General features: G+C 43.8%; 8 protein-coding genes across 14 annotated transcripts; 2 read left to right on the plus strand and 6 right to left on the minus strand.

Annotated features, from left to right (window-relative positions):
- The first annotated feature begins 2,403 nt into the window (after positions 1-2,403).
- LOC121542696 (otoancorin) lies at positions 2,404-15,636 on the plus strand. Its single transcript, XM_041852189.1, has 29 exons — positions 2,404-2,479; positions 3,638-3,717; positions 3,906-4,027; positions 4,482-4,503; positions 4,720-4,762; positions 4,937-5,111; positions 5,376-5,444; positions 5,614-5,807; positions 5,913-6,163; positions 7,139-7,263; positions 7,410-7,552; positions 8,085-8,193; positions 9,187-9,411; positions 9,678-9,839; positions 10,104-10,244; positions 10,321-10,376; positions 10,591-10,711; positions 11,323-11,441; positions 11,731-11,866; positions 12,382-12,575; positions 12,676-12,766; positions 12,952-13,138; positions 13,275-13,465; positions 13,667-13,819; positions 13,894-14,036; positions 14,118-14,254; positions 14,382-14,479; positions 14,628-14,805; positions 15,065-15,636. Exons 2-29 carry the CDS (start codon positions 3,660-3,662, stop codon positions 15,142-15,144), a joined length of 3,723 nt encoding a protein of 1,240 aa, XP_041708123.1. The 5' UTR covers positions 2,404-2,479; positions 3,638-3,659; the 3' UTR covers positions 15,145-15,636.
- Positions 15,637-15,696: 60 nt separating this feature from the next.
- Positions 15,697-35,407, minus strand: LOC121542697 (zinc finger protein 687b-like). Of its 4 annotated transcripts, none has more exons than XM_045208525.1 (11): positions 35,304-35,407; positions 23,839-25,948; positions 23,032-23,287; positions 22,510-22,751; positions 22,191-22,375; positions 19,759-19,935; positions 19,518-19,680; positions 19,086-19,343; positions 18,419-18,531; positions 18,106-18,199; positions 15,697-17,999 (listed from the first exon to the last, which is right to left on the minus strand). In XM_045208525.1, the coding sequence occupies exons 2-11, from the start codon at positions 25,930-25,932 to the stop codon at positions 17,328-17,330; spliced, it is 4,254 nt and encodes a 1,417-aa protein (XP_045064460.1). In that variant the 5' UTR covers positions 25,933-25,948; positions 35,304-35,407; the 3' UTR covers positions 15,697-17,327. The 4 variants fall into 4 exon arrangements, with proteins under 4 accessions (XP_045064460.1, XP_045064458.1, XP_045064459.1 ...); XM_045208523.1 differs by having other exon boundaries at positions 15,697-18,002; positions 35,304-35,406; XM_045208524.1 differs by lacking the exon at positions 35,304-35,407 and adding an exon at positions 32,243-32,268 and having other exon boundaries at positions 15,697-18,002.
- Positions 35,408-36,126: 719 nt separating this feature from the next.
- On the minus strand, positions 36,127-39,982 carry LOC121542695 (26S proteasome non-ATPase regulatory subunit 4). Its single transcript, XM_041852188.1, has 10 exons — positions 39,880-39,982; positions 38,294-38,434; positions 38,037-38,151; positions 37,869-37,955; positions 37,677-37,745; positions 37,368-37,583; positions 37,099-37,207; positions 36,777-36,908; positions 36,636-36,688; positions 36,127-36,495 (listed from the first exon to the last, which is right to left on the minus strand). The coding sequence occupies exons 1-10, from the start codon at positions 39,903-39,905 to the stop codon at positions 36,319-36,321; spliced, it is 1,125 nt and encodes a 374-aa protein (XP_041708122.1). The 5' UTR covers positions 39,906-39,982; the 3' UTR covers positions 36,127-36,318.
- A 3,479-nt stretch (positions 39,983-43,461) lies between these two features.
- On the minus strand, positions 43,462-69,331 carry LOC121542694 (phosphatidylinositol 4-phosphate 5-kinase type-1 alpha-like). Of its 2 annotated transcripts, XM_041852187.1 has the most exons (16): positions 69,286-69,321; positions 67,295-67,333; positions 61,417-61,451; positions 50,601-50,684; positions 50,240-50,370; positions 48,355-48,472; positions 48,041-48,193; positions 46,576-46,875; positions 46,248-46,483; positions 46,052-46,135; positions 45,570-45,618; positions 45,353-45,437; positions 45,072-45,236; positions 44,789-44,921; positions 44,624-44,689; positions 43,462-44,516 (listed from the first exon to the last, which is right to left on the minus strand). In XM_041852187.1, exons 3-16 carry the CDS (start codon positions 61,429-61,431, stop codon positions 44,423-44,425), a joined length of 1,713 nt encoding a protein of 570 aa, XP_041708121.1. In that variant the 5' UTR covers positions 61,432-61,451; positions 67,295-67,333; positions 69,286-69,321; the 3' UTR covers positions 43,462-44,422. The 2 variants fall into 2 exon arrangements, with proteins under 2 accessions (XP_041708121.1, XP_041708120.1); XM_041852186.1 differs by lacking the exon at positions 67,295-67,333 and having other exon boundaries at positions 69,286-69,331.
- A 789-nt stretch (positions 69,332-70,120) lies between these two features.
- On the minus strand, positions 70,121-87,135 carry LOC121542693 (extracellular matrix protein 1). Its single transcript, XM_041852185.1, has 10 exons — positions 86,808-87,135; positions 83,522-83,578; positions 83,342-83,410; positions 82,329-82,397; positions 81,872-82,209; positions 81,321-81,526; positions 73,102-73,378; positions 72,587-72,798; positions 71,342-71,429; positions 70,121-70,806 (listed from the first exon to the last, which is right to left on the minus strand). The coding sequence occupies exons 1-10, from the start codon at positions 86,968-86,970 to the stop codon at positions 70,618-70,620; spliced, it is 1,668 nt and encodes a 555-aa protein (XP_041708119.1). The 5' UTR covers positions 86,971-87,135; the 3' UTR covers positions 70,121-70,617.
- A 5,553-nt stretch (positions 87,136-92,688) lies between these two features.
- LOC121542692 (nuclear receptor ROR-alpha A) lies at positions 92,689-119,201 on the minus strand. 2 transcript variants are annotated; one of them, XM_041852183.1, is made up of 11 exons: positions 118,680-119,201; positions 113,568-113,597; positions 100,106-100,191; positions 99,841-99,982; positions 99,387-99,710; positions 97,472-97,692; positions 97,013-97,145; positions 96,738-96,845; positions 94,366-94,476; positions 94,107-94,216; positions 92,689-93,889 (listed from the first exon to the last, which is right to left on the minus strand). In XM_041852183.1, the coding sequence occupies exons 1-11, from the start codon at positions 118,738-118,740 to the stop codon at positions 93,731-93,733; spliced, it is 1,485 nt and encodes a 494-aa protein (XP_041708117.1). In that variant the 5' UTR covers positions 118,741-119,201; the 3' UTR covers positions 92,689-93,730. The 2 variants fall into 2 exon arrangements, with proteins under 2 accessions (XP_041708117.1, XP_041708118.1); XM_041852184.1 differs by lacking the exon at positions 113,568-113,597.
- A 3,683-nt stretch (positions 119,202-122,884) lies between these two features.
- Positions 122,885-125,663, minus strand: LOC121542346. Its single transcript, XM_045208366.1, has 6 exons — positions 125,381-125,663; positions 124,535-124,724; positions 123,872-124,322; positions 123,604-123,714; positions 123,287-123,411; positions 122,885-123,089 (listed from the first exon to the last, which is right to left on the minus strand). Exons 1-6 carry the CDS (start codon positions 125,540-125,542, stop codon positions 123,046-123,048), a joined length of 1,083 nt encoding a protein of 360 aa, XP_045064301.1. The 5' UTR covers positions 125,543-125,663; the 3' UTR covers positions 122,885-123,045.
- A 4,832-nt stretch (positions 125,664-130,495) lies between these two features.
- Positions 130,496-133,742, plus strand: LOC121542345 (uncharacterized protein C1orf189 homolog). 2 transcript variants are annotated; one of them, XM_041851746.2, is made up of 4 exons: positions 130,496-130,687; positions 130,795-130,831; positions 131,002-131,128; positions 133,081-133,742. In XM_041851746.2, the coding sequence occupies exons 2-4, from the start codon at positions 130,803-130,805 to the stop codon at positions 133,180-133,182; spliced, it is 258 nt and encodes an 85-aa protein (XP_041707680.1). In that variant the 5' UTR covers positions 130,496-130,687; positions 130,795-130,802; the 3' UTR covers positions 133,183-133,742. The 2 variants fall into 2 exon arrangements, with proteins under 2 accessions (XP_041707680.1, XP_041707679.1); XM_041851745.2 differs by having other exon boundaries at positions 130,791-130,831; positions 133,081-133,740.
- Positions 133,743-142,636: the final 8,894 nt, after the last annotated feature.

Genomic DNA, 142,636 nt, shown 5'->3' on the forward strand with positions numbered 1-142,636 from the left:
TGCAGGTGGTGGCTTGTCCCGTAATGCCATTGCTGCAGACTCTGTAGTGTGCACCCATTATTTAGCTACATGGGATAGATACTCAACTATTGCTGTCCATATTCAGAAGCAGGCCACTGCACCTTGCATGTAGCTTGGTAGCCTTTCTGTTTCTGCTTTAGCCAGCAACTCATCATGCATGACAACAGGGGCACAACTTTGGTTTTAGAAGTGGGGAGTACATCTTTTATTATTATTTGTTTGTTTGTTATTCAGTCGGATAAACACTCCAAACAGCCTACCTGACCGCTCGGAGACGTCCGCTTGGTCCTAAAGCACACCGTTGCTACGTTTTGTATCACATTCCAATAATAAAACTAGGGGAGGGGGGGGGACAAAAATGCAATTTCAAAATGTCCCTCCTCCCATCCCCAGAAAAAGTTGCGCCCTTCCATGACAATGACAATGACAAATAAGTATTTAAAGCAGGAAAAAGCAGGTAATCGTGCTATATGTACTGTTCCTTTTCCTAATGAGTGTCATTATTACTGCTAATTAGAAAGGGGTCCTAGGGGATTACAGTGAGCTGGCTTGTTGTTTATCAGGCAGCCTGCTCCATGGGAGGGTAGGCCACTCTATCTGCTGCTACGTTAAGGAACAGAACCTTACAACTGGCCTCTCTGTGTGGTAACCTACAGTACCATAGTCTGCTGTGTGTCCAGCCATATGTAACTGTGAGGCAGGGAAAGTACTATTGTTGTGTCAAAGTTGATGGTACACCTAATGTCCAGTCATGATGATTATATCTTTGAGATAGGGGTTGGCTTTTGTTATCGCTGTGTGTCCAGTTCATCTTAAATAATGCCATTGGCTAACTCAATAGAGGTCCAATTCAATTATTCACATTTCACTATTTACACAGTAGTATACAACAACAAAAAAGACTCCCTTCACAGATAGATTTTTCTTGTTTTCAGAGTAAACGTACTGTATGTCTGCATTGTGAACAATGACAGCCTATTGAATTTGCCTCTATGTGTTGATATTAAGCTGCTCAGATTTCACCACAGCCCTATAGGGTGGTAATATCCTTCTCATATTGAGGGTAGGCTATGTTAGATGTTTCTGTAATGTATAGGTCTCATGCTGTGTACATAACAGTGTCACTATCTGGGTCCGCTGTGTCTGTTGACGTTTCCATTGGTTGAGGTTCATCACCCACTACTCCTAAAGAGTTCCTCATTTATAGACGTTTTATGTGAGTTTCCAATCTCTATAAGTTGTTTATTTTATACAAAGTAATGGTTGAGGCTCTGTCTGAGGAAACTCAACCCTCTGGCATACAATTCTGTATGGATCATCAATTAAAGGTCAAATGTTCAGTACCGGCTTATAAAGTCAACAGTTTCAGCCTGTGTCATATTTCTAACAAGGAACGTGTTAGTCAATGCAGTGAGGAACAACATTTGATCTCTTTGTTATTAATATGCCATTGTGTTCATATTGTTATGTAATGTTTAGTCAAATATGGCCTCCAGTCATTGTGTGTCCTTTGGCCTGCCACGCTGTTACAGGGAAAGACGGTAGCATTACTTATATTACTGTGAGGCTACTTGATTGAATATAGGGCCTAGTCATTCTGGAATTTCCCACCCAGTGCCCAATCTCTTCGTCTTCAGAAATATAAATATTTGTTTAACCGCATCTCACTGTCATTGTCATCTGTGTAAACATTCCCCTCCCTCACTGAATGGAAAGAAGACTGAATGGAGAGAGCACTGAATGGAGAGAGCTTCTGCCCTATGTAGTGTTTCATAAGCACAAAGATATGAAACAACACTAAACCTCACGACAAGGTTTTTTTTTTGACCATGTTCCAAGGTTGATATGATGTCATAGGGTAATCCCAAGGGTCTAAACTTCCATAAAGGTGAGTTAAAGGTCATTGTTTGGAATGGACGTACAATAACAGGGCCTTGACCAGTGTACCTACTCACAGATATACAAAGAACATGTCTCTCATGTTTGAGTCGGTACAAGTTGCAACTAACCACTGGTTCAGGGTTTGATGTTTTCATGTTAACGTGTATTTTAAAGTTCACCTGTGTTTGAGGCATTTGAAAAGATGACATAAAAGAGATGTCAAGTCTTTTTCCAAGACACAAACATTTATTCTCTGAGAATGTATTTTTTATATTTTACATAAAATGACTGTGAACTAAGGCCTGATTACTGTAACATTGCCAACATAGCGTGCAAGCTCCATTCCCACACACATGAGACACACAGAGCGTATGCACCTGCTCTGACACCTGTACAGGGAACAGAGAGAGAGAGAGAGAGAGAGAGAGAGAGAGAGAGAGAGAGAGAGAGAGAGAGAGAGAGAGAGAGAGAGAGAGAGAGAGAGAGAGAGAACACATACACTCTTCTCCTTGTGTGATGCGTATCTGCTGAACATACTGCTGTTACATACTCTCATCCAAGAAGAAAACAACATTCAGTGAGTACATTTATCTTTGGTTTGGTTGTGGCCTCCATAATGGTTAGAACTGTGTTGATTGTGTTGTACAATGATCTGTCTCATAGAAGAAGGATACTTATAATACTTCATAAAGCCATAATTTTCACTCTATGAATAGACACTGGTCAAAAATCTATCTAAACCTAGTTACAGACAGTAAATATAACTTATTCCCAAATGTAGTCCGTCATATCTCTGTATCTCTGCTCTTATGAGTATTTTGCTAAATTTGATGTGGTGGTTAGGTTTATGTGTTATACTATAAGCCTGGGATTTTAGGAAGTTAGGTTCTGCTCTATGTCTTTACAGTACTACGGTGAAAACAGGCAGAACAACTGTTACATCACTAATGTGCAAGGACAGAGTATTAAAAATGGACTAATGAACTAATTCAAATGAATAAGATATTCAGAATAGACAGCAGTGTATTTAGAGGAGACAGTCCCTGGATTTTGTAACCGATCAAATAATTATGTGATTGGTGATTATGACCATAAACCCCAGAATCACCACGCTCAGACAGGCAGATTGCATGACACGCCCCAAGCCCAAACCCAAATGAGAAGTCAAATCTTCAGAAGTCATGCAAATGACTTAGAGAGGAAAGTATTTTACAAAAGCAATAATAGGAAAGCAGTGGTTTTGAAAGAGAGACATGGAAAGAGAGAAGGAGGGAGAGAGAGGAGGAAAAGAGTACGGTAGAAAGGCAAATATAACCGAGAGAAAGATAGAGAGGTAGAGAAAGAGCGTGACATAACATATCGATTAAAGTGCATGTTTTTCTCTTCATGTTCTCCTTTACCCCCAGTGGGCTTACTCCATAGGGCGGGTAACTGGGTGGGTAACTAGGTGGGTAACTAGGTGGGTAACTAGGGCGGTAGCTAGGCAGCTGTGAGCTCACAGCCTCAGAGGAAGTCTTAAAGAATATACCCTAGTATCCCTGAGACCTGGCTCACATGTCCAACTGACATTTTCTGACAATAAAAGTTGTCTTTTACTGAAAACGAAGGGAAGCACGATAGATAGAAAACATATTAGAATTAGGTTTAGTGAAAGGTGGGAAATTAAAATAATTCCACGTTTTAGAATTTATGTTTACAATTGCTGACATCACCTCTCTCCGCCTCCTCTCTAAAGCAGATTGGTGGACTGTTTCATCATGGCTTCACCAGGGGAGAAGGCTCTCCTCCTCCTCTTCCTAGTCCATGTAGTCTCAGGTAAGCAGCAACCGCACCAGGCCTAACCCCCTTCCATTTTGCAACAGTGGATCATTCCTAAATTAGATCCAAACAGGAAACAAGTGTAGCATACACACTTAACATGTTGACAATTTGTGGGCGTGTGCGCGTGCGTGTCTGTGCTTGTGCGTGTGTATGTGTCTGTGTATGCGATATGCCCCTCTCAGCCCTGCACCTAGGTTCGATGTCACCCATGTCTTCCATGTCTCCCATGATGCTCGACCCTGACCCCATGACCCCAGGCTTCCCATCTCCCCCCGCTCGCTTCCAAGACATGGCCAAGAAACTGGTAACCAATCAATCAAACAACCAATCAATCAATCAATAATCTATCGTATGGCCTGCCTCACCTGACCAGGTGTGACCTCCCTCACCAGAGGTGTCTGTAAACTGTGGCCACTAAACACAGAACCATGTGACTGGAGGATCTATTTCACTGCTTTCACCTGAAGGACACATGCTACTCCCTCCACCTTGTTCAAACACACACCTCTGGGAGCTGTTACTACAGTACTGATCAGTACACACACAGTTGGCCTATGTTCATGTTACAGTTACACCATCCCCACCTGTAGTTTAAGCCATATACAGACTCATTCACCAGCTATATGTATTGGACACCCTAGAAGGCTGACTGGCGAGGCTGTCTCACACCTCACTGTAAAGTGGTATTACATTATACATATAAAATCTATAAAAGTTACATTTCCGTAGTTCATTTTGGTGTCCCTCTGTCCCCACAGATGATGAGATGCCTGCAAATAGGTGAGGACACAGCACACACCTCCTCCAACCTAGTAAACACAGAGGGTATTACTAATGTATGATTGTAATAATATTGCTTATGAACAACATGCTGGTAACAGCACCACACACTTGGTATATTGTTGCATACATTAAAACAGTTTGATGATGTTGATTAAATCATCTTAGTTTTCCAAGTCCTTGTGTGTTTCCTAATGCGTGGTTGCTATGTTACAGGACACCTGGTACCCATGATGATGGACAACCCCTTTAATAACAGGTAAGGTGACCCCTGTGTGTGCAAATTACTGGATCTACAAGTTAGCCCCCCCTCTCTCTCTCTCTCTCTCTCTCTCTGTGTGTCTGTCTGTCTTTCTTTCTCTCGCTCTCTCTCTCATTCTCTCTCACTCTCTCGCTCTCTCGCTCACGCTCTCTCTCTTTCTTTCTCCATCAGTGAGGTGCAAATGGAGGACAGCATGTCTAGTCCCAACCCTCTCTCCCACTTCTACTCTCTTCTCACCTCCCTCCCTGCTGAGGAAACCTACTCAGACACAGACATGGACTCTGCTTCCCGCTTCTATTTCCAGCCCAATAGCACCATGAAATACCCTGACTCTGACCATGATTGGGTACCTCAACATTCATCTTCATTTACATAGCTAGATATATTCAAAATGTGCAAATACCCTGACAGTACTCTAGTCATACACCAGGAGTGTTGTAAATAACTATTTACATAATGGGGATAGTATCCATTTTAGAAACCAAGGCCATCTTTGGTCTTGATTAATATAACAGTATTACAGTGGTGTTTATAAACAGTTTATTAAACTAAAAGGCATAAGATAATGACGTTTTTCTCTCCCTTTCTCTCACTCTCTCGCTCTTTCTAGAACGTGACAGAGAGGATGTGGAACTGTTCCAGTCTACCAAGCTTCATCGAGCACATGAGGAACTCTTCGGTCAGTGTCACTCAAGCCCTCTCAGCCAATTACCAGCAGTTTTTCAACAATAATGCATTTTCAGCCCTCCCACCAGTCGTGGTTTAGCCCTAGCATGAGATTATAACCTGCCTTCAACAATGTTCCTGTTTTACTTTCCAAACGCAGTATCTTTCTTTCTCTCTCTCAGGCTGGTCCCCGGTGTTTCCTGAGAGCGTTCATCGCCCCCCTCTCCTGGGTCGCCCTGACGATGAAGGGTGGGGACGACATGGCCCCAGAGGATTATGGGAGGCTGGTGTGGGCCGCTAAGCCACTCCTACAGAACATGCCCCCGCCTCAGATGACCCTGCCTCCCTGGATACAGAACCCCCACCTGGAAGAGATGTGGGTGGATGTGGGGCTGGAGTGTGTGTGTGTGTGTGTGTGTGTGTGTGTGTGTGTGTGTGTGTGTGTGTGTGTGTTTGTGGTAACAGTATGGTCTGCTTCCAGGATGAAGATGTTGGGAGAGGTGTTTGGGTCTCTCTCTGAGGAGCAGCATGTTCAGATCAGAGAGTGGGTCAAGGAGCAGGTGACCCAGAACAACTACAACTGCAGCCACAACGCTGCAGCCTGGCGCCCCAGACCCACACCAGAACAGAAACCAGGACAGACACACAGACCAGAACAGGAACCAGGACAGACACACAGTCCAGAAGGAGTACAGAACAGGCCTGCTAGACCACCACAGCCTGATATGACAGGTGAGAACCACCTCTGCAGAGGTAGAATATGTTACATTCAACTAAATACTGATATAAATATGTTTAGTTGAGATTTTAGATGTTACAACAACATTTGATTTATCAAGCTCTTAGAAACAGTCTTGTTTTGTACCTTATGACCCAAATACTAATGATCAATCTCTTCAAGTCAAACCGGACAAAGAGAAAGATAGAGAGGAGGAGAGGGACCCAAGTAAAGAGGGGGAGAGGGGAAAGGAAAGAGAAGAAGATGGGAAAGGAAAGAGGAGGAGAGGGGAAAAGAGGAGAAGGAGGAGAAACCATTGAAAGGTGGGAAACCTGAAGGAAAACCAAATGGAAAGAAATGATGAGAAAATACAGGAAACAAGCTGGAAGAAGAGGAGGAGAGCAGGGAGGAAGGAGAGAAGGACCGAAGCAGAGCGAAGAAAGGAGGGAGGAAAGGAGGATGAGGAAGAGGAAGATGAGAGGGATGAAAAGGGACATAGACGTGGGAAGTAGGGGTCCTGAGGGTGCTGCAGCACCCCCTGAAAAATCACCCTCAAACTACTATGAAAAGGGAGAGAGTGAGTTGTGTCCAAAGGACAGCGGAGAGGTGTGTGTTTATTCGAGACACAACACCTGATCTGCGTGTGTGTGTCACACAGATCTTCACTCTGCAGTGTGTTTATGTGTGTTACATCTGCATGTGTGTGTTCAAGTACCCATGCTATTTCATGTGTGTTCAAGTAATACTCGGCCCTGCCTGCGTGTGTGTGTATGTGTGCACGCGTGTGCGTGTGTCTGCTAAACACAACTCTGGTGACTACAACCACTGTTGTGACATCATGTGTGTGTTCAAGTACTACTCTGCCCTGTGTGTGTGTGTGTGTGTGTGTGTGTGTGTGTGTGTGTGACTGTGTGTGTGTGTGTGTATGTGTGTGTGTGTGTGGGGGGGGACTGTGAATGTGTATGTGTGCCACCCTCCTCTCTCTCCAGTGATGCCCTGGCCCAGCCCCTGTCCTCCCAGTCTGGTGTGGCTGAAGATTGAGGTGATGAAGATGATGGGGCCCTTCCTCTCCGGGCTGCCCATGGATGACATCCAAACCATCCCCAACGACCAGGTCTGTGTGTGTTGTAGTTCTCCCCACTCTGCTTTTTCATGGATCACATCAAAACTCACTGAGGCCCTCAAACAGATCACAGTCCACTATTTTACAACTGCTATTTTAATCTATCTGTTTTCCCCACTACCTCTCTCTTTCCCTAGTTGTGTCAATTCTTCCATTCACCCCAGTTCCCGTCCTCCTTCAGAGGTGTGGGGGGACTCCCTCCTCTCCAGGGCAGAAAGATACTGCAGAAGATCAGAGAGTGTTCCCAGAAGAGAGAGGACTTGGTCCAGAACCTGGACAGGTGCGTACGTTCGTGCACGTATGAGAGAAAGAGAAGGAGTGGTGCATCTCCTGGACATCACAGGAGACTGCTGAGGGGAGGATGGCTCATAATAATCACTGGAATGGAGTGAATGGAATGGTATCAAACACATAGAAACCATGTGTTTGATGTGTTCAATTCCATTCCATTGATTCCGTTCCAGCCATTACTATGAGCCCGTCCTCCCCAATTAAGGTGCCACCAACCTCCAGTGCTGGACATGCAAATGACCCTTCATTTTGCCAATTGTTCAGACCATCCTGAAGTTACATAATTACTTTACTAAACAAAATAAATATCAACAGTTAGATTTGCATTTTTCCTGAATTAGCCAGAGCTACAGTACATCTACCTTGAGCATGAACGAGTGCTTAGTCACAGACATTTGACAAACAAACAAGGGAGGAGAGTTCAGAACAGATGTTGGGTGACTTACCAAACACGGTACTGAATAGCCAGTAGGGTATATTACTTAACTCTGACCTATGACCTCTGACCCTTTCCTATCCAGACTGGGCTCGCTGGCATGTTTCTATGACGACGCCCCAACCCTAAACTCTTCCATGAGCCAGCTCCTCCTCTCTCAGCTCGACGACTGTAGCAACTCTGGAGTCGCCAAGGTATCCCCACAGTCTCTCTCTCTCTCTCGCTCTCAAATCAATTTAAGGGATTTATTGGCATGGGAAACATATGTTAACATTGCCAAAGCAAGTGAAGTAGATAATAAACAAAAGTGAAATAAACAATAAATATTAACAGTAAACATTACACTCAGAAGTTCCAAAAGAATAAAGACATTTCAAATGTCATATTATGTCTATATACAGTGTCGTAACAATGTGCAAATAGTTAAACTAGAAATGGGAAAATAAATAAACACAAATATGGGTTGTATTTAGAATGGTGTTTGTTCTTCACTGGTTGCCCTTTTCTTGTGGCAACAGGTCACAAATCTTGCTGCTGTGATGGCACACTGTGGTTTTTCACCTAGTAGATAAGGGAGTTTATCAAAATTGGGTTTGTTTTCAATTTTTTTGTGGATCTCTGTAATCTGAGTGTCACGCCCTGGCTCTGGGGACTCTTATATGTTGAGCCAGGGTGTGGAGTTTCTATGTGTTGTTTTCTATGTTGGCCGGGGTGGTTCCCAATCAGAGGCAGCTGATTCTCGTTGTCTCTGATTGGGAACCATACTTAGGCAGCCTGTTGGCACTTTTGTTTTGTGGGATCTTGTTCCGGAAGGTTTGTGTATTTAACCTAGGACTTCACGTATCGTTTATTGTTTTGGTTCGTTGTGTGTACTTCAATAAAAGTATGTACGCCTATCACGCTGCGCCTTGGTCCGCTTCATCATGTGTCAACGATCGTGACACTGAGGGAAATATGTGTCTCTAATATGGTCATACATCTCTCTCTCTCTCTCTCTCTCTCTCTCTCTCTCTCTCTCTCTCTCTCTCTTTCCAAAGTTGTTGTAGTTTATAAATCAGGAATCCCTAAAGTAGGGATTTTACAGAGAACAATTATGGGAATAATCTGTGGTGTTTATTTTTAACCCTCTTCTTTCTCCCCCATCTCTTCTCCCCTCCTCTTCCTCCCCCTCCTCCTACGGCTTCCAGCTGAAGAAGAAGCTTGTCAACACTGTCATGTCATCATCTGTGGACGATTCCAGTCCTGAGCTGCTGCGTGCGCTGGGTCCTGGTGTTACGGTGCTTTCCCCCTTCCGTCTCTCCCAGTTCTCCCCGGACGCCCTCAAGGACACCCTAATGTCACTGGGGTCAGAGGTGAAGTGGGGTCTGACCCAGGCCAAAACACTGGCCAATAAACTACTGCAGGGGAAGCAGGTGAGAGAGCTGCCATGGCTATGCAGTCTTGCAGGTGTTACTCTTATCACTATCTCTGTGTGTCTCAGTCAGTACTATTAACAGGCTTCTCAACTGGAATGTTTAGGTGGTCCTCTTCTATTGTATGAGGGGCCAAGTTAGGAACTAATGGTCAAATAGAGAGCAGCTCTAAAAACTATCCTTTCTGTATCTCCTCTCTCTTTGTCTCTGTCTCTGTCTCTGTCTCTGTCTCTGTCTCTGTCTCTGTCTCTCTCTCTCTCTCTCAGGAGGTGTCTGGTAAGGAGTTAATGTCTCTGGGTTCAGCTGTGACGGGCGTGGCCTCCTCTGTCCTCAGGAAGATCAAATCCCAGGGGCTTCTGGGTAATGAGGGTCTGGACATAATGAGTCAAAAGATGACCAGGCTACAGAGAAAAGCACTGCTGGAGGGGGTAAGAGATTGAGGGAGGGGTGAGGGAGGGAGGGGTGAGAGAGGGAGGGAGGGAGGGAGGGGTGAGGGATTGGTGAGAGAGGGAGGGAGGGGTGAGAAAGGGAGGGAGGGGTGAGAGAGGGAGGGAGGGAGAGGGAGGGAGGGAGACGTCATAGAAGAAAATGAGATGTGTAGCAAAGATGGTTCAGGTTGATCCTAAAGTAATCCGTGTGTGTGTGTGTGTGTGTGTGTGTGTGTGTGTGTGTGTGTGTGTGTGTGTGTGTAGCTGCGTGGGGATGTGAATGCCTCAGAGCTGATCCAGAAAGTCCCTGCCTCCCTGCTGTCCAGCCTATCCCTGACCACCCTGGACAAGGCTAACCTGACCTCCCTCGACCAACTGGAGGGCAAGCAGTGGACACGTGCACAGGTGTGTGTGTGTGTCTTCTGAACATAACTCTGGTGACTACGGCCACTGGTGTGACACACTGTCCTCTGTCTTGCAGTCGGCCTTTCTGGTCAGAAAGATCCTAGGCAAGAAGATGACACTTACAGACATGCGGTGAGAACACACAAACACACACAGTTTTTGATGGTGATGAGGATGGTGATGAGGATGGTGATGAGGATGATGAGGATGATGATGATGGTGATGAGGATGATGATGATGATGATGATGGTGAGGAAGGCACTTAATCCTAGTTGCTCTGGGTAAGAGCGTCTGCTAAATAACTCAAATGTAAATGTACAAATGTAAATGATGATGATGATGACAGGAGGCTGGGCTCGGCGATGCAGGGCGTGGCCTGTGAGATGATTGAAAAGGTGGCTGAAAGTGGCGTCATGGAGATGGCCCAAGCTGTAACAGAGACTCCACGCTGGCTCTCTAAGACACAGGTACACACAGCTGTAACAGAGACTCCACACTGACTCTCTAAGACACAGGTACACACACACACACACACACACACACTCACAAGATATGACTGAAATTCATATTTTGTTGTATGTAAATCTGTGACAACTGATATGTTACATATGTTAGGTTACATTATGAATGGAGTAGCGATCAATGAATATCATACGAATTAGAGGACGTATAGTATTATATGTCTTTCTCTGAGACCAGGTTGCTTGTTGCGTCATACCAACAAAGGAGAATTATGGGGAGAATTTATGTTGATGGTTAGGTGAACTAACGACAAAGGTTAGGATAATTTGCCTAGCCAGTTAGGTGACGTTTAGAATAAGGGTTAGCTAGAATGCTACAATTGTCCCCGACACGACACCTTTGGATTGTTAGATGGTCGCGGATTACGCCCACCTATCCTCTCCGACCAACCTCCCTAGATTAATTCATACGTCTTGGAGGTGCTCAGAAATACATACAAGTTTGTTTCATATAGCTCTGAGGCCATGCTGGTTATTACAGGCTTAGGGGATATTTTTACATTGATTTTGAGACACTGTTTTATCTCCCTCCCTCTCACTCTCTCTTTGTCTGTCAGGTGTGCTGTACTGCACAGAGTCTGTTTGCAGGTTTGGAGAAAAAGAGAGCAGGCTACTTCAACAACATTACAGACACAGAGCTGGAGGAGATCCCCACACTGCTGCTGCTTCACCTGCCGTTAGTACACACACGGGCAGATTTAGCTGTGTTTCAGGGGTTTCACACTGACAGGTTTTTTTTTATGCAAATGTATTTTTTAAGAAGTGTATAGCCTATATATTTAATAATTTCCTGAAATTACAATACATGAAATAAATATTTTCAATTGTGGGATAGTAAATTAAGAATCAATCAGCAGGTAATATCCGTGGAAAGATTGCCCTTTTGGGGGCACACTAACACACACAAGCACACGCACGCAATCATACACACGTACTCTTTTTCATTCTCTCTCTCTCTCTCTCAGGGCTGAGAAGATAGCCAGTCTGCCTGCCTCTGTATGTGCTGTGTTCATGAAGAAGATGAAAGAGGCCAACCTGAGTTCTTTGCCTCTCACCTCTCGCTCTCGCCCCACACTGATCAACAGAGCCCTGAGCTGCCTGGTAAACACACAACCCTAACTATAGCCCTAACCCTACAGATGTAGGATCTTAATTTGATCTCTCTTTTGTGGCTGAGGATTTTCCTGCACAGTAGGAAATTGAAACTTGTAGTGTATTCGAGGTTTATAAAAGGCTTCTAAGTTTGTAATTTCTACTTAAAAATGTCAGACTTGATTTACCGTAACAAAAAATGTATCAACCCCTACAAAAAAAAATCGATTGATTATAATCCACATAATAATTCACATTTCCTGTTCCTGAAGGATTATTTTCCTACTGTAGCAGACTGGCTCAAATTAAGATCCTACATCTGTAGCTTCATGTCCACATCCCAGTTCAATCCTAACCCTAACTTCATGTCCCCATCCCAGTTCAATCCGAACCCTAACTTCATGTCCACATTCCAGTTCAATCCTAACCCTCAACCCCAACCCTAACCGTACCACACACACACACACACACACACACATACACTGCAATGAGTTACAGAGCCCTGTGCACCCCTGTGTCCCCAGGGGAGGAACATGTCAGAGTTGTCCAGTGAGGAGGTGTTGAGTCTGGGGTCGCTGCTGTGTGAGCTAGCCCCCTCTCAGATGTCCCTCCTGGCCCCTGAGGTCCTCAACTCCACGGTGCAGGCCCTGGCCTCCTGCACACAGATACCTCGACGCCACTGGAGGGCGCTCTTCCAGCTGCTCAATGATACATACGGGTACGAACAAGCACATCATCTCACCTTTCTAGATATAACTGCTACTTGCAAAAGAACATTTGACAAATATCAAATTATTATTGTTTCTTTCCTCTGAAAGTGAACCATCTGATTGGACAGCTGACACCATGAAATCCCTGGGTCCTCTCCTTCTATTGGATGATTCTGCTGTCCGCTCACTGCGCTTTAAGGTCAGTGACTCTCTACCACCATGATCTCCCTGACAACCACAGATCAAAGGCTCTTGACTAGTCTCTCCCTGATGTTGTCTACACTTGTGAAAAAATTAAGCTTTCATAATCCGTCATGTTTCTGTGAATTTTTTTAAATGAAGATAATCTCTGCTCTTTTACTTTCTACCCTGGCCCCCCTCTAGTCGTGGCTGAAAGAGACTCTGTCTGACCTGATGGACAGCCTACCCAGCCCTCCGGTCCCTACACCTCCTCAGGAGTTTAGTTGGGGTCCAGACCTCTCAGCCCTGCGATGGAAACTCTTCTCTCTCTCCACCTCCACATCTGGCTCTGTGTCCCCTGAAGTAATGCCCGTGCGCAGGAAGAGAGCAGGTGAGAGAGGGGCAACACACACACACACACCTAAGGTGCAGATAAGAATGTGTGTGGGATTATTTTGAATATGAACATGATAAAGACGTACATTACAATACATTTACCACAACCTCCCTGGACCCTCTCTCTCTAGTTCTCCCTCAGGGGGAGGCGGGCCTTACCATGTCTCTGTTGGAGGAACTGGGCAGAGCCAATGTCTACTGGAGCCCAGCCCAGCTCTCCAAGATGGACGCCGCCACAATCACCGCTGCCGTGGAAACACTGGGGGAGGTCCTTGACTACAACGCCGAGCAACTGGGCGTGCTCAGAGAGAAGGCCATCCAGGTAATTGGCCAGGCACAGATCAGTTTACCCTCTTCAAGTTTACGGGGGATTCCGAAACATACCTTAGGTCAGTGTCTAAATCTTGGGGCAATTTCATCCAACTCCACAGAAGTTAGAAGAATCTCGAGTGCTGGGGTGAGCATCATCTTTTTTTTTTCTGCTGTTGAGTGTCTTTCTGAACTGTACTATATTGTACTACAGGCCTGGGGTCCAGTGTCAGGTCTGAATGAGAGCCAGGTGCTCCAGCTGGGCTGTGTCTCTCAGGGGTTCAACCTAACTGAGCTGCCCAGCCTCCCCTTCTCCTCACTGGACACTCTGGACACACTTTCCCGCTGCTCCTGGACACAATCACAGGTACTGTATATATGCACTCTCACACACACACACAAAATACTAGACTAATGATGATCATGTCTGGTCCCTGGCAGAGGGAGGCTGTGTGGAGGGGTTTTGTGGAGCGTATTAATAAGACAGTGGGAGAACTGGGAGCTGTGGAGTTGGTGGGACTGAACCAGTTCATCTGTGGTATGAAAGCTGAGGAGACTGGTCAGCTCAACACTGACGCCTTCAGGTCAGACATGGACCGTGTGTGTGTGCGTGAGCATGTGTGTGTGTGCGTGCGTGTTTTATAATGTGTTGTGTATCTCTATAGGGAGGCAGTACAGTCGGTGGGTCAGGTGCAGTGCCCCCTGGCAGTAACAGAGCTTCTGAAGCAGCGTGCTGTGGCTGTGTTTGGAGAACCACAGGGCTGGACCGAGGCTCAGGTCAACTCTCTGGGCAACATCATGGGTCAGATACACTCCTCGGTTCCCCTCTCGCTCTATTGCTCTCTCTTATTTTGTGAAATACATTTACAAAAGTAAGCCATTTCTCATCCCTCCTCCCCCTCTCTCTTTTTCATCTCACTTTTCTCCAGCTGGTTTGAGTTTGTCAGAGTTTCGTTCTCTCAGTCCCTCTGCCCTCTCGTTCCTCAGTCCGACCAGCGTTCCTCTCATCCCCCCAGACCGCCTCGCTGTGAGTACACTCTCTCCCTCCATCTCCCTCTCTCTCTCTCTGCTGTGTTCCACTGAGGTTTTCTAATTACTAGGTGTAAGGGAAAAAATAGGTGACATTGGAACCCAGCGCTCCCATAACGCTGTATTCTCTTCTCATTTCTGATCAGGCACTCTCAACCAGCCAGCTGAAGGCCCTGGGTCCTGACAATGCTGCCATGGTAACTGCTGCACAGATGGCGGTACTGGGGGAGGCGCAACGGGCTGCTCTTGGCAACGCTCTGGGTGTGGCCTACGACCGTGCAGAACTGACTACAAACCCACCCAGCAACCTGCCTCAACGCTCAGGTGAGAGGAAGGGAGGGGACTGGGAGGGGAGAGATGATTTTTCCCAGTCATACGCTGGTATTTACACATTTCCAAGATGTTATGAACACAGCAGGAGTGAGAGATGGAGATAGGGAGAGATAAAGGAATACTCCCACAGTCAGGTAAGAGATAAAGAGTTGATTAGATTATGAGAGGAAGAAACAGAAATGAGGATGGATAGGCAGGAGAGAAGTCAAGTGGTGTAAAACATTGTGTAATGCCTTTTTTCCTCCACCAGGAGCATCTATGCTGGGAACTCTGGGAATTGAAGTCTTTATGCAGCCCTTCTTGTTCCTACTGCTGGGGTTTGTCCTGTAGTGATAAACTACACATCCCTTAGACACGCATGACTATCTTTATGGAACTACTCATGCGCGTGTCGAACAAGAATAGATTGTTGATACAATTTGCATATTTTAACAGTAACAAATATAACTTGTATTTCTGTCATAAGAGTATATCAAGCTTTTTAAAATTAAAAATACCTATTCTAGATTAAGCCAGAGCATGCCTTGAGCACATCAAAGCAGATAGATACCTGTGACAAAAATGTGAAAGCGCTTAAGATATTTTTATTCTATTTGTTAAAGAAATCTAAGAAATATTTATATTTCTATATCTTTGTTGCAATGGTGGGTCTCTATTGTAGGATAATGCTGGAACATGTGATGTGTGAGTCTGTGTTTTGCGTTGGTTGTTTTCTGAGAGTTAGGATCATAAAATGAGGATTATTGGTGTTAACCGAGTGCTGACAAGATTGGAAATGGAAGACTAACTTAATAATAAAGATTATGAACCTACAGTCACTTACACTATGGATTGTTAGTTGTTTTTTTAAACGACTCACAGAAACTCAAATGAGACTCAGAATATAATAATCACTTTATTTATCTCTGGGTATTTTATTAGAAACACTCTATGCAAGAAAGAAAACAACAGAAAATTGGGTTACAGGGGGAAAAGAGGGCTGTGCGTCAGCACTGTAATCTGTGAAGATTGAGAAGAAACTCTAGCTGGAGACACACACTCGCTTTATCAAAAGAGCAGAAGAGAGAACAGTTATCAACACCGCTGATTGGGTGACTAATCTTTAGGATAAAAAATAATCATAATTTTTTTTACAGTAATTCAACACGCCTTACATGGTTTTCTTTAGCATACAATCACTGTCCTCAACCCCTCATGCCTCTCCTCCTACACCAGGATCTTCACTATCACGCCATCCATCTCTCTCCCCCCCTCCATTGCTCCCTTCCTCTCAGAGAGAGAAAGAGAGAATAGCTGTCTAGCTATGATGTACTCATATTTACATGGTTATGGTTCAGTTCTGGTCAAGTACAACCACACTTCAGTAATGGAAGGGTCCAACCCAACCCCTCCAGGTAATAGAGGGTCATCTTGAGATGGGATGTTTCCTGATTCATCTGGAATTCCTGATGTTACAAGGCCGGAACAACAGGAATACTCTGCCTGACGTCTCTATGGAGCCAATCTCATCCCTGATCATACTATATGGTTAGACGGACGGGGATGAGAATGGAGAACATTCAAGAGACCAAGCCAATCCAGAGCTTACTCACAATGAAAAACAAATACCTGCACATACACAAACCCAGAAATCAAAGCCTATGAACAAAACTATAAGAAAATCGATGCAATAGTCAAAAATAACTGGGACTGGCTCTACACAGAGAAGAGGCCAGTGGTGGCTGTCACCAATCCACTGTGAGATTCTGTGCTTGGATGAGCCATAGAAAACTGAAACATTCAAATCAATAAGCCAATCACATCTCCATGTTGACTAGTCTCTTTCAACACCAGTCACATTCTCAGTTGATGACAGACAACAGAAACCTAACAGAACTCAACTGTAGACTGACTGGTGGTTACCATTTTGAAAAGTACACTTCTGAATGGAAGTGTTATTTGGTAATATAACCTGGAATAATGTGTTTTATAACTCATTTACAACCACAGGAGGTTGGTGGCACCTTAATTGGGGAGAATGGGCTCGTGGTAATGACTGCGGTGGAATGGTATGAAACACATTGTTTCCATGTGTTTGATGCCATTCCATTTGCTCTGTTCCAGCCATTATTATGAGCCGTCCTCCCCTCAGCAGCCTCCACTGTTTACAACTCAGTAAGAATATGTTAATACTACCTCAGTCAGACAGGTACAGCACCTGAGGTACTGCGTCCTGAATCAGTCAGACACTGACACACACAGGTTCTGGCTGCCATATGAGAAATGTGCCAGAAATTTAAATAAGAAAAAATGAAATGAAAACAACTTATCACAATGTGCTTGGATAAGTGATGACAGGAACACACTGCTGAAGAACGGTTTACAGTGAAGAGCTTTACTTTCCTTCCTAAACCTCTCTCTTACTAAAATATCTGCAGTTTATGGTACTCCCTCACCCTCCTTTCCTCCAAAATATTCTCTCTTCTCTCTCCCCCCTCCTTCTCTACCTTCCCCTCCCTCACTCTTTTTTTCTCTCAGACAGGTTTGTCTGTCTTGCGTGCGGTGATGAAGGCCATGCCGTGAGTCCTGAAGTGTGTGTTCAGATCCGACACCTTGTCAAAGCGTTTCCCACACACCTTACACCCCACCCTGCCCTCCCCGTCCTCCCCCAGCGGCGTGGGGGGGTGAGACGAGGAAGAGGGAGATCCTGGCAGGGAACCCCCTCTGGGACTCCCGTCACCGTGGTTACCGCCATTACCGGGTGACGATGTCAGGGAGCGGTCGTTATGGGCGTGGCGGCTGTGGTTGTCAGGGGGCGTGTCTCGGACCCGGTGGCTGATGAAGCGGTGGCGGGAGAGGGAGGGGGCGGAGGCAAAGCAGGCTCCACACTGCAGACACTGCAGGCTGACTCCTCCCCCCAGGGCCTCGGAGCGGTGCTGGGGGATGTGCTCCAGGAAGACGGCGCGGTCCTCGGTGGTGAAGCCACACGGAGCACAGTGGAACCCAGACTCTGGCTGGGGAGGGGGGGCCGAGGAGGTGACGCGAGGTCTCTTAGCGGGGATGATGCCTTCGGTCACATCCTCCTCTTCCTCCTCAGTCTTCACCCCTCCTCCTCCTCCATCTTCCTCAGCTGAAACAGTGAACGGAGGGTTGGAGCCTCCGTCCTGCTCTGAGGAACTGTCTGCCCCCTCTGCACCCCTCCCTCGCTTCTGACAGACAGAGAGAATTAGAGTTAATGACATTTAGCATTAATAACCTTTCTTCCTATATAAAGGCTGCAGTCGGTAGTTGTGAGAGAAAGTGGAACTGTACCTTTGTGTCCAGAGCTGACATGCTGTGTCTCAGCTGGACATGTCTCTCCAACACCAGCCTACTGCTGAACGTCCTCTTCCCCTCAGTACACAACCTACACACACAAGCACACATACAGGTTAGGGTTTAGTGTAGGGGGTAGGATGAGATAAAGCTGTAATAGGGTAGTATAGGGGTTAATGTGAGGGTAGGGTATAGTATATAGGGGTTAGGGTGCAGTGTGCATACTCACTGGCAGTGGAAGGCTTGTTTGACTCTGATGTGGGGGGTAGGGTATAGTATGTAGGGGTTAGGGTGTAGTGTGCATACTCACCGGCAGTGGAAGGCTCGTTTGATGCCCTTGTGTTTGACTCTGATGTGGCGTCTGAGGCTGGACGTGGAGGAGAAGGAGCTCTCACACAGACTACACGGGAACTTCTTCAGGATCTACACAAAACACAGGCACCTTACAGTGAACAGTCCCCTCAGCTCCCCTAGTTTAAAAACAGAAAGGCTACTAAAGACAATGATGCTTACTGAGAAAAACGGCTGAAAATCTGTTCTTCAAAGAAAAAAAAGAGGGGAAACTTTCCTGGATCCCTCCACTTCATGTGAGAGGTGACTGTGCTCCACAACTTTAGAGATAGATATGATATACGGCTTCAGAACCTATATGATCGGGTCCAATCCTAACTTGACAAACACCTGGGGAGCTCAAAGTTGAGTCTAAATAAACTCTGATCTTATTTGGAAGAACATAAGTGAAGTATTAAGCATAACTTTTCTCAAGTGAGGACTGGGCCCGTGGCGATTAGGTGATTAGTTTAAGGGCCAGTTAGGGGTTAATTTTGGGCAGGACTGGGCCCGTGGGCCGGCAGTAGAGTAGGCCTGACCTAGAGGGTCAGAAGATACAATGGATCACTGATCAGTTAGAACCGATTCAGAATCAATCTACTGTATTGCACATCAAACTGTCTTTATGTGCAGTCTGTGTTCCTGACCTTGCCATGCTGCTCTGCCATATGGGTAATGTAGTCCTCTCTGTCAGCGTAGCGGGCGTGGCAGGGAGCACAGCTCCACCCTGGACTCGTCTTACTGCTCCCTCCATCCTTCTCTTCCTCCTCCTCCTCCTCCCTTCCCCACTCTTCCCCGTCAGAGCTCTCTGTCTTCGCCGAGCTCCGCGCCCGAGGGAGAGGGGCAGGGGAGGGCGCCATGGCAACGGGAACTTCCTGTTTGACCGCGGGAACTCTGTGAGTAGTCTGAGCGAGGGAAGGGGGAGGAGAGGAGAGAAAAGGAGAAAGGAACAGAGCAGATAGAGAGATGGAAGAGAGTTAAGCTACACATCAACAGAATATTTTATGAATGTAAAAAAACTGACTGACCCAAACCCAGTCTTGAGAAGGACTGTGTGAGAGGTGAACCCATAGATGTACCTTGATGTGCTCCAGCATGGAACTTCTCTGAGCGTAGAGCTTGGTGCACTCAGGACACTTGAACACGTGCACCTTCTGCTTGACTAGGTGGGTGTCAAAGTGGACGTACAGCAGTGGCTTCTGGGTAAATACTGTGTCACACATCACACACTTGTAGATCATCCTGTAAGGAAGAAAAGAAGGGTATAAAATCAGAGAACACAATCAGTGTGCGTGTGTGTGTGTGTGTGTGTGCGCGTACTTGGCCTGTCCTCCAGTGAGTGTGGGGTGCTGGGTGTTGATGTGGCTCTGGGCGCTGGGGGAGGACTTGAAGGCCATGGGGCAGCTGGGACACTTATGGAACACCTCACAGTGAGCCGTCTGGATGTGGGACTTGACCGAGTTTAACCCTCCAAACACCACCTGACAACTAGAACACCTGCAGAAAGACAGACACAGAGAGAGAGAGAAATATAATTGTAAATGTTGTCCCTAAACACTGATTCAGGGTCAGATATTTCTTCATCCTCCTAATGGTTAAAGCATGGGTTGGTGGTAGGGCTGTTGCGGTGACCGTATTACCGACACACCAGCAGTCATGAGTCATGACCACAGTGAAATTCCACGTAACCGTTGAGTCACAGTAATCTCCTCTTATGAACTTTGGACATGTGTTAGTAGTTCCCAACTCGCTAATGACCATCAGGTCGCTAATGGCCTGGTACTCAGGGCTCTATTGTCCCTCTAACATCAATGCAAATGCAATCGAAAATCACATCAAACACTTATCATCAAAACAGTAGGCCTATCAGACTTTTAAAACTCACCTCACTGTGATGATCAATTTGAAGAAAGAAGTTCAACAGCAGGTTGAAACAGTGTAAAACATGGTTGTTGTGGATGTTGTTTCAAAGCCTAACACAACGAAATGGACAGCGCTTTCTAAGGTGATGATTCATTCAAAACATACGCATATTAGAGCTTATGCATATGCGTAGGCTTATGAACCCCCCCCAAAAAAACTGAATTAAAATGATGATTGTGCCGTTATACAATTCATAGCCTACAGCATAATACTACGCACCGCAGAAAAACATACAACAAAACTGATGTAAGATGTCTTTGGTACATAACTGATCTAGCCTATTCTCCAAAATTAAACAAATTCTAGAAATCGCCTTTGCGTGTGAGCTGTATTATTATGCATACTGAATGGACTGGTTACCTTATGCTACGCTCCAACATGTCTATCCATGAGTCTGGGAGAGAACGTATAGCCCTAGGAGATGCTGTTGGTTCATTGATTGTGCAGGGCAGCTTACAGTTAGCCTACAATTAGTGAATTTGTATTTGATTTTGAATAGCCTAGTAATAGGGCATTTTTTATTAATTGGGTGATACATTACCTTTAGCTATACAGAATATCTCACCACCGTGCGTTTCCATCTCCTCCTCTCTCTCCTTTATTCCTTTCTCGAGCGCGCAGACGGGCTGTCAACAGTTTAGTGAAATATGTTTTGTTGCGAAAACATGTCACTATCAATGTTTCCAAACAGATTTCACTTGTTTTCCCAAATGAAGCACTGGGTAGCTGCAGGAACAGGGTTGGAGAGCCCATGGCATACAGAGTTTGGGCGGAATATCACCTGTCGGGCAGCGAGAGCATGCTCCTCAAACAGGGGTTGATGCGTGGAGTGAAATAAGTGTTCTTATATTTATTTCTCAGCTGCTCATATTAAGCACATGCTCTGCTATAAAACAGAAGTAGCCAACAAAACGGACCTGAGGGTAAGTGCGCGGCGTCCATTCGCTATTCCAGTGCATACAGATGACATGTATTTTCCCCTGCCCCTGTTCCTGCCCATTGATAATGGGACATTCTAAATCAAAACTAATTCTACATATTAGACAAGATTAAACTGAGAATAGTCTGAAGGGTGAAAATATGATCACTTGATGAGAGAACATCTGTGCAGCCTGAGGCAAGGCAACTTTTTTTGGCTACTTTCTCAAATCATCAATAGCCTATAGTCGCACCATGCAGCACATTTATGTTTTGATTTCTAAGAAATGTTTGTATCATTCACAACTAAAGTTGTCAAATAACTCCAAATATAGCATATAGGACCTGTTTCAAATGATCACTTTTATGCTCAACATAGCCACTTCATATACGCACACGCTCCGTAATGGGAAAAATATCCTAAGTTCAATTATATTATTCTTACTATATAATCATATAAAATAAAGTGATGACATAGCTTGTCAGCTAAATGCTAAATGAACAAGCCTACAGCCTATGGCATGGAGGACAGCCAGATATGAGTTGGCCTACTGTAGGCTTATGTTATTTTGTTCTTCTGAAATACATTTTCTTCATATCATGTTTCTTTAGACCGGACTCAAATAAATTATGGATTTATTGCGATGGGACTTTTTTTTAATGTAGATGTTCCAAAAACGCTCATAGGCGGCTTGTATGCGTGGAGGCCTGGAGATGCTAAAGATGTTTATGTTAATTAACGGTCAATTACCGTGAGCCCCGGCAGACTTTTGCATGACAATAACCAGCTAACAAAATTTCATGACCGCCTCAGCCCTAGTTGGTGGTAAGGTAATCTGATCCTAGATCAGTGTCTAGGGGAGTAACTAGGTTTGTTTCAACTACAGAGGGAGTGAGGGGTGAAAGGTCACCTGTATCCGATGCGTCGTGTGAAGTGGAGACAGGCCTCCTCCAGATGGGATTGGAAGGCTGGCTGCTTGGCCACACCCCCACACTCTGGGCAGACGTAGGGGGGGCGGGGGTTGTGGATGCGAGCGTGAGCAGAGGCACTGCAGCCGTTAGGAAGGAGCATGGGGGGAGAACACTCCGTACAGGACTGGAGGGAGAGAGGGAGACGGGGAAAGGAGGGACCACAGGTCAGTAAGGCAGGTACTCCTAAAGCCATGACAAGCTATTCATACAGTGTCTAGAATGTAAAAGATGTGGAAACACACACACTGCTCTACTCACAGTGTTAAGGGCTGGTTTGACCTCCTGAAAGTGGGCAGCCACCTCGGCCTTGCTGCAGAACTGCACCTTACACTCAGGACACTTGTTATTGGTGTACAGCACCGGCTCTGCCGCCTTCTTATTGGGGACTGGCTGCTGCAGCTGGGGGGCGGGGCTCAGGGTCGCAGGGGTCAATGCTGAAGTCACAGCCGGAGCAGACGACGCTGGGACAGAGGTGGAGGAGAGGGAGGGAGAGAGCATGCCTAAAGGAGGCATAGAGAGAGAGAGACGGGGAAATAGATAGGGGAAGGGGAGTGAATGTAAAGAGAGGTGGGTTAGACAGGCACTGTTAAACAGCGCTGCACCCGTAGTCATAAAGCGTCTCAGAGTAGGAGGTCTGATCTAGGATCAGGTCCCCACCGTTCATATAATATGATTCATTATGATCTCAAAGTCAAATCTGATGCTAGATCAGCACTCCTACTCTAAGAGTCCTAGGTCAGATATGAAGGTAATAGCACACAGTGTCTCTCTCTCTCTCACCAATGGGAGTGGTGTCCTGTTGTCCTATCATCTGCTCCACAGTGACAGGTCTCATGACCAAGTGGGAACACTGCATGACCAGTCCCCTCTCCTTGTGTTCCCTGGCGTGGAGCAGCAGGCTGCACTTGTTGAAGAAGGCCAGCCGCTTGGCACAGTGGTTACAGGTCACCTCGATCCTCAGGGACCGCCGGTCGTAGTGGCGAGCCAGGCTGCGCTCTAGGGCAAACGCATCGCCACACTCCAGACAGCGGTAGCCCTGCGACGCAAAGAAGGAAGAACAACATGAATACAATACCTATGTTGATGACATGTCTCTCGATACAATGCGTATTCATTGGTGTTGTATGTATTGGCTGGTGCAATCAAATTTCCCCTTTGGGGATAAATAAGTGCCCTTGAGCAAGGCACTTAACCCTAATTTGCTCCAGGTGCGCCGTACTACTATGGCTGACCCTGTAAAACAACACATTTCACTGCACCTATCCAGTGTGTGACCATAAAAAAAAACCTAAATAAGAGCGATTTATTGGTCTACTGAACACAAGGTCTAACTGAAATTTGACTTCCGCTTTTAAGTGCTACTAGTGCAATACTGGATCCATGCTGATATAGACCCCTCAAAGTCATCTCTGGACCTCAAAGCCAGTTCCACTGCGTTTTTTCATTGTTCCCCTCTAATGAGGTACTGATTTAGACCTGGGACATCAGGTGGGTGCAATTCATTATCAGGTAGAACAGAAAACCAGCCGGCTCCAGACCTCGTAGGGTAAGAGTTGAATACCCCTGATATAGACCTAAGTCTGTTACCTGTGCAGGCAGAGGCAGGTCCCACTCCGGTGGTAGTGGTGTAGAGAGGTCTGGTCTGTAGCTGGGCAGCAGGTTCTTGCTGTTGAGGATCTTGTTGAAGGCCTCCACCAGACTGGACTGGCTCCTGGAGATGATGGCTCCTGTACTGTTCACTATGGAGGCCGGTCTACTGCCCCCCTGAGGGGGGAGGAGGGGGGAGGGGGACACAGACACACCCCCATTCAAGGTCTTTTGGCCCAGGCTGCGCACGCTGGCCCCCCCTGGGCTGAATCTGGGGGAGGAGGAAGAGGCAGAAGAGACAGAGGGGAGGGCTGCTGACTTGGTGATGCTGACAGCCGTAGCCGACACTTTGGGCTTGTTGCTGTCGGCGGCCATCTTGTTTTGGGCCTTGCTGGCGGCCATCAACATGGCGGTACTTGCGTCCTGGAGTGTAGACACAGGCAGGAGGCTGCCACCCTTTGACTTCTGCTGCGGAGGCTGCTGAGATGCCACCCTCTTGGGCCGGCTGAGGACCTTACGACCACCTGGGGAGGGTTTGGAGCTGTCTGTGCCCTTTGAGGGGGTCCCCCCTGCCCCTTTAGATGCTACTCGCGTCACTGTCCTGGTGATGCTGCCTGTAGGGGTCTTGACCGTTTTGATTCGGACTTTGAGCGGGCGAACGGGGGCTGTTGGTGTCGTCATAGCGTTGGCCGGAGCCGTCTCCGTATCTCCTGTTTGTCTTCCATCCACAACCTCCATCTTCTCACTGTCCTCTGACCTGCTCGCCAGGGTAGGCTCACTCTCCATGGGCTCTTCTCCCTCTCTAGCCACCTGTGGAGTTGAAGCTGAGGCTGGTGCAGGGCTGGAGCTCCTCTTGGGCACAGTGGACATAGCAGAACCTGTCTGGTCAGGCGGGGGACTCTCTGGTGAGTCCCTCTCCTCGATCACATGTTCCGGGTTCCTTTCCTCCATCACAGGGCTAGAGATGGGTCTGGGGTTACTGAGGGCGGCAGCCAGCCAGGACTGACTGGCCCGGGGCTGGGCGGGAGGAGGGGAGGGAGACCTGGGGGTGGAGGGTACTTCATCTGGAGGGGGGGGTTTAGAGTTGGAGGATGTCTGAGTGATGGAGGGAGGGGGTTTGGAGGAGAGAGGAGGGGGGCACGAGAGGAGAGGAGGGGAGGAGGGAGTTGGGGAGCTGAACAGCTCTGAAGTGGACACTTGGCGGTGTCTACGTGGAAATTTGGGAGGAGAGCACATGGGAGAATCTGGGCTCTCTTGGATCACTAGCGGGCTTCCTAAATCCGGTTCAGAGTCGTCCTCATCCGAGTCCATGATGCGCCTCATCCTTCCGTTGGAGGGAGGGGGGGAGGAGAGATGCCTGGGAGGGCGCGGAGTGTCCTCACTCAGGATGGAGGGAGGAGAGAGGTGTGGGTTGACGGAGAGTGAAGATGATGATGAGGAGGAGGATGTGGAGGTTATAGGACCAGCAGAGGTGTGAGGGGAGGGGAGAGGTTTCAGTCTGTTGAGAATATTAACTGTATGTTTGGTTGTGCTGGCCGACCCCCCCGCTCCCCCACTGCTGCCCCTTCTTTCACTCGCAGTGGAAGGGGAGCAGGTTGACCAGAGCTCCCTGTTGGCCTGGCCCACCCCCTGGCCTCTCACACTGGGCTCCAGCGTGGCTGTGGACCCCTCAAACCCATTCTGGAGGAGAGGTTCTGAGGAGACCAGACCAGGCATCCTAGGAGCCAGTCGTGAATTCAGTAGGCTCCCCTTGACTCCCATCCCAGTCTCCACCTCAGGGTCTGTCCCACTGCCCCCAGGGCTGTCCCCATCCTCTTCATCTGACCCCTCAGTCTCCTCATAGGAGTCAGGCCTCACCCTGTTCTTAACAATCACACTGACCACTGGAGGCTCACTCTGGGGGTTGGGAGGGGAATCAGTGGGACTGGAAGGTCTTGGCGAGGGACCCCCGGCCCCCGACACACTGCCCCCGGCCTTCCCTGACCCCTCCCCACCCTCTTCTGGCGCAGACTGGATGGCCTCTTTGGCATCGATGTCTGGAATGTCGAAGGCTGCCAACAAGTCGTCGAAATCTGGGGTTTTCATGTCCCCCATTCCCGGATTACGAAACCTGCAGGACAGACACACAGGAGTGAGAAATAAACACTGTGTTGTCCCCAACCCAACTTAAGCCCCTGAGGCAGGACCAAATACTATGAATGATGATAAATCATGACAAACATAGATGTGACTTCCTGTTTTGAACGTGCATCATCATAATGTTGAATTGCAATGTTGAATAGCCTATATTTCAGGTAGCTATTATTAGGGATTTATTATTCTCTTAGATTGATGGGATGACTAACTTAGAAGGAGTGCATTCTTGACTGGGCTAATGTAGGTTGTGACACCTGGGGAGGCTGTGATTGATGTGAAGGTCTGTTTTAGTGTGTAAGGTAGGATAAGGATTGTGTCTTCAAATGCTAGACTATAATGGTTCTTTGTGAGCTGTAAGTCTTCCTTTGACATGGGAGTGATGTCTAGGGGAGCTGGCTCTTCTCACTATGATGGGTTGTTGTGATAATCTTGTGCCTGGCTGTAGTGTGCAACAAATGGCGCCGAGGAGATGAGACCAACCCCATGAACCTAGGATTGGCTGAGAAACTTTAAACCACGCTCAAGTCTTTACTCTAATTGGCCAGCAGAGAAGTGGGAAACTTTCTGTCAGGGTATTTGGGTATTGTTTCTGAAAACAATGTGTTAGTTCTCTGAGAATGCCCTGCGTGGTATTACAGTGGACCCGTATATACGAAACATCATATTTACCATTGAAGGTTTTTGCATTAATTAAAATAACTAGTATACCTTAGAAGTCGTCTTGACCTCTTTTGTTCCTAATGCCAGATTTGAATTGACGCAACTTTGACAATTGGTGACCCCGACGTGATCTGGTAGAAGGGACTTTGCTGGGTAATGTCCGGCACATTTGGTCAACTCTTTCATCGAACCGTATGTTTCACAAACTGCCGGGCTTCTAAAAAGGTAAGCAGATACCTGTTGTTAAATAACCAAAGATCTGCACATTGGCTTTATCCAAATTAATTTTGTGAAACAACTGTCTGATGTAAGTGAACTAAATTATGAAACTATTATGAGTAGATAAGCACAATATTGTGACATGCAAGCCTTTGGTAGATGTGATGTTTAAACCTTGGTACCGTAGAGTATTGTTTCACCGGCACGTACCAGAAGCCTAGGTACGGATAGGATCGGGAAATAGTACTGAAGTCTCCAGGCTAGGATCACCAGGGGTGAGAACTGGATGACACAGGGAATTATTGGCTAAGGGCGTTGGCTACTGACACATATCAAGAAGAGATATGGCTAGGATCAGAGGAGCGCCAAAAATTTTAGTTGAGTATTGTTTCTCTGACACATATCCAGAAGAGATATGGCTAGGTTCTGAGAAAATACTGAAGTCTCCAGGCTAGGATCACCAGGGGTGAGAACTGGAGATACAGGGAATTATTGGCTAAGGGCGTTGACTACTGACACATATCAAGAAGAGATATGGCCAGGATCAGAGGAGCGCCAAAATTTTAATTGAGTATTGTTCCCTTGACACATATTCAGAGAAATATGGCTAGGTTCAAGGAAGATACTGAAGTCTCTGGACCACAAATGGTGGAACCGTGAGATACAGGGATTAATTGATTAAAGTGTAACGTTGTGGCACATATCCACTGAGATATGGCTAGGATCATAATGGCCACTTAAATTTTAGATAGTGTTACGCTACTGACACGTATCAGAAGGCTAGATACGGATAGAGTCAGGGGGACACTGGGTGTTGTTGTATGCATGAGTGCGCGAATGATCACAGACGAAATAAAATAATGAATAGGGGTTATTAAAAATAATAAACTGGTATATTAAGACGTTTGTGGCTGCCCAAACGGTATAATTTGGGAATACATGTTGGGTATGTGGTTGCTTAAACCATATAACCCGTTAGAAACAATTGGGAACATAAAGCTAAAGTGATGAATTGTGTGACTGAACTAGAACGTTTGAATGGATATTTGAAATATAACATTTGGTGTTTTACATAGCATAATACTGCTTTTGAAATAGTTATGTCGAAGCAATTTGGTTTATTATTTGATGTAATGTTTGACGTTTGACCCTGTAAAATACTGCTTAAACAATTAGACTGAAATAATTCGGTTTTACGTTTAAATATAAACGTGCACCAACTTTAACTAATTAGGTGGGAATTATTTGATTTAATAAATGGACTGGAGTACTTTGAGTAACGGCGGAATATTGGAGGCGCGCTGGGACGAGAAGCAGCTCCTCACAGCTCCTCAAAAAGGTAGAGTTGCGAGGGGAGGGGCTGGAGAGAGCGAAAGTGTGGCTTTTGGAGCCAGAAAAGAATGGCAGTTGACTGGGAACGCATGTGGGTATCTGACGAGAGGGTGTTCTAAACTTGCTCACCGAACGCAGACGTGCGTTGGGTGAGAAAGTAGAGAATATTCACATTTGCGTTTTTGGTAATTTGGCAGACGCTCTTGTTTAGAGCGATTTATGGGAGCAATTGGGGTTGAGTGCCTTGCTCGAGGGCACATCGGCAGATTTTTCGCCTGGTCGGCTCGGGGATTGTAATCGGCGACCTCTCGGTTGTTGGCGCGGCGCTATTGGTCACTAAACTGCCAGCCGCCCCATATGAGTTTAAAGATTGGGGTGTTGTTGGATAATATGATGGCGGAATAAACTGACCATAAGTAATGTTGTTTTAGACGTAATGTGTAATATAGTACAAAACAAATAGAGGGTTAAATTGAACTAATTATCATGGTAGAGCTAACGTAGTACAGTGAGGGAACTTCATTTTGTGTCAGAGGGTAAGATGAGATCATTAATAGTACTATTGGTGGAAATCTATTTATCATTTCAAGGCATGGAGTAACAATCTGCATTTATGAGTGTAAATTCCACGGCTGATGTGTTGATTGAATGGGTACGATGAGTATTTGGTTTGGTAATGTTGAATGGACTATTTGTAGCGAGCGTGTTTAGAGGTTAAATAGAAAAACTAACCTATTCAATAGGGAATAAGAGAGAGAGAGAGTTTCTTGCTGAGGTGAAAGCTACTGCGATTTTCATTTGGTAACGTCACTTGCTCGATGAACTGGGAGTAGTTACTTTGAGAGCATCGCAGATGGTGTGGAGTGACTGGCGATGTCCCTGGTTCGAACACAGGTAGGGACAGTAGACAAAGCTTTCGTAGTGGGGGCTATATACATAGATTACTATGTGGATTGTGAAAGGTTGAATTAGATAGCTTAAATAGAAGTATTCTAGAAAAGTCTATGAAAAATATGTTATAAGGTTACCATGCGCTCTCCCCGAAGGAGCAAGGGGAGGGTGAAAGACAGTATAGTTCAAATGTCATTAAGCGTATGCTGACCAGCGATTGCAAGTATTTGTTTTATTAATTAGGGCGTAATCAGAGAGAACAGTTAAATAAATTGAATAGTGAACTGAAATGGGTTAGCGGAAAAGTACAGAATAATTGGACGATTTTAAAACAATAATTTATTTTGGTTAGGATGAAAGTATGCATTGGCTGTTGTGGTGGGGAATAGCGCCAGCCTGTAGTGGGTTATGGATTTGTTACATAAACTTATATTTTAAATTAAAGTGATGGAATAGGCTACAATTATAACATTATCAGAAAGAATACACAATATAATGTGAAATAGTTATTACAAGTATTATTGATAGTTATTACAGTTATTATCATTGATCCAGTAATGATATAAGGATAGTAGAGGAAGGCAGGGGATTTAATCTCATTTAGGGAAGTTATATTAGGAAGAAAATACAATTAAATGAGGGAACATTTGATGTAACCATGATTGTATTGGCTAAAGACTCAAATATGACATTTACAGGGAGGATAGGAACAATAGAAGGGAAGACAGGTTTTCCTAGGGGGTTGAATAAATAATTGATAAATGGATCATTTGAGATGAGATCACATGTAGCAGAGTTAGGGTAATCAATTAAATAATCATTGTATACTCGAGGAATTTTGAGTGGTTTAATGAATTAGATATGAGGAATTAGAATGATACAAACAATTATTGATGGGTTAAGACTGGGGATATCTATCATGTTTTGTGTGTACTACCATCTTTAGATTATAACTAGGAGAAAGAGATTAGCTCATCTCAGTTAGGCAGAATTTAGGTCATAAAAGTGAGCTATCAAATTGAGTGAGGCCTGGCTATTTGTGATTGTTGTTTTTTCAAATTGGGTTAAAATGGGTTCACAGAGCCAGAGGCTGTACAGAGAAATGTGGAGCCCCCATGTTGCCCTAGTGAAAGAACATTCAGAGGAATGGTTACTAGGTAAATGGATAAAACAAGGGGAAAAACATTACTGATTAGCAGAATACACCAAATGGGGATCAGTATGGCCACTCCACTGGGAGATATAGAAGAAAGATAAATTGGAGAGCAAAAGCCCAGCCCAGTGTCCATCTGGAGATACATTTTAACGGATGACAGGAAGAGATTTTCTTAACTCAGGAACAGGAGGCTGAGTTAGAAGCAATTCCGTTCAAATTATGGTCACAAGGACAGCAGATGTAGGACTAATTAAGGGGGTAGCTCCAGTACAAGTGATTCCTCGATTCGATAATAGACCATACCAAAAGCAATATACTATGTAACCAGAAGCAATAAAAGGGATAACACCTACATTTGAGCATTTACTTAAGGGAGAGGTGATAATTCCTGGAGATGAGGTACAATGAAACTCTCCAATATTTCCTGTTAGAAAGGAGGCACCTAGCGCCGACTGGAGGATGGTCATGGACTTACAGTTAGTTTAATAGAAATATCATTCCCAGAGTTCAATGTGTACAGATCCACATACAATGCTGAACCAATTGAAACCAGAGAACTCCTATTTTACAGTGATAGATTTAGCTAATGTTTTCTTTAGTATCCAAGTTCATCCGGATAGTCAGGGGTGGTTTGGCTTTACTTTTCAGGGAAGGAAATGGACTTAGGCTAGGATACCTCAAGGCTACTCAGAAAGTCTTACAATCTTAGACCAGGCTATAACTAAGACTTTGGGAAAGTTTGAACCTAGGGAAGGAAGCAAATGTTAGTTTATGTAGATGATATTCTATTGGCTAATCCCACTCAGGAGGGATGTAAGGAGGGATACAATCCAATTGTTAACCTTCCTGGCAGAACTGGGACACAAAGTGAGCAAAAAGAAACTTCAACTTTGGTAGAGCGAGGTCATTTACCTAGGACACACTATAACACAGGAGGGGCGAATGTTAAATTCATCCAGGAAAACTGCTATATTTAAATGCTAAAACCGTTAAAACAAAAAACAAATGATGAGCTTTTTGTTAATGATAAAGTGCTGTATAGTTTAATAACTCCATTATGTACTGCATACGGGTAAATTAAGTGATCTTATCTATGAGAAGGCAATGGTAGCCCATGGTAAAGTAATTTGGAACTCTAAGGAGGCATACATACATCAGGGATGTTATCCAAATGGTAGAGAGTAACGAGGGATATGACATTGGTAGTGATTTAAAGATGAAGTTTTTTGGTGGGCTATTAGATATAACTGGGTTAATCATAAACATAAAGATTTTTATTCTTTGTTGCTAGACAGAAGACTTAGGTGACTTAAAAAATAGACTTGTCATGTCCAACAATTAGTCTTCAGGTCAAGCCCGGGAGAGCCTGGGTAGAACAGAGTTTGAACTAAACATGAGTGTTTTTACAAGATAAGAGATTGAATGATTGGATTACTAATTGATTCTGAACTGGATGAAAGTTGAATTTAGATGCCATAAAAGACAAAGGAAGTGGGAGGAGCAATAAGGAAGCAAAAGATAATCTAAAAAATGATAGGCATGGCAATAGGATGATAAATTATATAGGGAATGGTTTAGAAAGGTGGTAATATTGACACATGGGCAAATCATGTGTCAAAGAGGGGGAGTGATAGGATTAAATAATATTGATAGGATTAAATAAAAATACTTAAAAAGAAAAAAACAACAATAGAAATTGAGAGCTCAACATGTATGTGTGAAGATAGTTTATTAACCACACCCGTATGTCAGAGGTTTTGTGCCCCACAGGTGAACTAAAGGAGAAGGTGACCCACTCTATCTAACCAGGAGACTGAATCAGGCCTGGCGGGAAGGGCCACACCAAGTACTGCCTTTGCCAGCAGAATAGCTGAGAGATCCATCTGGGTGCATGTCACACACTGTAAAAAGGTAAACCCAGCTACACCTGACGAACAAACACAGAGTTAGGAGAAAGATCCGATCACCACAAGGGTCCGGGGGTTGGCTCCTTAACGAAGATTCCCTTACCCTGTCTGATCATCCCTGTGTGAGTTCGATAGAAGGTGAAGCAATGGGTTGGCCTCTGGCATCTGACATGTTCTCAGGGCAAGGGTGGGGATTCACAGGTCTCCTGACGGTAGGTAGCTGTCTGATTGTGGGGGCCATATTCCTAACACACTCAAACCCTTCTGATCAGCCGAAAGTAGTAGTAAACCTAAAACAAGTGGATAAAATAATACCTGAGCACAGTATACGAAGGCATAGGAGACAGCTAGACGTAGGGAAAGGGGAAGATTAGGGACTTTAGGGGAGGACATCACTGTATGTGTGTCGCCATGTACATCCTGGGACTATGTAGTTGCTTATGTCGAGAGCGTGGGGGATGTGTAGGTCTCCGTGCACAGTTTAGGGATAGGTGAAGTATTGTGAAAATAGGGAATTACCAGAAATGGCAGTGTGACCCATAGAAGGGTAGGTACTGTCTGAAAGTCTGAAGTACGCAAAAACAGGTTTATCCCCATGCAAGCCACCTGGGAATGTGGTGAAAGAGTCTTGTAGTAACTTGAACTATCAGTATCCCCCGATAACAAAGTCATTCCGACCTAGGTTGCCTACGTTTGAAGTCTCAGGGGATTCTAATTATTTTTCTAGGACTAGTAAGATAGGATACAGAGTAGGGCATCTTAGCTCTGCTCCTACACAGAGAATATCACAACTGAGAGAGAACATGACTAATCTCTCCTTTGTTGCAGCCAGAGGATTGTAGGAACTAAACCAGGCCCGTGCTGACATCTGATGGTTGTGTGGTGATAACTGATTGTGAACTCAACTACATATGTAAATAAACAAACGTGTCAGAGACTGGTGAGTTGTCACGTAGAAAGTAGGACCTCCTCCGGGGATCCTTTGATGAAAGGATCCTTTGATGGGATAGGAGTACCTCGAGAGGTTCCAGAACAATTCAAAGCTAGGAATCAGATCGCAGCTGAGTCTGAATCAAGTATTTTTTGGTGATCAACAATTAATAAAAACATAGGTTGGATAAATTATACTTACTATAGCCAGCAAAGATTTATAAACCACACTTGTGATGCAATAAAGGGATTAGATGAGCAAACAGTGGCAACTATCTTAATGACAAGGCAGAATATAATAGCTTTAGATATGCTTTTGGCTGAGAGGGGCGGAGTTTGTGTTCTGTTTGGATCTATGTGCTGTACTTTCATCTCCAACAATATAGCACCGGACGGGTCAGTGACAAAAGAGCTACAGGGAGTAACTACACTGACTAACAAACTGGCTGAGAACTCTGGTATTGATAGCTCCATAAACGGTTGGTTTGATAACATATTTGATAAATGGAAAACTATTGTTGTGACTATTCTGGGTGAAGTTATAGCTCGTATGGGTATACTTGTTCTTTGTGGATGTTGTCTTATTTCCTGTGTCTGAGGTTTGGTGAGAAAGGAGATGGAGAAGGTGATTTCCCACAGATGGTGAGATAGGGCCCAATCCTGGACTCCAACCAAGGAATTGAGGATATGATCTACCAGGCTTGGTGGAGTGACACTAGAGGGTGTCTAAAGGGGGCCAAAGTATACTTCTCTGTTTGGGTTTTATGTTTTAATAGTCTTATGTTTTGTTTTATTAATCCTGTGTTTTATGGTTTGAAGTTCTTTGATGACTGGTAACAATTTACAAGTGGGGTGTAGATGAACTGAGGGTTTGAATGTTTTTGTATCATTATAGCCTATTAATAAAAGTGTAATTTTTTGTTTGTATTGTATTATAATGAATGACAATCTGTGTTTTCTTATTTTTTGAATCACACCTTATGAGGTGTGAAAAGGGGGACTATTAGGGATTTATTATTCTCTTAGATTGATGGGATGACTAACTTAGAAGGAGTGCATTCTTGACTGGGCTAATGTAGGTTGTGACACCTGGGGAGGCTGTGATTGATGTGAAGGTCTGTTTTAGTGTGTAAGGTAGGATAAGGATTGTGTCTTCAAATGCTAGACTATAATGGTTCTTTGTGAGCTGTAAGTCTTCCTTTGACATGGGAGTGATGTCTAGGGGAGCTGGCTCTTCTCACTATGATGGGTTGTTGTGATAATCTTGTGCCTGGCTGTAGTGTGCAACAAATGGCGCCGAGGAGATGAGACCAACCCCATGAACCTAGGATTGGCTGAGAAACTTTAAACCACGCTCAAGTCTTTACTCTAATTGGCCAGCAGAGAAGTGGGAAACTTTCTGTCAGGGTATTTGGGTATTGTTTCTGAAAACAATGTGTTAGTTCTCTGAGAATGCCCTGCGTGGTATTACAGTGGACCCGTATATACGAAACATCATATTTACCATTGAAGGTTTTTGCATTAATTAAAATAACTAGTATACCTTAGAAGTCGTCTTGACCTCTTTTGTTCCTAATGCCAGATTTGAATTGACGCAACTTTGACACTATGTAAGTAAATTACTAGAACCCAATAAACCTCAAACCTGGCAAACTTGTTGAATGAGTTAGCAGTTAGAAGCAACCACTTTATTTGGAAGTTAGGAACTTATTTGGAAGTTCATGTTCCCCAACTGCCCTAGTGTGAACTGGCTACTGAGCTAGCAAGCTAATACAGCAAAGACAGCTAGCAAGACCGATAGCTAGGCCTAGTTTTCAGACAGCATTTTCTTTGCACATGCTTTATGCAGTGCAGCTGTATTAGCTAGTTACCTATACTCGCTGAGTTTGCGAGGACACAAAATGTGGATATTTTAGCGTTACTTTATTTGACAAAGTTAATTTAGCTATTTAGCTAGCTAGCTAGCTACCACACTGAACTGTCGACAATCTCGACACACATACACTTAACTAGTTACGTTCCCTACTAGCATTGCGCCGAACAGCTAGCGTAGCTAACATCACTTAGCTAGCTAGAATTTACGTCGTCGTCAGTGCAAGGAAGTATTTAAACCTTACATTTGGAAATTATTCCAGGACATTCATATGAAGCAGTGGTTTATAATGGTATATCTGTGACAGGCAGACATGTATATCTAGTTTTACATCTGTGAAGGAAATGTTTGGTTTGTTTACCTCGCTCTTGGGTTCCCGACTTTCCTTTTTGACGCATGGGTTGATCGTCACCAGAGACGACGGGGGAGATAGGTCCTGCCAGGTTCATAAAGTGGTCAACTTTGGAAGCTAATGTGTATGCAATTTGCCAGCTGTTTTCCGCACATATGATGTACATACGTTTTACATTGTAACGCCTTGTTCTTGCTCTGGCGAGTGTTGGCAATCATTTCCTGAAAATGGTTAAGGACATTGTCATTTGACAGTGGTACAATCAAATAACCTTTATAGCACAATGTCCTCCAGAGCCAAGGGCATGCTTTTGTTGCATTTGTGGTCCTGCAGGGACTAAATTTAGACAATGTATCTTGTCTGTTTCACAAAGCATGGCCTTTCAGAAAGACCTACAGTTACACAGGGATAGTTTGCAATAAAATCAGTATTTATCTGAAATTTTTATACTGAAAGGTCAAGTCCATATTCCACCACATCTGTTGGCGCAGTGGTCTAAGGCACTGCATCACAGTGCTAGCTGTGCCACCAGAGATCCTGGTTCGAGTCCAGGCTCTGTCGCAGCCGGCCGCGACCGGGCCCATGCGCACAATTGGTCCAGCATCGTCCAAGGTAGGGGAGGGTTTGGCCGGCAGGGATGTGGGTTCGTTTCCCACGGGGGGCCAGTATGAAAAAAAAAACATGTATGCCTTCACTAACTGTAAGTCGCTCTGGATAAGAGTGTCTGCTAAATGACTAAAATGTAAAATGTGTAGTAGTCAATCCCCTCCATGGAAGGAGTATGTGTACAGCATGTCAACATTGGCACAAAATTCCACAACCAGCCGAGGTGTTCTCTTGAATTATGTAAATGTTTTTATTATTATCAGTACACAATGTACACTTACTGAATGTCCTTGGGTTGATATAAGATCCCAATTTAGTACAAACGTTGTTTTTAAAGGCAACATGCATCATTAACCTTGACAAAAGAAAAAACAAAACAATCAGTCATTATTATCTATTATGTTTAGTGTGTAAATGTTCATTTCTTATTCTCATCCTCTTTGTCTTTCTTGCTGTCAGGTTTGGATCCTGTCTGTGAGGCCAGGGAGCCCATGGCGTTACGGATGGCCTCGTTGTTGGGGTCGACACCCGGTAGGTTCTCCAGGACGCTCTGGAGGAACTCTGGGTCCTGCATCACATCATAGTCCTCCTCATCCTGCAGAGAGAGGAGGGAGGCAGGGCAGAGAGATTAACATATGCTAGAAACACAAGAGCCTTTGAGCATGTGTAACAAGGGGAATATGTCCGCTACACATGTACAGTTTCATCTCAGTGGTGTGTGAGAGTTGGCCGTACCTTACCACCCTCCGAATCCACGGGGGCTCCTGTGTCCATGTCCATCGACTCGGCTGGGTAGGACAGGACAGAGATGTTACGGACCGATTATACCACATTATAACTGGCTATGGCTGGTTAGAACAGGTGTATGTCACTGACCTCCACCCTGCATGGACATCTGCAGGGCGTAGGCGATCTGCTCGTCCTCCGTCATGCGGCTGATGTCGGGCATAGCGGGCGTGGCCGTGTCAGCCTGGGGGACTGACATCTTCAGCAGAGCATCGTCCGACTCTGGAACGGGGGTTAACAATTCAGTCCCCCATATGCAGGGTCTCCCTCCAGGGAAGATCAGAGTACAGAGAGAGATAAATGGTGTATGGGCATTGGTTGGTTGCCAGTTGTAGTGGAGTGATTTGTTTGTAGGTGGAGGGTTCTAGTTATGTGTACAGGGTGTAGATGGAGGGTTGTGTATCTGTCTCACCGTCAGCGGTAGGCGAGGGAACCCCGGCCTCAGCAGCAGACACCACTGCTGCCCTGCGAGTCTCATCCTCCTGCCTCTGTCTCTGCTCCTCCATAGACACCCTCAGAGCCTGGAGAAGGCACAGAGCGCATAACAAGTTCAAAGGAGGAAGATTGTAGCATACAATAAAAATCATCCCAAAAAAAGGCAATGAAAGAGAGAGAGAACACGAGAAAGCGTAAAAACAAGAGAGAGAGAATGATCAACCCATCTAGTCCTCCCTCTCTCACCAGTGCCAGCTCTGGGTCTGCGCTGGGATCCACTCCAAACTCAAAGTCACTGGACCCCAGGCCCAGCATGGCTCCTCCCTCCCCAGCAAGGATAGGAGAGGACAGCAGGGCATCAGCCAGACTGGGACCTGGAGGCACTGTCACAAGGTGGGACCCTGCTCCTTCCTTCCCATTCAGAGTGTTGATGAAGGCTGTCAGCTTCTCTGTGTTCACCTCCTGGAGACCAAATGAGTTTTTTATGTAAGGGAGACAGTGATGGCTATAAAGAAATAATGAGACCAGAGCAATATTAGGTTTAATATTTGGTACCTCCTCTCCAAAGTTAATGATGTCCACACTGACTTTCTCTTTCTTTAGACGCTTCGCCATTTTCACCAGCTAGAGAGAATGTGACAGGAAATGCTGTCAGAGAAGACATCACTTTCATGTTTTTAAAGACACAGATGTGCCCATGCATTCAGTTATCAACACACACCCAAACTGCATTGACAGAACACTTACATCCTTCTCGTTGTCCTCCACTGGGCTGCCCACGAAGGCAATAATGCGCATCTTGTGGTTCTTCCCCTGTCTGTGCTTCAGCGCCAACTGTGAGAGGAGACAGGGTTCAGTTTAGTGACATACGATAAGTGCAATAAAGTGTATTGTATTACTGTGTAGTATACATACATGTGCCACTCTGATGCCTGTGCAGAAGCTGATGTTTCCACGGGGCTGGACAGCGTGCAGTTTAGACAAAATCCTCCCTGCGTCTGCAGTCAACGTGGTCAACACCTCACAGTTACTGCACAGAGAACAACAGTTACTACACATTTCTTACACTAAATCACTAAAAATAATCACAAGTATCCAGGAATCCTGTAATATCTAAATGTTGAACAACTTTGTTGGGACCACAAAGATGACACACACACGTAGCTCCATACTTGGCCATGGTGATGAGGCCCACATTGTTCTCAGGGTTGCTGCGCGTCTTGGAGTGACACACAATGTTGACAGCATCTTGCTGGGCCTGCAGTCTGGTGGGGAGGAAGTCTCCATTCCTCATGTATTCACTGTTGTCCACACTGAGGCACATGGACAACACAGTACATACATAAGTTACCCAGTGGAGCGTGTAAGCCAGGGAGGGGCAACTCCAGTCCAGTAGGATAAGAGTCCTTCTGGACTGTTGGAGCTAGGAACACAAGCATTTCGCTACACCCGCAATAACATCTGCTAAATATGTGACCAATAACATTTGATGTCACTTTTCCCCCATCCCTAGCAAACACAGCTGATTTTAACTAATTGCATTCTAAACTGAAGATCATGATTAGTTGATTATTGGAGTCAGGTGTGTTGCTGGGGCAAAAGTGTGACACCATCCAGGCTCCCGAGGACTGGAGTTGCCCATCCCTGATGTAGGCCTACCAGAGCAGGGTTTCCCAAACTCGGTATTGGGGCCCCATTTTGTTTTTTTCCCCCTAGCACTACACAGCTGATTCAAACAATCAAAAGCTTGATGAGTGGGTTATTTGAATCAGCTGTGTAGTGCTAGGGCAAAAACCCTGTACTAGATCTATATTTAGAACAGTGTTGCACAAGTTAGTTAATGCTGCCATATGTAACTTTTTGGGTGACCCGACCAAATTCACATAGAAATGTGAGTTATGTGTAATTCTAATTGAAAGCAAGTATTTTACTTTCGGTTTTGTACACCAGCTTCAAACAACTGAAAATACAATCTGTTTGGTTATGGAAAATATTTCACAGCGTTTAGATGGTACAATGATTCTCTACACTATACTTGCTTTTTTTTTGTCACAAACGGAAATTGAGAACTATTATAATTTTAGTAACCAGGAAATGGCGGAGCGATTTCTGCAAAGTGCATCTTTAAGTGTGCACTTTACCTAACTGGCAACCCTTCCTTTCCCCAACCAGGACAAGGATTCTCCTCCATTTCACCCCCTTCCCCCATGCTGCTAATCCCTAGACAGACTGATAGTTGGGGACATATTGGAGTGCCTAGCTAGCGAATGTTGTCGATGTTGACATAGGAAGCTTTTATCCAGAGCAACTTGCAGAAACAAAGACTGAGGTCATCGTTTACTGAACCTTAGTAAAACAATGCCTAACCACTGCCTTGTTTCCCTTGTTCACAAAATAACAAGGAAGCTAGCTAACGTTAGCAGTTTCGGGATTAAATGCTTGCTTTATTTGCAAAATCCCTCACGAACTGACTTGAAACAACTTTTCAGGGAACATATTGCTAGCTAAACTGCTCTAAATTGTAATCAGGACCGTTGCATGTCATAGCGAAGCTAGCATTAGCAAGCCAAAAATGACTCAGGGAAATGGCTAACTAGGATTGCTGGCCCGACCAGTGTTACATACAACTCATGTTCGCGGAAATTTCAGGATACAAAAATTACTCAGACGCACGTTCACAATAAACTAAACAAACTCTACCTCTTACTTCGTTTAAAGAATAATACATATGACAATTTATATTTTTTATTTCCCTTACCAGACCATAGTACTTTCGAGCCCCATCTTGGAATCTTTGCGTTGCTATCTACGTCACCAACACTGATGGTCGATGGGAAATGCAGTTCTTCGGCCCAAAAATACCTGGGCATAAATTTTAATAATAAATAATAATAATATGCCATTTAGCAGACGCTTTTATCCAAAGCGACTTACAGTCATGATTTTACCATGACTTATACATCACAGGAGGTTGGTGGCACCTTAATTGGGGAGGACGGAATCATGGTAATGGCTGGAGCGGAATTAGTGGAATGGTATCGAATACATCAAACATGGTTTCCATGTGTTTGATGCCATTTTATGAGCCGTCCTCCCCTCAGCAGCCTCCACTGACATTATGGACCAAGAGAGACTGCAATCCACATTTTGGCTTGGTTTACTAAGCCACTGCCACGAACACTTAATATTACATTTTTGGGGCCCTGCTTAGGGCCGCCTTTGCCTCTCCTGCAAACAAAAACCTAAAAGTCAATATACTGTAAAATGCCATGTCATGGACAAGACTCTCCCACTCACAAATAAAGTAATATGAGTTTGTGGAGCTACTGTAGTGTAGACCTACCCTTCCAATCCCTAAACTGTTGTATCATGTTCAGGAATAAGGACAAGAACCAACATTTAGAAAATATGTTTAATTCTAAAATCAGATACAATATGAAAAACATCACCACCACATCACTGAAAGATGGTAGAAGGAACAGGCAGCATGAGAAGGCATTTCCGTGACTACTATATACATATACACATTTTATACAGGTAGAGTAAAAATAGAGTAATTGAAGCATAGATGGTAACCAGCAATGTTGGCTAGGAGGCTGTGTGAAACATTCAACGTAGAAAAGCATGGGAGATCATTGCCCCAGAATAATGATGGAGAATATATCAAAATCAAACATGAAATATAAAAAGTGAAATTGTCAAATAATCCCCTCCCATATCCAATACACTACTTAAGTCTCTGACATTTACTGTCAGAAGAATACATTATTATACGTACAATCATCTACGGTACATGTACAACTTAAGAATAATTTCAGGCTACAAGGTCATAATAATAATACAAATACAATAAATACGATTCTTCAAACTTTAAGATGGCAGACTTGTTCATATTGCATTAGTTCATATGTTGTGTAGTGTCTGTGTTGCAAGTGTACCGCCCTTTGAGCACCAAAGGGTGATGTGTCTGTTGTGCCGTGGTCCAGTCAAGTCACCAGACACTGCAACGGGTTAAATCCAGCATCTACACAGAACCACACGGGCTTTAAAACAATATTGTTCTGAGACTGTCAGATGTTAGTTTGTAAAGTTAAGCATACGCTAAAAGTCATGATCAGTGTTCATGGATTCAAATCCAGACCCTGTTGTCGCACTAAGGCTTTTGTTATAATAAGATACAATACCATCTATCGGGAAAATGTGATTCAAAACTTGGGAACATGGGGCTTGGAGTGTTTTCTTTGGTGGCCAACTGTTCTCAAACTAACAGTGCAAGACTTTGAACTGATCTCTTTGAAATGATGGGGAAGCTGAGCAGGGTTATCAGCGTCAAAGGTCGAAACATTCAAAAGAGCACAACTTTTAATTGAGGGCCATGGTTGGAAATAACCTTAACCAGGAATACCATATGACGGTGGGTTAGGGAGGAAAAGTAGTGAACGCAAGAACTTGAAATGAATCAAACTATGTAGTAATTCAATTATTTGTGTAAATAACTCATTGTGGAACCAATACCAGCCACTCTTGTGCCCTTCCTTCCTGTGTGCTTTAGAACATGTCTAGTTATCATGCAGGACAGCTCCTCTCAAACTGTGTGCTGCAACTCTGTTTGAAGGGTCAAACTCAGATCTGTTAGGAAAACATCAAGTTCATCAAAACTCAAGTTCTGAAGCATAGGTCTCCTCCATGTAGTTTCCATATGCAGTGTGTTCATCCATGTTCAAGTCCATATCATTTTGATTGCTTTTCCAATTTGTCATGACAGTTGATCAGACAGAGCTCCACTTCCAGCCTCTAGTTTCTTCAGGGCATGGCTGTGTTCTTGTACTCCCCCCCCCACTCCCCTTTAAACATTCCCTATTGTCTCATGGTGCATCAATGAACATGAATCATTTCCACCACAGGCCGATATCCCCCAGTTTGTCCATCTCTCCCTCATCTCCCTCTCTGCTTTGGACCACATGTGCTCTCATCTACTTAGAAATGTGTCCTCACAATCAGGCCTTGTGGCCCTTTAAACCACACTGTGTTGGTGTGAAATACAAGATCCAGCATAACCACTAGGCAGTGATATGTATCCCTGTGTCTGAAATATCCTACTACAGGATAAATAGTATGAGCTGCCAACCGGAGCTTGTGTTAGTATTCTACACAATGATTGAGCAAATGGGGGGAAAAAAAGAACAAAACCATAATGTTTATATAAACGTTAATGTACAAGAGGTGTACTACAGACACGCAAACTCCATTAGTCATACACACGTGGTGAGTCTCATACTCAGTGGACTGCAGCAGGCATTTCTGTAACCAGCAGAAATCCCTGGTTGCTTATTAATGAAAGTCAGGTCATTGTACATACAATATCCAAAGTGGTTGAATGACAGTGGTAGAATTACCATTGCTTGAAGATCACTTAATATAATCATTGTGTGTACAAAACAGTCTAAATGGCTGGATGTGAATGAATGTGATGGAACTGTGGACTGCCATACGAAGACCGAAAAAGGCATGAGTGTAGAGTGTGCATTAAACGCTCGCTCATTCCTTTCAACCCTGCCGGTTGATTGGTCAAATTTTCTTTCAAAGATACTTTTGATTGGCAGTGTGAATATAAAAACAACAGACTCAAACAAGAGTTTGAATGTGTGTGTAACGGGACATTAAAGAAAACAAAAACACAAGAGAGACACAGAAACACGTCTCACAGCTCAGCAAGACTAGCAGCAGACAGACACAGGCACAGATTAAAAGGAAGATGGTGAGTGAGAGGCAGCTAGTGTTAGTGTGGTCATGTCACTGTCCTGTCCTTCTGTTACTACTCCTCGCTGTCTCTTCTCTGGTGTGGGGAGCCTCTATTCAAGGGATCATCAACTAGATACAGCCGTGGGCCGATTTTCTTCTTGAGCGGATGGTCAGGGGGCCGGAACATAATTACAAATAATTTGTTGAGTGCAAATTGACTGCAAGAAGCCCAAACAGATAATATTTGACTAAAACAATTTCAAACCTTGCTTACAATCACATATCTCTCTATTATGCATAGGAATACTTTGGAACACATTTCTCAAATTAAAATCACTTGGAGCTGATTTGCTGGTGTTTTTTTAACCTTATTTTATGTCCTCTTTAAACCTTGATCACTATAGCACATGTGGTCTCATCAGAGAGGAAGATTCCAGGATAACCATGGAGACAGAGTGACAGACAGAGCCTCCCCATCAGACAGTACCAGAGCAATAGACACATAAACAACACTGTGTATAGCAGTGGAGGCTGCTGAGGGGAGGACGGCTCATAATAATGGCTGGAACGGTGAGAATGGAATGGCATCAAACCATGTGTTTAATGTATTTGATACCATCCCACTCATTCCGCTCCAGCCATTACCACGAACCCGTCCTCCCCAATTAAAGTGCCTCCAACCTCCTGTGGACTATAGCCTACCTATAGCTCTGGCCTGTACATTCCAGCTCCCAAATTCAGTCAGCTACTGTATACATCCATAATCTAAACGAATAGAAGGTCTGTGTGATGAAAACATATGTTCTGTCCATAGCAGTAAAAGTGTGGTCATAATAAAAAGTCTAAAACACTACATAGAGATGATTCTCCTGTTTCCCTCCCATCTCCTGGCTGTGTGGAGAGAGGAGGGGGTGGAGAGATGTAGAATGATCATATATGAGATATTATGCTCTGAGTCACTGAAAACTGAACCCACTTAGACTGTCCACAAGAAGGAATGCACACAGTAACACAGAACAGAGTGTGATATAGAGCATGGTGTTCCTCCTCCACACTGTCGATATAGGGGTGTCTGAGCCCACATCCCTCTCCCCTTCAGACTTTGTGATCGGTAGGACAGTTTAAGTGGGTTTAGTGACACAGAGACTCTTGTAACTTAGTTAGAGATGGGTTTCTAGCAGCATACCCCTGTGTCTGTCTGGCTGACCAAGCCTTCAGACAACCACCCCTACCTCACACATACACACTCTCTCTTCCTCTTTGCTCCTCCTGCTGGCACTCAGTCACTCTCTCCCTCTCTTTCACTTCCCAACCCCCCCATCCCGTTCAGCCAGCCTGAAGTACGGATCCAAAGAGGAGTCAGGATGGAGGATGCAAGACTACTCTCCCCCTCCCCCTCTCTCTCTTCCACCCACCTTCTTGGTTCCAGAATCCCCTTTTACTCAGATGACTCCAGATCAGTTGTTACTGTGGGGGACAGACAGGGAGGGAGGCCAGTGAGCTATGAGAAACACCATAGTGAAGATCTTAAGAAGAGGAGGAAGAGGATTGGGCCAGACTTAGCAGATGTTGGTCTCTGGAACGATGTCTGATAGTGAGATGGCATCTTCATTACCTGACTGATCACCTGATTCTTCCACTTCCACCCCCATACTGAGAGACAGAGAGAGAGAAGATTGATAAGGGCATGTGTGTGTATAGTGTGTGTGAACATGTAAGTGGGAATATATGTGAGTCAATGGTATAATTCCTTTGTGTACCTGTGGGAGGTACCGTGGTCTTGGTCTGTGCTTGTTACTGCTCTATGCACCTCAACCCCTACTGACCTACAGAGAGAGAAACACATGAACTGGGTGACTTGAGGAGGAGGACTTACTTTGTGGAGGAGAGGGGAAGAGAGGAGAGGTGATGGAGGGAGGTGTTACCGTAGCGGAGGAGAGGAGGAGGTGAGTCCTGTGCTTCCTAATGAGGACGTGGAGAGGTTGGCCTCTGCATCCCCTGACCCTCCCGCCAGGGGAGGGGTCCTTGGCACCAGGTCTGGCCTGCCCGACTGCATGCCTGAACAGAAAGAGGGAGTAAAGAGGGAAACTAATGGCACAATTCCAAGTCCACCCTTAACCCCTTGTCCATAGGCACTTCATGTAGCTCTGGTCCACCTTGACCTCTGATCAAACATACAATCCATGTTTGTGTTAACTGTTCACTCACCGCTGTCTCCATCTGCGTCAGCCCTGTTGTAGTGGGAGACGAGTCGGGGGTCCACCACAGACTGTCCAGCAGCGTGGGAGAGGGGGGTGGGGCCTCCCAGGGTAGGAGCTCTCCTCAGACCCCCCGGACCCCCACCACGAGACTTCTTAGACGGGGAGAGCTTCACTGAGGGGTGGGGATGGGGGGGTGGAGAGAACAATATAACACTAAATAACGACAGCACGTTATATCATAAAAGTCAATATTGAAACAGAAAATACACAAGCACACAGCAGTCTTACATGGGATCTTCTTGAACACTGTGTTACACATGAATTGTTGGAAGCGCTCAGCGTAGAAGCCTGGTCTGTGCACCGACACTGTATCCTACAGAGGAAAAGGAATAAACCAGTTATAACCTGACATAGGCCTGACATAAGCAGTGGCAGATCTGACACCTGCATCTGTGGCATCTTTCATAATGTACTACAGGTATAGTGTGTGTGTGTAGGATCTTACCCCATCATGGACGAGGGCCTTCCACGAGTGCTCCAACTTCTTGATGAACCTGAAAAACAGTCTTCGTGAACATAGCTCAGTTGGTAAAGCATGGCGCCAGGATAGTTGGTTCGACTCCCGGGACCATCCATACGTAAAATATAAGTACGCATGACTAAGTCGCATTGGATAAATTCACCTGCTAATGGTATACAGTGAGCTCCAAAAGTATTGGGACATTGACCATTTTGTTGTTGTTTAGGCTCTGTACTCCAGCACTTTGCATTAGAAATGATACAATGACTATGAGGTTAAAGTGCAGACTGTCAGCTTTATTTTGAGGGTATTTACATTGTAACATTTCAAATCCAAAGTGCTAGAGTAAAACAGGAAATGTGTCACTGTCCCAATAGTTTGAGTACTGTATCATTATATTAACTATGTGAAATTGTATGTAGTCTGTACACAAGAACGCACACACAAACAAAGAAACAAGCACCTACCTGTAGGACTGCAGAATGTCGATGATGCCGATAAAGACCAGCAACCTCTCTCCTTTAGAGTTCCTGGCTGGGATCCCGCCCATACTGAAATGACATCATACACCACACCAACCAATCACCATCAACAAATCATAATTTTATGTGAAAGTTTGCACTTTTCCCAAGGTAATATCGTGTGATGTATTGATTGACTCACTGGTCCTCAGACTCCAGGGCCCCCTTCCCGCGGGCCTCTCCCTGTATAGACTCCATGGCTGTGCAGTATAGACTCTTCTGGGCCTGGGGTCGGCGCTGGTCTGGGGTCACCGCCCCCTCTGACCCACCACTGTCCCCCACCTGCCCCCCTCCTCGCTCCCGCTCCCTACTAGCCTGCTCCAGGTTATGGATCCCCACCAGCAGACTGTAGTCCATGATCTTAAAACTCTGCAGGAGCTGGAGAACACACAAACGCATAAGAGTTACTATACAGTACACCCAAACAGCACACACACAAACAGAACACACACACCGTCTCTCCCTCTCACCAGGCAGTCTCTCTGGATGGTCTTGCTAAGGGCGTTGTAGTTGTCCGGCTCCAGCAGCATTCCATCAGGCAGGTCCTGGATGAAGTCCAGGTCTTTATAGGTAGGAAAAGTCTTCTCCCTCTCCTTGGCTGAGGCCTGTCTCTTATAGGTGGAACCCTTCATGTCGTACTTGAGGTGCATGTGGACCACGCGGGGCAGCAGGTTGTTCATCACCACCAGGCGGATGTTCTTCCCTGCCGCCTGGATGCAGTACAGACCGTAGAACTTAGGAAGCAGGGTCCGCTTGTTCTGATTCAGGTTCTACAGAGTGGTTGGATGGAGAGAGAGAAGGGGGGAGGGTGGAAAGCGGGGAAAGAAGGGAGGGGTAGAAAGGAGAAGTGAGGAGAGATTGGGGGGAGAGAGGAAAAGACAAGACAGTTAGGTATTATATACACACTAAAACACACAGGCCACCACAGACAGTATCTTCCCTCTCCTCCTTCAATATCTTTCCATGAAGTATCCTCCTCCTTCAATATCTTTCCATGAAGTATCCTCCTCCTTCAATATCTTTCCATGAAGTATGCTCCTCCTTCAATATCTCTCCATGAAGTATCCTCCCCCTCCTCCTTCAATCTCTCTCCATTTAGTATCCTCCTCCTTCAATATCTCTCCATGAAGTATCCTCCCCCTCCTCCTTCAATCTCTCCATGAAGTATCCTCCCCCACTTCAATATCTCTCCATGTAGTATCCTCCTCCTTAAATATCTCACCATGAAGTATCCTTCCCCCCTTCAATATCTCTCCATTAAGCATCCTCCCCCTCCTCCTTCAATATCTCTCCACGAAGTATCCTCCCCCCTATAATATCTCTCCATTAAGTATCCTCTTCCTTCAATATCGCTCCATGAAGTATCCTCCTCCTTCAATATCACTCCATGAAGTATCCTCCCCCCCTTCAATATCTCACCATGAAGTATTACCCCCACTTCAATATCTCTCCATTAAGTATCCTTCCCCCCTCCTTCAATATCTCTCCATGAAGTATCCTTCTCCTTCAATATCTCACCATGAAGTATCCTCCCCCTCCTCCTTCAATATCTCACCATGAAGTATTACACCCCCCCCCTTCAATATCTCACCATTAAGTATCCTTCTCCTTCAATATCTCTCCATGAAGTATCCTTCTCCTTCAATATCTCACCATGAAGTATCCTCCCCCTCCTCCTTCAATATCTCACCATGAAGTATTACACCCCCCTCCTTCAATATCTCACCATGAAGTATTACACCCCCCCCCCCCTTCAATATCTCACCATTAAGTATCCTTCTCCTTCAATATCTCTCCATGAAGTATCCTTCTCCTTCAATATCTCACCATGAAGTATCCTCCCCCTCCTCCTTCAATATCTCACCATGAAGTATCCCCCTCCTCCTTCAATATATCACCATGAAGTATCCTCCCCCTGCTCCTTCAATATCTCACCATGAAGTATCCTGGTAGTAGCTTCTGGAGAAACTCAGCCTCTTTGTGCTGCACCGTCTTGATAATGAACTCATCATCACTGGACACGTAGAAGAGAGAGCCACTGGCCCCGGAGTTAGACAGCTCTATCAGGCCATCGTTACACAGAGAGTACTGTAGGAGAGGAGTTAGTTAGCATCCTGACCACAGAACTACAACCAGACAAGACCAATCAACCATCCTGACCATAGAGAACTACAACCAGACACAACCAATCAACCAGACAAAACCAAACCAACCAGATTCAATTAAGTACATCTTTGTAGTCTACTGACCAGGTAGTCGTCTGGCCGGATGCCAAAGAGTTCTCTGAAGTAGCGGAAGGCGATGGGGGCGTAGGTCTTAAACCTGAAGTCACTGTAGTGGTGGGCAGGTGTCAGGTTACTGCCCTCACTGAGACAGACAGACAGAGCAAGGGGGGGGTTAATGAGCGCTAAATACATGAAGAGTTCTCTCAAGCATAGATGCAAGATGGACACACTCAGACCACTGGTGTCCAACAGTTTAGAAATCTAGCTAATCTTATGCTATTTTACACATTTTGCCATGAGGCTGAGAGAAAATGTTTTAGTTTCCTGTAATTATAAACATTTCTTTCATGGTTTATGACTTGTTCATATACTATCTGGGTGGCCCGACCTCTAGGTGGACCCCCTCCAGAAAGTATTCAGACCCCTTGACTTCTTCCAAATTGTGTTACGTTACAGCCTTATTCAAAAAAAAAATTTTTTTTTTTAAATAATTCCCCTCACACAATATCCCATAACGACAAAGCGATAACAGATTTTTATAAATTTTTGCACATTTATAAAAAGTAAAAAACAGAAATACCTTATTTACATAAGCTATGAGACTCTAAAATTAGCTCAGGTGCATCCTGTTTACATTGATCATCCTTGAGATATTTCTACAAATTGATTGGAGTCCACCTGTGGTAAATTCAATTGATTGGACATGATTTGGAAAGGCACACACCTGTCTATATAAGGTCCCACAGTTGACAGTGCATGTCAGTGCAAAAAACAAAGCCATGAGCTCGAAGGAATTGTCCGTAGAGCTCCAAGGCAGGATTGTGTCGAGGCACAGATCTGGGGAAGGGTACCAACACATTTCTGCAGCATTGAAGGTCCCCAAGAACAGTGGCCTCCATCATTCTTAAATGGAAGAAGTTTGGAACCACCAAGACTCTTCCTAGAGCTGGCCGCACCGGGCCAAACTGAGCAATCGGGGGAGAAGGGCCTTGGTCAGAGCTCCAGAGTTCTCTGTGGAGATGGGAGAATATTCCAGAAGGACAACCATCTCTGCAGCACTCCACCAATCAGGCCTTTATGGTAGAGTGGCCAGACGGAAGCCACTCCTCAGTAAAAGGCACATGAAAGCCCGCTTGGGGTTTGCCAAAAGGCACCTAAAGACTCTCAGACCATGAGAAACAAGATTCTCTGGTCTGATGAAACCAAGACTGAACTTTTTGGCCTGAATGCCAAGCGTCACATCTGGAGGAAACCTGGCACCACCCCTACGGTGAAGCATGGTGGTGGCAGCATCATGCTGTGGGGATGTTTTTCAGCGGCAGGGAGACTAGTCAGGATCAAAGCAAAGATGAACGGAGCAAAGTACAGCGATCCTTGATGAAAACCTGCTCCAGAGCACTCAGGACCTCAGACTGGGGCGAAGGTTCACCTTCCAACAGGACAACGACCCTAAGCACACAGCCAAAACAACGCAGGAGTGCCTTCAGGACAAGTCTCTGAATGTCCGTGAGTGGCCTAGCCAGAGCCCGGACTTGAACCCTATCTAACATTTCTGGAGACCTGAAAATAGCTGTGCAGCGACACTCCCCATCCAACCTGACAGAGCTTGAGAGGATCTGCAGAGAAGAATTGGAGAAACTCCCAAAATACAGATGTGCCAAGCTTGTAGCGTTGTACCCAAGAAGACTCAAGGCTGTAATCGCTGCCAAAGGAGCTTCAACAAAGTACTGAGTAAAGGGTCTGAATACTTACGTAAATGTGATTTCAGTTTTTTATAAATTTGCAAACATTTCTAAAAACCTGTTTTTGCTTTGTCATTATGGGGTATTGTGTGTAGATTGATGAGGGGGAAAAGGATGTGTACTACGCCAGTGACACAGACACACACGGGGACACACACACGTCTAACCTGGGGAAGAAGATGCTCTCGACCACCACAAAGTCCTGCATGAGAACGTCCCTCTCAGCCTTCTGACTCAGACTGCCCACAGTGTGAGTGATGCCCAGCTGGATGGCTCCTTTCAGGGCTGACGACGTGGTCTGGAGGGGGAAGTGGAAGAGATAAATGGAGAAATGGATGGTTGTCAAGATAGATTGATAAATTAATTGTGTCTGAGGAATTCTCATTATATAATTAATCTATGACTCTCAAATGCTTGTGTACATTACATTCTGCGATTCATCATTAGGTGTGGACGGGGAAGGGTTTCAGGCTACGGGTAATTTTAGCACACACATGGTGGGTTTGTGTGTGTTGACCCCATACTGACCTTTTTATAGGTGGTCTCTCCAGTGTTAGTCTCAACTCCTCTGTGTCCAATGGTCTTCTTCATACTCTGACTGGATCCAGGCATCTGAGAGAGAGAGAGACACACACAGAGAGACAGACAGGAAGAGAGAGAGAGAGAGAGAGAGAGAGAGAGAGAGAGAGAGAGAGAGAGAGAGAGAGAGAGAGAGAGAGAGAGAGAGAGCGAGAGAGAGTAGAGTTTTTATAAAACCTTTATTTTATACTCAAGTGTTAACATAAATAAATGGCACACTGCCTTTTCAGAAATGAAGCAACAAATGTCATTACTAAATAAAAAATAAAAAATAAAAAACAATGGGAGATCTTTTACAGCCGAGAAGAACTCAAAATCCACTTTTATTCTTGCTTTCACTAATCCTTTAAAAACACATCTTACATCCTGCCCATATCCCATTTCTATCTTATGTTTCCTACTCAGAAAAATTCTTAGCTTGTTCCAAAATAAAATTTAACAGTTGACATTTTATTTTCTGTTGCTTACTATATTGAAACCCCAAAATAAAAACAGTGTTATTGAAAATATCCCCTACAGCTTTAAACAAAGACTCCAGCATTTCCAAGAGAGGTTATCCTCTCACACTCCATAAAACAGTGAAAAATTGTTTCTCTTAATTTACAAAAAGGACATCCATCTCCAACATCTGAGTTAATAACAGATACAAAAGCATTAACTGCAATGACGCCATGCAAAACCCTCCATTGCATATCCCCAGTACCCTTTTGTAACGGTGGCTTGTACAGTGCTCTCCATGCTGGCTTTACCTTGTCATCAATGCCCAATATTACCCTCCATGGAGTGTATTTTCTATTTTTCAATGTATCTTTATTTAACACCTTGAGACCCCCCCTATATAAGTCTTTCCCATTCACCTCATCCAAACCCACCTCTTCCAACCTTCTCAAATCCAGTAATAACGCCTTTCTTTCAGACTCTGGGATATTGGGTGTAATCCCTAGTTTTGGAAATGAGACGTTTTCATCTTGTACCTTCTTCTTGTGACTATTCAGCATACCCCACTCTTCTGCTGACAGAGCCTTCCTGCAGCTTCCCAGCAGTTGTCCGACAATCCTTTCCGACCTCACCCCCAAATGTTCAGCCACCCGTCTTCCATCCATTAAGGCGGGCCCAGCCATGGCCATTAACTGTTTTAAGGTGATGATTTTGCCCTTCACCAGAATCTTGGAGAAATGTGGAACAGCTGCAGTTGTACAATCCAGTCTTGCCCCATACACCAGAGGTTCCTCCAACAGCCAATGCACTGACTCCGCTGAAGTTCGTCTGGACACCTTCATTATGCTCCACACCCTAAGAAGGCCTCTGTAAAACGGAGGTACTCCCTCCCTAGAAATCTGGCTACTATCAACCAAAAATAAAGCCTTCTTTAAACCTAATCCCCCAACCTGCTGTAATACAAGACCTGCCACCCCTCTCCAAACCACATGTTCCGGTCCATAAAGCAACCTTTGAATGAACTGAAACCGGAAAGCAGCAGCCCTACTAGCAAGATGTACAAGAACCTCCCGAGTGGCGCAGTGGTCTAAGGCACTGCATCGCAGTGCTAGCTGTGCCACTAGAGATCCTGGTTCGAATCCAGGCTCTGTCGTAGCCGGCCGCGACCGGGAGACCCATGGGGCGGCGCACAATTGGCCCAGCGTCGTCCAGGTTAGGGGAGGGAATGGCCGGCAGGGATGTAGCTCAGTTGGTAGAGCATGGCGTTTGCAATGCCAGGGTTGAGAGTTCGATTCCCACGGGGGGCCAGTATGAAAAAAATAATGTATGCATTCACTAACTGTAAGTCGCTCTGGATAAGAGCGTCTGCTAAATGACTAAAATCTAAAATCTAATCTAAATCTTGTCCCCCCTCCTCTTTTGACAAATAAAAAAAACACTGTGGAACCCAATGATATTTATCCCAAAATAAATCTACAAATAATCGCCAGTATCTTAGCCAGAAGGCCAGATGGTGGCTCTAAAACTGACAACCGATGCCACAGTGCAGAGGCAATCACATTGTTAACTATAATAGTGCGCCCCCTATATAACATACGAGATAACAACCAACGTCATCTCCTCATCCTCACTTCCACCATTTCAACCACCCCAATCCAAAAAAAAATCCCATTGTCCCCTCATCTCCTAGGTACACTCCAAGATACTTAAAACCTCCCTTACACCATTCCAGCCCCCCTGGCAAAGCCATGATCCCTCCAGACCATTCTCCAATCTGTAAAGCACAACTTTTTTCCCAATTTACCTTTGCAGAGGATATTCCCCTAAAACGACCAACCATTACACTCAAACTATCCACCTCCGCTTGATTTTTCACTAAAACAACTACATCATCAGCATAGGCTGAGAGACGAATAGGAGGAATATCCTCTGAAAGGTACACACCTTCAATGTGACTTCTAATGCTATTTAGTAGTGGCTCTATAGCAATGGCATTTAACATTCCCGACAAAGAACATCCCTGCCTAATACCTCTACACACTTTAAAAGGAGCACTCAAACCACCTTTAACTTTCAATACACTTTCAATGTCACCATATATCACCTTTATCATGGCAATAAAACCAGAGCTGAACCCAAACGCCTCAAAAGTGTGCCATAAGTATTGATGTTCAACTCGGTCAAATGCCTTTTCCTGATCAATTGAAATTACACCAGCATCCAACCCAATAGCCCTAGAGACATCCAAAAAATCACGAATCAGAGAAATGTTATCCCCTATCTGCTTGCCAGGAACACAGTAGGACTGGTCCGTATGATTTGCCCCATCACCTCCCTCAGCCTGTTGGACAAAGCCTTTGACAGGATCTTATAATCAGTGCACAATAAAGCCACCGGCCTCCAGTTCTTGGGCAGTAGGGTGAGGACAGCCCTTCTGCAGCTTATTGGTAGTAACCCTCCATTTAAACTATCATTAACTACTGCTAGCCAATCCTCTCCCAACATAGCCCAAAAAGACTTTAAAAAGTAAACGGGAAGCCCATCCATGCCTGGTACCCTTCCATTTTCCATGCCTTTTAATGCAGTGTATAGCTCCTGCAAAGACAATGGTTGCTCTAGCTCAACCTGAGCTTCTGCAGCCACCTGTGGGAGCCCATCAAGGAACTGCTGTGTCACTGTTTTATCCTCTTTGTACTCACACTTGTAGAGCTCAGCATAGAACTCTACTGCCCTCTTTCTAATTTCACTAGGGCTAGTGAGCTCCTGTCCAACAGCTGATTTGAGACAATGAATAATTATTCTTTGTCCATTCTAAACCAAATAAAAATTTGGATGAGGCATCCATTTCAGAGATTCCCTGAAACTTACCTCTCACCAATGCCCCCTGTGCTCTGATACCCAGCAGGTCTGCCAATGCAGCTTTTTTCCTCTCCAGGGCCTGAGTATGGCCTCAATCTCCTGTGGTCTCAACCAACGTCATGAGTTCCACTATTTCAGTCTATAGGGCTTTCATTGATCTGGTGATATCCTTGGTGACATTCCTCGTGTATTGATTACATAATTGTTGAATCTGGATTTTCCTTATATCCCGCCACTGTTCAAGGGATACAAAACTGGCCTTTTGAGACCTCCACCTCTCCCAGAAAAAAACTAAAACATTTCCTGAAGTGAGCATCACTCAATAAAGTTATATTAAAATGCCAGTATGCGCTTTTGGGTTTTATATCGTTAATGAACACCACCTCTGTTATTAAACAATGATCAGAAAATCCCACTGGGGTTATCACACTTGATTTACAGACCTGAGATTGATGCTCAAAACAATAAAACCTATCTAACCTGGCCATAGCGATGGTGTTCTCTCTCACATGCGCCCAGGTGTACTGTCTCGTGCCTCCATGTTGACTCCGCCAATGAGGCGTTTTAAAAAAGTCCTTGAGGCTATATGAGGTTCTTTGTGATTACTATCCAAATCACTGACTGTGCAGTTAAAATCCCCAGCAATAAATAAATGATCTTCATTATTACATTTCTCAATGGTATTTTATAATGTCTCTAAAAAACATACCCTCTCAACTGCCACCTCTGGGGCATATACATTTATCAGACACATAGAGCAAGGTATGAAAACATCACTAACTTTTAATAACCTCCCCTCAACTACCTCTTCAACCTCATATGACAAAGGCAAAAACCCTTTTGAGAACAAGGTGGCCACACCCCCACTTTTTGAGTTTTTATGACAACACACCACTGTCCCCCCCCACTCCTGTTGCCACATAATTTCTTTTTCCAAATTACTATGCGTTTCTTGTAGAAAATGTATGTCACTTCACTTTCCCCGAATTAACTCATACACTACGGCTCTTTTTTTAACGTCTCTTGCCCCATTTACGTTTAAAGAAGAAATCTTAAAACTGCTCATGGATGGGAAAAAAATACAGAGGAAGACACAGAAACCACATCTCTTTACAGAGTTAAGGCTGCGACTGAACTCTTTCATTTTCTTTAGAATTTCCATCACTTATCACTCTTGTGACCACTTTCTTGAGTCTAGCAATTTCAGGGCTTGTCAAACTTCCCCCTGTTATTTTTGACATCAGAAACTTTGCTGATTCAATAAAGAATTGACTTTCAGGGAAAAAATCTGTTACATTATAATCCTGCATATATTTCTTCCCTTTTGTCAACTTCAGAAATTGACGTACCTTCTCAATCCCATACCTCCCCTCCACCCCATTTATCTCACTATTGTTCTCGGGACAATTACGTACCAAATGCCCCTCTCTTCCACAGCCAAAGCATTTCATTGATTCAGTAGAAGCGTAGAAGACATAATCAAATCCATCAATCTTAAAACTGAATGCTAAATTCAATTCGTCAGTGTCCTTCTTTAAAATCATATGCACTTGTCTCCTATGAGACACGACATGTTTCAGCAAAGGAGATTTGCATCCAAAAAGAACCTTCTTTATTGTAGATACAATTTGACCATGACGAGATAACTCTCACTCCAACACTTCATCTCTAACAAATGGTGGCACGTTAGAAAGTATAACTTTCTTCGCCGGGATTCATAAGCGGAAATACCGGCGTCTGTGTCTCCCGCAACACAACACCACTCTCAACTATCGTATTCACCTTTTCAATGGAATCTAAGAATATCACTACAGCGCTATTCATCCTTGAGGCTGATTTGATGCTATCATACCCAATGATAGCACCCACTGCCAAGCTACATTCTTCCACTGAACACCCGGCCGCAGCAGGAATCTTTACTCCCATGCCGCCGACTACGTTTTTTAAACTCCAAACTTCCGCGAGTGGCCATTGCAACCAGCCCCACCCGCTGGTTGTGCCCTCGCGAAAAACAACCTCAACGATCCCACCACCCGTATACGTGCTTAGTGATAGTTAGACAAGATAACCTTAAAACAACTAAACTAATCTATATATCTATATATATCTATATATATATATCTATATATATATATATACACACAGTGAGGGAAAAAAGTATTTGATCCCCTGCTGATTTTGTACGTTTGCCCACTGACAAAGAAATGATCAGTCTATAATTTTAATGGTAGGTTTATTTGAACAGTGAGAGACAGAATAACAACAACAAAATCCAGAAAAACGCATGTCAAAAATGTTATAAATTGATTTGCATTGTAATGAGGGAAATAAGTATTTGACCCACTCTCAATCAGAAAGATTTCTGGCTCCCAGGTGTCTTTTATACAGGTAACGAGCTGAGATTAGGAGCACACTCTTAAAGGGAGTGCTCCTAATCTCAGCTTGTTACCTGTATAAAAAAGACACCTGTCCACAGAAGCAGTCAATCAATCAGATTCCAAACTCTCCACCATGGCCAAGACCAAAGAGCTCTCCAATGATGTCAGGGAAAAGATTGTAGACCTACACAAGGCTGGAATGGGCTACAAGACCATCGCAAAGCAGCTTGGTGAGAAGGTGACAACAGTTGGTGCGATTATTCGCAAATGGAAGAAACACAAAATAACTGTCAATCTCCCTCGGCCTGGGGCTCCATGCAAGATCTCACCTCGTGGAAATGCAATGATCATGAGAACGGTGAGGAATCAGCCCAGAACTACACAGGACGATCTTGTCAATGATCTCAAGGCAGCTGGGACCATAGTCACCAAGAAAACAATTGGTAACACACTACGCCGTGAAGGACTGAAATCCTGCAGCGCCCGCAAGGTCCCCCTGCTCAAGAAAGCACATATACAGGCCCGTCTGAAGTTTGCCAATGAACATCTGAATGATTCAGAGGAGAACTGGGTGAAAGTGTTGTGGTCAGATGAGACCAAAATCGAGCTCTTTGGCATCAACTCAACTCGCCGTGTTTGGAGGAGGCAACAAAGGAGTGGCTCAAGAAGAAGCACATTAAGGTCCTGGAGTGGCCTAGCCAGTCTCCAGAACTTAATCCCATAGAAAATCTGTGGAGGGAGCTGAAGGTTCGAGTTGCCAAACGTCAGCCTCGAAACCTTAATGACTTGGAGAAGATCTGTAAAGAGGAGTCTGGACAGCGCCGGAAGAAGATGGCTGCCGTTTTACAGCCCTCTAACCAATTGTACTACTATGTGTGTTTTTCCGCGTTATTTGTAATTTATTTTGTACATAATGTTTCTGCCATCGTCTCTTATAACCAAAGAGAGCTTCTGGATATCAGGACAGCGATTACTCACCTCGCGTTGGACGAAGACTTTTTCTTCAACGAGGCGTTCGCGAAGGATATTCTACAGACTCCCGACAAGGCCCAGATCCCCGTCATTCGCGTGAGGATTGACGGAGATATCGTGGACGCAGATCCGGGTGCCTTGTAAGGATCCGACGGCGAACGAGTAAACTGCCTCTCCCATCAATCCTATTAGCCAATGTTCAATCTTTTGAGAATAAAATTGACGATTTAAGATTACGGTTATCCTACCAACGGGACATTAAAAACTGTAATATCTTATGTTTCACGGAGTCGTGGCTGAACGACAACAATGACAACATTCAGCTAGCGGGCTATACGCTACATCGACAGGACAGAACTGCAGACTCTGGTAAGACAAAGGGTGGCGGTCTGTGTATATTTGTAAACAACAGCTGGTGCACAAAATCAAATACTAAGGAAGTCTCGAGGTTTTGCTCGCCTGAGGTAGAGTATCTTATGATAAGCTGTAGACCACACTATTTACCAAGAGAGTTTTCATCTATATTTTTCATAGCTGTCTATTTACCACCACAAACCAATGCTGGCATTAAGATTGCACTGAATGAGTTGTACAAGGCCATTAATCAACAGGAAAACGCTCATCCAGATGCAGCGCTCCTAGTAGCCGGGGACTTTAATGCAGGGAAACTTAAATCCGTTCTACCTCATTTCTACCAGCATGTTAAATGTGCAACCAGAGGGGAAAAACTCTAGACCACCTTTACTCCACACACAAAGACGCATACAAAGCTCTCCCTCGCCCTCCATTTGGCAAATCTGACCATAACTCTATCCTCCTGATTCCTGCTTATAAGCAAAAACTGAAGCAGGAAGCACCAGTGATTCGGCTAATAAAAAAGTGGTCAGATGACGCAGATGCTAAGCTACAGGACTGTTTTGCTAGCACAGACTGGAACATGTTCGGGATTCTTCAGACAGCATTGAGGAGTACACCACATCAGTCACTGGCTTCATCAATAAGTGCATCGATGATGTCGTCCCCACAGTGACCGTACGTACATACCCCAACCAGAAGCCATGGATTACAGGAAACATCCGCACTGAGCTAAAGGGTAGAGCTGCCGCTTTCAAGGAACGGGACTCTAACCCGGACGCTTATAAGAAATCCCGCTATGACCTCCGACGAACCATCAAACAGGCAAAGAGTCAATACAGGTCTAAGATTGAATCATACTACACTGGCTCTGACGCTCGTCGGATGTGGCAGGGCTTGAAAACTATTACAGACTACAAAGGGAAGCACAGCCGCGAGCTGCCCAGTGACACAAGCCTACCAGACGAGGCTAAACCACTTCTATGCTCGCTCGAGGCAAGCAACACTGAAGCATGCACGAGAGCACCAGCTGTTCCGGACGACTATGTGATCACGCTCTCCGTAGCCGATGTGAGTAAGACTTTTAAGCAGGTCAACATTCACAAGGCCGCAGGGCCAGACGGATTACCAGGACGTGTACTCCGAGCATGTGCTGACCAACTGGCAAGTGTCTTCACTGACATTTTCAACATGTCCCTGACTGAGTCTGTAATACCAACATGTTTCAAGCAGACCACCATAGTCCCCGTGCCCAAGAACTCTAAGATAACCTGCCTAAATGACTACCGACCCGTAGCACTGACGTCTGTAGCCATGAAGTGCTTTGAAAGACTGGTCATGGCTCACATCAACAGCATAATCCCAGAAACCCTAGACCCACTCCAATTTGCATACCGCCCCAACAGATCCACAGATGATGCAATCTCTATCGCACTCCACACTGCCCTTTCCCACCTGGACAAGAGGAACACCTACGTGAGAATGCTATTCATTGACTACAGCTCAGCATTCAACACCATAGTGCCCTCTAAGCTCATCACTAAGCTAAGGATCCTGGGACTAAACACCTCCCTCTGCAACTGGATCCTGGACTTCCTGACGGGCCGCCCCCAGGTGGTAAGGGTAGGTAACAACACATCTGCCACACTGATCCTCAACACGGGGGCCCCTCAGGGGTGCGTGCTCAGTCCCCCTCCTGTACTCTCTGTTCACCCATGACTGCATGGCCAGGCACGACTCCAACACCATCATTAAGTTTGCCGACGACACAACAGTGGTAGGCCTGATCACCGACAACGATGAGACAGCCTATAGGGAGGAGGTCAGAGATCTGGCCGTGTGGTGCCAGGACAACAACCTCTCCCTCAACGTGACCAAGACAAAGGAGATGATTGTGGACTACAGGAAAAAAAAGAGGACTGAGCACGCCCCCATTCTCATCGACGGGGCTGTAGTGGAACAGGTTGAGAGCTTCAAGTTCCTTGGTGTCCACATCACCAACGAACTATCATGGTCCAAACACACCAAGACAGTCGTGAAGAGGGCACGACAAAGCCTATTCCCCCTCAGGAGACTAAAAAGATTTGGCATGGGTCCTCAGATCCTCAAAAATTCTACAGCTGCACCATCGAGAGCATCCTGACTGGTTGCATCACCGCCTGGTATGGCAACTGCTTGGCCTCTGACCGCAAGGCACTACAGAGGGTAGTGCGTACGGCCCAGTACATCACTGGGGCAAAGCTCCCTGCCATCCAGGACCTCTATACCAGGCGGTGTCAGAGGAAGGCCCTCAAAATTGTCAAAGACTCCAGCCACCCTAGTCATAGACTGTTCTCTCTGCTACCGCACGGCAAGCGGTACCGGAGTGCCAAGTCTAGGTCCAAAAGACTTCTCAACAGCTTCTACCCCCAAGCCATAAGACTCCTGAACAGCTAATCATGGCTACCCGGACTATTTGCACTGCCCCCCACCCCATCCTTTTTACGCTGCTGCTACTCTGTTAAGTATTTATGCATAGTCACTTTAACTCTACCCACATGTACATATTACCTCAACTACCTCAACTAGCCGGTGCCCCCGCACATTGACTATGCAACGGTACCCCCTGTATATATAGCCTCCCTACTGTCACTTTATTTTACTGTATATATAGCCTCCCTACTGTCACTTTATTTTACTTCTGCTCTTTTTTTCTCAACACTTTTTTGTTGTTGTTTTATTCTTACTTTTTTGTTTAAAATAAATGCACTGTTGGTTAAGGGCTGTAAGTAAGCATTTCACTGTAATGTCTGCACCTGTTGTATTCGGCGCATGTGACCAATAAAATTTGATTTGATTTGATTTGAACATCCCTCCTGAGATGTGTGCAAACCTGGTGGCCAACTACAAGAAACGTCTGACCTCTGATTGCCAACAAGGGTTTTGCCACCAAGTACTAAGTCATGTTTTGCAGAGGGGTCAAATACTTATTTCCCTCATTAAAATGCAAATCTATTTATAACATTTTCGACATGCATTTTTTCTGGATTTTGTTGTTGTTATTCTGTCTCTCACTGTTCAAATAAACCTACCATTAAAATTATAGACTGATCATGTCTTTGTCAGTGGGCAAACGTACAAAATCAGCAGGGGATCAAATACTTTTTTCCCCTCACTGTGTGTATATATATATATATATATATATATATATACACATACACACACATACATACATACACACACCAAAACCCAATAGAGTGAAAATAATTCCAGTCGCTCTCACAAATCACTCCTGCTTCACGACTCACTCCCAGCATGCACTCCAATGAGAGAGAGAGAGAAAGGAAGAGAGATAGAGAGAGACAGGAAGAAAGCGAGAGAAAGAGAGAGAGAGAATAGGGAGAAATAAAGGGTATTAAGAAACTAAAAATGCACTGTAGAGCTGTGTGTGTTTGACTCCATTAAAACAACTTTCAGTGTCATCTTGTTCTCTCCATTGTTTGGTTTTATGACACACAGCTTAAAGGTAAACATCTGCCATTGATACACAGAAACCATCAAAACCAGTTCCCCCTCCCTTTCCACATAGCCTGTGTCTAGGGAGAGGACACAGACAGACAGGTGATATACAACACATCTTCACCGGGTTCTGGAAATGTTGTGTAACACACACTGTTCGCTAAAGGTAGTGGAAAACACAGTTTCATCAACAGGGCTCCAGCATCATCAGCAGAGTACTGTAATCAGCGGTTTAGTGAGTCAGGGATGGTGTCTGTCTGTCTTACCTCTGGAGATGCCATTTTCCGAGACCCACTGGGCCCTGGGGGGGGGGGGGAGAGAGAGAGAAAAGGAGAAAGGAAAACATATTAGAGAGTAGAGTGATGGACCTATTCTTGCACACCTCAGTCCTCCTCTTAGAATCTAACAGTTACCGACAGAACCAAGCTAATTTCACATAGCTGGAGTCATGTCGGCCAGCTGTAGTGATTCATTCATCGTCACATAGTATAGTAGTTTATGGAAGAAGGAACCCATATTAAAGTGTCTGATAGGGTTGTGCAATGTCTGGACTGACACTATCGTTTGACATCACAATGTCATCACCATCGACAATGCAATCGTAAAATCCCCCAAAACTAGTGTCTGACCAAATTGCTTAATTGCAGTCTTTCCACTCCATGCACAAAATGCTCATAAGAAAAACCTAATAAACTTCAGTGTAATTTTGATTTGAGTACAAATTTGTCGCAGTATATGCTTGACAACCACTCTTGGTTAATTACAAAAACAGCAGTCATTCGTGTTATTTTCCACAGATGCCGAGCCATGGTTGCCGGGCTCCCAAGTGGCGCAGCGGTCTAAGGCACTGCATTTCAGTGCTTGAGGCATCACTACAGACCCCCTGGTTCGATTACAGGCTGTATCACAACCGGCCGTGATTGGGAGTCCCATAGGGTGGCGAACAATTGGCTCAGCGTCGTCCGGATTTGGCCGGTGTAGACCATCATTGTAAATAAGAATTTGGAATTTGTTCTTAACTGACTTGCCTAGTTAAATAAAGGTTAAATAAAAACAAAACAAAAATTATGGTTAGACCTACACAGCCACAAGAATGGCTAGGCCTAGGCTAACTGCTGCTCCCATTCACAATACACATTCTGCTCTAGATTTAACCACCACTTCTCCCTCTAATGCTGCTTCCATGTCAGCCTGCCCTGGACGCTGTTGCGGTGGGGCCTTTGCCTCGAGCCTAAAACAATCTAGGGGAACCCCTGCACTTCAGTCACTGCTCAGGATGCATTGCATTTGTATGACGGTTCTCCATAAATTTTTAAAACAGCTAATGTTGTAGTTTGCAGTTACTAAGGTTACCGACCGCCTATCTGTTACTTAGTACCTCTGCACTGTATGTAGGTCCATCTCCAGACAGTATAGTATTACAGCAGACATTCCCTCCCAGACAGTCTACCACAGAGCAGATACTGTGAGAGAGCATAGAGCAGCTGCAGAGCAACAAGTTAACTGACCACTCGCTGCATAACACACCACATACACACAGAGACACACACACACAGACAAAAAGACAGACACACAAACAGAGCGATTAGTGGACATAGCCTGGAATTAGGTTTAATGGGGAAAACCGGATACAGGGAAAGACCAGGGTGGTGAGAGGAAATAACGAGAGAACTCCTGGCATCGACACAGGGACATACAGTACCTTGCAAAAGTATTCATCCCCCTTGACGTTTTTCCTGTTTTGTTGCATTACAACCTGTAATTTAAATTGATTTTTTTTGGGATTTCATGTACTGGACATACACAAAATAATCCAAATTGGTGAAGTGAAATGAAAAAAATAACTTGTTTCAAAGCATTCTAAAAAATAAATACTACATATGCATTCACCCCCTTTGCTATGAAGCCCCTAAATAAGATCTGGTGCAACCAATTACCTTCAGAAGTCACATAATTAGTTAAATTAAGTCCACCTGTGTGCAATCTAAGTGTCACATGATCTGTCACATGATCTCAGTATATATACACCTGTTCTGAAAGGCCCCAGAGTCTGCAACACCACTAAGCAAGGGGCACCACCAAGCAAATGGCACCATGAAGACCAAGGAGCTCTCCAAACAGGTCAGGGACAAAGTTGTGGCGAAGTACAGATCAGGGTTGGGTTATAAAAAAATATCTGAAACTTTGAACATCACACGGTGCACCATTAAATCCATTATTTAAAAAATTGAAAGAATATGGCACCACAACAAACCTGCCAAGAGAGGGCCGCCCACCAAAACTCACGGTCCAGGCAAGGAGGGCATTAATCAGAGAGGCAACAAAGAGACCAAAGATAACCCTGAAGGAGCTGCAAAGCTCCACAGCAGAGATCGGAGTATCTGTCCATAGGACCACTTTAAGCCATACACTCCACAGAGCTGGGCTTTACAGAAGAGCGGCCCGAAAAAAATCCATTGCTTAAAGAAAGAAATAAGCAAACACGTTTGGTGTTCGCCAAAAGACATATGGGAGACTCCCCAAACATATGGAAGAAGGTACTCTGGTATGATGAGACTAAAATTGAGCTTTTTGGCCACCAAGGAAAACGCTATGTCTGGCGCAAACCCAACACCTCTCATCACCCCGAGAACACCATCCCCACATTGAAGCATTGTGGTGGCAGCATCATGCTGTGGGGATGTTTTTCCATCAGCAGGGACTGGGAAACTGGTCAGAATTGAAGGAATGATGGATGGCGCTAAATACTGGGAAATTCTTAAGGGAAACCTGTTTCAGTCTTCCAGAGATTTGAGACTGGGACGGAGGTTCACCTTCCAGCAGGACAATGACCCTAAGCATACTGCTAAAGCAACACTTGAGTGGTTTAAACATTTAAATGTATTGGAATGGCCTAGTCAAAGCCCAGACCTCAATTCAATTGAGAATCTGTGGTATGACTTAAAGATTGCTGTACACCAGCGGAACCCATCCAACTTGAAGGAGCTGGAGCAGTTTTGCCTTGAAGAATGGGCAAAATTCCAGTGGCTAGATGTGCCAAGCTTATAGAGACATACCCCAAGAGACTTGCAGCTGTAATTGCTGCAAAAGGTGGCTCTACAAAGTATTGACTTTGGGGGGGTGAATAGTTATGTACGCTCAAGTTCTGTTTTTTTGTCTCATTTCTTGTTTGTTTCACAATAAAACATATTTTGCATCTTCAAAGTGGTAGGCATGTTGTGTAAATCAAATGATACAAACCCCCCAAAAATCCATTATAATTCCAGGTTGTAAGGCAACAAAATAGGAAAAATGCCAAGGGGGTGAAAACTTTCGCAAGCCACTGTACGTCGGTCTCTGCCAGACATAACCCCAGTCTGATACTGTGTCTAGACCACTGTACAGTGGGGGAAAAAAGTATTTAGTCAGCCACCAATTGTGCAAGTTCTCCCACTTAAAAAGATGAGAGAGGCCTGTAATTTCCATCATAGGTACACGTCAACTATGACAGACAAAAGGAGGGGAAAAAATCCTGAAAATCACATTGTAGGATTTTTAATGAATTTATTTGCAAATTATGGTGGAAAATAAGTATTTGGTCACCTACAAACAAGCAAGATTTCTGGCTCTCACAGACCTGTAACTTCTTCTTTAAGAGGCTCCTCTGTCCTCCACTCGTTACCTGTATTAATGGCACCTGTTTGAACTTGTTATCAGTATAAAAGACACCTGTCCACAACCTCAAACAGTCACACTCCAAACTCCACTATGGCCAAGACCAAAGAGCTGTCAAAGGACACCAGAAACAAAATTGTAGACCTGCACCAGGCTGGGAAGACTGAATCTGCAATAGGTAAGCAGCTTGGTTTGAAGAAATCAACTGTGGGAGCAATTATTAGGAAATGGAAGACATACAAGACCACTGATAATCTCCCTCGATCTGGGGCTCCACGCAAGACCTCACCCCGTGGGGTCAAAATGATCACAAGAACGGTGAGCAAAAATCCCAGAACCACACGGGGGGACCTGGTGAATGACCTGCAGAGAGCTGGGACCAAAGTAACAAAGCCTACCATCAGTAACACACTACGCTGCCAGGGACTCAAATCCTGCAGTGCCAGACGTGTCCCCCTGCTTAAGCCAGTACATGTCCAGGTCGGTCTGAAGTTTGCTAGAGTGCATTTGGATGATCCAGAAGAGGATTGGGAGAATGTCATATGGTCAGATGAAACCAAAATATAACTTTCTGGTAAAAACTCAACTGGTCGTGTTTGGAGGACAAAGAATGCTGAGTTGCATCCAAAGAACACCATGCCTACTGTGAAACATGGGGGTGGAAACATCATGCTTTGGGGCTGTTTTTCTGCAAAGGGACCAGGACGACTGATCTGTGTAAAGGAAAGAATGAATGGGGCCATGTATTGTGAGATTTTGAGTGAAAACCTCCTTAAATCAGCAAGGGCATTGAAGATGAAACGTGGCTGGGTCTTTCAGCATGACAATGATCCCAAACACACCACCCGGGCAACGAAGGAGTGGCTTCGTATGAAGCATTTCAAGGTCCTGGAGTGGCCTAGCCAGTCTCCAGATCTCAACCCCATAGAAAATTATTGGAGGGAGTTGAAAGTCCGTGTTGCCCAGCGACAGCCCCAAAATATCATTGCTCTAGAGGAGATCTGCATGGAGGAATGGGCCAAAATACCAGCAACAGTGTGGAAACTGAGATACAGAAAACATTTGACCTGTGTCATTGCCAACAAAGGGTATATAACAAAGTATTGAGAAACTTTTGTTATTGACCAAATACTTATTTTCCACCATAATTTGCAAATAAATTCATAAAAAATCCTACAATGTGATTTTCTGGATTTTCTTTTCTCATTTTGTCTGTCATAGTTGACGTGTACCTATGATGAAAATTACAGGCCTCTCATCTTTTTAAGTGGGAGAACTTGCACAATTGGTGGCTGACTAAATACTTTTTTCCCCCACTGTACGTCGGTCTCTGCCAGACATAACCCCAGTCTGATACTGTGTCTAGACCACTGGGTCCTCTACCAGAGCCAATGACTAAACTTTTTCCATCACCCAAACTAAGCTTTGGGACTTTTCCTGTGACTCACCGACCCTGCAGACTCCAGGCCCAACTTTATCCAGCCCAATAGATAACAGCCCATAGCCTATTTTAAAACATTGCTATTTGTGCGACAAACATGCCAACATAGGAAAACCCAGAAGCAAAATATGTCTAGAATTTTCTCAATGTTGTTTTCACATAGTCATAACAATGCTTGAAAAATGTGCTCCTCACAAAAGGATTCGCCCTCTAAAATTGTGTGCATGTGTGAGATTCACCTTCTCGCCCACTCCATGAGAACTTCAGGCCTATAACCAATAGCAACTGCTATTTCTGACTTTCAACATAGTGATATTACAAACAGTTGGGAAAAAACTTGTCTGCTGTTATTGTAATATTGTGGGCAGGTCAGAGTTATGTTGAGGACAGTGAGAGGCAAGAGGAGGGAGACCTACTGAAAATATATCATCCGAGTGATGGAATGGTGGGATACTGATAGCGAAACAGGAAACAGCCTAATATGCTATTTGTCTGAGATATTAGGCTAGGCCTATTCAAATTGTGAGATGGATCAAATCAATGAATTAAACCAATGCACATTGCTTGAACAAACTCCATAAGGATTAGTTAGCTCAGGGAGTGGAGATGCATCTTGTCTTGGTAAACTATGTCGTAGCCATTTCACTGCGTAATGCACTGCACACACGCACAATAGAAAGCACACACGCACACACAATAGAAAGCACACACGCGCACACACAATAGAAAGCACACACGCACACACAATAGAAAGCACACACAATAGAAAGCACACACAATAGAAAGCGCACACACAATAGAAAGCACACACGCACACACAATAGAAAGCACACACAATAGAAAGCACACACAATAGAAAGCACACACAATAGAAAGCACACACGCACACACAATAGAAAGCAACACTTAACCAAGCCTCTATTTGGTCCACTCGCCCTTTGCTTGCTCAAATGCCACAAGGTCCTGTAATGCCTGGAAGAGGCACTCACAGGAACAAAGCACACGCTCAGCCACTCGCTCACACACAAACTGCAACCCCATGCAGGTACCTCTCTGCAAGGCTCTCCTCCAGAACTGAGTCCTAATGTCTGTGGAGTAAGATACAGAACCACCACAGCCAGTTACACATGAACAAGGCATGCGTACAACCGAATTAGGTTTCAATCACATTGCTCACCTCTAAATTAGCCTATATGGACCATAGGCTACAGAGATCTAGAAACAAGCAGCGCTCTGTTTAAGAAAAATGGCTTGTTTTTAAAAGTAGGATTTCGATAACATCCCAGTTCGACATTGTGTCCAAACATTTTCACAGTTACAATGAGACACATCTCAGTTCAGTTCACAACACATGTTGGCTATTAGCCTGCACTGTAGCATGCATGTAGAGCAATAATATGGGAGTAAATGTGCTGGTTATTGGCCCAATTTATGAGCTTATATATAGACAGAGATCACCCTGTATCATTTGCGTTTGAGTGTGTGTTAATTGGCCAGCCCTGTATTCAGACTTAGATCCACATAAAGCAATCAGGCTTGTTATTGCGGGACCAAAACAGACCTATTCTCATGACCTGACTCAAACTGGCTAGCTACTACAGTACCAAGGGAAGAGCAACTGTAACAAACACCATAGTAAAGCTGATAAGAGCCTATACTAGACCAGGATTAGAAAGATAGAGAAGTCTCCTTTCCTGACCCAGCGTCACTGCGTCACTGTTCACAGTATAACCTCTGATATCAACTGATTCTGGACAAGTGAATAACGTGACCACAACCAAAAACCAACTCAGTCAGGACTAGGGTGATAAACAGAAAATCGACACCGACCATAACAATCACTTATCGCAGGCATTTTGCTGATATCTTTCTTTACGATAAATTGCCTATAATAGAGAAACAAAGTTTTAAATGAAATAAATGAGCTAATATTGGTGATTGTTAATGGGACAATTGATGACTACAACCATAAAACTAGCAGTAGTAGTTTAAATGATGATACAAAAAAACGGTGGTTAACATTGTTATAAACGTATCGTTCTCGCATCAATTCAGGAAATTTATCGCAATATGGATTTTTGTCCTCATCGCCCGGCGCTAGTCAGGACGCCCCATGAATTCCTCTTATACTCTGTGACTTCCAGTAAAGTTCTCTGTAAATGTGTTGGAATTATGACAGGACAGTAGGTTCTTCCTCAACCACATAGGCCTACATTACTCGGACTATTGCTCATTATCTCCCATGGAAACCAAATCTGTATCCATTCCACCCTAAACTAACGTTACTTCGCCTAATTGATTGGATGTGCGTGACTGCCTGTTGTCGTGAGTCCAAAAGCTGCAGAAAAACATTACTGTGTCAACAACATAGACGCGACCACCACATTCTATCCACGAAAACAATTGTGTTGGCATTACAAATAAATAGGCAACACACTAGTTAGCTAGCAACCAACATTACTGGCTGGTCTCAGTTTCTTGGGTTGGCTAGTTAGCTAACTAGCAACAATTAACAGGTGTTTTGTCCTACTACTCGATGCGGCAAATATTACAAAATATCAACACAAAGGCCCACTGATTTCGAGCATGGCAAATAGCTAACAGAGGGAGTAAGTTAGCTAACTACTGTAGTTAGAATTGCTGGAGTTGGAGAGAATTTGCCCCATTCAAGAGCGAGTTAGCTAACGTTAGCTAGCTACATCTGATTGAAAATAACTACATTATCCGGTGTGCAGATATCCCATCGTAAGCCCTTACTACTAGCAACACCATAAAGTACAGGACCCAATTTCAAGCTTGTAACGTTAAGATACCTAGTTAGCTATAGCGCAATCCATCTGATCCGATTGTTGACGTTAGCAAACTGTGATAACGTTAGCTAGCTAGCTCAGACAGAACGGAGAAATTGAGTCAGTTGAATTAAGACAACAACAAAAACATATTCAGCTACAGGCGATGCTGAATCTGTAGCTACGTTAATTAGATCGCATTTTCGTGCAAACTACTTCACGGAGAGACGTAAATGTGTTATTGTAGATACCTGTTGGAACAGTCGACCCCGAATCAACTGGAACGGCGGTCGCCATTTTGGATTGGCCGTTATCGGAACAGATATTAAACACATCTTTGGTATCCGTATCCACCAGCTAGTAGATTGTCCAGCGGCAGTCAAAATTGGCTATATCGTAAAAATGTTAGAAAATCAAAATGTGCTTTTTGGTCTTTATTTAAGGTTATGGTTAGACATAAGTTTAGCAGTGTGGTTACGGTTGTTTAAAATACAATTTTAAGAAGATAAATTGTAGAAATATGAGGGTTTATGACTGTGTATACCCCGTGGACCGGTTCGTAGATAAAACATTCTCATTCAGGCTGCAAAGGTATACATTTCCTCCTTAAATCTAGTTAATGGCGAGAAGGTGGAGAAAACAAAACAGGGAAAATATGCATACTTTCTTTATGAAACACCATTTTCCACCGCCATGCTAGCTAATGCTAGTTCCTGATGTTAAAATTAAGGAGGAAACCGATGCCTTTGCAGCCTGAATGGAGGATGTTTAATGTACGAACCGGTCCACTGGGGAGACGAGTGTATATAGCCGGCTTCATACCATGCCTTTTGGACGGTAAAATGAAACGACTCAATATTGCCATCTGCCGGGCTTTGGGATAGACTTCGTGGTTGTGCCAGCTAGTGACGACCCTGTCTGCTCTATTAATGCAAGTTCTACTGCACTAACTTGGTGGATAAATGTCAGTCAAACAGTCACTATTACATAAAGTTAACTTCTATCAACATTTCACAGTTTATTCAAATCATAATTTGACATTTTTTTATGTTGTGCAAGTGTCAAATAACTACAAATTACAATAACTGGCAGTGCTTCAAATATTTATTTCAAATGTTAGAAATAGAACTGGACTAGCAGTTCTGGAGCTATATGAAAAATACAACTAACAAACCTGAAACATGAATATAAAAATAAGTGATTTGATTCGTAAAGCAGATATATCAGCTCTTCAGGTGTTCTAACATTATAACACCATCTTAAGGACAGACACTGACAGTAATACTGGCATATTATGTGCACTCTGATAGCATACATTAATTGATTGTCATCTGGCCATGCTAGAAAATATGGAATAAATGGCACTTTGACTATAAATTCTGTTATTTAACCACAAACCCTAGCATTATACTTACTTCTACCCACACCTTAACCCCTGTTTGACTAAATCATGCACTTGCTCAACAGTTCTTCAGCATTAGCCAATTATATCCTTTCTAGCATGGTCATCTAGTGATTACTGCACAAATCCCCTGACCGCCAATTCGGATTGGTCCACTGCCATCAGAGTAAAAAAAAGAAAATCAGGCGAGGGGGCATTTCCTCTTTCTGAGGTGTGGGGACTTGGTTGCCTTGGCATTGGCATTCATGAGCAGGCTGGAGAGGCATATAGGGGCGTCCTGGCAGATGGAGGAGGAAGGGAAGGACTTCTGCAAGCCAGTGGAGGAGGAGGGCTTCCTCTCAATACAGCGGCTAAACGCCAGCATCACTACCTGGGTTCACAAAGAGAAGTTATGAAAGTTATGAAAACAACAATATCAAAAGGCCTGCAACATGCTTAGAGCTACAATCTAAAAATAAATTTACATTTAAGTCATTTAGCAGACGCTCTTATCCAGAGCGACTTACAAATTGGTGCATTCACCTTATAGCCAGTGGGATAACCACTTTACAATGTTTTTTTTTTTTTTTGGGGGGTAGAAGGATTACTTTATCCTATCCCAGGTATTCCTTAAAGAGGTGGGGTTTCAAATGTCTCCGGAAGGTGGTGAGTGACTCCGCTGTCCTGGCGTCGTGAGGGAGCTTGTTCCACCATTGGGGTGCCAGAGCAGCGAACAGTTTTGACTGGGCTGAGCGGGAACTGTGCTTCCGCAAAATAAAATAGTTTATAACTAACTTAACTCTAAGTCTATGATCCTGTAGACACTTGATGGCCAATCATGTTCATTTTATCCCAATGGGACAACCTGGTTAATATGAGATTTTGGGTTTTCTGTGTGAACCTGTATTATTAAGTGTTGAACTCACCTTGTCCTTAACACATGCAGTTATCTGGTCTGCTGGCAGGGGGCAGCATTGGTCCACTAAATTCTGGAGAGGGAGCTCCACAGGGAACCTGAGAGAGCAGATTGTGAGATCATCTCAGTATGCTACATCTTTGTTTTCCTCCATAATCAAATCAATCAGTCAAAAGGCTTTGTTACACAGAAATGTACAAACGTACCTGGATCAAACTAGCTGCTGTAATAAGCTACTTATGAAAGTTATTGTATACTATTGTTTTTAAACTTTTGGTAATGGTCTTTGATACAATGCAACTCTGGAACTTTAATGTCATTAACCACGTTTCCATCCACTGTTTTTATGCAAGTAAGGTCATACCGTATAAAACAAAATCACGACAGATGTGATGGAAACTGGAAGTTTTGGTAACATTTTATAAATACCGACAAATAATTTGTTCGTTCGACATGGTGGGATATTTTTGTCTGTAAAATTAATTATGTGAAAAATGGCAGTGGGAACGCCTTTATGCGCAAATATTGATATAATAACCATCATATCGAAGTTAACTTGTAGTCACGCGATGATATGGTGTGTGGTCCTTCCACTACGACTCAGTAAACTATGCTGTTTATTAGGCTAAAGATGAAATAAATTATGATGAAACTTCACAGGGTGGTGAAAGTGCACGGTGATGCTTGATGCTCCTTTCCAATAAATATCGAGGGTCTTACTCTGGTGACATGATGATCGATGCTGAACTGCCGTTTGAAAAATATAAATATTCTCGCTGTTCTCCATAATGTCATCATCTAGACTAGCCTACCCGCACTGTATATGCTAACTGTTGGCTAGAGCGCATGTGCCAAGACCAGAGTGGGCACATTTGCTATTTACAGTAACCGTTTTTGTGACAAAACTATCGGTAGAGTTGGAAATGGGATGGAAACACATTGAAGTTTAGATTTTTATTCGGTACATGAAATCTTATGCGAAAAAATGCATTTAGTGTGCACTACAAAAATCAGCAACAAGTCAGTTAGGTGGAAACACACCACTGGTTGGAAAATGTGCATATTTTAAATCTGTCACCAATTGGATGGAAACCTTGCTACAGTCACCATCAACTACAGTGAAACGTTTCTGAAAGCTCTGGTTCTGTCACCCATAAAGATAAACAATCAGGCTGGGCAGCATAAACGTGACTGAGGAGGAAAAAGGTCATATTAAGCACACACAAACACAATAATCCTAAACAAACACCCTTACTTCTTCTTGATGATGTTGTTTGTTTCACAGATGTGTCCGAGGGTGTGGGTCTGTGGTGTGGCAGAGGGGAGCTCTCGGTCATAGTCTGGATGAGGGGCGCGGGAGGAGAAACAGGTGTACCTCTCCTCACCCTCTCCCACATCACAACAGGAGGAGTTGTGAGGCCTCCCCTTCTGCTCTTCCACACAAAACCTGTCAAGCACCTCACGCCACTAAGAGAGAGGGGAGAGATGTAAACACTTGATTTGATCAACACTCGCAATGTACATCTAAACTTGTTCTGCACTCAATGCCAGGGGAGAACCTTAATGCCTGCAAAAAAAATGTATAGATCTGCACACAAAAAGATACCTAAAAAAAAACATTGTATTATTTTTCACTGTATAGAGGATAGATTATACAGATGTTTCGGTTTAGCAGCCTTCTTCAGTGTAGGTATGAATGGGATCCTTATTTTTCCCACATTGACAAGTGCAGGTAGGCAGGCCATATCACACACACATCATGCTCCTTACCTTTCCCTCAGCACAGGGTAGCACATCCTTCTGTCCCCTACAGCAGTGTTTGAACCCTCTCTCCAGCCGGTTCACGGTCTTTGATTGACGGGCCAGCCAGCCATAGCCTGTACGTGGCAGGCACTTGGTGGTGTAGAGGGGGCGGTCGTTGTGTAGGCAGCAGACCAATCTGATGTTGTCGGAAGTGGGGCGTCCAGGGGGGAAGCTGATGTCAGAGTCTCTGGGAGTAGCTTGGAGGGATTTATACCCTCTGACAGCACGCGGACTGGGCTGGGACCTGGGAGGAAAGGACACAATACATTTAGTCATTAGTTGCCATAAAAAAGGTCAATTTGAACCTAACACTAACCCTAAACTAGGGCTGTTGTGGTCATTACATTTTGTCAGCCAGTGATTGTCATGCAAATAACTGCCAGTCTCACGGTAATTGACAGTTAATTAGGCCTACAGTTGAAGTCGGAAGTTTACATACACCTTAGCCAAATACATTTCAACTCTGTCTTTTACAATTCCTGACATTTAATCCTAGTAAAAATTCCCTGTCTTAGGTCAGTTAGGATCACCACTTTATTTTAAGAATGTGAAATGTCAGAATAATAGTAGAGATAATTATTTATTTCAGCTTTTATTTCTTTCATCACATTCCCAGTGGGTCAGAAGTTTATATATACTCAATTAGTATTTGGTAGCATTGCCTTTCAAATTGTTTAACTTGGGTCAAACGTTTCGGGTAGCCTTCCACAAGCTTCCCACAATAGGTTGGGTGAATTTTGGCCCATTCCTCCCAACAGAGCTGGTGTAACTGAGTCAGGTTTGTAGGCCTCCTTGCTCGCACACGCTTTTTCAGTTCTGCCCACACATTTTCTATAGGATTGAGGTCAGGGCTTTGTGATGGCCACTCCAATACCTTGACTTTGTTGTCCTTAAGCCATTTTGCCACAACATTGGAAGTATGCTTGGGGTCATTGTCCATTTGGAAGACACATTTGTGACCAAGCTTTAACTTCCTGACTGATGTCTTGAGATGTTGCTTCAATATATCCACATCATTTTCATTCCTCATGATGCCATCTACAGTGGGGAGAACAAGTATTTGATACACTGCCGATTTTGCAGGTTTTCCTACTTACAAAGCATGTAGAGGTCTGTAATAGGGGCGGCAGGTAGCTTAGTGGTTAAGAGCATTGTGCCAGTACCGAAAGGTCGCTGGTTCTAATCCCCGAGCCAACTAGGTGAAAAATCTGTCAATGTGCCCTTGAGCAAGGCACTTAACCCTAATTGCTCCTGTAAGTCGCTCTGGATAAGAGCGTCTGCTAAATGACTAAAATGTAAATGTAAATGTAATGCAGAAAATCACATTGTATGATTTTTAAGTAATTCATTTGCATTTTATTGCATGACATAAGTATTTGATACATCAGAAAAGCAGAACTTAATATTTGATACAGAAACCTTTGTTTGCAATTACAGAGATCATACATTTCCTGTAGGTCTTGACCAGGTTTGCACACACTGCAGCAGGGATTTTGTCCCACTCCTCCATACAGACCTTCTCCAGATCCTTCAGGTTTTGGGGCTGTCGCTGGGCAATACGGACTTTCAGCTCCCTCCAAAGATGTTCTATTGGGTTCAGGTCTGGAGACTGGCTAGGCCACTCCAGGACCTTGAGATGCTTCTTACGGAGCTACTCCTTAGTTGCCCTGGCTGTGTGTTTCAGGTCGTTGTCATGCTGGAAGACCCAGTCACGACCCATCTTCAATGCTCTTACTGAGGGAAGGAGGTTGTTGGCCAAGATCTCGCGATACATGGCACCATCCATCCTCCCCTCAATACGGTGCAGTCGTCCTTGTCCCTTTGCAGAAAAGCATCCCCAAAGAATGATGTTTCCACCTCCATGCTTCACGGTTGGGATGGTGTTCTTGGGGTTGTACTCATCCTTCTTCTTCCTCCAAACACGGCGAGTGGAGTTTAGACCAAAAAGCTATATTTTTTGTCTCATCAGACCACATGACCTTCTCCCATTCCTCCTCTGGATCATCCAGATGGTCATTGGCAAACTTCAGACGGGCCTGGACATGCACTGGCTTGAGCAGGGGGACCTTACGTGCGCTGCAGGATTTTAATCCATGACGGCGTAGTGTGTTACTAATGGTTTTCTTTGAGACTGTGATCCCAGCTCTCTTCAGGTCATTGACCAGGTCCTGCCGTGTAGTTCTGGGCTGATCCCTCACCTTCCTCATGATCATTGATGCCCCACGAGGTGAGATCCTGCATGGAGCCCCAGACCAAAGGTGATTGACCGTCATCTTGAACTTCCATTTTCTAATAATTGCGCCAACAGTTGTTGCCTTCTCACCAAGCTGCTTGCCTATTGTCCTGTAGGCCATCCCAGCCTTGTGCAGGTCTACAATTGTGGAGAGGTTGGAGTCTGTTTGATTGAGTGTGTGGACAGGTGTCTTTTATACAGGTAACGAGTTCAAACAGGTGCAGTTAATACAGGTAATGAGTGGAGAACAGGAGGGCTTCTTAAAGAAAAACTAACAGGTTTGTGAGAGCCGGAATTCTTACTGGTTGGTAGGTGATCAAATACTTATGTCATGCAATAAAATGCTAATTAATTACTTAAAAATCATACAATGTGATTTTCTGGATTTTTGTTTTAGATTCCGTCTCTCACAGTTGAAGTGTACCTATGATAAAAATTACAGACCTCTACATGCTTTGTATGTAGGAAAACCTGCAAAATCGGCAGTGTATCAAATACTTGTTCTCCCCACTGTATTTTGTGAAGTGCACCAGTCCCTCCTGCAGAAAAGCACCCCCACAGCATGATGCTGCCACCCCTGTGCTTCACGGTTGGGATGGTGTTCTTCGGCTTGCAAGCCTACCCCTTTTTCCTCCAAACATAACGATGGTTATTATTTGGCCAAACAGTTCTATTTTTGTTTCATCAGACCAGAAGACATTTCTCCAAAAGGTACGATCTTTGTCCCCATGTGCAGTTGCAAACCGTAGTCTGTTTTTTTTGTGGCAGTTTTGGAGCAGTGGCTTCTTCCTTGCTGAGCGGCCTTTCAGGTTATGTCGATATAGGACTCGTTTTACTGTGGATATAGATACTTTTGTACCTGTTTCCTCCAGCATCTTCACAAGGTCCTTTGCTGTTGTTCTGGGATTGATTTGCACTTTTCGCACCAAAGTACGTTCATCTCTAGGAGACCGAATGCGTCTCCTTCCTGAGCGGTATGATGGCTGTGTGGTCCCATGGTGTTTATACTTGCGTACTATTGTTTGTACAGATGAACGTGGTACCTTCAGACATTTGGAAATTGCTCCCAAGGATGAACCAGACTTGTGGAGGTCTACACATTTTTTTCTGAGGTCTTGGCTGATTTCTTTTGATTTTCCCATGATGTCAAGCAAAGAGGCACTGAGTTTGAAGGTAGGCCTTGAAATACATCCACAGGTTCACCTCCAATTGACTCAAATGATGTCAATTAGCCTATCAGAAGCTTCAAAAGCCATGACATCATTTTCTGGAATTTTCCAAGCTGTTTAAAGGCACAGTCAACTTAGTGTATGTAAACTTCTCACCCACTGGAATTGTGATACATGAAATTATCTGTCTGTAAACAATTGTTGGAAAAAATAACTTGTATCATGCACAAAGTAGATGTCCTTACCGACTTGCCAAAACTATAGTTTGATAACAAGAAATTTGTGGAGTGGTTGAAAAAACGAGTTTTAATGACTCCAACCTAAGTGTATGTAAACTTGCGACTTCAACTGTACATAAACACGTTTAGCATCTCCTGGCTTCCACGCATACCCTACAAACCACTGATGCAGACCTTTGGAACATCTACATTTAAAAAAGTATAATAAATCCATCACAATAAATCCATTATTTATTTTAGACAGGTCTAAAGAAACATGATATGAAGAAAATGTAGTCTATTTCAGAAGAACAGAATAGCATACTCTGAGTTGTCCTCATGTTAGGCCCTGATCTGGCTATGCCATATGGCTGTGGGCTACACTAGTTCATTTAGCAGAAAAGATTTGTATAGAATTCCGTGGCATTATTTTATAGTATGAACAATACAATTGAACATAGCTGAATAAAATAGAAAGGATATTTTCTCCAAACGATTTCCAAGGGACTGCGCACATGCAGCTATTCTGTGTTGAGTGGTTAACTAAGAAACAGGTCCTCCTGTATGCTTAATTAGTTGTTTATGCAACTTTAGTTGTGATACAAATGTTAGGCTATATGTTTTGATGTTTAATACATTCTGCATGATGCGACTAATGATGATTTGAAAAAAGTCACATGAAAGGCATGCGCTCTGCTCTGTTTCTTGCGCAGGCTGCACACACTTCATCAGTCTCTCATTCACAATTTCACATGCACTTGATAATATTCTCACCCATCAGACTATTCTCAATTTAATCTGGTCTTTACATATAGCCTACTAATATGTGTGAAATTACTTTTGATTAAATGGTCCACATAAAAAATAAATGTCATCCGTAGCCTGCACTCGAATAACGAATGGCGGTTACGTGCAGTTATGTTTTTAAAATGCATAGGCAGCGCATCCATAAGGCTAGGGGAAGCTTTTCCTAAAGTCAATTGGATTAAATTGCCCAAATTATATAGCCTAATTAGCCTACTCCTGTCTATACAGAAATACATTAAAATCATTCAAAAAAGGCTACTCAAGCACAGAGGCCACAGAGGAGATTTAGCTTCTGAAAAAAAAGTTAGTTGTGGATAATTGTTTTAAATTGCATTGCCTACAGTCGGAAGGAAAGGGAGCACGCAATTTGGGCAGGTTATTGTTGAGTTGCGTCTACAGTACCTGTCAAAAGTTTGGACACACCTACTCATTCAAGGGTTTTTCTTATTTTTACTATTTTCTACATTGTAGAATAATAGTGAAAACATAAAAACTATGAAATAACACATATGGAATCATGTAGTAACCAAAAAAGTGTTAAACAAATCAAAATATATTTTATATTTGAGATTCTTCAAATTAGCCACCCTTTGCCTTGATGACAGCTTTGCACACTCTTGGCATTCTCTAAACCAGCTTCACCTGGAATTCTTTTCCAACAGTCTTGAAGGAGTTCCCACATATGCTGAGCACTTGTTGGCTGCTTTTCCTTCACTCTGCGGTCCAACTCATCCCAAACCATCTCAATTGGGTTAAGGTCAGGTGATTGTGGAGACCAGGTCATCTGATGCAGCACTCCATCACTCTCCTTCTTGGTCAAATAGCCCTTACACAGCCTGGAGGTGTGTTGGGTCATTGTCCTGTTGAAAAACAAATGATAGTCCCACTAAGCTCAAACCAGATGGGATATCACTGCAGAATGCTGTGGTAGCCATGCTGGTTACGTGTGCCTTGTATTCTAAATAAATCACTGACAGTGTCACCAGCAAAGCACCCCCACAACATCACACCTCCTCCTCCATGCTTCATGGTGGGAACCACACATGCAGAGATCATCCGTTCACCTACTCTGCATCTCACAAAGACACGGCGGTTGGAACCAAATTTGGACTCATTAGACCAAAGGACAGATTTCCAGCGGTCTAATGTCCGTTGCTCATGTTTTCTTCTTCTTATTGGTGTCCTTTAGTAGTGGTTTCTTTGCAGCAATTCGACCATGAAGGCCTGATTCACGCAGTCTCCTCTGAACAGTTGATGTTGAGATGTGTCTGTTACTTGAACTCTGTGAAGCATTTATTTGGGCTGCAATTTCTGAGGCTGGTAACTCTAATGAACTTATCCTCTGCAGCAGAGGTAACTCTGGGTCTTCCATTCATGTGGTGGTCCTCATGAGAGCCAGTTTCATCATAGCGCTTGATGGTTTTTGCGACTGCATTTGAAGAAACTTTCAAAGTTCTTGAAATGTTCTGGATTGACTGACCTTCATGTCTTAAAGTAATGGTGGACTATTGTTTCTCTTTGCTTATTTGAGCTGTTCTTGCCATAATATGGACTTGGTCTTTTACCAAATAGGGCTATCTTCTGTATACCACCCCTACCTTGTCACAACACAACTGATTGGCTCAAACGCATTAAGGAAATAAATTCCATAAATTAACTTTTAACAAGGCACACCTGTTAATTGAAACGCATTCCAGGTGACTACCTCATGAAGCTGGTTGAGAGAATGCCAAGAGTGTGCAAAGCTGTCATCAAGGAAAAGGGTGGCTACTTTGAAGAATCTCAAATATAAAATATATTTTGATTTGTTTAACACTTATTTTGTTACTACATGATTCCATATGTGTTATTTCATAGTTTTGATCTCTTCACTATTATTCTACAATGTAGAAAATAGTAAAAATAAAGAAAAACCCTTGAATGAGTAGTTGTGTCTAAACTTTTGACTGGTACTGTATCTGTGAAAAGTAGAGGCCAAGCCAGTCATATCGTAATATTTCAAAATACAATTGCGGGAAAACAGTTTGGAAAGCAAATGGTTATTGCTGTAAAGAGAAGACAATGAAAGGAATAATCTGTCTTTTAGTTATCAAAATTCTAAATTTAATTGAGCGAACAACAGTATAGCCTATCTTATTGGCACCAGCCGAGAGCATCAGCCATATTCACTATTTATCATTGTTGGGTCAGTGTTACTTAAAAGTTTGTTTTTGGACAATAATTTCCTCCTCCCGTTTAGATGGACATCATATTCTATTTGTGTCTCCACTTCTTGTAGGCCTATTATATGACAACATCGTTTCTATTTGATATTTGTCCCTGTCAACAGAATAGGCTACCCTTTAATTTGTCCTATAAAAAAAAAGATTCTGCTAATGTCTCCAGTCATATATAAAGTGTAGTAGAATTGCATGAAATGTGTTTCTAAAAAGGTCACATTTTTCCCATTCAAAGAAAGAAGAAACGTAGGCCTATCTGATATAGCCAAGGCATACTCTACGCTATACACGCTCAGCCATGCTTTGAACAGTATTTTTTTGCAAACAATGATTGAGTTATATTATTAGCCTAAGTTATGACTATCCAATCTACTCATCACATTTCCAATAGTAGGCTATCTTACATAAGAATGTAATGCTTTATTATAAAGGTGCATTTTTATGGTGAAAATTATCTTCCCAAAACTTGAACATCACGCACTGCCTATGTATGCCAGTTAGGCTACAACGGTTGTAAAGCAGATCAATGTGCTTAATTAAGAATTGAGCCAGAAATATAGCAGCACAAGAAAGCTGGGATCCTCTTTTAAATAATGGCCATTCAAAACTCTGCTTTCACACGCAACTGCACAATGACTGGGTTTATAAGAACACACGTTTCACTACGCGCTGTAGGTGCTCTTACCGTTCCAGGGGTTCTAGGCCTGTAGGCTGTGTTTGGAGTTATTTTACCACGTTAGTTATAATACAAACCTTATCAAAACATATAGGCCTATGGGCTAGGCTACATGACGTGTGCCTCTATGATTTGAAGAAGTTACACAAAAAAAGGCATGCACTGTTTCTTGCCTTACTGCACACGCTGGGCATCATTCACAAGTGATAATATTGTCACCCATCAGACTATTTTAATCTTGTCTTTAGATATACTAAATAATATATGTGTGAAATGAGTTTTGATTTAGAATGGACTATTATCATGCACCTATCAGAATAGGGAAAATATATGTCATCTATGCACTTAAATAGCGAATGGAGGACGCTTTTCCCATGGTTCATTTTCATGCCAGCCAGATAGGCTATACTCCTGATGTAAAGCGAAGCAATGTGCTTAATATTAGGAAAGTTGAGAAATAAATATAGTAGGCCTAGCCTATATAAAGTTGATGGGATCCTCCTCTTTTTAATAGAGGCCATCAAAACGTGTTTTCTCACGCAATTGCGTAGCCTATAGAAATGTTGTGCAACATGAGCTCATGGCCACTCATGAAGTGTTTGATTAGATTTTCGATTAGATTTGCGTTGATGTCAGAGTGATTAGAGGGGAAATAGAGTGCTGAGTACCAGCCCATTAGCAACAGGCAGTTAGGCTACTAATGACCATCAGCACCATCAGAGCGCAGTTTTAGAGAAGCCTAGTTACCGTGACTAAATGGTCACGTAGAATTTGACTGCGGTCATGACTCGTGACCGCCAGTGTGGCAGTAATACCGCTACCATAACAGCCCTAAACCTAAAGTAAACCTCTCTCTCTCCTTACTTGTGACATGTTTTGGGGTTAAAGGTGAAGCCAGGTTCAGGTATGGGGGAGGAGCCTGCCCCCTGGGTGGTCGGCAGGTAGTTGGGGTTTGGGGTTTGGCTATGGAAACAGCGCATTCTGGCCCCGCCCTCTTTCTTGCAGCAGTGGTAGTGGCTTGTCTTCACTGAGAACTCATCAGCACAGAATGTGGACAGGGTCTGCTCCCACTGTAGGCGACATACACAAACACATAAATTCACACATGAAAAATAGAGATAAAGGAAGGCCTAAAACGGTGAAGGTCCAGCTTTAGCCTTCAAGGGCCTGACTCATAAAGGCCTTCCCCTCTACACAGCTACACAGATAGAAGCCAAGGCTGATCTGTTGTGTCTGTCTGGGCTTTCCTTCTCCTGAGTCTCATCTTCCCTAGGGATCCTCTGTCCTTATCACTACTGCATCTGTGCACGTAAAAGGAAGTTCTGTTGGTACACTAGGAATGAACGGACCAAAACAGAACACAACAGGACAGAATGTGACAGGATAGAATCCAACGTTGCCACAGAATCACTCACCGCCTGTGTAACGCAGCACAGCGTCACTTCCTGGACCTGCTGTGTCCCGTTCCCATGGCAACATGCGCTGTACCAGGACTCTACCCGGTTGACGGCGTCACCTTGACGACGAAGGTAGCCGAAGCCGTTCTGGGGGAGAGAGTGGATAGGGTACCGGGGACGACGGCTGCTATGGAGACAGATGGCCTGAAGGTTATTAGGGGAGGGCTGGCCGGGGGGGAAGAGGACACTGGGGCGGGAATCCCCAAACGAGCGAGGCCCAGCCATTGGCCGATCTCCAGGTGTAAAGTCTGTGTCCAGGTGCAGGGTGACCTCCCTCTGGGTCATGTCTAAGTCAGCTATGAACACACACACACTTCTGTTACTGTACCTCCTCACACAGGATAAAACACACACATGCCATACTCCATTGCTGTGTGATATTAAGTATACCAGCAGGGACGGCATTACCACCCACCTCTCTCCATGAGGACTTTGAGCAGGTGAGGCGTCAGATGGACCTCTCTCTGCAGAATGCCAGGAAACTCTACACAGCGACAGACAGGGGTTAGCACTGACAGCCATACACTGATAACATGTCATGTGCCTACACTGTATTAATTACATGGCAGAATGGTATGGGACACATCCTCTCCTATGTCCATGTGTCCCATACCATTCTGCCATGTAATTAATACAGTGTAGGCACACTGTATAGTTTCCTGCTCTCCTCTCCTTTCTTTCATTAACACTGATAGATCTGTGAATGGGCTGGATAGAACAAAACACACGCTCACCTATGGGTTACAGATAGAACACGCTCACCTATGGGTTACAGTTAGAACACGCTCACCTATGGGTTACAGTTAGAACACGCTCAACTATGGGTTACAGTTAGAACACGCTCACCTATGGGTTACAGTTAGAACACGCTCACCTATGGGTTACAGTTAAAACACGCTCAACTATGGGTTACAGTTAAAACACGCTCAACTATGGGTTACAGTTAGAACACGCTCAACTATGGGTTACAGTTAGAACACGCTCAACTATGGGTTACAGTTAGAACACGCTCAACTATGGGTTACAGTTAGAACACGCTCAACTATGGGTTACAGTTAGAACACGCTCACCTATGGGTTACAGTTAGAACACGCTCACCTATGGGTTACAGTTAGAACACGCTCACCTATGGGTTACAGTTAGAACACGCTCACCTATGGGTTACAGTTAGAACACGCTCACCTATGGGTTACAGTTAGAACACGCTCACCTATGGGTTACAGTTAGAACACGCTCACCTATGGGTTACAGTTAAAAACGCTCACCTATGGGTTACAGTTAAAACACGCTCACCTATGGGTTACAGTTAGAACACGCTCACCTATGGGTTACAGTTAGAACACGCTCACCTATGGGTTACAGTTAGTTATGGTTAGAACAATACACACTCAGCTATGGGTTAGTTAGTTATGGTTAGAACACAACCACCTTTGGGTTCCTGGGGTCCCCCAAAGCCCACCTCCCTCTGGGTCATATCAGTCTCCAGCTGACTCGCCCCTGGAAGACAGATATACACACAGCACTTTGACGGCATTGAAACACACACACAGTCACACACACAAACACAAACACACACATATATATATATACAGTACATGTCACACTAACCTTGCAGGAGCTCCTCTAGGTCAAAGGAGGCCTCTCTCTGTAACATGTCAGGCTTATCTGTGGAAGGGATGAGAGAATGTAAACAGACAGAAAAACAGAGACAGGCACACACACTGGTTACATAAGCCATCGCACTCTGACCATGTGATGTCAGTACTGTTGTCTACCACCTAGATTTTTGGAAATCATGAAATCAGAACACTTAAAGGTAATATGTAACTTTTTGGGCGACCCAATTCACATAGAAATGTGACTTATAGATCTGTTATTCTCATTGAAAGCAAGTCTAAGAAGCGGAAATGTCTCATCTATGATTCCTATTTCTTAAGTTACATTTTTGCTTCTGGTTTTGTATACCAGCTTCAAACAGCTGAAAATACAAATATTTTTGGTTATTTAAAAGGTATTTCATAGCGGTTTCGATGGTCCAATGATTATCTACAGTACACTATACATACATTGCTTGTTTTGTCACAAACTGAAATTAGGCTATTAGAATTTTAGCAACCAGGAAATTGCCGAACGACTTCTGCACAGTGGCGGCTCCTGAAAAAATTCTCAGGGGGGGCAATTTTTCTGATGATTTAGGTGACCTACACACATTTTAAAAAAGATATGTCCAGCAACAACATGAAGACAGGGGCAGCATATAAGTCAATACCAGAAGCATTTATTGACTGATCTCAAAAGTGTTGGCTTACCAGGGTTGGTGGAGCCCTCAGTTTCATCTTTGCCTCGCAAAGCTAACTCAAACACTCCGCAAAACTTCACACACTGGATTAGCCGGCTGAGGATGTGGCGGTTCTTGCTAATGTCGTAGTAAATATATTTGTTATAGTGAATATGGAATATGATATGTTGAGTAAAATGTTGTGCTAAGATCTATTTAGGTCAGGAGCTGGTTATAAGTTCTGTTCCTATCCAATAACAATGGACAAAAGGGTCCTATCTTGTCAGCCTTGTCAGCAGGTGGCCAAGGACAACACCCACGCCATAGGCCTCTCAGTTCTTCCAACTCACGAGTTCTTGCTCTGAGGACACACACACACACACACACAAACACACATACACACACATCATCACTGTTAAACACACACACACACACACACACACACACACACATCATCACTGTTAAACACACACACACACACACACACACAAAAATCCCCTCTCTTAGGCTGAACATTTGAAGACAGAGAACCCGACTCAGAGCCAATGCAACAGTGACAGTAGCCTGGAGGGGACCTCGCCCAACTCATCAGGACCAATCAGAAGATCAGAACTACTAGATTCAACCTACTTCATTTATTGCATAAAATGTCTGCACACAATGTTTCGGGGCTCTCTTCAGATAATAATAATAATAATAATATGCCATTTAGCAGACGCTTTTATCCAAAGCGACTTACAGTCATGCGTGCATACATTTTTGTGTATGGGTGGTCCCGGGGATCGAACCCACTACCTTGGCGTTACAAGTGCTGTGCTCTACCAGCTGAGCTACAGAAAGTGGATACTCATGGATGCGCATCGCAATTGTAAAATGTCAACACAATTGGAGACACCACGTCATTTTTGGAGACATGTTATTGACAGTAAACTATTGTAGATGCGACTGCTAACTAAATAAAACATTTTAGCTGGCTAGCTAATCATCTTAGCTAAATGTGGGGCAAACAATTCAGTTATTTACCGTTAATTTGAGGGATTGGGGTGAAAGAAATCGAGTTACATAGTGATACTTTACGATATACTGTATTGACAATATCGCAATATTTTAGCGCTAGTTGGCTGTACCTGCACCAAAACACCATTATTGTTCCTTCATAGCTTGTTCTCAATCTTTTCACATTGGGAGCCAATTTGTTTTCAGCACTTTTATTTCCATGACTGATCAAAACTCGTTCTCATGGCTTTCTGATCCCTCTGCAACAGACATATGGTGCGCAATAAAATCACAGTATCGAATCGCAATACGTATAGAATCATGAGACTCGCAATGCATATATCTTATCGTGAGGTTCCTGGCAATTCCCAGCCCAAGTTCATTTGCCACAACAAATCTCTTCGCTAGCAAACGCGATGTCTTCTCCAAAACGGCAATGTGTCTCCAGCAATGTTTACTTTTTTTGACGTTCTATGGCATCTCCACTTTCCAAGCATATATGACCACATGTAATATTTTGGTAAGTGATGCAAATAGTGAACTATGTAGGGCCAGGATGTAAAATATATGTAGCTGCAGCAATTTCTCTTATCTGATATGGTAAGTAATGGGGCTTAATGTATAGCTCCCCTAAGAGTTTGACGAACGGGTCCGTGCACGCGATTCCAGATATCTTTACCTCTGAATAAACTGCCTTTATTATACCATATCCACCCTGTCCAAAGTCTCTACTTGGTCTCAGTTCTCCAGTAAACTTGTGATTATCAACACTAACCTCATCGTTGTGGCGGCGGACAGCTAGCCTGTATCCCTCATCCAGTTGAGTGGCAATGTTATTTTTTCGTTCGTACCAATTTTTGGAAAATCCTCGGGTGTAGGACTTTCCGCCTTTAGTAGAAACCTGTTGAATTATTAAATTTGGTCTGGGGGTCCTAATTGTTTCGTTGCCAATTTATCTTCATTTGTTCGCCGACAAAAAGGAACTTCTTTCAAAGACACAATCCGCTCTTTTCTTAGTTACGTTCATGGTTACGTTACGTATGACGAAAGCGCGTAAGTGCAAGCCCTCAGACACCCATAGAGATTGTATTGAAAGCTCTGAAATTTGAAAAAAATAGATTTTACATGGGAGTCTATGACAGACTTCTGGGCGATTTTCAACCTGACTGAAATCGCCCCAAAAGGGGGGGGAGCCATTTGAAGCACGACTTTAGCCTGATTGGACATTACAACACTGATAACTACTGTTGCCATGATATAATTGATTAGAAAAAAAATCCCTTCCTTTTCCCGTTTGGCAGTGCGTCGCCCATATCGCCCTATTGAACACACCGCCCCTGCTTCTGCATATTGCACCTTTAATTAACATGGTGTGAATTCTCTAGTCTTGATGTTTGTTCCGCCTAGAATAATAGTTATACTGTTAGTAGACTTGGACAAAGTTGTTCCACACTAAACTGGATGAATGGAATGTATCACGTCCAACAAATAATGTTTTTCTTCACTTCTAACAGAACATGCACGAACAGAAGGGGAGCCATAAACACATACCAGGACGTAAAACAATGATAGCAAGAACAGATGATTACATGCAAATCAACAACCTTGTAGGCTACAAACCTTCAGATGCCGCGGACGCGCACCCCAGCACTAATGCACACGAGCAGGCTAGAGCCCAAGACCAACCCATTCCGAGTACTGACACGGGAGGTGTCCGATATCCTTGTCCTCTTTCACAGGACTGTTTCCTCTCACTCTCTTTCCCTGTGTTTCGCAAAGTCATTCCAAAGCCACGTCAAGTTCAGGAAACGACTCGACAAACGACAGCTGGAGCGTCAAATCAAGGTCCTTCCTTTTCAAACCATTAAGTCCTTTTGGTGTGGTATGAAACAGAGAATGAGTGTGTGAGAGCCGTGAAAGGGCATAAATACATGTATGTTTTTTTTGTGATTGAAGGGAAAAAAGGGAGGGACGTTTTCTGCCATGAGTCAGCAGTGGCGTGTATTCATGGATAGACGCCAGGCTTCTCTCAAAAATGTACCAATAAAGTAAATACATCATTGTCCTTAATTACGTAAGAGGCTGAAAGTATCACACTGGAAAAGCATCCGAGGGAGCGAAACAGCACCTCTCTGTATGTGTAGCATCAAATGCAAGGGAAGCCAGCAAGCATTTGGCCTCCCTTGATAAAACAAGTATAAAATAATAGCCAATCAGTATTGAGCTAAACTGAGTGAGCACAACCGTGAATGGTCCTGGCACACCAGAAAAAAGTGTCAAGGAAGCCAGTTTGGATTTGGCTTCACACCAAACACATCATATCACATCCAGAGCCAAATGTCATTGACAGAAACAACTTGAATTGTTTCATCTTGTTGTGTTGTTGTCCTCAAGTGGCTAGCTAGCTAGCTAGCTAAAATGGTCCCTTTCTTAAATTAGCCATGGATGAAGATAGGGATTTGGACTTGGGGTTTTACTTAATTCTCCATACTGGCCAATGATTATAAAGCCAATTCTGATCCAACCATAAATTCATACATTGTGCCCCTTGCTTGAGAGGATGGAAGTTCATTATGTAGCTAGATGTAGAAGGCTAATGTTAACTAGCTGGCTCATCGTTGCCCATGAAAGCAATTTAGGCTAGCGAGCAAGCATTTTAGCCAGGTAGGATAGCAAAAAATTAAAGCATGTACTGTATGACTGAGTCATAGACCGTTTCGTCAACATGAAAGAGAGGAGGATGGCTTTGCCGTTTCTCTACAAGTAGGCTGAGTCAACATGTTTTTTGTACTTGCACGAACACATGCACGCACACACACAAAAATCGAAACCATGGACAGCCACATCATATTTAGCTTACGTCGATTGGACTAAATTATTTTTGGTATCTTTTAGTTGTCACTGTATTAGACTAAGCATAGGTGATTTGATGATGTTGAAATGGTGCTGGAATAGTGGAGGCAGCTCCTGTTTTCTTTGCGACTTGCGGTAACTCTCCATGGTTCTAAATCAATAGTTGTTTAGTAGTCCAAAAATGTCGGAAACATTAACTTGCTTGACCATGCTGTAGGTCATTTAACTGTTTGTTACATGCAATTTGCTTTGTGGACTTCACCGGACAGAGGTTGCTCTCCAGTTTTGTGATGAAACAAAGATGTACTTGAATTTATTCTGCCATTGTGTGTTCTTATTGTCTCGGCCTTAGGCCTATATATATCACAGTGGTACGGCATATGAGTTAACAGGTTATAGAGCAAAAAACGCAATTATTACAACACATAGGTTGTAATATGTTTTTTGTTTTTTTACGTTCGACAGGGGTGGATTTTCTTTGTCGAACCTTCATTATTGAGACAAATGATGATGTAAACAGTGTTTTTCGAATATATGATGATTGCCAAGGTATGCGGGGCACGTGATGTCAACACTTAACTAGGTCTCCCGAGTGGCGCAGTGGTCTAAGGCTGTGCCACTAGAGATCCTGGTTCGAATCCAGGCTCTGTCGTAGCCGGCCGCGACCGGGAGACCCATGGGGTGGCGCAAAATTGGCCCAGGGTAGGGGAGGGAATGGCCGGCAGGGATGTAGCTCAGTTGGTAGAGCATGGCGTTTGCAACGCCAGGGTTGTGGGTTAGATTCCCATGGGGGGCCAGTATGAAAAAATAAAATAAAAATGTATTCACTCACTAACTGTAAGTCGCTCTGGATAAGAGCGTCTGCTAAATGACTAAAAATGTAAATGTAAAAGTGCCTACTGCCTGTTAAATGTATTTTTCAACTATAAAAAATAATGTTTCTTTGCAGGATCCTTTCAAGAATGGCTCAATTGCTTCAATTTGCATTTCTGGTTGGCTTGATGCATTTTTCATCATCAAATTATTTACATTGCAAGTTTCACCATGGCACGGACGGTGGCGATACGTTGGCACATGATAATTATTAGAATATGACAAATATTAGTAAATTCTTGTATTCTATCCATGCTGACTTTCGCGGGCTACCTGAGACATGAAACAGATAGGTGGGACTGTCGGTAATTTGTTAATGTGCAATTTGCCTAAATGGATAATGGAAACACTTCAACCACTATGTTTTTATTAAACACTAGGTTTTTGCGTAAACATTTTTTTTTAGGTGTTACGTCAGTACGTCCAGCTGTTTTTATCGACACAAGATAGTTCAATGGAAACGCACCCTAGTAGAGAAGGGTGCAACTGCAGCCCGCAATTCGGGGCGTTCCTGCATGTGGGAATTCCTGCATCTGCAGGAACCCCTCTTTATACTGTACTTCTATTGGTACATTTTAAAGCTGACTCCAGTACATAGGCAGGAGGCAGGGGCGCTCCAGTACAGTAGGTGGTGGTAATGTACCATAATGTTTGATGCCAACCACCAATAAACCCCACAGAAGAAGAAGAGGCAGGGGCGACAACGGTAGCTGGCTATAGCTAGTGCACACCGGTAGTGTCCTTCGCCCCCACCTGTTGGGCACACATTTTATTTGTGCTGAATAAAGCAGTTGTAGACCTTACCGTGAAATGCTTACTTAAAAGCCCTTAACTAACAATGCAGTTTTAAGAAAAATAAGAGTAAAGAAAATATTTACTAAATAAACTAAAGTAAAAAATAAAATTACAATAACGAGGCTATATACAGGGGGTACCGGTACCGAGTCAATACAGGTTAGTCGAGGTAATTTGTACATGTAGGTAGGGGTAAAGTGACTATGCATAGTTAATAAACAGCGAGTAGCAGCAGCAAAATAGTCCGGGTAGCTATTTGATTAACTGTTCAGCAGTCTTATGGATTGGGGGTAGAAGCTGTTAAGGAGCCTTTTGAACCTAGACTTGGCACTCCGGTACTGCTTGCCATGTAGTAGCAGAGAGAACAGTCTATGACTAGGGTGGCTGGAGTCTTTGACAATTTTTAGGGCCTTCCTCTGACACAGCCTGATATAGAGGTCCTGGATAGAAGGAAGCTTGGCTCCAGTGATGTTCTGGGCCATACGCACTAGAGTGCAATAGAGATTGCATCATCTGTGGATCTTTTGGGGCGGTATGTGAATTGGAGTGGGTCTAGGGTTTCTGGGATGATGGTGTTGATGTGAGCCATGACCAGCCTTTCAAAGCACTTCATGGCTACAGACATGAGTGCTATGGGTCGGTAGTCATTTTGGCAGGTTACCTTGGTTCTTGGGCACAGGGACTATGGTGGTCTGCTTGAAACATGTAGGTATTACAGACTCGGTCAGGGACAGGTTGGAAATGTCAGTGAAGACACTTGCCAGTTGGTCAGCGCATGCTCTGAGTACACGTCCTGGTAATCCGTCTGGCCCTGCGGCCTTGTGAATGTTGACCTGAATGTGTAAAGGTCTTACTCACATTGGTTACGGAGAGCGTGATCACACAGTCGTATGCAACAGCTGGTGCTCTCATGCATGCTTCAGTGTTGCTTGCCTCGAAGCGCGCATAGAAGTCATTTAGCTCGTCTGGTAGGCTCGTGTCACTGGGCAGCTCGCGGCTGGGCTTCCCTTTGTAGTCCGTAATAGTTTGCAAGCCCTGCCACATCCGACAAGCATCAGGATTGAATCTTAGTCCTGTATTGACGCTTTGCCTGTTTGATGGTTCGTCGGAGGGCATAGTGGGATTTCTTATAAGCGTCCGGGTTTCCTTGAAAGTGGCAGCTCTACCCTTTAGCTCAGTGCGGATGTTGCCTGTAGTCCATGGCAGAAATGCCCACATGCAGGAACACCCCGAATTGCGGGCTGCAGTTGCACACTGTTGCCCTAGCAGGCAATTGTTGCATCTATTTTCTATGCAAACTTTCTAAATGTCTACAAAAAATCACAGGACAAGTTAATGGAAACATAGCTACTGTGCGCACGCAGAATACGCAAAGTGAGTTAACCCAGGACAGGGTTAACTCACGGATTCCATTACACTGAAGGATTCCATTGTAAATCCACAGACTGTGACTCCCCCTTGCCTAACCCTTTTACCCCTTCCTTTCCCTCTCTCCCTCAATCCCTCCTCCCCTTCATGGCTGACACACTAACACAATGTCCCAGAGAAGTGTTTTTCAGCTTTAGAACTTTCCAGGAAAAGCATAATTAAGAGGAGGAGGAGGAAGAGGAGGAAGAGTGTTTATATGACTAAAACTCAAGGGACAATCTAGGGATAATCTTCAGACGGTACTTTAATCTAACAGAATTAGTACTTTGGATGGTACAGAGTTTGTATGCTAGATTTGAATGAGACCTTTTGTTCTGAGGAGATGTATCTAGAAGAACCAGGAAGTCAGAAATGTGTGTTTGTGCTGGAGCAGAACACACATTTCCCAGGAAAGGTCAGAGAGCACAGCACAGGAAACAAAACCTCAGAGGGAGAGCGCAAGTAACTCTCCCTCTCACTGTTACTGTCTGGGACTGGGGCAAGGCCAAGGCCAAGGGCCATGGGAAGAGATGGAAGACCATAGATTAGACAGTGCCACATGCAGTGTGTGCAGGCTTTAGTTCCAGCCCAGCACTAACACACCTATAATCAAGGTCTTGGTGATTAGTTGATAAGATTAACCACGTATTTTAGTGCTGGTCTGGAACAAAAACCTGCATACCACGTAGCTCTTCAGGACCGGGAATTGAGGTTCACTGTCCTAGAGATGAAGTTCATGCCCAACGTCTTACCCCTGTTCATCTGATCCTACTCCCTGACTGCTGGGCAACTCCTCAGACCGGATTTGAAGCGTTTGTGGTTGTAGTGCGGAAAGAGAGAGAGTGGTTGTCTTAATCATGTCCTAACAACTCTCCCGGGTCTTAGTCACTTCTCCTCGGGAGCTCAGTAAACAACATTCTTCAGTTCACTCAAACAGACTCTTAGACCTAACAAAGTCTTCCCATACACACGGCAAAGCTCAGCTGAGTATCAGCCACTGCCACTCTCACACACAGTTAATTAGTGGTGTTCTGTTCCCACATCGTTAGGCTACTTTCAGCTACAAGGTACGGAAGGTAAAGTCATGAAAGACTGAATGCCTCCGCAGTTCATCAAGGGGTAAATCTTAACTTCTACCTAAGTTGAATTTTGACTCTCTCAATGACATCAATGCATGACTAAGATACATTTGAAACTTAAGTGGAAGTTATGATTCATGCCAGGACATTGCACTCGATGAACAGCTGCAGCATTCTGCAGTGTGCTGGTGTCTACTTTGCTTTCACCACGCTCTCTCACACAAATACACACAGATGTAGATAGAACACACTCAGCTCATTGGATAGTCTATGAATCAGACACACACACACACACACCGTTGAGGATGGCTCAAAGCAGGAATGTCTGTGTGTGTTTTGTCGTGGATGTGTCGTTAAAACATACATTCAACCTGTGTGCAGCTGCATGCACTGAGCTCTCCCCCTCTATGTTTCTTCAAGCTCTTTCACTTCCTGGTATGCAATTAGACATCCTATTTTATACATTGGGAAAACAGACAATACAGGAACACCAGTCACTTTTTTAATCATATCAGCAGTTTATTAGAAGCCTTTTCCATGGAAATCACCATGGTAACACTCAGGAGACATAAACTAGCATGTTAAAGCAGCACACAGGTACTGTTTGTGAAATCTGACACGTTTACAATAACAGTCATGCCCAAGGTTAGTCATTCAAATGCCTACATAGGCCTACAGCAATATTGCCCAGATTATTCATATTTACATTTCTGACTCTGTTTTTAATGTAAACACACAGCCTCTTTTAAAGCTCATTACGATAGAGACAGATAGCAGAGTTGGTCATATTCGATCCACACACAGTTCATTGAGAAAACTAGCTATATACTTGACTGTGTGTTTGTGTCCTGAACAGTGGGGCCCATGGGCTATAGCTCAGTTACTCAGTCTGATGGGTTAACCAACTCTGTAAAGTCACACAATTAAAAACAACTCAGAAAACACACATAAGAGTTCATAGTGATCCTCTAAATATGGTAATTTATACCAGCTAGCATCTGGTCTGGATAAAGTCCCAACAGCCACCCGGAGTCAAAATAACATTTATAATCTCAAGGACGAAATACACTCAGATAACACTCTCAAAAAGGAAAAACAATGCGTACAATTTGGAAATAATCTGAAAACATTTTCAAGTAATCATAGTGAAATACCTTGAAATACCAGAACGTTTGTACACCATCCTTATCTATAAAACATTTTTTTGCATGAAAATAGCTTCAATTTCTAAACACTAATAGCCTACTGAGATCATTTCGTTGCTCTCAGAAATTACAAAAATATATTTATTCAACAAGTGAAGAATTCAAAGTAATTACATCTTATGTTATCAATGCGTACACGTGTGTGTGTTTTTGTGTGTCTGTGTGTGTGTGTGTGTCTGTCTCTGTGTGTGTGTGACTGTGTCTCTGAGTGTCTGTGTGTCTGTGTCTCTGAGTGTCTGTGTGTGTTTGTGTGTGTGTGGCTGTCTACTACTGTGTGCATGTTTCTTTGTCTAATTATCTGTCAACATGTACGGTGCAGTTCAGAGAGAGTTCAGAGGGAGTCCACAGAAGGCAGGTCGGAGGTGAACAGCTCCTTGTATAGAGGAGGAAAGACAGAGTGGACGGTGAGCGGGTAGCGCTGGCTGAACCAGTGCAGCTTCTCCACATGCAGACTGCACAGAGACCGCAACACTGGCACCTTCTGGTAGAGCTGGGGACCACACACACACACACACACACACACACACACACACACACACACACACACACACACACACACACAGCTAGTCAATGAAAGTTCTACACACTGTATCCAGTGATGTCATAGAGGGTAAACACTCTCCACCTACTACTCTCTCAAACTTGAATGCGTGAGTCTGTGAGTGTGTATGTGCGCGTGTGTATGTGCGAGTGCCTGTGTGTGTTACCTTGTGCAGAAGGCTCTCCTGGTTGTCTCTGTGTAGCATCTGTTTGAGGCATACCTCCAAGTCTCTCCTCATTCTATGTGCTCTGCCACTATCCTCAAGACAGGGGCGATCTACACACACAGGAAAAATATTAAAAGAGATTATTTTATACCATTAATCAGCTTATGATGTTCTATGACTTTACTGATCTATGACTTTACTGTACTAAGATTATCTGCAGTATCATTTTACAGAATGTGTGTGCATTTGTGTGTCTTACCTGGGTTAATGAGCACCAGTGAGCTGAAGAGAGCCATCTGCTGCTCAGTCAGTCTCAGGGCACACATACTGTGAGCAAAGTCAAACACCGCCACCATCAGATCGCCACAGCCTGCAACAACACAGTTAGCATCCCTAAGACTAGGAACCAATTGGCTAAACTAATATGAGATAGTGTCCTCCGTAATTATTGGGACAGGGAAGGATTTTTTATTATTTTGGCTCTATACTCCAAAAATGTGGATTTGAGGTTAAAGTTCCGAAAGTTACAGACGCACAAATATCATACAGCCTTTACATTAATGTATAAGTGTTTGCAAACATATTCTATTCTTTACATTAAAAGTGACTCCAAAATGACACAATGCATTATTTACCATTCATTTCTATTGGGCACAAAATAATCTGAAACACAACCAAAACAAACAGCAAATGCGTCCAACACATTTTTTGAGTCACAAGCTTGATGTAGTCATTGCATGCTATGAATATGGGACCAAATACTTAAATTTTGACTGCTTTAATACACATAAGTGAATTTGTCCCAATAATTTTGGTCCCCTAAAATGGAGGTGCTACAGTACATTCGGAAAGTATTCAGACCCCTTGACGTTTTCCACATTTTGTTACAGTCTTATTCTAAAATTGATTAAATTGTTTTTTCCCCCTCATCAATCTACACACAATACCCCATAATGACAAAGCAAAAACAGGTTAGTAGAAATTTTTGCAAATTTATATTTAAAAAAAAAACGGAAATATCACATTTACATAAGTATTCAGACCCTTTACTCAGTACTTTGTTGAAACACCGTTGGCAGCGATTACAGCCTCGAGTCTTCTTGGGTATTACGCTACAAGCTTGGCACATCTGTATTCGGGGAGTTTCTCCCATTCTTCTCTGCAGATCTTTTCAAGCTCTGTCAGGTTGGATGGGGAGCGTCGCCGCACAGCTATTTTCAGGTCTCTCCAGAGATTGGGTTCAAGTCCGGGCTCTGGCTGGGCCACTCAAGGACATTCAGAGACTTGTCCCAAAGCCACTCCTGCATTATCTTGGCTGTGTGCTTAGGGTCGTTGTCCTGTTGGAAGGTGAACCTTCGACCCAGTCTGAGATCCTGAGCGCTCTGGAGCAGGTTTTCATCAAGGATCTCTCTGTACTTTGCTCCGTTCATCTTTCCCTCTATCCTGACTAGTCTCCCAGTCCCTGCTGCTGAAAAACATCCCCACAGCATGATGCTGCCACCACCATGCTTCACTGTAGGGATGGTGCCAGGTTTCCTCCAGACGTGACGCTTGGCATTCAGGCCAAAGAGTTAAACCTTTGTTTCATCAGACCAGAGAATCTTGTTTCTCATGGTCTGAGAGTCCTTTAGTTGCGTTTTGGCAAACTCCAAGAGGGCTGTCATGTGCGTTTTACTGAGGAGTGGCTTCCGTTTGGCCACTCTACCATAAAGGCCTGATTGGTGGAGTGCTGCAGAGATGGTTGTCCTTCTGGAAGGCTCTCCCATCTCCACAGAGGAAATCTGGAGCTCTGTCAGAGTGACCATCGGGTTCTTGGTCACCTCCCTGACCAAGGTCCATCTCCCCCGATTGCTCAGTTTGGCCGTGCGGCCAGCTCTAAGAAGAGTCTTGGTGGTTCCAAACTTCATCTATTTAAGAATGATGGAGGCCACTGTGTTCTTGGGGACCTTCAATGCTGCAGAAATGTTTTGGTACCCTTCCCCAGATCTGTGACTTGACACAATCCTGTCTCGGAGCTCTACGGACTCCTTCGACCTCATGGCTTGGTTTTTGCTCTGACATGCACGGTCAACTGTGGGACCTTATATAGACAGGTGTGTGCCTTTCCAAATTATGTCCAGTCAATTGAATTTACCACAGGTGGACTCCAATCAAGTTGTAGAAACATCTCAAGGATGATAAATGGAAACAGGATGCACCTGAGCTCAATTTCGCGTCTCATAGCAAAGGGTCTGAATACTTATTTAATTAAGGTATCTTTTTTTTAATATACATTTGCTAATATTTCTAAAAACCTGTTTTCGCATTGTCATTATGGGGTATTGTGTGTAGATTGATGAGGGAACATTTTTTAAAATCTATTTTAGAATAAGGCTGTAAGGTAACAAAATGTGGAAAAAGTCAAGGGGTCTGAATACTTTCCGAATGGACCGTATGTACCCGATACAGATGAAAACACCCTCAAATTAAAGCTGACAGTCAGCACTTTAACCTCATAGTCATTGTTTGATTTCAAATCCAAACTTCTGGAGTATAGAGCCATAAGAATAGAACATCTTTCACTGTCCCAATAATTACGGAGGGCACAGTAGCATCCATTCAATAGCTAAGACTAGGAACCAATGGACTTACCCAGAGACTTGAAAAGTTCAGTGCTGGCAAACTTCCCATCGAAGAAGACGGTGCTGTTCTCTGTGTTAAAACACCTACTCATTCTGACCAGAACTACCTCCATCGAACCTGAGAGAGAGCGATAGAGATGGAGGGAGGGAGGGAGGAAGAGAGAGAGAGAGAGGGGAGAGAAGATTTAGTAATGGCAATGTGCACTTTTTACAGGAAGACTTTTGTTGAGAGAGGGGAGAGAGGATAGTAGATTAAGGAGTGATTGACAGGTGGGTTCGGCTCACCAGTCTTCAGCAGGGTGATCTGGTCGTTTTGGCCGAGCCCACGGAACCCTGGGATGCGTTTGGCAAACTCCACCACGTACTGTACTGCTTCAGTCAGCCTCATGGCACAGTGCTGCCACATCTCATCTACTGACTGGAGACAGCGGGAGGAGAGGGAGGGGGAGGGAGGAAGGGAGGGAGGGGGAGAAAGGGACAGGGAGGGAGAGGGAGGGAAGGAGAGGGAGGGAGAGAGAGAGAGGAAGTGAGGGAGAGGGAGGGAGAGGGGGAGACAGGAGAAAAAGAGAGATGTGAGAGGAGAGGGAATTCCAAAAAGAGGTGAGAAGGAGAAGAGAGAGACAGGATGCCTTCACTTGAGTTCAGGGGTCAGACTTCTTTTAACTTATTAATAAAAGCCTTATTTATTACTGACGACTGACTGATGATGATTTATATGAGACCAGTGATGTGTTGGTACAGTACCTTGCTCTGGTAGGCATGGATCTCCTCTCTGCTGAACAACTTCCATCTCAGAGCCTGCAGTTCCTCCAGTCTGAACTGACTGGTGTCCCTATGGGAGCGCACGATACTGCCACACAGCTCTTCTATGTGTAGCAGGGAGGGGCAATAGGGGTCGTTTGGGTCATAGGATCTAATTCCCATCCCTATCGTCTGGTCAGGAGACGGCTGACGGGAGTCGAACCCTGAAGAAGAGGTAGTGAGAAGGGGGAAGGGGGGTAATATATATTAAACAGTGCTTGTCTGATTACAGTGGGGAAAAAAAGTATTTAGTCAGCCACCAATTGTGCAAGTTCTCCCACTTAAAAAGATGAGAGAGGCCTGTAATTTTCATCATAGGTACACGTCAACTATGACAGACAAATTGAGAAATTTTTTTCCAGAAAATCACATTGTAGGATTTTTAATGAATTTATTTGCAAATTATGGTGGAAAATAAGTATTTGGTCACCTACAAACAAGCAAGATTTCTGGCTCTCACAGACCTGTAACTTCTTCTTTAAGAGGCTCCTCTGTCCTCCACTCGTTACGGTATTAATGGCACCTGTTTGAGCTTGTTATCAGTATAAAAGACACCTGTCCACAACCTCAAACAGTCACACTCCAAACTCCACTATGGCCAAGACCAAAGAGCTGTCAAAGGACACCAGAAACAAAATTGTAGACCTGCACCAGGCTGGGAAGACTGAATCTGCAATAGGTAAGCAGCTTGGTTTGAAGAAATCAACTGTGGGAGCAATTATTAGGAAATGGAAGACATACAAGACCACTGATAATCTCCCAAAATCTGGGGCTCCACGCAAGATCTCACCCCGTGGGGTCAAAATGATCACAAGAACGGTGAGCAAATATCCCAGAACCACACGGGGGGACGTAGTGAATGACCTGCAGAGAGCTGGGACCAAAGTAACAAAGCCTACAATCAGTAACACACTACGCCGCTAGGGACTCAAATCCTGCAGTGCAAGACATTTCCCCCTGCTTAAGCCAGTATATGTCCAGGCCCGTCTGAAGTTTGCTAGAGTGCATTTGGATGATCCAGAAGATCATTGGGAGAATGTCATATGGTCAGATGAAACCAAAATATAACTTTTTGGTAAAAACTCAACTCATCGTGTTTGGAGGACAAAGAATGCTGAGTTGCATCCAAAGAACACCATACCTACTGTGAAGCATGGGGGTGGAAACATCATGCTTTGTGGCTGTTTTTCTGCAAAGGGACCAGGACGACTGATCCGTGTAAAGGAAAGAATGTATCGTGAGATTTTGAGTGAAAATCTCCTTCCATCAGCAAGGGCATTGAAGATGAAACGTGGCTGGGTCTTTCAGCATGACAATGATCCCAAACACACCGCCCGGGCAACGAAGGAGTGGCTTCGTAAGAAGCATTTCAAGGTCCTGGAGTGGCCTAGCTAGTCTCCAGATCTCAACCCCATAGAAAATCTTTGGAGGGAGTTGAAAGTCCGTGTTGCCCAGCGACAGCCCCAAAACATCACTACTCTAGGAGGAGATCTGCATGGAGGAATGGGCCAAAATACCAGCAACAGTGTGTGAAAACCTTGTGAAGACTTACAGAAAACGTTTGACCTGTGTCATTGCCAACAAAGGGTATATAACAAAGTATTGAGAAACTTTTGTCATTGACCAAATACTTATTTTCCACCATAATTTGCAAATAAATTCATAAAAAATCCTACAATGTGATTTTCTGGATTTTTTTTCCTCATTTTGTCTGTCATAGTTGACGTGTACCTATGATGAAAATTACAGGCCTCTCTCATCTTTTTAAGTGGGAGAACATGCACAATTGGTGACTGACTAAATACTTTTTTTCCCCACTGTATGTGTTTCAAGTGTGTGCATGTGTCCACTCCCTTACCTCTTTCGTCTGAGTGCCCACTGCCAGGAGACACACAGGAGCCCTGGTAGGCCAGACCTGGGGCCTGGGACTCGCCAGGGGAGCACACCAGGTAGGGGAGCACATCTGTCGGGCAGGGTGGCAGCTCTGGCTCTCCAGGGAAGGAGTAGGCCGAAGCCGGGGGCTGGAGCATGTGGGGTGACCGGTTACGGCGTGCCTTGCTTGGGTAGGGCAGGGCTGGCTGGGCCTCTGCCTGGAGATGCTGCTGCTGCTGCTGACGATGTCTCTCCACCTCGGCATGCAGAGAGTCCCGCTGACGTTTTGACATCCGACCAAACTTCACCGCTGGGGAAACAAAAACAGTTGGTGGTGGAGTTGAGTTGAATTACCCTTATATAAAGTAAAGTGTGTATTTATTCAACCTTTATTTTACCAGGAGACATCTTTGTTTTTTATGTGTGCGTGCGTGTCTCACCATCCCGGCTCATGCCCTGGGTCACACATTTCTGCAATCGGCAGCTCTGGCAGCGGTTGCGGCTGGCTCTGTCTATAGGACAGTTACTCTGTCTGGAACAGGAGTAGGACACGGACGGCAGCTGGCTACGCCGGAAAAAACCCTGAGGGGGAGAGAGGACCATTGACATAACCAATGAAACCACTGGAAATGAGTCATCTGACCACACGGTTTGTTATGTCTGCTTGGTCAGAGTGAAATGAGGTGTGTAGTGCTGCAGTCTCACCTTGCAACCCTCGCAGGTGATGACTCCATAGTGAACTCCTGATGATTTATCCCCACAGATCTTACAGGGAATTACCTCAATCTGAGCTACACACACAATAACACATACATTACAGTTAACACACACATTACAGTTAACAGTAACACACACACCTGTGGACTACGTTGGCCAGCAGAGAGCAATGAGACAATGTCCAAACCCAGATCTTTCAGAACTACAGTGTGAGCCCATTCAAAACTGTCTATCAAGGAGATAAGGGAGATTTAGGAGGAGTTAGGGAGAGTTAGGGGGAGTTAGGGAGAGTTAGGGGGAGAAGAGAAAGTGAAATATAGATGAGGGTAAAGAGAATCGAGGGCAGGAAGGGGAAAGAGAAACCTAGACTGCAGAGAGGTAACATTAACACAAAATCAGACTAAGAAAGTTGGTTGACCACACAAATATGGAGTGGAAAACGGGTTTTTGGTCTGTGTACGTGACACCTGTCTACATGACACCTGCGTTTTGTGTGTTCAGTGGGTATGTCAGTATATCGTTGAGATTTTATGGAAACTTACTGTGAATGTGGCTGAGTGGTGAGGTTTGACCATTCTCCTGACAAATCAACAACACTTCACATGAACACACACACACACATAACGCAACTTTGCTACAATAATACAGGCTTGTTAAAAAAGAGACCATTTGATTGGTTGTTTTTCCCCTCCTAAGGTCATCAAACGTTGCAAACAGACTGAAAGAAAGAACACTCTGTTTTCCTCTCATTAGCATTTCTTACATTATTAAAAATGAACCGAATGACATCAGAGACAAAGAGACAACAGTAGAGGGGGAATATTTGCAAATGGAGAGAGGAGGAGGAGGTGAAGGTGTCAACCTCAGTCTTTTTAAGTGGTTAACTGGCTTCTCTTTTGCTCTGACTATCCTTCTTTCATCTCACCTCTCGCTCTCTCCATCCCTCTCTCTATCTGTCTCATAAAGGATAGTGCTGCCAGTAATAGTCTTTCATCTTGGTTGACACTGCCAGGAATGTCCATCCCCCTCTTCCCCCCCCCTCCCCCCATCTTTCATCCTCATCATTCCACAAATCATACATTATTACATTCAGAACATTTGAAAATAAATACGCTATTCTGACGTGATTTTAGAGTTCAGGAAGAGTGTTTGTCTTTCTTTGTGTTGGTGTGTGTTCTAAGTTAGTTTGTCAAGCAGTGAGACAATGGCTTGTGTTTACGGTACAGCAATACATTGTGTGAATAGTGTGTGTGTGTCAGTGTGTCAAGTGTGTGTGCCGTCATTTCAGGTGCCACAGGAATCTCCCAGAGGCCGTAAGAGAGGGCAGTCAGCGGTGAAACTGAGAAACCCCCTGCACACCTGATAGAATACACACTATACTGCACACCTGATAGAATACACACTATACTGCACACCTGATAGAATACACACTATACTGCACACCTGATAGAATACACACTATACTGCACACCTGATAGAATACACACTATACTACACACCTGATAGAATACACACTATACTGCACATCTGATAGAATACACACTATAACCCTAAAGACTGCATGGATGGTATTGTCTATGTGCAGGAAAACAACTGAACACTTCATGAATAGACTGACTAATTGAGTGAGAATGTGAATGAGAAAGTGGATAGACAGAATGGATGGGTGGGTAGATAGAACAAGTAGAGTGACAGCCTGCAACATTGTATAGAGAGAGAGAGAGAGCAAGAGAGAGAGAGAGCGTCAGTGGTCTCTGTTTTTTGCTCTCTCAGTTCTGATTCTCAACCTCAAACAACAGGAAACCAACCTGACCCACAACCTTTCACTGTTGATGCACACACATGTATGTTTCTATCTATTCCATTCATTTGGGATTGAGGACCAGTACGTACATCATTTGCAACCGCCACAGCAAACTGTATTTCCATCTCGGTCCCTATCTCTAAAACTCACCCACTATCTCTCTATTCTCTTTCTTCATCTTATTCTGAAGCCACATTGCTGATATTGGTCTATTTCCTCTGTGTGTCCTTTATTCTCATCTCTCTCTCTCTCTCTCTCTCTCTCTCGTCAGTGATCTCCTGTGGTGTGCACAGCAGCCCTATCTTTAACTGTTACAGGCATCTCTACCCAAGGCAGCCCTATCCATCTAGTTAAGGCCAACAGCTAACCTGGCTCTCCAACTTCAACAGAGCCGTCATTTACCCAGCCTCCCGTAATTCTGACAAAGGTACTCACCAAACCACATATTCAGCTATCAACAGACTTTCACATCTGTTGATAGCACCAGTGGTGGTATTGCTGGAGCGGATGAGGAGCGACGGCAGCTAGCTAATATAACCTGACCTCCTATACTTCTGTCTCCTCTGACTAGTCACCATGGTAGTGTCTGCTACTGCACTATGGGCCTGGGACATCCTACACACTAACAACCAGCAGCTCGTGTAGGGCTGGCAGGTGGATCCATGTTACTGTTCTCAACCTCTACTTTACTTTACAATCTCCCTTCAGTGTAGTAAATGATGATATGGTCTCGGCAGTTACTGACATGATACTATTGTCACGGAGTTCTCAGTCCCCCCTCATCCCAGCCCTTATCTCTTTAGCCGAACCAGCTATAGGCCAGCTACAGAAAAGAGGGGGAATTCTGGATCTAAATTAAGAAAGAAAAGCGGGAGAGAGAGGTGAGAGAGAGAGAGATAAAAGAAGATGAGCGTAACAGCGAGCGAGAGAGAAGTGACTGGTAAGGAGAGAGGGAGAGTGGGGATAGCGAGGTAGAGCAAGAAATACTGTAGAGAGCGAGAGCGATAAATGTTATGCAACACTAGTCCACAGATACACATATAATCTCTATTCCCCTCCCTCATCATCTTCCCTCTCTGTCAATGAGCATCAGAAATCACCTAGGCTACAACTGGATTGCATTAGCCGCCCCTACATACAAGTACACTGCCTTCGGAAAGTATTCAAACCACTTTACTTTTTCCACATTTTGTTGTGTTACAGCCTGAATAAAAAAATCGATTAAATATGATTTATTTTCACACAGACACACAATACCCCATAATGACAAAGTGAAAATATGTTTTTAGAAAATCTAGCAATTTTTTTGAAAATGCAATACAGAAATATCTCTATTCACACCCCTGAGTCAATACCTTGTAGAAGCACCTTTAGCAGCAATTACAGCTGTGAGTCTTTCTGGGTAAGTCTCTAAGAGCTTTCCACATCTGGATTGTGCAACATTTGTCTATTATTATTTTCAGAATTCTTCAAGCTCTGTCAAATTGGTTGTTGATCATTGCTAGACAATGATTTTCAGGTCTTGCCCTAGATGTTCAAGTAGATTTAAGTCAAAACTGTAACACGGCCACTCAGGAACATTAACTGTCTTCTTGGTAAGCAACTCCAGTGTAGATTTGGCCTTGTGTTTTAGTGTATTGTCCTGCTGAAAGGTGAATTCATCTCCCAGTGTCTGGTGGAAAGCAGACTGAGCCAGGTTTTCCTCTAGAATTTTGCCTGTGCTGAGCTCCATTCCATTTATTTATTATCCAGAAAAACTCCCCAGTCCTTAATGATTATATGCATACCCATAACATGATGCAGCCACCACTATGCTTGAAAATATGGAGAGTGGTACTCAGTAATGTGTTGTATTGGATTTTCCCCAAACATAACACTTTGTATTCAGGACAAAAGGTGAATTGCTTCACCAAATTTTTCGCAGTATTACTTTAGTGCCTTGTTGCAAACAGGATGCATGTTTTGGAATATTTTTATTCTGTACAGGCTTCCTTCTTTTCCCTTTGTCAATTAGGTTAGTATTGTGGAGTAACTACAATGTTGTTGATCCATCCTCAGCTTTCTCCTATCACAGCCATTAAACTCTGTAACTGTTTCAAAGTCACTATTGGCCTCATGGTGAAATCCTTGAATGGTTTCCTTCCTCTCCGCCAACTGAGTTAGGAAGGACTCCTGTATCTTTGTAGTGACTGGGTGTATTGATACACCATCCAAAGTGTAATTAATAACTTCACCATGCTCAAAGGGATATTCAATGTCTGATTTTTTTTTTTACCCATCTACCAATAGGTACCCTTCTTTGCGAGGCATTGGAAAACCTCGCTGGTCTTTGTGGTGGAATCTGTATTTGAAATTCACGGCTCGACTGAGGGACCTTAAAGATAATTATATGTGTGGGGTACAGAGATGAGGTAGTCATTCAAAAATCATGTTAAACACTAGTATTGTACACAGAGTGAGTCCATGCAATTTATTATGTGACTTGTTAAGCAAATTTTTACTCCTGAACTTATTTAGGCTTGCCATAACAAAGGGGTTAAATACTTATTGACTCAAGACATTTCAGCTTTTCATTTTTAATTCATTTGTAAAAATTTCGAAAAACATAATTCCACTTTGACATTATGGGGTATTGTGTGTAGGCCAGTGACAAAAAATCTTAATTGAATACATTTTTTATTCAGGCTGTAACACAACAAAATGTGGAAAAAGTCAAAGGGTATGAATACTTTCTGAAGGCACTGTATTATACATAGAGCAAGTCAAATCTAATCTAAAATACAGTGAGGTTCATTGAGCTAATGCAGAAGGGCAGTAGAAAGCTGCTATCAGAAGCTATGCAGCCTAATAAAAAATTGGCCTTTTACAGTGCATTCAAAAAGTATTCAGACCCCTTAACTTTTTCCACATTTTGTTATGTTACAGCCTTATTCTAAAAGTGATTACATTGTTTTTTCCCCTCAATCTACACACAATAACCCATACTAACAAAGCAAAACCCGTTTTTTATAAGTTTTTGCACATTTATAAAAAATTTAAAACCAAAATATCACATTTACATAAGTATTCAGACCCTTTACTCAGTACTTTGTTGAAGCACCTTTGGCAGCGATTACAGCCTCGAGTCTTCTTGGGTATGACGCTACAAGCTTGGCACACCTGTATTTGGGGAGTTTCTCCCATTCCTCTCTGCAGATCCTCTCAAGCTCTGTCAGGTTGGATGGGAAGCGTTGCTGCACAGCCATTTTCAGGTCTCTCCAGTGATGTTCGATCGGGTTCAAGTCCGGGCTCTGGCTAGGCCACTCAAGGACATTCAGAGACTTGTCCCGAAGCCACTCCTGCGTTGTCTTGGCTGTGTGCTTAGGTTCGTTGTCCTGTTGGAAGGTGAACCTTTACCCCAGTCTGAGGTCCTGAGCGCTCTGGAGCAGGTTTTCATCAAGGCTGTCTCTGTACTTTGCTCGATTCATCTTTGCCTTGAACATGACTAGTCTCCCAGTCCCTGCCGCTGAAAAACATCCCCACAGCATGATGCTGCCACCACCATGCTTCACCATAGGGATGGTGCCAGGTTTCCTCCAGACGTGACGCTTGGCATTCAGGCCAAAGAGTTCAATCTTGGTTTCATCAGACCAGAGAATCTTGTTTCTCATGGTCTGAGAGTCTTTAGGTGCCTTTTGGCAAATTTCAAGCGGGCTGTCATATGCCTTACTGAGGAGTGGCTTCTGTTTGGCCACTCTACCATAAAGGCCTGATTGGGGGAGTGCTGCAGAGATGGTTGTCCTTCTGGAAGTTTCTCCTATCTCCCCAGAGGAACTCTAGAGCTCTATCAGAGTGACCAACGGGTTCTTGGTCACCTCCCTGACCAATGCCCTTCTCCCCCATTTGCTCAGTTTGGCCGGGTGGCCAGCTCTAGGAAGAGTCTTGGTGGTTCCAAACTTCTTCCATTTAAGAATGATGGAGGCCACTGTGTTCTTGGGGACCTTCAATAATGCAGAAAGTTTTTGGTACACTTCCCCAGATCTGTGGCTCAACACAATCCTGTCTCGGAGCTCTACGGACAATTCCTTCGACCTCATGGCTTGGTTTTTGCTCTGACATGCACTGTCAACTATGGAACCTTATATAGACAGGTATGTGCCTTTCCAAATCATGTCCAATCAATTGAATTTACCACAGGTGGACTCCAATAAAGTTGTAGAAACAACTCACGGATGATCAATGGAAACAGGATGGACCTGAGCTCAATTTCGAGTCTCATAGCAAAGGGTCTGAATACTTATGTAAATAAGGTATTTCTGTTCTTTATTTTTAATACATTTGCAAAAATTCTAAAAACCTGTTTTCACTTTTTCATTACGGGGTATTGTGTGTAAATTGCTGCAGATTTTTTTTATTTAATCAATTTTAGAATAAGGCTGTAATGTAACAAAATGTGGAAAAAGTCAAGGGGCCTGAATACTTTCCGAAGGCACTGTACAGTGGGGAAAAAAAGTATTTAGTCAGCCACCAATTGTGCAAGTTCTCCCACTTAAAAAGATGAGAGAGGCCTGTAATTTTCATCATAGGTACACGTCAACTATGACAGATAAATTGAGAAAAAAAATCCAGAAAATCACATTGTAGGATTTTTTTATGAATTTATTTGCAAATTATGGTGGAAAATAAGTATTTGGTCACCTACAAACAAGCAAGATTTCTGGCTCTCACAGACCTGTAACTTCTTCTTTAAGAGGCTCCTCTGTCCTCCACTCGTTACCTGTATTAATGGCACCTGTTTGAACTTGTTATCAGTATAAAAGACACCTGTCCACAACCTCAAACAGTCACACTCCAAACTCCACTATGGCCAAGACCAAAGAGCTGACAAAGGACACCATAAACAAAATTGTAGACCTGCACCAGGCTGGGAAGACTGAATCTGCAATAGGTAAGCAGCTTGGTTTGAAGAAATCAACTGTGGGAGCAATTATTAGGAAATGGAAGACATACAAGACCACTGATAATCTCCCTCGATCTGGGGCTCCACGCAAGATCTCACCCCGTAGGGTCAAAATGATCACAAGAACGGTGAGCAAAAATCCCAGAACCACACGGGGGGGACCTAGTGAATGACCTGCAGAGAGCTGGGACCAAAGTAACAAAGCCTACCATCAGTAACACACTACGTCGCCAGGGACTCAAATCCTGCAGTGCAAGACGTGTCCCCCTGCTTAAGCCAGTACATGTCCAGGCCCGTCTGAAGTTTGCTAGAGTGCATTTGGATGATCCAGAAGAGGATTGGGAGAATGTCATATGGTCAGATGAAACCAAAATATAACTTTTGGTAAAAACTCAACTCGTCGTGTTTGGAGGACGAAGAATGCTGAGTTGCATCCAAAGAACACCATACCTACTGTGAAGCATGGGGGTGGAAACATCATGCTTTGGGGCTGTTTTTCTGCAAAGGGACCAGGACGACTGATCCGTGTAAAGGAAAGAATGAATGGGGCCATGTATCGTGAGATTTTGAGTGAACACCTCCTTCCATCAGCAAGGGCATTGAAGATGAAACGTGGCTGGGTCTTTCAGCATGACAATGATCCCAAACACACCGCCCGGGCAACGAAGGAGTGGCTTCGTAAGAAGCATTTCAAGGTCCTGGAGTGGCCTAGCCAGTCTCCAGATCTCAACCCCATAGAAAATCTAGAGAGTTGAAAGTCCGTGTTGCCCAGCGACAGCCCCAAAACATCACTGCTCTAGAGGAGATCTGCATGGAGGAATGGGCCAAAATACCAGCAACAGTGTGTGAAAACCTTGTGAAGACTTACAGAAAACGTTTGACCTGTGTCATTGCCAACAAAGGGTATATAACAAAGTATTGAGAAACTTTTGTTATTGACCAAATACTTATTTTCCACCATAATTTGCAAATAACTTCATTAAAAATCCTACAAATTTTTTTTTCTTCTTTTGTCTGTCATAGTTGACGTGTACCTATGATGAAAATTACAGGCCTCTCATCTTTTTAAGTGGGAGAACTTGCACAATTGGTGGCTGACTAAATACTTTTTTTCCCCACTGTATATTACATTTCCATTGTCCTTCATAAGGGTTTGAATATCTCTGACATGAGCAGCGAGTGCCATTCAGCACCTTTCCCTTGTCTTTGTATAAAGTACCCTGTCAGCATTCTGCATTTTGCTCTGTAAACGGACAAAAAACCTCAACTTTCCTCCACCGGAAACACCCCGCAGAATCACACCCTCCAACACACAGACGCATGACAAAGAGAACATGGGGCATACTGTTATCCATCAAGTAAAAATCTTAGAGAGTAAGAGATTAACTTGAGATAACATTTGAACATTGTGTGAATACTTTGAAATTAAATCTAAAATCTAATTGATGGCACACTGAGATGTTTTGACCAATAATAACTCATGTTGCTTCAGGTTTTCCTGTGAAAAATGTTATTCTAGATAATGATTCCTTGATATGATATGATTTTTATTAATATAAATATCAATATATTTCTTATTTTTTTACAGTATTTTGAAAAATTTGACTATAAAAATGTTCAAAAGGGAATCAGAAATGTTATTAAATATGATCAAAGAATACAAATAGCTAAAAATGTAAATGTGTTCAGGGCGATTATTGATCCTTACTTACTTCTTGGTAGATTTCAACAATTTGCTATAAAATGAATCAATTCCACATTTGAAAATATATATATACTGTAAATGTGAAATAAGTATCCATCACACTTTCACCTTAATATGCTGTTAATGCTTTACAATTAAAACATTTTGTAAATGTGCTATAACATATTTATAAGTATAATAACTTAATTAGTAAAGGAATCTCTGGAATTTAAGACATTTAATTTAATGTATTTTTTTGTAGTTTACTGTTCCGTTTGAGACCCATTTAATTTAAGATATTTGTTGTTGGTAGGTTATTGAGCGGTGATAGCATGCCTCAAAATGGCAGTTGTGAGTCACCCAGGTGGGTGCTATATTGAAAGTGGATGTGGGGAGCTATACAATTTAAAGCGCTTTGACAGATAGTGTAAAACACAATTTTTATGCAAGATAATGCTAGATAAATAACACTGTTTTTTTACAGTATTGCCATGAGAATTCTCTACATGAATAGCTTGAAGACTATATCTTAAATGAAACAATACACATCAAACTGCATTTGTTTTGAGTGCAGCCTCTGAACAGTTATTTTGGAAACTGTAATTTTTGAGTAATGCCATGCTGTTTGGTCAGAAGAAATGTGGCTCTAGTAAGTAAAAAATGCAAAATTAAAAAATTAATCTTCACAATCAATAACAAAGGCACCCTACGCATTTCAACATAAGCATTTCGGAAAGGCTGTTTTGAACCCCAGACTGAGTCCAAGGGGAACAATAATTAGTTGTGAGGTAAACCAAGTAATGGTGACGGGTGTGTGACTGTGTGACTGCTCTCTTTCATCTGTCATGTTTGGGGGTGAATGTGTGACTTCAGATTTTGGTGTCAACTCTTTTAAGTAAAGTGAGGTGCGTTGGAAGTGTGTATGTGTGTGTAGCTGTATGTGCACCCAAAAAGTGTAAGGAAAGTCTTTTGAAGTTAGAGAACACGAATCTGAACAGGAATCCCCCAAATGCATCAGCATACTCTTTGTTTGTGTGTGGAGAATGCCGCCTGAATCAAGACTATATGGCGATGGTGGTGGGCCACTCTCAGAGAAAAATGAAAGAGGAGAATGAATCGAAATGCATAAATGTTCACTGTTGTATTTAAGTAATGTCATCATTGTAAAAACAGTCTACAGTTATGTTAATCGTCCTATCCTTCCATGACATTAAAATTAGAACCCAGTATGTGTAATATTAGAAGTTCTATCTGTATCATGTTATATACAGTGACATACACACAGGAGATATACACTGAGTGTACAAAACATTCAGAACACCTTCCTAATATTGAGTTGCACCCCCTTTTGCCCTCAGAACAGCCTCAATTCGTCGGCGCATAGACTCTACAAGGTGTCGAAAGCGTTCCACAGGGATGCTGGCCCATGTTGACTCCAATGCTACCCAAAGTTGTGTCAAGTTGGCTGGATGTCCTTTGGGTCGTGGACCATTCTTGATACACACAGGAAACTGTTGAGCGTGAAAAACCCAGCAGTGTGTTGCAGTTCTTGACACAAACCGGGTGCGCCTGGCACCTACTACCATACTCCGTTCACTTAAATATTTTGTCTTGCCCATTCGCCCTCTGAATGGCACACATACACAATCCATGTCTCAAGGGCTTAAAAATCCTTCTTTAACTGTCTCCTCCCCTCAATCTACACTGATTGAAGTGGATTTAACAAGTGACACCAATAAGGGATGGTAGCTTTCACCTGGTCATGTTTTGTACACTTAGTGTATATCACGCTACCACACACACACTGAGGTGCCAACCAGAAGGCAGCTGTGCTACGGTGTGTGTGTGTGTGTGTGTGTGTGTGTGTGTGTGTGAGTGCATGCATGCCTACACAGTCCCTATGGCGCCATATGGATGCGTAAATAGAAACAGGTGCAGAGGATGCTGTGAGAGGACCATCTTACAACACAGTACGGTCTCATACCAAACTCACTATCCCTCTCTCACCTTCTGCCTACACAGTCCCTGTTCCTCTCTCGTGTGTCACATCACAGACTGTGTGAGTGGTAGTTCTCGTGTGTCACATCACAGACTGTGTGAGTGGTAGTTCTCGTGTGTCACATCACAGACTGTGTGAGTGGTAGTTCTCGTGTGTCACATCACAGACTGTGTGAGTGGTAGTTCTCGTGTGTCACATCACAGACTGTGTGAGTGGTAGTTCTCGTGTGTCACATCACACAGACTGTGTGAGTGGTAGTTCTCGTGTGTCACATCACAGACTGTGTGAGTGGTAGTTCTCGTGTGTCACATCACAGACTGTGTGAGTGGTAGTTCTCGTGTGTCACATCACACAGACTGTGTGAGTGGTAGTTCTCGTGTGTCACATCACAGACTGTGTGAGTGGTAGTTCTCGTGTGTCACATCACAGACTGTGTGAGTGGTAGTTCTCGTGTGTCACATCACACAGACTGTGTGAGTGGTAGTTCTCGTGTGTCACATCACAGACTGTGTGAGTGGTAGTTCTCGTGTGTCACATCACAGACTGTGTGAGTGGTAGTTCTCGTGTGTCACATCACAGACTGTGTGAGTGGTAGTTCTCGTGTGTCACATCACAGACTGTGTGAGTGGTAGTTCTCGTGTGTCACATCACAGACTGTGTGAGTGGTAGTTCTCGTGTGTCACATCACAGACTGTGTGAGTGGTAGTGAGAGAACATGGAAATGTGTTGCTGTAATTTAAGTCTTTGAAACATAATCAGGTAAAATACATAGTCATTTCAGGACAGTATCCACGACCACAGTAATGACACATACATGTCTTAGTGCCCACTTACTAACCAATGAGACGCTTCAAAGGTCCCTCACTTGGTTTCAAAACAACGTAAATACGTAGTCATAGTTAACCATTTACATATTTAGACAAAAACTATTAAATATTTTGAAGACTGATTTGGCCCAACTTACACCAACTACATCACTTGTGTCTTTTTACAATAAGTGATAATGCTTTGCAAGATGTTTTGAAATATTTACATTATTTTCAAGAGTATTATCAAAGTAAATGGTTACATTAGTATGAAAACAATTAATAAATGTATGCACTCACTAACTGTAAGTGGCTCTGGATAAGAGCGTCTGCTAAATGACTAAAATGTAATTATATCACTTCTACAGGCCTGTAGAATCAGACAACGGTTCTATTCTGGCTCCATTATGCTTCTAGAAGAAACATAAGAAAAATAAGTAGATACTTGGGGGGGCAGGTAGCCTAGCGGTTAAGAGTGTTAGGCTCTTAACCGATTGTTCGATTCCCCGAGCTGACTAGGTGAAAAATCTGTCCCTTGAGCAAGGCACTTAACCCTAATTGCTCCTGTAAGTGGCTATGGATAAGAGTGTCTGCTAAATGACTAAAATGTCAAATGTAAACTTCAAGAGCAGCTACAATGTCAAGTTGTTAGAGGTTTTGGAAAGAAACACAACGAGGATCTGGTGAGGATGTTGGACATGCCAACAGGCTGAAACACAATGCACAGTAATCATTCTGGCAAAGATATTGATCAATCAATCAATTTTATTTTATATAGCCCTTCTTACATCAGCTAATATCTCGAAGTGCTGTACAGAAACCCAGCCTAAAATATTGATATGATAATGTTTTGGTTTTGAGTTTAGAAATGAATATGACCGTGAGCGGATATGTTGCTGTTGCTGTACTTGAAGAGTTGGAGGAATACGGAAGGAGAATGGGGGACAAAAAAAAGCCAAACAAACAACATTTGTAAACAATACTTCTAATGTAGGCTACAGTACAGTATACACTCTCTCTCTCTCTCTCTCTCTCACACACACACACACACACACACAGATACGGTACTGTACAGAGTAACACACATTAAATCAAGGCCATCATTCCTACCTCGCATGATCTTCACTCCAATTCTGTCTTCTTGTCCCACTTTCACAAACTCTATTTCTCTCTCTCTTTCTTGTTCTCACCCTCACCCTCAATTCACACTCACTGTCTCATTGTCACTGTCACGATCTCTCTCTCTCTCTCCTTCTCTCTCTCTCTCTTCCCTCTCTCCTCTATTGGTCTGTACTTTCTCTTGCAGAGTGACTATCTTAGTGTGCCTACAGTATGTTTGGGCCTCAGAGTCACCGCTCAAGCGCTCTGTCAGTCACACAGTGTGTGCGCTCGCGTGTGAAAGAGAGGGGGCCTTTCCCCTTTCTTTCTCTCTCTCTTTTCTTATGGTACTTTTTCCCTTTCTTTGTTGTGCATAACCCACTCACACTCAAAGCCTTAACCACTCTCTGTACCCACCGTTCTCTCCCTCAAATATACTTTTAAATACAAAAAAAGTTTTATTGCCATGAAAGGACATATACTGTACTTCTCTAACACTTCAAGAGGATAGGACTGTACCCACAGCACAGACTGACAGCCTAACTAGCCAATTGAGTATGAACTGACATCTGAAACAGCCAATAAAGGGAGAGCTTTCTGATGATGCACATTCAATCATCCGTATGATTATTATTTAAAGTGAAAACAAGTATCATGAAAACGTCCCCGCCATTTTCAATTTTCTCCCTACACTCAAAACTAACAGGTGTGTTATAGTCAGGAGCAGAAACAGCACAGTAACGCCACCACATGTGAAGGAGATGCTATCTGATACTATCTGTATCCAGATGCCAGAATACCAATATAGAGTTTGTCTTCAAACCCAAATCCAGCAAACAGGAGAATAATGTCTATACAAATGAACACAGGTGCATAACAGAGCTATAATGCTGATGTTGGCGCCACAGAGAAACCTGTGTGTGTGTGTGTGTGTGTGTGTGCGTGTGTGTCTCTCAGCACAGGTGCAAACGTGTGCAAATACTAGCGATCCAGGCATAACCACACTGCATGCACATATAACTAGCACACACATACCACATGGGCATGTATAGACAGGCATATCGACAAACACGAGTGAGGTCACACAACAACAGACACACACACACACACAAACACTTACTCAAATGAGTCTTCTTGGACACAGTGTCTCCTGTAGCAAAGAAGAGATGAGTTAAATTCTGCTTGAACACAAGACACACTTCCTCTCTCACATCTTAGTTCAATGCTCTACTGTAGCTTCAGTCCCTTATTATCCCACTCACTCCCAACTGGGATCATCTCAGTCTCTCTGACAATAACAGAGGAGGACTGAGTCTATGTCTCTCTGACAATAACAGAGGAGGACTGAGTCTATGTCTCTCTGACACAACAGAGGAGGACTGAGTCTACAGTGGCTTGCGAAAGTATTCAACCCCCCTTGGCATTTTTCCTATTTTGTTGCCTTACAACCTGGAATTAAAATGGATTTTGGGGGGGGGGGGATTGTATCATTTGGATTTACACAACATGCCTACCACTTTGAAGATGCAAAATATTTTTTCTTGTGAAACAAACAAGAAATAAGACAAAAAAACAGAAAACTTGAACGTGCATAACTATTCACCCCCCCCAAAGTCAATACTTTGTAGAGCCACCGTTTGCAGCAATTACAGCTGCAAGTCTCTTGGGGTATGTCTCTATAAGCTTGGCACATCTAGCCACTGGGATTTTTGCCCATTCTTCAAGGCAAAACTGCTCCAGCTCCTTCAAGATGGATGGGTTCCGCTGGTGTACAGCAATCTTTAAGTCATACTACAGATTCTCAATTGGATTGAGGTCTGGGCTTTGACTAGGCCATTCCAAGACATTTAAATGTTTCCTCTTAAACCACTCAAGTGTTGCTTTAGCAGTATGCTTAGGGTCATTGTCCTGCTGGAAGGTGAACCTCCGTCCCAGTCTCAAATCTCTGGAAGACTGAAACAGGTTTCCCTCAAGAATTTCCCTGTATTTAGCGCCATCCATCATTCTTTCAATTCTGACCAGTTTCCCAGTCCCTGCCGATTAAAAACATCCCCACAGCATGGTGGTGGCAGCATCTCGGGGTGATGAGAGGTGTTGGGTTTGCGTCAGACATAGCTTTTTCCTTGATGGCCAAAAAGCTCAATTTTAGTCTAATCTGACCAGAGTACCTTCTTCCATATGTTGGCGAACACCAAATGTGATTGCTTATTTTTGTCTTTAAGCAGTGGCTTTTTTCTGGCCACTCTTCCGTAAAGCCCAGCTCTGTGGAGTGTACAGCTTAAAGTGGTCCTATGGACAGATACCCCAATCTCCGCTGTGGAGCTTTGCAGCTCCTTCAGGGTTATCTTTGGTCTCTTTGTTGCCTCTCTGATTAATGCCCTCCTTGCCTGGTCCGTGAGTTTTGGTGGGCGGCCCTCTCTTGGCAGGTTTGTTGTGGTGCCATTTTCTTTCCATTTTTTAATAATGGATTTAATGGTGCTCCATGGGATGTTCAAAGTTTCTGATATGTTTTTATTACCCAACCCTGATCTGTACTTTTCCACAACTTTGTCCCTGACCTGTTTGGAGAGCTCCTTGGTCTTCATGGTGCCGCTTGCTTGGTGGTGCCCCTTGCTTAGTGGTGTTGCAGACTCTGGGGCCTTTCAGAACAGGTGTATATATACTGAGATCATGTGACAGATCATGTGACACTTAAATAAAGTCCACCTATGTGCCATCTAACTAACTTCTGAAGGTAATTGGTTGCACCAGATCTTATTTAGGGGCTTCATAGCAGAGGGGGTGAATACATATGCACGCACCACTTTTCCGTTATTTATTTTTTTTGAATTATTTGAAACAAGTAATTTTTTTCATTTCACTTCACCAATTTGGACTATTTTGTGTATGTCCATTACATGAAATCCAAATAAAAATCAATTTAAATTACAGGTTGTAATGCAACAAAATAGGAAAAACGCCAAGGGGGATGGATACTTTTGCAAGGCACTGTATGTTTCTTTGACACAACAGAGGACTGAGTCTATGTCTCTCTGACAATAATAGAGGAGGACTGAGTCTATGTCTCCTTGACACAACAGAGGAGGACTGAGTCTATGTCTCTCTGACACAACAGAGGAGGTTTGAGTCTATGTCTCTCTGACACAACAGAGGAGGACTGAATCTATGTCAGGATGATGCTGGGCCTCTGCACACAGGGTCTGATGTGTTTATAGTGGCTGTTGTATGAAATTAATTGGTGTGGAAGAGCCTTGAGAAAGAGAAAGTTGGGAGAGTAGGAGCTGACACAAGCAGAGGGTGGATGGAGTTTGAACTCTCTCTCAGGCACACACAGACATACATTCATACACACACACACACACACACACACACCTTGGTGAGTAAGAGACAGACACAGTTATTACATTTACATTTTAGTCATTTAGCAGACGCTCTTATCCAGAGCGACTTACAGGAGCAATTAGGGTTAAGTGCCTTGCTCAAGGGCACATCGACAGATATTTCACCTAGTCGGCTCGGGGATTAGAACCAGCGACCTTTTGGTTACTGGCACAACGCTCTTAACCACTAAGCTACCTGGAGGAAGGTGGGAGTTTAGCTTTCTGACCACAATTGTGAGAAAGTTCATATTGGACTGGGTGTGTGTATGTGTGTGGGGGTTGTTTCCAAGCTGAGGTGTGTATTTTTAGTGTGTGTGCGCATGTGAAGAGAGAGGGCAGGGGAGATAAGCATCGCTGGGTGGAGTCAGACAGAGGCAGAGGCAGCCTGGGTCTTTGTGTCTGGGCTAGAGGAGGTCTGCTGCGGCTTTCACTGCTTCCCTCCGTTTCCCCTCTTCATCAAATCTTAATAAGCAGAACATAGAGGTCTGGTGAGAGCAAAGCAGTTGACACACACACAGAAAACATACACACTTAGACTCAAAACGCAAAGAGACACACACACACACTGCCGTTTGCGATTGTACGCAAAAAGTAAGGATTTGAGTCAATTTTCAACCTTCAGTGGACTGAGAACGTCAGCCATGCTGTCGGATCATGAGTCAATTTCATGTGATTACAAACTAAACTAAATCCTAAACCTAAGTGCTAATGATCTTATTCCAGTCAGAACTGCAGTGACCCCTGACCCATGCCACTGAGTGTCAGCCGACGCCACAGTGTGGGTACTATGAGGCCACGTTACAGAAGACCAACATGAAGGCCATGGAAACCGCTATCTTCTTCTAACTCCTCACTGTGCTCTACTTTTCAAAAAGACATGCATGTCAGCATAAATACCATCTTATCTCTCTCTATTGATCTCTTTCTCTCCTTATCTGTCTATCTCCCTTGCTCTCTCAATCGAATCAAACAGCAGTATTCTGTATTTTCCAATCAATGCTTTATCTAACAATGGAAGTCTTGTTAAGATTTAGACGCCGCTATTTAATCTAAAGCGGTTTCCAAGGTTTCTCTTCTCCCCCGTCTGTCTATCCTACTCTGTATGGAGATATAGCAGCTGCAGGTTGGAGAGTGACAGAAGAACACATGCTGCATGTTACACATTATCAGCTCCCCACACACACTCGACACACAATGTGATGTAATAAGGGAGTGACTACTAGTGCATTTACGTGTGTGTGCGTGTAAGTGCGTGCATGTATGTACACAGTAAAGAAGAGAGTAGCTCTCTGGTGCATAACTATGGCTATCATGATGTCCTGTCAATGAGTAACGGAGAGAGTAATATGCACCGTGAGAAAGGGTTTTAATGTGTTATAAATCCAGACAACTGTGGCACCATTGTGGGATATTTGTACCAATGCACCCTCTCGGCCAGACCTGGTTCAATTTAGGGAATAAAGATCAAAAGATCAATGTGAGTCTGTAGCCTATATTTAGCTATGGTGTCCAACTCACTCCATTGAGAGCCCAGTGTCTGCTGGTTCTTGTTATTGAATGTAAGTTTGTGTCCAAGACCTAGAGTAGACAACCAGGTGAGGGAAGCTCCTAACTAATCAGTGACCTTCGTTGATTAATCAAGTACAAGGGAGGAGTTAAAAGCCGCAGACACTCGGCCCTCCATAAAATGAGTTTGACACCTGTGGTTTAGGCCTAATGGATGACGTCATTTAATAAATGACGTGTGCAGTACGTGTGATAGAGACTGAGGGAATCGAAGTTGAGAGCCATGGTTTGATTTTAGACTGTGTGGTGCTGGGAAATGCAGCAGGCCCAACACAGCTAAGAGCTAATCCCTGGTCTTATAGAGGATTACTGCCGTGTTCACCCTCAAGGAGCAAGAGTTACACCGCCAGGTGGACAACGGGAGAAGAGAGGTGAGTTAATGAGAGAGATGGGGAGGGAGAGGAGGTAGGGATGGAGGGAGGGAGGGAGGGGAGGAGAGTGAATGGGGTAAGAAGAAAAAGAGTGAGGGATAGGGAAGATGGGAGGAGGGAGAAGGGAGAAGGGAGAGAAAAAGAGGGAGGGAGGGAAGATGGGAGGAGGGAGAGTGAATGAGACAAGATGAGAAAGAGTGGAGGATATGAGGGGGGAGGCAGAGAAAGAACTTGGAGGGAGGGAGCCTTGGTGATCTTACAAAGAGAGAGTGAGGGGGTAAGAGAGAGAGAACGAGCCAACTAATGTGGAGAGAGAGAGACATAGTGAGGGGGATAGATAAGAGATCAAACGAGAGAAGGAGCTAAAGATAGAGAGAAACGGGAGGAGAGAGGGGAGAGATAAGCATTAGAATGAGGCTCGCTTAAAGGAGGGGAGAGGGTGATGGGGGAGGAGAGGGAGAAGGGGACAGTGACAGTATACGAACACTATCATACAGCACTTTTGGAATCCCAAGGTGTGCTCACACTTCACAATAGTCAATGCTATAGACTGGCAAACAGGTGTGTCTGTGTGTGTGCATGCATGTGCATCCACACACACAAGCACACACACACACACAGTATATATTGCAATGTGCATACATACATTCACCTTTATATTTTTTTATATTTTGTATTTTATATATATATATTTTTTGGCATTCACCTTTAAATGTCCATTAACTTATAAAGCAAACCTGAGACATTTTCATTTCACCCAATCCACCATGTATAGCTAAAACAATAATAGTTGCATCTGCAAATAATTGACATTTGTGAAATGTAAATCACTGAATAGACTAGGCCTGGCCTACCATAGCCTACACATTAATACACTAGGTCTACCCTATCAATAATCAAGATAATATATCTTACCTCTTTTGATTGGTTCGTCAGTAGTGACGGGGTCTGGTGATTCGGGCTCCTCATATTCCATAACTCCCCGTCAAAACAAACTGCGTTTTCTTGCACCTGGCTCTGACACACACCACACGCACTTCACACTCCTGGGACAAGCTTGTCTACACACCCTTTTTTATAGTATATTCTACCGTGCGTTTTGCTATGCACTTAGTATGCAATGCACCATGAATAACTTAAAAAACTTTGAATCTTTAATTCTAAATATATAGAACTACCTGCTGTTCTAGCGGCCGGGACGGCGCATGCGCTTTAAAACATGCACTACCATCTCTGTTAGAGTCACTACGCTCATTTACTCTGATAACGTCATTGTCATTTTGCCATTCTCTGTTGTCACTCTCTCTCTCCATATTCCGTCTTGTCTTCACGTGAGGATAATATCAGCCAACTTCATTTTTGCAACGAACTTCCTTGTGCAAGCAGTTCAGGCTACTCCGGTTTCAACCCGCTTGCTCTTTGCGCCCTGGCTGTGGTCCCGAGCTCGCGCGCAGAGGTTATGTCACCAGGACTTATGTAATAACTCGCGGCAGTTTGTTTGTTGCGGCGGGTCGGTGTTTATTCTGTACTGCCCGGTTAAGAAATAGCCCAGCCAACGCATTTTGCCTAAATAAATATGAGGGCAGGCACGCAAAACACAAAACAAAACTTTTAGGCCTTGAGTTTTTTCCTTTTCGATTTTAATTACGGTCATTCATAGAAGCGCATGTAGACTCGAGCAGTGTGAGTGGTAAAGGGTTAACGACCCCAAGGCCAGGTTTACCAGTTACATCATCTACAACGCACTGTATTATCCCCTGTAAACAAATTACTGCATTTAACCACTACAGTGACTTAACCTGCTTGTTGTTGATGGTTCTAATTCAGGTCATATCAGATCATGCTGATTTTATCAATTTAATTTATGAACAATTTAATTTTATAAATAGCTATAATAGTTAGGAGCAAATTGTAACCAACGGCCCTAAACTAAAGCAACTGTGGTAACCAGCGCATGCACTTTCTAACATGCACTGCCATCTCTGTTAGTTACTACGCTCATTTACTCTGAGAACGTCTTTGTCATTTTGTCATTCTCTGTTGTCACTCTCCATATTCCGCCTTGTCTTCAGGTAAAGATAATATCAGCCAACTTCATTTTTGCAATGAACTTCCTTGTGCAATCAGTTCAGGCTACTCAGGTTTCACCCGGGATGAACAGTGTGTTCCCGTCCATTTTGGTGTGGTCTCAAGAAGATGACCGTGAAAATGTCGACCTCTGCGTTTGAAGCTCTGTGGTAGAGCGACTGTTGCGCTTTTGCACATTTGATTGTGCAAGAAAGGTGCTTCAGTGCTATGCTTTTTTAATTACAGCCGCGCGGTTTAGCAACTGTCGGTTTCCTTCGGCTGAACCAGAGATATAGGCTTAACGGTCTCAGTGAGGTGATCTGCTTATTATTTAGTCTATATGATATGGCATTTGTGTGAGCAAGGCCATCAATCTGTAAAGAGATAAATCAGATCAATACATGACTGACAATAGGCCAAGGCCACAGATTATGGCAATAAACTATGATAAAAGTAAAACAAAACATCTAATCTCTCACAGTGAAAGAAAGCTATACTATTCTCTGGACTCCACCTAAAGGTGACCTACAATGTGTGTGTTTAGGTGGTTTTAACCAAATGAAATGACTGGAAAGTTGTCCACCTCAGTTCCACTGCGCCCTCGCTCCTCAAAGCCCATCTGACCACACCTGAGTCTCAGGCTAACCCTACCCTGTCCTCCACACACACACACACACTCTGCACCCATCTCTCTCCAATACGAGGACAGAAACCGGAGGGGCCTAAGGGAAGGGGGATGGGGGATTTCACACCTAACCACACACACACACACACACACACACACACAAACAACAAAATACTCCCAAACCACACCAGTAAACTGTGTGCATGTTTTTCATGAGGAGGGACACTGTAGGGTTCCTGTGAAACACAAATTACATCAGAAACTCCAGAGAAATGGGCCACTAGTATCAGTTAATTACCATGCATATTATTTTCAGTTAGTTATCATGTCTAGTATTATCAGTTAGTTACCATGCCTACTAGTATCAGTTAGTTACCATACCTACTAGTATCAGTTAGTTACCATGCCTACTAGTATCAGTTAGTTACCATGCCTACTAGTATCAGTTAGTTACCATACCTACTAGTATCAGTTAGTTACCATGCCTACTAGTATCAGTTAGTTACCATACCTACTAGTATCAGTTAGTTACCATGCCTACTAGTATCAGTTAGTTACCATACCTACTAGTATCAGTTAGTTACCATACCTACTAGTATCAGTTAGCATGCCTAGTATTATCAGTTTGTTACCATACCTACTAGTATCAGTTATCATGCCTAGTATTATCAGTTAGTTACCTTGCATATTATTTTCAGTCAGTTACCATGCTTACTAGTATCAGTTAGTTACCATGCCTACTAATATCAGTGAGTTACCATGCCTACTAGTATCAGTGAGTTACCATGCCTACTAGTATCAGTTAGTTACCATGCCTACTAGTATCAGTTAGTTACCATGCCTACTAGTATCAGTTAGTTACCATGCCTACTATTATCAGTCCGTTACCATGCCTACTATTATCAGTCCGTTACCATGCCTACTATGTGTTATGGGTGCCTACGATACCTGAAGAGTCGCATAAAGTAGCATTTTGAAACAGTCAGATTGGGACCATAGTGTATATGTTTTGTCCTCAGTGCCAGTGCCAGTCTCAGTAGTGATAGTGCTGTTTAAGACTATGTGGTCACCTGGGTTTACACTAACATAACCCTCAGAACTCTGATGTGGACAATGTGTCAGTTTTTACGGTAATGCTGCCTGTCATTCATTTCTTACTGGAAGGGGATCATTCACAAAGAGGGAGGGACCAGAGACAAGATACAGACAAATAAAGAAAAAGAGAGAGAGGGAGAGACAGACAGTGACAGAGAGGAAGGAAGGAAGAAAGAAGGGGTGAGAGGGAGATGTAGATTCGTAGAGAGGTCGACAGGTGAAGAGAAAAGGGTATCTGTATGACATCAGACTGTCTGAAGGTTGTTTATAACACATGGACCAGTGAAAATTGAAACGTCTACAGTACCCAAGAGGTAAGGCTTTATGCAAGAGGTCATAATGGTCACATAATAACGTATGAGCAATGATGAAAATCTCCAACTGCAAAAGGCCTAATAAATTAATAATAATGATACAAATAAAATACATAAAAATTAAATCGGAGTGGCTGCAGATCCAACTTTTCTATACCTCTCATTCCGACGGCTAAAAGTCCTGAAGCTTCTGCGCATGTGCAGGATTCCCTACTTTACGCACAGTCTCTGTTCTACTCGTAGAGAACAAGCTACTCTGGTGAATGGTGCTCGTTTAATAAAGTTAGATAAAAGCTGAATCAATGTCTGCAAGATCACAATGATAGTATTGTACAAAACAGAACCACATATAATAGCGTAGCATAACGTTACTGTAAGACAAAACATTTCTTATGACATTTCAGGATGATTGTACGAATGGGTAAATTTTTCTCTCATGTGGCCAAAACTCAACAACACGCGCCACTAGGGAAAATGTGTGCTATGATTGAAACTAAACACAGGTATGCAGATGCTGCATGGACGTTTCACCGGTAAAACTTGAAGATGTATCATTCACAATTGACTGAGAAATATGAAGGGAGGTTTACGAGTAGATCAGAGACAGTGCGTAAAGTAGAGAATCCTGCACATACGCAGAAGTGTCGGGACCTTTAGCTGTCTGGAAGAGGGTTCCAGAAAATTCTTATCCGCAGCCTTGGCATAAATATAATATAGCAGAGGTTATGTCCTTCCCTCTGACTGGAGCTGGTTGTCCAGGAGTGTGTAACAGTGGAGAAAGAGAGGTACAGTATCCACAGCCAGTTATGTCTATGATATACAATATATGTAGAGCACAAGGCATCAAGTGTCTCAGGCAAACTGCTAGAGTTAAGAAGATTACTAGTGGATGTCGATTAAGGCAGCCCCCCGCACCTCTCTGATTCAGAGGGGTTGGGTTAAATGCGGAAGACACATTTCAGTTGAATGCATTCAGTTGTACAACTGACTAGGTATCCCCCTTTCCCTTAGATCTGACAGTCATAACCACACACACGCATGCGCGCACGCACACACTCAAGCATACACACTCCCGCACTCAACACACCGAGGTACTGATATACACCCAAACATTCAGTCAGTGCTGTTTCTGATGTTGTGTGTTTGTAGCGTCTGGTTGGTCGATGAGCTGTCCTATCCATCATCCTCCTAATAGGTGTCCCATTGTGATCGACAGAAACAGCCCTGAGAGAGGGAGAAGGAGAAAGAGCGAGAGAGAGAGGGGGAGGGAGGAGGAGAAAGAGAGAGGGGGAGAGGGAGAGAGAGAGAGAGAGAGAGGGGGAGAAGGAGAGAGAGAAACACACTAAGAATGAGAGAACACTTCAGACTGACTGACAGTCCAATGACACGTGTCTAAAAACATAAGGAGGAGGTGACAGTACCTGTGGCCTCTGTGTGTAGTTTGGAGCCGTCCGTGTTGGTCACTTGACAGGAAACAAAGGTTTTCAGTCCCTCCTTCTTATCCAATGAGCAGTTGAGCAGCACTGTACTACACAATGGGATGGGGCTTTGGGGAGGAGAAGCGGGATACAGTATGTGTCATAACCAGGAAATGTGGTCAGGAAAAATCTAGAACCTCACTTAGAACTTAGAACCCTATAATAATGACCACAATAACATGAAAACATATTTTTTGAGCTTAATAAGCCATGAATGAGTGATCGAGTGAGTGAGTGAGTGAGGGAGAAAGTGTGTGTACCTGCGGTAGTTGATGTTGAGGTTGGCAGTCATGACAGGCCCAGAGAGGTAGGTGGCGTGGGTCCCTGTTACAGTGTCAATCATGGTGGCTATTGCCCCCCCATGGACGTGCCTGGAATCACACACATCATTTATCAACGTTACACTTTGACTAAATATTATGTTTGAACGCTAGCAGTTGATTGTGTCATTTTTACAGAGATACACACACACACAAGGACAAACATTGTCACAGTATACACATGTACACACACACACAAGCAGCTCACCCCGGGGGTCCCTCCAGTAGGTGGCCAGCCTGGAACACACACACACACACAAGCAGCTCACCCCGGGGGTCCCTCCAGTAGGTGGCCAGCCTGGAACACACACACACAAGCAGCTCACCCCGGGGGTCCCTCCAGTAGGTGGCCAGCCTGGAACACACACACACACACAAGCAGCTCACCCCGGGGGTCCCTCCAGTAGGTGGCCAGCCTGGAACACACACACACAAGCAGCTCACCCCGGGGGTCCCTCCAGTAGGTGGCCAGCCTGGAACACACACACACAAGCAGCTCACCCCGGGGGTCCCTCCAGTAGGTGGCCAGCCTGGAACACACACACACACACTTCTGCTCCTGCTTGTTGACAAACATGTCGTACTCGAACGCTGCTCCCTGATGTTCCGCATGAACAGACGAGCCTTCGACTGAATGATCTTACTCAGATACACCCCACCTTGGAAGGAGAGACACATGGTTACACACATCATCTTACTCATACACTACGTCCAGGATAGGAGAGACAAGGTTACACACATACACTGTTTACTTTACATTTTAGTCATTTATCTTGTCCAGAGCGACTTGCAGTAGTGAGTGCATGCATTTTCGTATTTATTTCGTACATACACACACACCATTTGTGGAAGAAACCCTTCCTTACTGTACCTGTGGCGTACTTGATGGAGCGGTTATAGCTGGGCAGATTTCTCCAGACACCCCACTTATTCTCTCCCTCCTCCGTCTCTACCTTACACTGGTTGTTATAGTGCTCATACACACGCCTCATGTCAGAGCCCCAGGACGAGTTGGGCAGGCTGAAGTCCCGTGGCTGGGAGGAGAAAGGCCAGGGCAGCACCTAGTGGACAAACACTACTATTACACTCTCATCCATCCTTTATTACAGTATTATCTGACTGAGTACAGGGGGTCCCACTGTATGACAACAGAACAGAATGACAGGGCAGAAACATCCAGAACGTAATACAATACAATACAATACAGTTCACAATGCACATTGTGGGAAAAAATACTGTTTCTATCGGCAGTTACGTTCGGGATTAGGGAACAGTTAAGATCAAGATAAACCATGAAAAATGTTTAGGTATGAATCATGACTGACATGTTCTCACTCACATTGACAGTAGGCTATAGTGACTCACATGTTCTCACTCACATTGACAGTAGGCTATAGTGACTCACATGGTCTCACTCACATTGACAGTAGGCTATAGTGACTCAAATGTTCTCACTCATATTGCCCTTGACAGTAGGCTATACTAATGTTATGGAACTCACATGTTCTCACTCACATTGACAGTAGGCTAAAGTGACTCACATGTTCTCACTCACATTGACAGTAGGCTATAGTGACTCACATGGTCTCACTCACATTGACAGTACGCTATAGTGACTCATATGTTCTCACTCATTATGCCCTTGACAGTAGGCTATACTACTGTTATGGCTGTTTGTAGCTAGCTAAATATTCAGTGGCTGTGTTTCTGGACCCACCGCCATGGTTCGGACACTGTTGACAGAGGACCAGGGATGCTGGAGAGACCCTCTTGAAGTCATTTGTTGTCTGATGTTGGCGTTGAAATGTCCCTTTGAGATTTCACGTCCCATTATTTGGCACAGTCCCCTGGCCATCTGCTGCGCTCCTATTCGTATCATGATGACAATGTTGGGGTAAGATTGCCCAGCCCTATTCTGATGTAACTACAAGTAAATTAGCTAACATTAGCTAGCTAGCTAACGTAACTGTTTGAATGTTAAATGACGAGACAGAGGCATTGATGCGAGTCACCAGTCTTGTTCAGTATATTGCAATCATCCGGGTATCTCAAGTCCACCGGTAAAACACTGGAGTTGCAGTAATTAACATTTACCAACAGATGGCATCATTGTGCCATCTTCCACCCATAACATCTTCCCTTTTATAAAATAGGACAGGAGCTGTCAATTCACTAACAAAACAAACCTAGTAGTAATTTCCAACATGCACAGTTTAGTATTATATATATATATTTTTTTCTTTTCTTCAGTTAACCACTTAACACATTTTGATACTCTTCACTTTTATCTCTGTCAACAATCCCTAATGGGAAACCTACAGATTAAGTATTTTTGGTGGCTGGGACAGACGCCCGCAGCGTGAAAAGACAGGGGGCTTGTCTGCGTGGACTGCGGGCTCCCGCACAGGCGTGTCACCTGACTGTCAAAGGGGAGTATTGATGGGCGAGGGAGTGGCCGACCTGTGATCCCCTGGCTCTTCGCCCAGTGCCTCAGGCCCCATGTGACTTGCTGGGGTTCCGTCTTTTGTCATGCGACCCCTATGACCATCAGAATTCTGAGTAGATGCTGGCTCAGCAATCCGAAGGTCAACCCTGTTATGACGGTACAGTGATCCATTCACTTCGACCAAGTAGGAGCGTGGTGCCACTTTCTGTACACAGGATCCGAGTCTCCAGAGGCCCGTCCGGTCCCCTGGTAGTGGCTTCATTCGCACCGTTTCACCCACCCTGAGCTCAGGTAAGTCTTTTGCTGATTTGTCGTAGATGAACTTGGAGACCTGTCTTCTGTGACGTAGCTTCACCAGCACGTCTGTCACCACACATGGCTCCAGGAGAGTGCTTGCTACTGGCAGAGCTGCTTTTAAACGCTGTGCCATGAGGCGCTGGGCCAGGCTGCTATCCATGCCTTCTGTCGGGGTATTGCGCCACTGCAGGATTGCTTTCCAGGCATCTTTGCCCTCTCGCAGAGCTTTTTTGCAGAGGTTCTTTGCGATTTTGACTGCCGACTCAGCCTTCCCATTAGCTTTTGGGTGTCGTGGCGATGAAGTGACGTACTCGAATTCCCATTCTGCAGCAAATTTTCGGAACTCACATCCGGAGAATTGGGGTCCATTATCTGAAATTACCCTATCTGGCTGGCCATAGCGGGCAAATTGAGCCTTGCAGCGTTTGATCGTTGTCTCTGCTGAGAGGTCGGGGTGGAGGTCAATCTCCAAGAAGTCTGAGTAATGATCAACTACCAGCAGAAAGTCTTTGCCACTGTGCTGGAAGAGATCTGGACTTACTATCTGCCAGGGGCGCATTGGTAGCTCGTGGGACATCATCGTCTCTCTCTGGTGCTCAATGGCATATTCATTGCAGATTGTGCATTTACTGACATAGTCTGATTTCACTCTGCATTGCTGGCCAATACAGTGTGTCACGTGCTTGTCTGTAACAGGCCTCACCTCCTATGTGACTTGAGTGCACGCGCGCCAACATCTCAATGGCGCAGAGACCGGGGAATAACGACTCTCTGACCCTTGAATATTACTCCGTTTTGAACACTGAGCTCTTCTTTGACTGGCCAATATTCTCTGATGGCTAAAGCAGTTTCTTCCTTGCAGTCGGGCCAGCCCATCAGAATCACAAACCTCAATGCCTGGAGTTGCTCGTCCCTGTCTGATTTGTATAAGGCGCTGGTCCGTAACATTGAGGTAGTCAGCCTGGTTGATGTGTTCAACATCCACTTGCTCTGTTTGTAAGCTGCACACTGCGTGTTGTTCATGCATGGAGCGTGTATGAGTGCCTGATGCAGTAGCCCTGCTGAGCGTGTCACTCACATACATCTCTGGCCCTGGCTTATACACCACCTTGAGGTTGTAGTTTTGTAGGGCCAGTAGCATGCTCTGCAGTCGTTTCGGGGCATTCAGGAGAGGCTTGCTGAATATAGCAATAAGGGGCTTGTGATCTGTCTCTGCGGTAATATTGTCACGCCCGTACAGGTAGTGGTGGAAGCGTTGGCATGCAAACACAATGCTGAGGCACTCCTTCTCTATCTGGGCATAGTTCTGCTCTGTTGGAGTGAGTGCCCTAGAGGCGAATGTCACAGGCTGGCCCTCTTGCATGAGGCAACAGCCCAGTCCATACTGGCTTGAGTCACTCTGAATCGTGACAGGTTTTGACACATCGTAGTATCGCAGTACAGGTGTCTGGGTGACCAGTTGTTTTATTTCCCTCACCACTGTGTCATGTTTTGGGAGCCAATGCCAGATGGTGTCCTTGTCCATGAGCCTCCTTAGTGGTTCACACACTTCAGAGAGCCGCGGTAGGAACTTGGCCAGGTAGGTGACGAATCGACGAAGCGCTGCACTGCCTTCACGTGAGATGGGTGGGGCATATCCAAGACAGCCTTCACTTTTTCTGGATCCGCCTTCAATCCGGTGGAGGACAAGATGTGCCCATGAAAGCGAACCTCTGGCACTTTTAACTGAAGCTTTTTTATGCTTAGCCTTAGCTTGACCTGTCTGCATCTGACCATCAGGGCCAGCAGCTTGGCGTCATGGTCACATTCTGCCTCCTCATCACTGTCCCCACAGCCCACTACGAGGATGTCATCTGCTATGGGTTCCACGCCACTGAGTCCCATCAACAGCTCGTGCTGTTTCCGCTGATACACCTCTGGAGCCACGGAGACACCAAACGGGAGCTTCAACCACCTCTTCCTGCCCCAGGGTGTCCAAAAGGTGGTCATGTAGCTGCTGGGCTCGTCAAGCTTGCACTGCAGGAAGGCATCTCTGGCGTCCACGAGCGTGAAGACTCTGGCCTTTGGGAGCTTGTAAAGAACATCCTCCAACGTGGGCATAATGTAATGTGAACGTCTCAGAGCCCGGTTGAGGTGTATAGGATCAATGCATATCCGTAGCTTGTCTGGTTTCTTGACGATAACCATATTACTTATCCAGTCTGTAGGCTCGGTGACGGATATGATGTGGCCATCTGCTTCGTATTTGTCAAGCTGAGCCTTCGTAGCTGCTTTCATGGCCACTGGTACATTGCGGGGTGCACACTGGACAAGCTGGATTGCTGCCTCCAACTCAAAGTGGACTTCGCCGGGAACTGACTCGACCGGTGCGTTGAAGACATCATGGTACTTGCTTAGGAGTGTCTCCTTGCTCAGGGGCCCAGCCTGGACTTTGTCTATAATCTTAAGATCAGCTGGGATGGTGAAGTTAATAAGCCCAAGGCGCTCACATGTAGAACCTGACAGTAATGGCTGTTGACTAGCCTCAACTATTTCAAACTCAAGAGTGTGTTTCTGGCCACCTAAAACACACTCTGTCACAAACAGGCCTAAAGAGGTCATGAACTGGCCTGAATACAGTTTCAGCTTGGTGCTACTCTGTGTGAGTTTGTCTCTGGGCCCGAGCCTCCTTTTATCTTTAAGGCTCATAACGTTACATGTGGCCCCTGAATCTAGCTGGCATTGCTGTGGTTTATTATTAAGTAGCAGAGTGACAAATACATTTTTTCCTTTTGTCCTATGCACTCGCTAGCATATACATCCTATGTGCTGTTGTTCCCTTCCTCTGTGTTTATTTCAATGGAGTGCACTTTACCCTCCTTTCTCTTGCTTTTCATGCAGGCCCTTGCGAAGTGATTAGCTGTCCCACAGGATTTGCATATTTTTCCATAGGCTGGGCAGTGTTCTTTTCCTCGTCCATGAGAAATGCCACAACATCGGCATGCATTGGGGTTGTCTACTGCAGAGTTGGCTGTAGTATTAGCATTAGCTGCGGCAAAAGGGAATTTCTTTACTGCCTGCCTGAATGTAGCATTTACATTGTCCATATGTTGCCTTTCTAGCTCCATGGACCTTATCAAGCAAGCTCTGCTGCACGGCATGTCTCCATTGCCAAGACCAGTGTCAGGTCACGTTCTCTCAGCAAACGTCTGCGGGTGCCCTCATCAGTTATGCCAAGCACTATCTTATCTCTGATCAGTTCATCTCTTAAAGTACCATAGTCACATGTAGCTGCCTTTTCCCTTAGCCTAGTGACAAAGCTGTCAATGGACTCCCCGTCCTCCTGTTTGCAACAACCGAAAACATAACGCTCGTAGATAACGTTCTTTGCTGGCTTAAAGTAAAGTTCGAGAGCATCAAGAATAGCTGTAGCATTACCTTGCTGAGCTGCTGTTAGGTTCAGGTTGTGTTTGTATACGTGTCGGCATTCAGCTCCCATTATAGTCCTCAAAGTGGCAGCCACTACCTCATCGTCCTTTTCCCGAAGTCCCGTTGCTAGTGCATAGTCCTCCCATTCACCTCTAAACGTATCCCAGTTTGTACTCCAATCTCCGCTGAGCTTCATAACGGCGGGAGGGGGAATGTTCGCTGCCATGTCTAAACGGTGTTAACAACCCTGAAGCTAACTAGCAAACTCAATCTAGCTAAGGACAATTCCGGCGAAGTTTTACTCAACTAAGCTTTTTTTTTTGTAAACCAGAACAGGTGACTCTAATTTGCGGAAAGCATGATTAGTTATCCCACTTCTGACACCATGTTTGAATGTTAAATGACGAGACAGAGGCATTGATGCAAGTAACCAGTCTTGTTCAGTATATTGCTATACATCCGGGTATCTCAAGTACACCGGTAAAACACTGGAGTTGCAGTAATTAACATTTACCAACAGATGGCATCATTGTGCCATCTTCCACCCATAACAGTAACGTTACGGTTACCAACAGGGACGAAGGGCGAATACGTCATCCTGGTCATGTGACCTATATCGTTCACTGTGATTGGCAGCGAAGGAAGGCCTTTTCCGGCTACATAGGTTAGTTACCATGCCAACGTAGACAGCCTGTCCTCCATCCTTTGAGACGCTGACATTTCTTAATCCTTTATTAGTTTATTGTACCCGTTTTTGTTAATGCAAGATACTTTGTGACAATTTACTTCAAATAAACTGCCAGCAAGATGTTTGGTTGCAAGGAACGACGTTCCAAAAACAAACTTGTGCAGAGGGCGAGAGAAATAACCAAGGTAAGCATGTCACTAGGCAACACATAGACAAACAAGTGGTCAGATAACTTTATAGCTAAGTACCTGGAAATGTTTTATAGTATGCATTTTCACTCTTTTCTAGAAAGATGGCGAGATGACAAACCGCATTGCAGAGCTGGGCAGGTGTGTAAAACTATTCAGTTATGTACTGTTGGGCTAATTGTAACTGTAGCGTTTGATATGTTGCAGATTCTCTCTCTCTCTCTCTCTCTCTCTCTCTCTCTCTCTCTCTCTCTCTCTCTCTCGCTCTCTCGCTCTCTCGCTCTCTCTCTCTCTCTCTCTCTCTCTCTAAGTATCCGTGGTGTGATGCAAAAGGCTGAGTTTGAGGGCTCCACCCAGGCTGGTTCCATGAAGACCCTGACGCTGAGAGAGCTGACCCAGCAGAGAGAGACTGCGCTGGGAAAGACTGCTCTGACGCTGGTGAGGGGGGGATGCTGAAACAGGGCCCTGTCTCCTCAGCAACACTAAAAAAGTACTTCCTCGCGGAATTTCAGAATGTTAAAAATAAATGTCCCCACGTAATAGCAGAAAAAATTAAATAGCTTGTATTTATGCATGATATATGAAAACAATTTTCTAAACATTAACAATGATTCATATTTGTTCATATTTAAGCTACGGTTTCATTAAATTGGGGTTTTAAAACTTGTTCCAAGGTCAAATAAATGCCCCCAATGCAAATCACTGTGAATGGAATACATATTGGCTTATAGAGCAAACACTATTCTAGGTGCCACAGTAGAAGTGTCGTAGGGAATACTCTGTAGGGTCTGTAGAATGTAGATATGGTATAATTTCACAGGGCTCTGAATAATACAGAGTGTTGGTGGACTTTTACTGTGGTCAAACAGCTTAAAATGGGGTGCCTGGACACCATATGGTACAAATATAGCACTGTACGGGAAGGAACACTCTGTATTATTCAGAGCCCCATGAAATGACACCATATATACATTCTACAGACCCTACTGAGTGTTCCCTACAATGCTTCTACTGCGGCACCTAGAATAGTTTTTGCTCTATAAGCCAATATGTATAGCACATACAGTGATTCGCATTGATGCCAATGGAATGGGTGGAGTAAAAGGCCAGCAACACTCCATATTATTCATAGCCTCATGAAATGACACCATTACATTCTACAGCCCTTGAGTACTTCCCACCCCACTTTTACATCGGCACAATTAATCGTATAGTGTCCAGGCATCCCATTTTAAGATGTTCGACCACTGTAAAAGTCCAGCAACTCTTCCTATGACCTAGCTTTTTCTTCTAACTCATCTGATTTGTATTCTAGGGACTCTAGTGAGCACACTGGGCCCTGGTTTTATGGACACACAATCAATCGCTTCTCCTGTGTGCCATTTGTCTGTGCAATGCAACAAAAAATACAGTACTTTTTTTCTTAAACATTACATTTCAAAATTGCATCCTTGAACAATAGCACCAGTAAATAAACAAGAATCATACAATCGAAATATATATATATTTTTTAAATGTTTAGTGTATCTTTTTTTTAACCAGTAGGCTATTATTATGTTCTTGACATTCATTTACTTAAGTGCCAACCATTTTCTCAATGTGCTCCACCTTATAATATTCTTTATCTTACTATATATAAAGTAGTAATTCTCTTTAGTTTTTTCCCCCATGTAGTTATTATAGTTTTCCTAATTTTAACATTATACGCTATGCAAAGTTGCAAAAAATACTGATTTCGTAGCAGACACATAGCGTTTTACCGCAGACTTTAATTTTGAAGGCAAAATCAGGAAACCTGAAGTATAAATGTGGATAGGATCCAGCTAGTGTTGCTGCCATGAAGCTGTTCCCTGTCTCCATACCATTTTAGAGACCTTGTTCTCTTAGGGGACGTCATTAAATAGCTATAATCAGCCCTTTCATGAAGGTTCGTAGCATTATATCTCTAACCTATTCCTCTGACTAAGGAAAATGAATGGGTTTATTCTTGCTAATTTGTGTTGCAGTGTCCTTTACACACATACACTGTCAGAGCAATTACACATTTGTAATACCAGGTGGGGGTAAAAGTAGGCTATAAATTGTCAGGATTTCCATATAGGACACACCAATTTATCAAATGAATGAATTGCTTGCATTGTCCATATTTGTACCAAGTGGTTCTCTGTAGCTCAATTGGTAGAGCATGGCGCTTGTAACGCCAGGGTAGTGGGTTCGATCCCCGGGACCACCCATACGTAAAAATGTATGCACGCATGACTGTAAGTCGCTTTGGATAAAAGTGTCTGCTAAATGGCATATTATATTATATTTACCAGAACTTGAACTACGGCTTCCCCTGTATCTACAGTACATGCTCTCCATGATGTCTGCTTTCTGTATGTGTGCAGGTCCGTAGAGCAGCACTGCAGGCCCTCCTGGAGCATGAGAGACAGCAGTACGTCATAGAGCTCAACAGACTGGGCAAGGCCATCTACAAACAGAGAGTCTAGACTCTAGTCTCCACTAGACCCATAACAACACCAAAGACCATCTGAAGTTTCTGCTGAAAGCCATCTACCAGCAAGGATGTGTAAACAACTATATAATACTTTTACGTATTAATGTGAAAACATTTACTCACAGCCATCTATAAGCACCTTGTTTACAATTTAAGATGTGTTTTTTCTTTAGGATTACAGTTTTACATCTTTGTCTTTACATAAAAAAAAAAAAAGTCTGATCTGTAAACGTACACATTTAAGTAATTTACATTCCAGTAAACTAATTACTGGGCCTCATGTCACATGACTCATGTCACGTTAACAAAACAGGGATTTGTGTGTCAGTCAGGGAAGTAGCACTGTACATAAACAAAACACATATTTGGTTAACAAACAGGTCTCCTTCACAACCGCAAGCAAGACACCCCCATAAAAATCAACGAATACACAGTCTGTCATTTGTCCGTTCAGTAGAGCTCTCTACTGGTCATTTGCTTCAGTTTTGAGGAGTAATTACAGTGCCTTCGGAAAGTATTCAGACCCCTTGTCTTTTTCCATATTTTGTTACATTACAGCCTTTTTCTAAAATTGATTACAACTTTTTTTTTCTCAGCAATCTACACACAATACCCAAATAATGACAAAGTGAAAACAGGTTTTTAGAAATTTTTGCTAATGTATATATATATATATTTTTAAATAGTACCTTATTCAAATCAAATTTTATTTGTCACATACACGTGTTTAGCAAATGTTATAGCGGGTGTAGCGAAATGCTTGTGCTTCTAGCTCCACCAGTGCAGTAATATCTAACAAGTAATATCTAACAATTTTACAACATATACCCAATACACACAAATCTAGTAAGGAATGGAATTTAAGAATATATACATATATGGACAAGCAATGACAGAGCGGCATGGAATAAGATACAGTAGAATATTATAGAATAGAATACAGTATATACATATGAGATGAGTAGTGCAAGATATGTAAACATTATTAAAGTGACTAGTGTTCCATTTCTTAAAGTGGCCAGTGATTTCAATAGGCAGCAGCAGCCTCTAATGTGCTAGTGATGGCTATTTAACAGTCTGATGGCCTTGAGATAGAAGCTGTTTTTCATTCTCTCGGTCCCAGCGTTGATGCACCTGTACTGACCTCGCCTTCTGGATGATAGCGGGGTGAACAGGTAGTGGCTCGGATGGTTGATGTCCTTGATTATCTTTTTGGCCTTCCTGTGACATCGGGTGCTGTAGGTGTCTTATTTACATAAGTATTCAGACCCTTTGCTATGAGACTCGAAATTGAGCTCAGGTGCGTCATGTTTCCATTGATCATCCTTGAGATGTTTCTACAACTTGATTGGAGTCCACCTGTGGTAAATTCAATTGATTGGACATGCTTTGGAAAGGCACACACCTATATAAGGTCCCACAGTTGATAGTGCATGTCAGAGCAAAAACCAAGCCATGAGGACGAAGGAATTGTCCGTAGAACTCTGAGACAGGATTGTGTCGAGGAACAGATCTGGGGAAGGGTACCAAAAAACTTCTGCAGCATTGAAGGTCCCCAAGAACACAGTGGCCTCCATCATTCTTAAATGGAAGAAGTTTGGAACCACCAAGACTCTTCCTAGAGCTGACCGCCCGGCCAAACTGAGCAATCGGGAGAAGGGCATTGGTCAGGGAGGTGACCAAGAACCCGATGGTCACTCTGACAGAGTTCCTCTGTGGAGATGGGAGAACCTTCCAGAAGGACAACCATCTCTGCAGCACTCCAACAATCAGGCCTTTATAGTAGAGTGGCCAGACAGAAGCCACTCCTCAGTAAAAGGCACATGACAGCCCGCTTGGAGTTTGCCCAAAGGCACCTAAAGGACTCTCAGACCATGAGAAACAAGATTCTCTGGTCTGATGAAACCAAGATTGAACTCTTTGGCCTGAATGCCAAGTGTCACGTCTGGAGGAAACCTGGCACCATCCCTACGGTGAAGCATGGTGGTGGCAGCATCATGCTGTGGGAATGTTTTTCAGCGGCAGGGACTGGGAGACTAGTCAGGATGGAGGGAAAGATGAATGGAGCAAAGTATAGAGAGATCCTTGATGAAAACCTGCTCCAGAGCGCTCAGGACTGGGGCAAAGGTTCACCTTCCAACAGGACAACGACCCTAAGCACACAGCCAAGACAACGCAGGAGTGGCTTCGGACAAGTCTCTGAATGTCCTTGAGTGGCCCAGCCAGAGCCCAGACTTGAACCTGCTCGAACATTTCTGGAGAGACCTGAAAATAGCTGTGCAGCAAAGCTCCCCATCCAACCTGACAGAGCTTGAGAGGATCTGCAGAGAGGAATGAGAGAAAACTCCCCAAATGCAGGTGTACCAAGCTTGAAGCATTAAACCCAAGAGGACTCGAGGCTGTAATCGCTGCCAAAGGTGCTTCAACAAAGTACTGAGTAAAGGGTCTGAATACTTATGTAAATGTGATATTTCAGTTTTTTTTTTTTTTTATAGATTTGCAAAAATGTGTAAAACCTATTTTTGCTTTGTCATTATGGGGTATTGTGTGTAGAATGATGAAGGAAAAAAACAATTCAATCAATTTTAGAATAAGGTTGTAACGTACCAAAATGTGGAAAAAGCCAAGGGGTCTGAATACTTTCCGAATGCACTGTATCTAACATGTGAGCTAATTAAGCAATAAGGCCCGAGGGGTTGAGGTATATGGCCAATATACCACGGCTAAGGGCTGTTCTTAGGCACGACGCAACGCGGATATACCACAAACCCCCGAGGTGCCTTATTGCTATTATAAACTGGTTACCAACGTAATTAGACTAGTAAAAATATATGTTTTGTCATACCCGTGGTATAAGGTCTGATATACCACGGCTGTCAGCCAATCAGCATTCAGGGCTCGAACCACCCAGTTTATAACTACATTTAACAAACTGTATTGTAGCTCATAATGACAGTTCCAATCTCTCTAGCCATATAATGACAGTTCCAATCTCTCTAGCCATATCTGGGACACGTTGGTGATGCAGGTTTGGTGATTCCAGCAGACAGACTGTGAAAGATGATGAGCATGCAGACAGATCAGAAACAATGCTGACGTTTAGGCAGGCATTGCAAGACGCCTTGAATGATGTGCGCACACACCTTGCCTTTGACGTGCGCACGACCTGTAACTTCCAGGTGAACAAAAAGGAGAGCTGTCGTTGATAATATCAATAAGAGATCAATCCAGTTTAATACAATCATACAGGGAGACACCTCCAGAACAGAAGCATAGAGCATGTCCAACGGGGCTCTTGGAGACAGGGCCTTTATATTCTAATCAGAGAGTACCAAATGTTCTCGAAAACATCAACCAGAGAGGCTTGAAGTCAAAACAAAAGACAGTGACTTTGCCGGCTGCTACAGAATCACACAGTGTTCATGTCATCAATACAATAATAATCAGTGTGTTCTCGGTCCTTGTACCTTCAGTAGCTCAGGTCTAGTGACCATCAACCCGTTCACAATGAGTGTCACAAATAGAACACTGGTAATCATGTGTATTAAAGAAAGGGAAAACATATAAATATGCTAATAATTGTGTTAATTACTGTTAACTGAATATTAACTTTATTCAACTTAAATATTTCCATTACGCTCTGATTAAACACACACCACACCCAAATGCAATAAAGGTCAATCATACATCTATGCACAATAAAGGTCAATCATACATCTATGCACAATAAAGGTAAATCATACATTTATGCACATTAAAGGTCAATCATACATCTATGCACAATAAAGGTCAATCATACATCTATGCACAATAAAGGTAAATCATACATCTATGAACAATAAAGGTCAATCATACATCTATGCACAGTAAAGGTCAATCATACATTTATGCACATTAAAGGTCGATCATACATTTATGCACAATAAAGGTCAATCATACATCTATGCACAATAAAGGTCAATCATACATTTATGCACATTAAAGGTCAATCATACATATATGCACAATAAAGGTCAATCATACATCTATGCACAGTAAAGGTCAATCATACAGTGAAGGAAAAAAGTATTTGATCCCCTGCTGATTTTGTACGTTTGCCCACTGACAAAGAAATGATCAGGCTATAATTTTAATGGTAGGTTTATTTGAACAGTGTAACAGAATAACAAAAAAATCCAGAAAAAAAAATGTTATAAATGTTATAAAATGTTATAAATTGATTTGCATTTTAATGAGGGAAATAAGTATTTGACCCCCTCTCAATCAGAAAGATTTCTGGCTCCCAGGTGTCTTTTATACAGGTAACGAGCTGAGATTAGGAGCACACTCTTAAAGGGAGTGCTCCTAATCTCAGTTTGTTACCTGTATAAAAGACACCTGTCCACAGAAGCAATCAATCAATCAGATTCCAAACTCTCCACCATGGCCAAGACCAAAGAGCTCTCCAAGGATGTCAGGGACAAGATTGTAGACCTACACAAGGCTGGAATGGGCTACAAGACCATCGCCAAGCAGCTTGGTGAGAAGGTGACAACAATTGGTGCAATTATTCGCAAATGGAAGAAACACAAAATAAATGTCAATCTCCCTCGGCCTGGGACTCCATGCAAAATCTCACCTCGTGGAGTTGCAATGATCATGAGAACGGTGAGGAATCAGCCCAGAACTACACGGGAGGATCTTGTCAATGATCTCAAGGCAGCTGGGACCATAGTCACCAAGAAAACAATTGGTAACACACTACGCCGTGAAGGACTGAAATCCTGCAGCGCCCGCAAGGTCCCCCTGCTCAAGAAAGCACATATACATGCCCGTCTGAAGTTTGCCAATGAACATCTGAATGATTCAGAGGAGAACTGGGTGAAAGTGTTGTGGTCAGATGAGACCAAAATGGAGCTCTTTGGCATCAACTCAACTCGCCGTGTTTGGAGGAGGAGGAATGCTGCCTATGACCCCAAGAACACCATCCCCACCGTCAAACATGGAGGTGGAAACATTATGCTTTGGGGGGTGTTTTTCTGCTAAGGGGACAGGACAACTTCACCGCATCAAAGGGACGATGGACGGGGCCATGTACCGTCAAATCTTGGGGGAGAACCTCCTTCCCTCAGCCAGGGCATTGAAGATGGGTCGTGGATGGGTATTCCAGCATGACAATGACCCAAAACACATGGCCAAGGCAACAAAGGAGTGGCTCAAGAAGAAGCACATTAAGGTCCTGGAGTGGCCTAGCCAGTCTCCAGACCTTAATCCCATAGAAAATCTGTGGAGGGAGCTGAAGGTTCGAGTTGCCAAACGTCAGCCTCGAAACCTTAATGACTTGGAGAAGATCTGCAAAGAGGAGTGGGACAAAATCCCTCCTGAGATACAGTGGGGGAAAAAAGTATTTAGTCAGCCACCAATTGTGCAGGTTCTCCCACTTAAAAAGATGAGAGAGGCCTGTAATTTTCATCACAGGTACACGTCAACTATGACAGACAAAATAAGGAAATAAAATCCAGAAAATCACATTGTAGGAATTTTAATGAATTTATTTGCAAATTATGGTGGAAAATAAGTATTTGGTCAATAACAAAAGTTTCTCAATACTTTTATATACACTTTGTTGGCAATGACACAGGTCAAACATTTTCTGTAAGTCTTCACAAGGTTTTCACACACTGTTGCTGGTATTTTGGCCCATTCCTCCATGCAGATCTCCTCTAGAGCAGTGATGTTTTGGGGCTGTCGCTGGGCAACACAGACTTTCAACTCCCTCCAAAGATTTTCTATGGGGTTGAGATCTGGAGACTGGCTAGGCCACTCCAGGACCTTGAAATGCTTCTTACGAAGCCACTCCTTCGTTGCCCGGGCGGTGTGTTTGGGATCATTGTCATTCTGAAAGACCCAGCCTCGTTTCATCTTCAATGCCCTTACTGATGGAAGGAGGTTTTCACTCAAAATCTCACGATACATGGCCCCATTCATTCTTTCCTTTAAATGGATCAGTTGTCCTGGTCCCTTTGCAGAAAAACAGCCCCAAAGCATGATGTTTCCACCACCATGCTTCACAGTAGGTATCGTGTTCTTTGGATGCAACTCAGCATTCTTTGTCCTCCAAACACGACGAGTTGAGTTTTTACCAAAAGGTTCTATTTTGGTTTCATCTGACCATATGACATTCTCCCAATCCTCTTCTGGATCATCCAAATGCACTCTAGGAAACTTCAGACGGGCCTGGACATGTACTGGCTTAAGCAGGGGGACACGTCTTGCACTGCAGGATTTGAGTCCCTGGCGGCATAGTGTGTTACTGATGGTAGGCTTTGTTACTTTGGTCCCAGCTCTCTGCAGGTCATTCACTAGGTCCCCCCGTGTGGTTCTGGGATTTTTGCTCACCGTTCTTGTGATCATTTTGACCCCAAGGGGTGAGATCTTGCGTGGAACCCCAGATCGAGGGAGATTATCAGTGGTCTTGTATGTCTTCCATTTCCTAATAATTGTTCCCACAGTTGATTTCTTCAAACCAAGCTGCTTACCTATTGCAGATTCAGTCTTCCCAGCCTGGTGCAGGTCTACAATTTTGTTTCTGGTGTCCTTTGACAGCTCTTTGGTCTTGGCCATAGTGGAGTTTCAAGTGTGACTGTTTAAGGTTGTGGACAGGTGTCTTTTATACTCAGTGGCGGCTCCTGAAAAAATTCTCAGGAGGGGCAATTTTTCTGATGATTTAGGTGACCTACACACATTTTAAAAAAGATATGTCCAGCAACAACATGAAGACAGGGGCAGCATATAAGTCAATACCAGAAGCATTTATTGACTGATCTCAAAAGTGTTGGCTTACCAGGGTTGGTGGAGCCCTCAGTTTCATCTTTGCCTCGCAAAGCTAACTCAAACACTCCGCAAAACTTCACACACTGGATTAGCCGGCTGAGGATGTGGCGGTTCTTGCTAATGTCGTAGTAAATATATTTGTTATAGTGAATATGGAATATGATATGTTGAGTAAAATGTTGTGCTAAGATCTATTTAGGTCAGGAGCTGGTTATAAGTTCTGTTCCTATCCAATAACAATGGACAAAAGGGTCCTATCTTGTCAGCCTTGTCAGCAGGTGGCCAAGGACAACACCCACGCCATAGGCCTCTCAGTTCTTCCAACTCACGAGTTCTTGCTCTGAGGACACACACACACACAAACACACACACACACACACACATCATCACTGTTAAACACACACACACACACACACACACACACACATCATCACTGTTAAACACACACACACACACACACACACAAAAATCCCCTCTCTTAGGCTGAACATTTGAAGACAGAGAACCCGACTCAGAGCCAATGCAACAGTGACAGTAGCCTGGAGGGGACCTCGCCCAACTCATCAGGACCAATCAGAAGATCAGAACTACTAGATTCAACCTACTTCATTTATTGCATAAAATGTCTGCACACAATGTTTCGGGGCTCTCTTCAGATAATAATAATAATAATAATAATAATATGCCATTTAGCAGACGCTTTTATCCAAGTGGATACTCATGGATGCGCATCGCAATTGTAAAATGTCAACACAATTGGAGACACCACGTCATTTTTGGAGACATGTTATTGACAGTAAACTATTGTAGATGCGACTGCTAACTAAATAAAACATTTTAGCTGGCTAGCTAATCATCTTAGCTAAATGTGGGGCAAACAATTCAGTTATTTACCGTTAATTTGAGGGATTGGGGTGAAAGAAATCGAGTTACATAGTGATACTTTACGATATACTGTATTGACAATATCGCAATATTTTAGCGCTAGTTGGCTGTACCTGCACCAAAACACCATTATTGTTCCTTCATAGCTTGTTCTCAATCTTTTCACATTGGGAGCCAATTTGTTTTCAGCACTTTTATTTCCATGACTGATCAAAACTCGTTCTCATGGCTTTCTGATCCCTCTGCAACAGACATATGGTGCGCAATAAAATCACAGTATAGAATCATGAGACTCGCAATGCTGATGCATATATCTTATCGTGAGGTTCCTGGCAATTCCCAGCCCAAGTTCATTTGCCACAACAAATCTCTTCGCTAGCAAACGCGATGTCTTCTCCAAAACGGCAATGTGTCTCCAGCAATGTTTACTTTTTTGACGTTCTATGGCATCTCCACTTTCCAAGCATATATGACCACATGTAATATTTTGGTAAGTGATGCAAATAGTGAACTATGTAGGGCCAGGATGTAAAATATATGTAGCTGCAGCAATTTCTCTTATCTGATATGGTAAGTAATGGGGCTTAATTTATAGCTCCCTAAGAGTTTGACGAACGGGTCCGTGAACGCGATTCCAGATATCTTTACCTCTGAATAAACTGCCTTTATTATACCATATCCACCCTGTCCAAAGTCTCTACTTGGTCTCAGTTCTCCAGTAAACTTGTGATTATCAACACTAACCTCATCGTTGTGGCGGCGGACAGCTAGCCTGTATCCCTCATCCAGTTGAGTGAGTGGCAATGTCTTTTTTCGTTCGTACCAATTTTTGGAAAATCCTCGGGTGTAGGACTTTCCGCCTTTAGTAGAAACCTGTTGAATTATTAAATTTGGTCTGGGAGGTCCTAATTGTTTCGTTGCCAATTTATCTTCATTTGTTCGCCGACAAAAAGGAACTTCTTTCAAACAATCCGCTCTTTTCTCAGTTACGTTCATGGTTACGTAACGTATGACGAAAGCGCGTAAGTGCAAGCCCACAGACACCCATTGAGATTGTATTGAAGGCTCTGAAATTTGAAAAAAATAGATTTTACATGGGAGTCTATGACAGACTTCTGGGCGATTTTCAACCTGACTGAAATCGCCCCAAAAGGGGGGGGAGCCATTTGAAGCACGACTTTAGCCTGATTCGACATTTAGTGGCAGTGTGGCACTGTGGCAGATCAGACGTATAGATTACAACACTGATAACTACTGTTGCCGTGATATAATTGATTAGAAAAAAAATCCCTTCCTTTTCCCGTTTGGCAGTGCGTCGCCCATATCGCCCTATTGAACAGGCCGCCCCTGTTTATACTGATAACAAGTTCAAACAGGTGCCATTAATACAGGTAACGAGTGGAGGACAGAGGAGCCTCTTAAAGAAGAAGTTACAGGTCTGTGAGAGCCAGAAATCTTGCTTGTTTGTAGGTGACCAAATACTTATTTTCCACCATAATTTGCAAATAAATTCATTAAAAATCCTACAATGTGATTTTCTGGATTTTTTTTTCTCAATTTGTCTGTCATAGTTGACGTGTACCTATGATGAAAATTACAGGCCTCTCTCATCTTTTTAAGTGGGAGAACTTGCACAATTGGTGGCTGACTAAATACTTTTTTTCCCCACTGTATGTGCAAACCTGGTGGCCAACTACAAGAAACATCTGACCTCTGTGATTGCCATCAAGGGTTTTGCCACCAAGTAC

The sequence above is a fragment of the Coregonus clupeaformis genome, chromosome 28 (assembly GCF_020615455.1).
Source record: "Coregonus clupeaformis isolate EN_2021a chromosome 28, ASM2061545v1, whole genome shotgun sequence".
NCBI classification, from domain to species: domain Eukaryota; kingdom Metazoa; phylum Chordata; class Actinopteri; order Salmoniformes; family Salmonidae; genus Coregonus; species Coregonus clupeaformis.

Coding starts and splice junctions, on each gene's coding strand:
- LOC121542345 (XM_041851745.2), top strand. CDS start 130,622: ATGTTTGGTTGCAAGGAACGACGTTCCAAAAACAAACTTGTGCAGAGG. Junction 130,832..131,001: donor CGCATTGCAGAGCTGGGCAG/GTGTGTAAAACT, acceptor TCTCTCTCTAAG/TATCCGTGGTGTGATGCAAA. Junction 131,129..133,080: donor GAAAGACTGCTCTGACGCTG/GTGAGGGGGGGA, acceptor GTATGTGTGCAG/GTCCGTAGAGCAGCACTGCA.
- LOC121542346 (XM_045208366.1), bottom strand. CDS start 125,542: ATGATACGAATAGGAGCGCAGCAGATGGCCAGGGGACTGTGCCAAATA. Junction 123,715..123,871: donor CTACTGGAGGGACCCCCGGG/GTGAGCTGCTTG, acceptor GTGTGATTCCAG/GCACGTCCATGGGGGGGCAA. Junction 123,090..123,286: donor ACTACACACAGAGGCCACAG/GTACTGTCACCT, acceptor TCCCTCTCTCAG/GGCTGTTTCTGTCGATCACA.
- LOC121542694 (XM_041852186.1), bottom strand. CDS start 69,331: ATGGCGACCGCCGTTCCAGTTGATTCGGGGTCGACTGTTCCAACAG. Junction 46,136..46,247: donor GCCCTGGAGTCTGAGGACCA/GTGAGTCAATCA, acceptor ATGTCATTTCAG/TATGGGCGGGATCCCAGCCA. Junction 44,690..44,788: donor TCCTCCTCTCCTCCGCTACG/GTAACACCTCCC, acceptor CTCTCTCTGTAG/GTCAGTAGGGGTTGAGGTGC.
- LOC121542692 (XM_041852183.1), bottom strand. CDS start 118,740: ATGGAATATGAGGAGCCCGAATCACCAGACCCCGTCACTACTGACGAA. Junction 94,477..96,737: donor TGAACTTTTCAAGTCTCTGG/GTAAGTCCATTG, acceptor GTGTTGTTGCAG/GCTGTGGCGATCTGATGGTG. Junction 93,890..94,106: donor AGGAGAGCCTTCTGCACAAG/GTAACACACACA, acceptor TGTGGTCCCCAG/CTCTACCAGAAGGTGCCAGT.
- LOC121542693 (XM_041852185.1), bottom strand. CDS start 86,970: ATGACTTTGCGAAACACAGGGAAAGAGAGTGAGAGGAAACAGTCCTGT. Junction 82,210..82,328: donor CAAAGTCCTCATGGAGAGAG/GTGGGTGGTAAT, acceptor GTGTGTTCATAG/CTGACTTAGACATGACCCAG. Junction 81,527..81,871: donor TGTGCTGCGTTACACAGGCG/GTGAGTGATTCT, acceptor TGTCGCCTACAG/TGGGAGCAGACCCTGTCCAC.
- LOC121542696 (XM_041852189.1), top strand. CDS start 3,660: ATGGCTTCACCAGGGGAGAAGGCTCTCCTCCTCCTCTTCCTAGTCCAT. Junction 4,763..4,936: donor GACAACCCCTTTAATAACAG/GTAAGGTGACCC, acceptor TTTCTCCATCAG/TGAGGTGCAAATGGAGGACA. Junction 9,840..10,103: donor GAAAAGCACTGCTGGAGGGG/GTAAGAGATTGA, acceptor GTGTGTGTGTAG/CTGCGTGGGGATGTGAATGC.
- LOC121542697 (XM_045208523.1), bottom strand. CDS start 25,932: ATGGGGGACATGAAAACCCCAGATTTCGACGACTTGTTGGCAGCCTTC. Junction 23,288..23,838: donor ACCTGCCTCTGCCTGCACAG/GTAACAGACTTA, acceptor TTTGCGTCGCAG/GGCTACCGCTGTCTGGAGTG. Junction 22,752..23,031: donor ACAGGACACCACTCCCATTG/GTGAGAGAGAGA, acceptor TGCCTCCTTTAG/GCATGCTCTCTCCCTCCCTC.
- LOC121542695 (XM_041852188.1), bottom strand. CDS start 39,905: ATGGGGCTCGAAAGTACTATGGTCTG. Junction 36,909..37,098: donor TCCCTCGCCTACCGCTGACG/GTGAGACAGATA, acceptor CCCCCGTTCCAG/AGTCGGACGATGCTCTGCTG. Junction 36,496..36,635: donor TGGATTCGGAGGGTGGTAAG/GTACGGCCAACT, acceptor CTCTCTCTGCAG/GATGAGGAGGACTATGATGT.